The sequence below is a fragment of the Netta rufina genome (genome assembly GCF_964035555.1).
Source record: "Netta rufina genome assembly, chromosome: Z".
Lineage (NCBI taxonomy): Eukaryota > Metazoa > Chordata > Aves > Anseriformes > Anatidae > Netta > Netta rufina.
Window position 1 is genome coordinate 37,457,547 of NC_140126.1, and position 144,179 is coordinate 37,601,725.

At 40.3% G+C, this 144,179-nt stretch overlaps 1 protein-coding gene across 1 annotated transcript; it reads left to right on the forward strand.

Annotated features, from left to right (window-relative positions):
• The first annotated feature begins 5,794 nt into the window (after positions 1-5,794).
• On the forward strand, positions 5,795-102,929 carry LOC311221113 (transducin-like enhancer protein 4). The gene is made up of 20 exons (XM_084304903.1): positions 5,795-5,931; positions 6,328-6,425; positions 7,510-7,573; positions 9,022-9,066; positions 37,369-37,431; positions 46,252-46,326; positions 59,203-59,407; positions 59,836-59,852; positions 88,485-88,604; positions 89,140-89,193; positions 89,854-90,006; positions 91,243-91,375; positions 91,663-91,856; positions 92,058-92,134; positions 95,735-95,984; positions 97,065-97,312; positions 98,313-98,460; positions 99,011-99,161; positions 99,500-99,576; positions 101,289-102,929. The coding sequence occupies exons 1-20, from the start codon at positions 5,887-5,889 to the stop codon at positions 101,394-101,396; spliced, it is 2,325 nt and encodes a 774-aa protein (XP_084161029.1). The 5' UTR covers positions 5,795-5,886; the 3' UTR covers positions 101,397-102,929.
• The last annotated feature ends 41,250 nt before the right edge of the window (positions 102,930-144,179 follow it).

Genomic DNA, 144,179 nt, shown 5'->3' on the forward strand with positions numbered 1-144,179 from the left:
AACAAGGTGCATATGAAATTTAGAGAAGCATGGGATTTTGTAAGACTTCTATGAGAGAGTTTTCTTCCCAAATAAATTGCAGTGGTTTTGCCACAGGGAAAAAAAAAAAAAAAAAATCCTTACTGGTAGTTCTTTCATTTCAATGAGAAAGGGAGCATTTGTCTACGAAAAATTACTTTAATTTCAAGTATCTGCCTAAGCCATTCTGCACTGCTCACATTTGCAAATCCAACCTCTAGTATATGACAGGCCCTAAAATGCTACCCTTCCTGCTGATAAAACTTCTGTGGAGTTTAACAGAGGTTTTCCTGCCATATCCCAAGAGAATTTACTGTAAGTAGAATTGTGTCATTGCAAGAAGTTTGCATGAAATAAATCAGGCAGGCCTGCAGAAATAAACAAATTAAGACCATGAATCCAAAACACCAATGCCTGTAAAAATTAAAGAAAATGGGACTTTGGCAGTGTTGAAGAATGTATAGACTTCATTAAGAAATCTAGAACATGAAAACTGCTTTGCACAGATTTCTGGTTTTTGTGAGAGGGATACTTATTAACTGACATATAAATCATCATATTAAACATAGTATCATAAGTTCTCCTAATATGCTTATTAACAACATACCCCTATGGTCACTAACAACTAACTTAGGAAGTTGTACACGGTGATGGTTTACTGAGACAAAGTCACTTGATAGCACTTGTAAAACACAAGTACACAAAATGGGTGTCATGTTGTCACATTCTTCTACCAGTAAAACCTGGCTTAACACCCTAATTAAAAGTTTAAAGCAGAGGGAACTTAGTGCCAATTCAACTGAAAAACTCCTTGAGTTTATCTTTTTGAAGGTTTGTTACATGGTGTATTTAAATATGTCTACTAATTTAGGACTTAGTATAAAGCATTTTGAATTGATTGATTTGTCAAAGAACTTCTCACCTTTATTTTTGCGAACATGTGTGTGCATGCATGTGTGTTTGTGAGTACACAGCTGACCAAGCAGGGTGACCTGGTAACTTGGTCTCAAATTAAAGTGTAATAAGTTGCAGCAGTAGGCACAGCCCTGTTGGTCTTCAGCTACAGTCATTCCAGACAGGAAATCTGTGGGGTTACATACCAAATGGCCTCAGGATTGGACCTGTTATTAAAAGTCCTCTGGTACTGATAAGTCTCTGTATTAAGGTTATGGCTCAGCTATAAAAAGATCACCAGAGTCTGTGAGTGGGTTAGACAACCTTAGCCGGAAAATAAAATTTCCTCTCTTTTTTTTTTTTCTTTTTTTTTTTTTTAACCTATCCTTTAACATACATATATAGGCACACATTGTTCTGTTCATTTTAGACCTTAGATTTTAAATGTAAGTAAAAGCAGACTAGTTCTGAATCAATAAGACTGAAATAACCACTTCATAGGAGAAAAAGAATGGATGAGACACTTTGCAGCCCTTAGCCTCTCTGAGATATTTCACAAGGCTTTTTTTTTTTTTTTTTTTTTCACCAGCCCAAACTCAACACACTTACTGTGCCTGTAAAACTGCCTAAATATTTCTTGCAGTTGATTCACTTATGAGAAATCTTTAGCAAGATGTGTAAAACATTTAAAAGCTACCTTCTCTACTTGCTAAATAATAGTACAGGTTATATAACCTACCATAAAAGATTTTTCATAAAAGAAGGAAAAAACAAGGAACTTTAAATACAAAACAACCTATATTTAAAGATCCATCAAGGCTGTGTCAGAAGTGACAAAAGACTGGAAAATAGAATGACATTGACATCCTGATCTTAATTCACATCATTTAAAAGTGGCAAGTTATTGCGCACTTTCTCTTAAACTTCAGAGTTTTACGGATCTTGCAAGAATGTTGCAAAACTGGGCAAAAGTGCACATTGATTCATTTGTTAAAGAGTTAAGTAAGTACACACAGTCATTTTGGTAAAGCTCAGCAAATCTAGCTCTGTCGGTAGGACAGAGCAACATAAATTCACTGAAGACAAGAGAATGAACTATGCTGAGGCATAGATAACGTCATTGCCAAAGTGCTCTCCAAAAGAAGAGGGACAGCTTTGATGGCAGAGCTCTGTCTGTTTGTCTGCTAGTGTGCTGAAGACCTTTCGCTCTGGAACTCTGTACTTCACGCAAAACGAAGGCAGGGCTACAGAGAACACAAAATCCTCCTGTTATTTCAGAATTCAGTATCTTCAGACAGAGCGTTTATTTTATAACCGGACTAGTCCTTCTCTGCATTGAGGATCCTAAAACTATGGTCTGAACCCGCCCATCATATTTCCAAAAACACTCACAACTCCACAGAGTCCCATAACTGTTCTGTTCTTGCAAAGCTTTCAAGCACCTGGGTGTCAGGCACAACACTAAAGCATTTGCAGGCTTTGCAGCCATACCTCTGAATGTCGAGACGTGCTCCTGGCATGTGGTGAACGTCCTCCATTTCAGAGGAGCTGAAAGTGCTCCACTGCTTCATGCAGGATGCTTGTGACCAATCCTTTAAAAGCATTTCTGGTGCTGGACAGTTCATACACAAGCAAAGTGGTATTTTCATAATTATTCAGGTGCTTTATCTCCATATCTTCGAACAGTATTTAGAGGCCTAAACTCCACTGGGGCACTGATTATGAGCTCTGTAAATGTGAAAATACCAGCCGAAATGAAATCTGCAAGCATGACAAAGCCTGAGTACTACAATGGCTAATGAAGCCAACCTTGTAGGCATTTTTGGTCACAGAAAAACAAAAGGTGAGAAGAACACATTTTGGTCAATTTCCCAGTGACCTGGATTTTATACTAGACAAAAATGGCTTCAGAAGGGTTTAGAATCACTTGCCACAAAACACTCTAGGTTACAGTACATGCCAGATTGCAAGCAGACTCTGGTTACAAACTCCCCTTCAAAACAGAAAGGTGACGAATTTCTGCCCTGCACCTCCTAAACTCTAGATGGGAATGGAAGATGGATGTCATCACCACCTTCTTCAGGTGGACAGATGGTGTCATCACCACCAACACCAGCATCCTGAGGTCCTGACCACCGGACCAGTCCTTGGTCCGGTGCCAAGGAAGGCAGAACCTTGGTGAAGTGGTCCATCAAGGCCTCAAGCCGCTCAGCAACTACAAGCCTTAGCCAGAGAGAAGGGGGTGGTAAAGAGATTTTAGTACTACAAATGCAAATATGTGTACGTTAGCTACCATTATTAGGGCACTAATTGCTGAGTGAAAGTTTTGAGACTATGGATTTTGAGCACAGGCATCCAAAGTGACGTGACTAAACCACATCTATTTTGCATGCAGGTTTAAACGGCAGATCTTCAGGAGTACAAACTGCTCGGAGGCAAATCTAAGCATGACAGGCGCAGACAAAAAAAAAAAAAAAAAAAAAGTAGCCTGAGCCTATCGCTCGCATGTGCACCGGTGCATGGTGTTGGCTGAAGTGGGGCTTGGCAGGAAAGTTGCCATGGGGTCTTTCTAGGACACGGCACCGAGCGGTGCGGGGCTGCTTTCCGAGAAGTTAGGGCTGCTGGAGGGGGCAATGCAGGCGGGCGGGCGGGCGGGACAGGCCTCCCTGGGTGTGTTCCCTCCAGCCTGCAGACCACGGAAGCCACCGCAGCCGCAGCCAGGCTGCCTGTGGGACCGCACAGCTATCTGTCAGCGATCTGTCGCTCCTTGCGGGTGGCTCCCAGGCACAGGCTCCCCGCACCTCCAGAGACACCCGGCCCGTGGGATCCGGCGGCCCCTTCGCTCCCTGCGTGTCTTTAGGAGGGCGGCTTCAAACGTCGGGGCCCCTCCGCCCGGCTCCGGCTCCTGCCTCCTCCTCCTCGCCTCCTCAGGGCGCCGCTTCCGAGAGGAGAGACCCCGTCCCTGAAGCGCTGCCAGCGGGGAAGAACAACAACAACAAACAAACAAACAATCAACAAAAAAACTTAAATTATGTCACCTTCAGACGACAACGACACCGGGAGAAGAAATAAAACGATTAATAAAAAAATAAAAGAAAAGCACAGCGCGGGGAGCTTCCACCGCGGGCGGGCGGGCGGCCTCCGGGTGGGGGTCTGTGGGGGGGCTGCCGCGCCCTGAGGCGCCGGCCGTTACTCGACCGTTACTCGACCGTTACCCGACCGTTGCGCGGCCGCTGGACGCCCCCATCCTGTATGTGGGGGGGGGGGTAGAGGGGGACAGGGGGCTGTGAGGCGACGCCGCGGGGCCGCGCTGGCCTCTTGCAGGCGAGGCTGCCCCCAATTAGCGCGGCCCCCCCCGGCGGGGGCGATGCGGAGGGGGCGGAGGCCGCCGCGTCCCCGTCCCCGTCCCCGTCCCCCCCCACCTCAGCTCAGCTCAGCTCCCGCCGCGCCCCCGCCCCGCGCTCTGGCTGCGGCGGGAGCGGGGAGCGGGGAGCGGCGGCGGCCGGCAGCGCCCCACGTTACTTTGATTGACAGGTGAACAAATGTTTCCCCTGTTCCAGCGCCGGCGCTATGGCACGCCGGCGATCGCAAAGCCCCGCCTCGGGCGGCGGGGAAACAGCGGTGGAGAGGCCCGGTCGGCCGCCTGATTGGCCGCGGGACCTCGTGGCGTCACGGCCCCACGTGGGGGCCGGGCGCGGGGCCGCTCCCCCCTCCCTCCTCTCCCTCCCCTCCCTCCCTCCTTCCTCCGTCCCGCACGCCCATTTGTCAGCGGCGAAATGATGGGCATTAATACAGAACGGCGATTAATGCGCGGGCGGCGCTGATTGGTCGGCGGCGACGCCCTTCGTGGGCGGGGCGAAGGAGGGGGCGAGAGAGGGGGGCGGGCGGCGCCGCGGTGCCCGCCGGGAGGGGGAGTCCCGCGCGCTCCGCCGCCCGCGCGGGCCGGTGGTGCCACGGGCCCGCGAGGACTACAGCTCCCAGGGTGCCCCGCGCGCGGCGGCCCCCCGTGCGCCGTGAATATGTATCAGAATGTTAATGACGAGCCGCTGCTAAATTTGGGCAAAGGAGTCACCGCGCCACAGCGTGCTGGGGGAGCGGCGCGGAGCGGCGGCGGCGGCCGGGCTGGGCTGGGCCGGGCCGGGCAGGGCTGGGCTGGGTTGGGCCGGGCCGGGCCGGGCCGGGCCGGGCACGACCCCTCCGCTCCGCTCCGCTCCGCTCCGCTCCGCGCGGCGCCGCTGCCGCTGCTGCCGGCACTTCCCGGAGTTCCGCCCGGCGAGGAAACAACCAAAACAAACACAAAAGAGAGAGAAATACGTAAATAAAGCAGCCCGGACCGTGGTTTCTTCTTCATCCTTTCACTCCTTTTTTTTTTTTAAAAAACATTTTTTTTTTTTTTTTAATTTTTCTTTTACCACCACCAAACCACCAACAACAGCAGGCACCGGCCACGCAGCAGCGCCCGGCGCGGGGGATGCGGCCGGGGCGGTAGCAGCAGCAGGACCCGCTCCGCTCCGCTCCGCACCGCGCCCCGCTCCCCTCGCGAAAAGTTTGCAGGAGGGGAGGAAACTGCGAGCGGGGCGCGCACCGCCGGAGGGGCTCTCCCCGCCCTCCTCCTCCTCCTCCTCCTCCTCCGCCGCCGCCGCCGCCGCCGCCGCCGCCGCCTCGCACGGGGCTCGCCGCCCGCCGGAGCGCTCGGCTGGGCTCGGCTGGGCTCGGCAGCCCCGCTCGGCGCCGCCCGGGGGCCCCCGGGGGATGTGGCAGCGGCCCCCGCGCCCCGGGGACGCCGCCGCCGCCGCCGCCTCCGCCGCGCCTCGCTGCCGCCGGGGGTGCCCCGCCGGCACCGGGGCGGCGGGGCCGGGGCGCCCCTGCCCTCCGCTGCCGCCGCCGCCGCCGTCGTCGCCGCCGCCGCCTCCTCCTCCTGCTACTCGCCCGCAGCCCTGATCCCGGCCGCCAGCGCCCCCCGAAGCGGCGTGGATGATCCGCGACCTGAGCAAGATGTACCCGCAGACCCGGCACCCGGTGAGTGGCGGCGGGCAGCGCTCCGCCGCGGGCAGCGCGCACTTGGAGCCATTTTCTTATTGTTGTCCAACGCCGCCGCCAACGCCGCCGCCCCGGGCTCGGACCCCGACCCCGACCCGGACCCGCACCCGCACCCGGACCCGGACCCGGGATGGCGCCGAGTCCCGAGTTGCCCCCAGCCGGAGCGCGGCGGCCCCGGCGTCCCGGCGCCCTGCCGGGGGGTCCCGGCGGCTGCCGGCTGCCGCCTCCCCCCGCGGCGGCCCCGTCGGGGCGGGAGCGCGGGGAGCCCCCGCGGGCGGCGGGCGGGGGCGCGGGGGGCCGCGGCTCGGGGCGCCGGCACGACCCGCTCGCTGCCTCTCCTCTCTCTCTTTCTCTCTGTCTCCCCGCCGCTTGCAGGCTCCGCACCAGCCAGCGCAGCCCTTCAAATTCACCATCTCCGAGTCCTGCGATCGGATCAAGGAGGAGTTTCAGTTTCTGCAGGCGCAGTACCACAGGTAACGCCGTCCCGCCGGGCTCACCGGGCACCCCGCGGGGACACCCCGCAGCGGGGACCCCCCCCCGGCACCGCCACCGCTCCCGCACCCGCACCCGGGGCGGCGGGGACGGTGCTGAGCCGTGCGAGCCCGTGGGCGGGGGGGCTGTGGGGGTTATTGTATTTTTTCCCCCTTCTTTTCCCCCATTTTTTGTTTTCTTTGTGGGGTGGGGGGTGTAGGATGAAAGGGCGTCCGTCGGGGCGCACCCCCCGCTTTTTTTCTGGGAAGCGGCGCTCAGGACGCGCATCTCGCCGTGGCTCGGCCCCCTCGCGCCTTCCATTGACATGTCAAGTGCTGATAACCTGGGAGCGAGGCGGCCAGCGATTTCATTATCCCGAGCCGGAGGAGCGGCGTGTGCTCCAAGTGACAAGTGACTTCTGGCAGGACTGCTTAGCGCGCCTCTGGAAGCAAACAAACCGAAAAAAAAAAAAAAAAGGAAAAAAAGAGAAAAAAAAAAAAAAAGCGATGGATGTGTTCGTGTTTACCGCAGTATTCCTTAAATTACCTGCGGTATTTTCCTAGTCATCACTAACAGCCCCCCCCCCCTCCTCCCCCAAAGAAAAAAAAAAGAAACAACAAACAAAAAAAAAATCACAGCAACTTTTTGCTTCTTGAAGCAGTGATACACATTTGATTCCTCTGTGGGCTGGGTGAAAACAAGAGGTGTTTCCAAAGCTCGTTTAAATAAAAGCTAGGAAAACCAAAGCATGGATTTCTGAGTGGCTTCTCAAGCTTAAGTGTTATAGGTGAGGACATGTGTGCCTGTCTTCTGTGAACCAGTGTTTTATTATTTTTTTTTGTCAGTGAAAAATGCTCTCCTGCGTACTGTATGCAGTTCGCTTAGGAGGTGAGGATGTTGCACAATCTCTCTTGAAAGATGAAAAGTATAAACCCCACCCTGAACTCCCAGGCAGGTGCTGGAACGTGCATTTCTGTTTGTGTCTTGGGGAAATGCTCGAAAAGGGGAGTACCTTGTGCTTAGAAGAATGTCAGTTTTGTGTTATGAAGTACCCATGCTTTTTTTTTTTTTTTATGTCTCGAACAGTTTGAAGCTAGAATGTGAAAAACTGGCCAGTGAGAAGACAGAGATGCAGCGACATTATGTCATGGTAAGCAAGCTGCATAACAAATTCAAAATGTCTATTAGCTTGGTGTGCTGAGACTGAAATACATTCGGATTGCTGGAGGCGAACAGAAAGATTATAGTTGGTGCAGCTGCTGCTGTGGAGGTTGCATCCGTGCTGCCATTATCCACCCTTGGTTTCAGGGGTTTGTAACTTGTTTGTAGCAGTTAGTTTCTACGTGAAATCCGCTCTTCAATGTTTCAAGCAACTGGGGATATTTCTTCAAAGTGGTAGCAGGTTACTTGTCAGCCCTTTTAAGGCGTGTGCAACTTCAGCAATATTCCTGGGGACGATGTATTTTTCACTTACACTGACTTCTCCCAGCTACCGTGCCTCTGTAAAGCGGTTTGGGGTCACATTTTCTTTTTTTTCTGTGATGGCAGTAAGCCCAAATTGCACATGCGTGTCTCTAAACCTGAAGCCCCCGTCCTTAGAAGAACTGTTGCTTCTGGGCTGCTGGTTCATTGTTTTACTGAATTCAGAGCGGCAGGGATCTGAGCTGTGAAAGGGATTTCCTCGATGGTTGTGGTCTGCCTGGTTAAATAACGTGCATAGGAAGACATCCCTAAATACATAATTGCATGATGGATCGTGATAACTCCAGAGGAGCTCTTGCTATCCTCTCCCTTGTGCATCTATGAAGGATTAACTGTTTTCCATTTGTATGTGACAAATAACACACAAATATTCACAAAAAAAAAAAAAAAAGAAAAAAAGAGCAAATAACCTGGAAAAATTCTTAACCAAGAGCACAAACATATGTTAAGGCTTGCATTTGTCTTTTTCATGTCTGATTTGCTTAAGTCTTGGAGATTGTTTGGTACTAACATAACACACTGACCTGAGTTGCCTGAGATGCTCAGGCACATCAGGGGATATGTAGGGTGGTGTGTCTGCTTTGGCTCTGAATTTACATGCTCTTTCATTTTTCGCATCCCTGCAATTTAATTGTAGCTTTTTTGTGTTTTTAATTTAAAATACTGAATAACCGGTCTGTTAGTCGTTGCTGATTTATATGTGTGTCTGGCTTCAAGCACTTTGGACGTTTTTTGGCATCTTTTATGTGTGCTAGAGAATAAAATCTTGAGTATTTTCTGTGTGTTTTTTTTTTTTTTTTTTTTTCCCCTGCTTCTAATCTTTAAGTCTGGTTGTGATTACTTCTTTTGATTTTTTTGTTGTCTGGGTTGGGCTTTTTTGCTTGGTTTATGGCCATCTTTTGTAGATTTGTCAAGAAGCAATGTAGATAAAATAAAAATAAAAAAAAAGAGAAAAACAGTTTACTGTGAAATGCTGTCACAAATTCCAGGAGCTCTTCTAGCTAGTAAACGTTTTAGGTCTCTGTGTCTTTGTACAGATGATGTTAGAGTCAAAGCGAATTTGGGAATGGTTTTCATATTTGCAAGGTCTAACAGAGGCATTTTCTTCTCTCATAGTATTACGAGATGTCCTATGGGCTGAATATAGAAATGCATAAACAGGTAGGTAAATATTTTGCTTTGTGTAAGAGTGTTCCCTGTAATTTCTCCCACCAGTCTTAAAACAGATGTCTATTATGTGCGAGCCGCTTTAATTGCATGCTTAAGTGCATTGGAAATTTTTTGTGCTGCACGCTGCTCTGAAACTTGCACCTTGCATGCGGTGCATGGCTCTGCAGAGGCAGCGGTGTTGTTCACCAGGTGTGTGTTTGCTGTGTTGACTTCTCCACGTGCAGCCCCTGTGCACGCGGGGAAGATGGAGGCAAGCAGGGATGGAAGGGGTCTTGGGTGGTGGTTTCAGGTCCGACCAACCTCACGCCGTTGGGGTTTGCTTTTTGGAGTGATAGTAACATCGTAAATACATGTTGGGTGCAAAGGGACGTGTGTTTGCATGTGGGAAAGACTTCCCTTTGGTTAACCTGGACAGATTTAAGCTGGAACTACAATAGCTATTGATGCTCAGTCATGTTCCTGTCTCCCTCAGGTCACTTACTTGGACCTTTGTCCAAAAGCAGAGTCTCAGCTTCTCATCCATGGAAAGGGTGAATGAGCTTTCCACAAGAATGTTAGCTTGCTCAGTTTTGTGCCTTGAAGTCTAGCACTTAGGCCGAGATTAGCAGGAAATTACTCGGATGGAGCATGGTAGCGTAAATCAGAATTTCTTATTCAGTAATGTGTGTTTTTAACCTTCTCCAGAGGAGAATGAATTAAACATCTGACCTCTTTTCCAGTGAGGGAACTTTTAATATGGTGGAATTTAATACTGACAACTCATTTTAGCAAACGGTTGAGCAATTCGCCAGTGTTGCTTGAGAGTGTAAACTGCAGAAATAAAGAAATGGTCGAATGGGAGAAGAAAGACCATCTGAAAATTGGTTTGTATGCGCTCCTGTTCAAAGTAAGGGATTTGGAACTTCTCCGGGTTGCCGAAATAGGATTTCTTTATCTTGTTGAGAGCAGACATAGATATCAAATGTTCTTCCCTCTTGTTTATTATTTATTGTATTTTGTATGCCATTAGCATCCCAACCCAAATGACTGGGGACATTTGCGTTGGGTGGCACGCGATCCCGAGGGCAGCAGGTTTTCCTACCTCGCAGCGTTTCGCGCCCAAGGCCCAGACCTTCAGAAATGTAGGTGCGAAACGTGCACGTGAAGGCTCGAGGGGAGCAGTGAGAGAACCGCTGGCGGGAGCTGGCAGCACTTGCAGCGGAGCAGCTCGTGCTGAGTGGGATGATGCAGGTCATGGGTGCTGCTGGATGGGCTGATGGCAGCCTCTCAGAGGTGCTGGAGCTGGTGAATGAACGCCCAGGTTGTTCCAGGTTCTGTCTGAAAAAACAGCACTGACATACTGGGTACGAAAGCAATCCACCAAGTCCGAGTCCTCCTTGCAGGCCACCTACGTAGCAAATGCTTGCATGCGCTTGAAAGCAGCCATTGCAGTCAAACTTGTTTATGTTTCTAGGCGCTCTGTTTTTACAGCAGTTAGCTGTATGTGGACTTAAACTGACTGTGCAAAATTATGTGGGACAATGTTGGCTTGCAAGTGAAATGTGTAATTAGATTGTTTTAAGCAGGGGAAACCCGCTTAAAACCAAACCAAACCCTTTTTAATTTCTAAACGCTTTACTTCAGAAATTGTATACAATTATGGCAATGGAGACGTCAGTGATACTCTGGAAAAATTAAACACCTAGTTACAACTAAATGTGGGGATTACGAAGGACGGTTTTAATCAAACACCTTTTTCCATTACTGTTCAGTCTGTTCAAATTAGTAGTTTAAGTATTCTGCTCTCATGCAAAACACTTAAATATTTTGTCAGACGTTGATTCAAATCAACTGTGGCTAAGAAACTTGTTCGCTATCATTCCTAAATCTGACGCTAGTTCTGTATCTTTCATGCCTCCCCTTCTATTCCCACAGCATTTTTATCCTTCCTCCTCTTGCTTCAGCGACCGCAAAATATTTCGCATCTTGCTTTATGATCACAGTGTGGGGGCCCAATTTTGTACATATAGGGAGCTGATTGTTTCATTTGACGCGCACAAATCTTTTTTAGTCTTCCACCTTAAATCCCCTTTTCTTCCACTCAGATCTTTGAATTTTACTTGGCTGAAATTGAGCGATTCACCCTCCTCCCCCCTTCCCCCCCCTTTTTTTCCCTAGCTTTCTAAATTCAATCATATCAAAAATCCTGAGGGCAGTTTATCACATTATGAAATACAGACAGCCCTGCAAACCACCTACTTATTATATTTTCTTTCTTTTTTTCACTTTAGCACAGAGGCATATCTGTCTTTATTTGTTTTTCTGGGCAGACAGCCTTGGTTCCTCTTAGGTTCTTTTCCAGATGTACTCGCTGGATGCCCTTGTAATGGAAAGCAGGCAATAATGCAGTGAAGTTGCCCTTCGGCGTAATTGGGCCTAGTTCTCGAGATCAGGTTAGGCTTATTCACTTATTAGATTTGCGTCTCAAAGGGTTCAAGAGCAGGACTCCCTGGAGTCCTTGGAAGTACCCTAGTAATTGGTGGCCCTGATATTTGAAACCTTTGTGTATTTTTCTGTTAAAGCTTCTGTTCTTCTTGGCTGCTCCCAGCCACAGAGTATTTATTTTTAGAGAAATTTTTCACTGGAACAGAAAATGATGGCTGTGATGGAGTCATGACTCTGTGACTTAGCAAATTGATAAAAGGATAAACGTGGAGCGCAGCGATAGTGTGTGTGCACGGCGGGCGGGGGAGCGGGGGGAGAGCATTGCTTTTCCCACCCCTCATGTGATGCTCATCATCAGTCATCCTGTGTTGATTTTGATAGAAGACTATTAAAGTGAAACCTATGGGGAATTTGTCATTCTGAAAGGAAAGCTAATGTAATTAGTACCAATTAAAGTACATTTAGTAAATTGGATTTAATCTTAATTAAGCCTGCATAATGTTGCCAATTTTTAACAATTATGTTTGAGAACATAATTAATTTAAATTTTGGTAACTGAGTAAATAGCATTAGACTGGTAGAATTAGTCATTTGTATTTTTTTAAAAAAGACAAGTGTGGGGTGTGTTGTGACATGTGGTGTTATAGTCTAAAACAGTAAGCTAATTTTTGATATTCTGTACCACTAGGATCAATAGAACTTCAAAATAGACAGATTCCTCCCCCCCGCCCCCCCCCCAAAAAAAAAAAAAAAAAAGAAAGAAAGAAAAGAAAAGAAAAGAAAAGAAAAGAAAAGAAAAGAAAAGAAAAGAAAAGAAAAGAAAAGAAAAGAAAAGAAAAGAAAAGAAAAGAAAAAGAAAAAAGCCAGCAAGTTGGGGATTTTGGGTTACAGTATGTACAGATACTTCCCTACAGTTTTTAATTTCAGCATTAGAACAAATGGAAATGTTTGAGTGTGGTCTGAAGATGTCCATTTCTTACCAAGTTGCTTTTTTTTTTTTTTTTTTTTTTTTAAGAGGCTCAGTGGATAGTTTATGAATGAATAGTTGAATAGAATGAGTAGTGCTGCTCTATGTTTCTAATTCAGTGTTGCTACTTCTTGTTGGTGGTCATTTGGTTTAATTTCTGAAATTAGGCTGTTTTAATGTTATGGTAAACAGTTTATTTAAATTGCTGTAATCAAACGTGCTTTCTGAAGGTTTTAATTGAGAATTGTAATTATCACTTAAAATAAGTGTCTGTATTTTGCTACAGACAACAGATATTTCTGAATGGGACTGATGGAAAGCATAAATAGGATACAGCATTCACTTCTTATTTCAATTATGGTTTTGGGGGTGGCAGTACGTAAATGCTGATTCTTTCTCCGTGGTTAGGCTCTGTCTTTGAACTAATTCACGTGCTGGAATGTCGGATTTCAGCATTTTTGAAGGAAAATTCAGATCTGTTAAGAAGTCGGGTGTTAAAAAATAAATGAAATGACTTCTTAAGATCACAGTAAAGAAAAAAAATAAAAACAAAAACATCACCATTTCAGTCCAATCCATGTAAATTTTATTACGAGACTTGGGCAACAACCATTTGAGTGCTGCTAAAATATTAATTGGATAGAAATGAAAGGGCTCTACTAGCTGATAGGATATCATAATCATAGCTGCAGTAGTCGATGGTAAATGATGATAAATGGCATTAGGAACCTTTTAGCAAACTGTAATAACTACGAGGAGGGAAGCAGTATGGATTTGCATTATATCTGATACCCTCTAGTACCAAGTGGATTGCCAATACTGCTTGTTTAGCATTTTCTAAGGGCAATAGGATATTGATTTCTGACTTACAAGGAACGGCTCTATTTTCACCATTGAAAAGTATTGCAGGTTGTTAAGAAGAAATTGACTTGAAGAGGCCTGACTGCTGCCCATCATGGAGCAAATAAAGCAAAACTGCCGAAGCATGGTGGAGCAGCGAGATGGGGCCCTCAGCAATTTGTTGCTATTAATTTACCATGCTCGACAGCAAATCAATCGGCATCTACTTCATCTGCTGGAGAAAATGCTGTCCAGGGCAGATAAAAGGCCCTGCGTGGTATGGGGAATAGGCTGGATTGGCCAAACGGAGGCTGCAGTTAATGTGTAAATAAGTGAAATCAAGGCCACTGTTGCCGAGAAAGCTGTTTTTAATTAGGTTGGGGCTTTATAGTGAGCTATTTAAGAAAGTAGTATGGAGCTTGGAGAGTAAGGGGAGATTTATTGCCGACTGAGTTAATATATGGGTTGTACTGCATCCCAGCCTTGAGCCTGCTTGCTTCTTAAGCCTTAGTAAATTATTTTGGTAAAAGGGTAAAGATGGGAATCAATTTGTTTAATATAGGGCTGAGTTTTGACCATTTTTCATCTTCATGGCCATAAAATGCATGTATCACAGAGAACTGTGTGCTATATACGTAACAGAAAAGTACTTTTTTTTTGTTTCGTTAACAATGGGTTAGACTTGGCATGAATGTGTGTGCATACATGTGTGTGCACACCTTGTTTTTTTAACACAGTCTGCAGCTGAATGCATATTGTCTTCCGTTTGAAGAATAGCTGGAGAGCCAGCTGAAATTATACTGGCTGAATTTGTTCTCCATTATGAACAGTAGGAAAGATTTAATAGAGATACAGGCAGTGGGTAGTCTGAACTGAGCTGGAAAACTTCAAAATGCAAGGGCTTAGACATGAAATCTTGAAGACTGCAGCTCACACAGGACTATTAAGGAGGAAGGGAAAAACAAGTGTTTTTTCCATCAAAGTCACAAAATATAAAAACTAGGTTGTCAAATCAGTTTGACAACTGAGGCTTGTTTGTCCCAGTTTTAGGTTATTTAGCCTCTGAAGCCAGTAGAATAGCTTAGAAGCTTATGAAAAGTTAGAAAACATGTTATTCTGCAGTTAAACCAAAAACCTTTTACTTTGTAATAACTGCTGAGTTCTTAAACAAGATTCTGTGCTTTTTTTTTTTCTTTTTTCTCTTGATACAATTGTTAGACAGCCTTCCTGTTAATTACTTAGAAGTTTGTTGTTTCTGCTTCTCTGCAAGTTGCTGTTGAACTAACCTTCCCCCTCAAACCACAGAATAACATGTATTAGGACAAGAACTTCTATTTCATCCTGGTTTTGCCGTTCATAAGCAAGGGAAAATGTCATTTTCTCCCACTTATTTTGGCAACTCAGGCAGATGCCTAAGACACAGGAAGTAGCACAAAACATGCTGAGCAAACTTTTAAATTAAGACATACGTTCTGTTTTTACTGGCAAAAGGCTGTACTTGACAGTGCTTAAACATAACAGCATTTTTCTGCCTTTGAAAGATGCTAATTGCTGTGATGCTGCCTCACCGGCTGTGTTAGTTTATAGGCATGCTTGTAATTACTGAGGGGGCCAATGGTGATCCTATGGTTGGGGCTGCCTAACGCTTTCTGGTGTAAAAAATTATTGGAAAAATGTGTATGTGGTTGGTGCTTTTTTTCTTTTTTTATTCCTTGCAAGAAACTGTCACCTTGACTATTTGCAGCAAGGGACCTTGTTGTGGCAGGAGCCCCGTGTTCTTTTTCAGCAGCAGGGGAGAGGAAAGATAGGAGGCAGAAGGAGGTGGTCTGCAGCTCCTGCCCGGCATGGCCGGCTGGCACGGCTGGAAGTACAGCTCCAGCGTGAGGCTCGTGCTGAGCCACCAGAGCTCACCGCCTGCGATGCATCTGACAGAGGAGGAGAGGGAAGCCATGTCACTGTTTCATATTTAATTACATTTGCATCTTTTTCTACGATGAGGTTTCCTCCCGTTCAGGGGCAAAAAAGAAGTACCGAGGCTGTTAAACACAGGAATAAAACATCAGTGGACAGGTTTCAAAGTGAGGCATTTGGTTGCTGGGATGCCCAAGCTTTACAGCGTGCGTGTTAGTTTGGTCCTGCCCTATTGTGTACATGCATTGTGGTGCAATTTTTAGTTACACACTATCCGATCTCATTACCAGTTTTCCTAGAGGACCTCTTTCACTGCACAAAATAGACATTAGGAAAGTAGAATTAAGGTTGCAGAGGCAACTGTAAAGCTGGCTGGAAAATGTTTGGCTGCTTGGCTCTGCAACCAAAATAAATAACTTTTAACATAAGGATTTAGGGATGTGAAACAACAGTGATTGGAAGCTCCTCAAGGCAGGGATTCTGTTTTTGTGTGGCAGTGAAGGGGATGTCCTCACAGGTCAATCACAGCATATGCCATGGAGTTAGTGTATTAAAGCATGGGAGCAGATTTTTTTTGACACTAATACCAAGGCCAACAAACACCAAGAATTCAGAGCTATCAATTTGGTCTTACTTTTATTTTATTTTTATTTTATTTTAATGATAAGATCCAGCATATTACTTGTGGAGTTGATGGAGAGCTGGGTTTTTCAGAAACGCGTGCCAGCGTGAACAGAGTGATTGTAATTGTTACAGAAGTCACTTCTGCTGCTGTCTGCAGATTGAGCACATCTGTTGCCAGTGACTTTCAGAAAACCTATTTAGCCACAAGGCACAGAGGGAGCAGAGCAAAGATGATAACGTGAAACACAGGAAGTATAAAATGATGCTTGCATTAACTAACAGATGACAATACACTTGAAGCTAAACCTATCCATAATCAAGAAATCTGATTCTATGAAAGAAATTAAATGTTTGAATGAAAAAGTAATCTTTATTTTCAAATGTAAAAATATGAGGTGTCTTTAAGAATACCTGTTTGTGCCTCTGCTTATCTGTATGTTTTTACAAGTTTGGCTTTGGTTCAAGATGATATTTTTACGTTCCACTGCTACCTTGAAGTACTTCTTATGTGAAAATTTCCCCTTGATATTGTTTATCTTAGTGGTGACACAAATGTTGTAGTAGTTAAGTGTAGTGGGAAGCATATTGGCACAATGTCAAGAGCAGGTGTTTAACTTTTTATTTTTTTTTTTCTTTAAAATATAATTAAAATATATCAGAAGTAGTACATTGAAGTCTACACAGTATTTTCTTCCCTGTGGGGATAGGATTTAGACTTACAGAATCATCTTTACTAGACCAGGACAGGTATGTAATGTTCTGGCATTGAACACTGTGGCGTTATGGCTGAGATGTTTAAATGCACAGATGTCAGGCCAGTCAAAGTTATAGTCCCCACAGTAAACTTGAATTGGTCTCTTTATGGTTATGTATTTGTTTGGTACGCTGTATTGCCAACTCTAAATGTTAAATCATGCCAGTCCCCAGAAAATCATGAGATTGGCTTAAATTAATCACAGGATAAAAATAATGTATTTGGGGTTCTTTTTATTTCCCTTCTAATCTTAAGCTGCCAAATTACACTTGGCTCATGCTTCTTAGGTTTTTCTCCAGCATTCTTCTATAATCGTTTTTTGCTAGTAAAGTGTAAAACATCGTAAGATTCACAATAAAGTCAAGGGAGCTGGATATGTGTTGCAGCTGGCAAATTTTGTCATGATTTCCTGTTCTTGAAAAGTGTGTGAGGTGTACTCTTCTAAGAAAAAATAATACCAAGTTAAAACTATGTGTGTACTCAATTTAGAATAACTTGTTACGTTTTTGAGGATTATGTACCATGATGCCACAGACTTGCTGGTGGTGATTTCCCCTTCTGCATCAGGAGGAGAAGGAACACAGGATGTAGTCTTGAGTGCAGGTCTTCTAACTTGGCCTTTCTTTTGGTCTGCTTAAATGGTTTCTCCACAGGATCTTATACTGCCAGAGGTTTCTGACATTTGCTGGATGAGATTCAACTTCTTCAAAGGAGGAAAAAGCCTCTTGCTATTATGTTTGGGATGTGGAACATTGGCAATGAGAATGTGTGCTTTTCTTTTTCTTGTGTTTGCTTAAAAACCTCAGCAGAGCATCTCACAGTTGAGCAAAAATCAAAATCTGTCCCTTTCATGCTATAAAGAGTCTGCATAATAATAGGTCCTGCCACTAAATTTTGTTTGGCTCGTGTTGAGAGCTCTGCGCATGTTGTGGATGATCACTGAAAGCACTTTAAATTTTTAAAAATGCTGTTCTTTCCTCCATCTTAAATGCAATAAACTTGTCATGTATTTGTTCCCATTTCTTTATGTGCCTGGCTACTCTTGGTGTCTTGGCGGTTTGGGAAATACGACAATGCAGGAACCCCTAAACCTGTTATCTGTGGCTTAGCCCAGAAGGAGCAGTGGCTGCCCTGGGGCTGGCTAGTTGGTAATAATAGATGGGCACCCCCTTACAGTAGGTAGCCTCTGTCTAGAGAGCATGGTAAGGCTGTTGCTGGCCCATCTGATGGGCTTCAGTTACCTGTGTGGCCAGTGTTTGGAAAGTCTGGCTGGCAGAGTGCTCAATCCGACAGCACTTGGATGGCTGAAGCTGTCATTTGCTGTATTGACATGATAGCATTATTTAAAATTAATCATAATGCAAAGTATAGTGAGTTTTTCACCTGGGGTCAAGGGAGAAGAGGACATTTGAGTCTCTTGTTTTCTTTCTCATGTCCCTCTGCTCAGCAGCAGAGATTGAACTTCTTTTTCCTCATTTCTTAGGATGCAGATAGCTAACAGGGCTTCTAGTTTTATGCATTTGGATATCCAGTTAACGCATGAATTACTCCTATTTATTAGTTGATTCAAATTTTAGCTTCTAAAACCATGGAGAAAGTGGAGCAATCCTAACATTTATCTTGGGCAACCACTTTTTGCCATTTCTCAGCTTTCCCAGGGATGACTAAGGAATTTGCAGCTGTGCTTCATGGCCAAAACACTTCTGGACCTAATTTTGAAAACACAGCGGTGTTCTCTTTCCTATTGATGTAGGAAAGAGAGCCAAAATAACTGCAGTGCAGCCCAGCCAAGGCTTGGGGAAGAGTCAAATATGGACTTCGCAATGTTTGTCCACACATTTTTATGAAAACCACTTTGCTAGCGACTGCTCAGGGCTGGGTGTCTCTGACTGTCCTCTTTCCTCACCTGGGAGATCTTGCTCAGGGTTTGAGGTGGTCAGGTCGTCATCCAGCTGGCTCACAGTCAAGAAGCCAGGGGCATTTTGGACTCTGCAAGGTCGTGTAACTCCAATAGCTGAAACAAGATGTGTTGTGGTTTTGGCATTAAGAGAGGTGTGGGGCTCTGCTGGGCTTCTGTGCTATCTGCAGGATGAGGAGATGTGAATTCAGTATTCATCCTGTGTGGAGTACTGTGGGTCTGCAGAGAAAAGCCACTGGTGATATGTGTCCTGTTTCCTGCTGTAGATACTTGTAGAAGCTTACATATGTCCTTGGCTATCTTAGATCTGGAGAGGACACCATTCAAATGGTGTGGCAATTTGGTAGTTGTGTTTTCTCTGACTGTGGGCTCACACTCTGTAGCCCTTTGTGAGAATCTCTGAACATTTCTGTGCTTCTGTCTCCATCTCTGAAATGGTGATGATATTTACATGACAAGAGTGATGTAAGATTTAATTTGTTAACTTACATTATTAGATGAGAGGCTCTAGAGAATCACAGGATATTGAATGAATATATGTTTGCTGTGGAGGAAAGAGGACTCCTTCCAGTATCGTGTCAGCTTTGTAACAAAGTCCAGCAATACCTTTACTACTGTGTGTTTTCCTTTATCCTTATGCCCCAGGAAATAACAATAGAGATGCAAGAGGTGTCCTCCTGCTTGCTCCTCTGTTAATTTTGTATTTGGAGATGAAAGTTGGAAATGGGGGCCTGGTCCTATGATAACATTTGGAGAAGGAAAGCAAAGTGTGCAAGGCCAAAGCTGACCAAAACCCTTACGCTAGATTTTTGATTTGAGGGGGAAGCCAAAGAACAAGGAATGATTAGAGGAAATTAGTTAATTGGTTTTCTTCTCACATCTCACATTTCCCTGCAGTACCGTTCACTCTGTATGACAGTCATCCAACTTCACAGTGCCCCCTTGGAAAGACAGCACTGTGGTGATGTGCAAGAGAGTCAGCTAGAATGCCACTACTGTCTGCCCTTTGTAATTTCATAAAGCATGTGACTACGTAAAGCACATTGATACCTCTTCTTAAAATATCTTGTGTTTGAATAACACAAGAAGCTTGGAAAGACTTCGTACGTAAAATACACTCTGTGTGTTTGTGTCGGCGTGTCAACAAAGAATAGATAGGACATTCTTATATGCAGTTTAACCAGTAGGCTTTCTGTCCTAACTGCATAAAACTGTTACCATCTGAAGAGGTTGCTTATTTGCAGGTCCTATCAATGTTCCTTAGTTTCTGGGGAGAAACAGTGTGTTTTTTCTTTAGTCTCCTCTTAAACAAACAAACAGAAAAAAATGCAAGCATTGATGAGGGTCTCTTCTTTGTTGCTCTAAAACACTAACTGTGGGGGAGACACTGATTTCTCTGAACATCAAAGGACTTTTTTTATGTCAGAGTCAGTTGCTGTGTATTTGTCCATGAATAAACATGGTGATGTTACTGTTTGAAAGTAAGTTACTTACAGGTTCTTGGTTAATGCGATCAAGAGTGATGTCCTGTTTCCTTTGCAGCTGTGTGCTTCCACGTTCTTCTAGAGATGGCTGTTAAATCAAACAAGGCTAATAATGGGTCTTTAACATGGATAACACGAGGAAAAGGGCATTTTCCATGCATTGCTAGAAGACATTTAGCTCTCTCCTCCTCACCACTCTCCGTGGTTTATCTCTGCAGACTGGTGACACCATGATGTTTCAGTTGTTGGCAGCATAAAGAAAGTCTTACAATTCTATGCCTGTGGCATCCTGGAAATTTCTGGGGAATGTTTGTTTCTGACATTCTTTCTAAAACCACATTTAACTGGGGATGACAATTGTTCATGTTCTCAGGTTTGATCATGTAGATAGATATGTAAAAATCAGGAGCACCACAGAACTGTACTAGAGTCCCGATGAGCATATGTGTGGGGTGATTTTTTTCTGAGGTTGTGGATTTCCACTGAAGATGAGTTTTCAAAAATGTTTATGAGACACTTTTCAGACTAGCCATAGCAGCCTCATTATTATCCATTTTCAAACTCTTATCTCTGTTATGTAAGACCTTCCTTTGAATGTAGAAATGTCCAGCTTCTTTGTGTATGCAGTGTGTTTTTCAAATACACCTTTGGCCAAATAGGCTTATATACTTTGCAAATGTATGAAATATTTTGTCTTTTATTTAGATGCAGGTTACTTAGCTCTGTTTTCTGCCTGGAACTCAGGTGGGTATTTCTTTTAAAGCATTGATTTTTACCAAGTCTTTTGTGTGGGTGAGAAGAATCCTGGGATAATCTTAGTTTACACATTTTCAAAGAAAAATGCCGCTGTAAGTATGCACTGTATTAAGGGTCACGAGGTTTGTTTAAGCCTGCAACAGAACCTGGAGAGCCTGAAAATCTGTAGACACAGGAAATACCTCTCAGTATTAATATGAAGCAAAGCACAAAGCTCCCAGGTAGATGAAATAAAGCATCTGGGGATTGTGGAGACCAGGTGCAAGTGTCTGGTCTGTGCTGTTAGAGGCTTCCTGAGACCTTGGACCATGCACTGCTCCCGCTCCCAGCTGAGAGGCTGGGGCATTGCAGCAGACGCTCTTGCACCACTGGTGGGATGTAAGGACAGCAGAGTGAAGGCAGAGGGAAGCTTGCAGCGTGTGGGGCAAGCCGAGTGACTCATCGTGGAGCCAAAGAAATCCAGCACGTACAGTGGGTAGCTCACAGGGAAATGTTGAGGTCATGGGTGTGCCCTACATCTGGCACTGCTTGAAGGCTGAGACACCTGAGGTGGTGCTGCCAGGACATGCTGCCTTCACTTGGTATTCTCAGACCAGAATTACCTTTAGAAGAGTGATTCCTGATTTTCATCTCTCCCAGGAGAGTGAGTAGAGACAGGGCTATCCAGCCGAAAGCTGGTTTGTGTGAGATAATGGTTCAGTAGAACTGAAAGAGGAGGGATGCTGTGCTATCGCCCTGGAAAGACTGTGGCCAGCTGGAAGGGGTTTTGCTGGGTTCCTGCCCCAGTCCCGTTTATATTTTGGCCCACGGTGGTTTTTTCACATGCAAGGATTGCGAGCAGGATTTGGAAAAGGGACTTTTCTTTTGCAGTGGAAGAACTGGGAGTATTTCCTTCCCAGAGTTCACAGAAGCCTATTAGGTAGGGTGTGCTAAGAGGTGGGAAGGAGAAGTAAAGAAAGATTTAAAGTAATGTATGTAATGCTCTGATTAAATTCTTTAACCACTAAGCTGTTACATAGAAGTTTCTCTGTTCTCCACCCCTTTTTATTTTTTTCAAACGTGACTGCTGCTGTGTTTCATGTGGGAATCGTCCTGGCAGGAGTTCCCAGCTCCCTTGGGGACATGGGTGGAGAAGCACTGAGTTGGAGGGGGGTGTTTGCCAGGGCTTAGTTGTGAGCTGGGTTGGATGCCAAGGACACTTCTGAACATGTCTGGGAAAGGGACTTAGAAGCGTTTACTGGGGAGCTTCAGTGCTGGAGACAGACACTCCTGCGTGCTTCTGGTGACTTCAGCGTTGCGTGTTCCCAGAACATGTCCCCGTAGGTGTGTTTAGATGTTCCTCTGTGCTTAGGAATTCTTGAAGAATCATCTTGGGCACTTATCTGCTGACTTTCTGTCCAAATTAGCAGGTTTAGGCATTATTAAAAATCCCATTACATACCTTCTTGAGACTTCACATGTGGCCTTTGCTGCCGGAGTTCTCTGTCTGGGAAGTGGAAGTAATACCATTGCTGAAGCATAACCACAGTGGAATTTTTGGAGACTGATATGTTAAGTAATAAGAGGTGGGATATTATTACATGGGAGTCACTTAGAAGTGGCTGTCTTTACCTCTCTAGACTGTAAGATGCTTGGGGCAGGGTGTTATTTCCCAAGACAGTTTTGTCCTCGTTTTGCCTCCCATGTGAGTTCTGCTGTCTTTTCCATCCCAGCTGCAATTAGCATGCTCCAGTGATGTGCCTTTCGGCAGTAATGCAGTCAATGCTTTAATTTGTATTAAGGAGGCTTGTCCCTTGGTAATCTGTCTTCCCAGCCTCTGTTCTCCATCTGGAAAACAGGATAATACTATTACTACTTTTTTTTTTTTTTTTTTTTTTTTTTGGTAGGATTCTGGGAGGAAAGATGAAACTACACAAAGAGCTTTCTCACGTTGTGTAGTGTGTCCCTATCTTCTTTCTGCATGCCCCCTGGCAGGGACCAAGGGTTTGCCCAACCCTTAAAAAATGCCAGAAATAGGGCTTATTCCCATACACCAACTGGCTGCAGCACAGTGGGATCATGTGTCTCTTGTACAAGTCATTTTATTGTCAAGTTGAAGAAAATGTAGGTGTTGATGAAGCCTTTCATACCTCCTGGTTCCAGGCAGAATTAGCCTGGGATAGGCTCCTGGTGTAGATCTCAGGTACCTTAATTTCCAGTCTCCTCAACTTCATTGGAATTACTACCTGTCCATTTTTTGGCAGGGTCTGCAACCTCTGCAACCAATTTTGGCAGGGTCTGCAACCTCTGCAACCAATTAATTGGTTGCAGAGGTTGAAAGAAGATAATGGCAATATGAGTTGTCAAAAGATTAGGCAAACCCTATTAGTATTAAATAGAGAGGATCACAGCTTTGCTTGAGTCTTAGCACATCAATGCCCCATGTGTGAGAAACTGTAAATGTAGTTTTGATGGTAAAAGGCAGTTGGACATTGGACAAAAATACTAGTCAGAAGGCTATTTTAAATACAAAATAGAAGAAGAGTTTCATATCTGATGTTTTTCACTGAAATACTGCTGTGCTTTTCCACCTTCTTGAAGCAGTGGGACTTAGAAAAAACAGGTCACTGTCTCTATGTGAGCATCACGTTGCTACTACCTTTCTTGGTAACTAATTTTGGATGCAGAACAGCTGTGAAGTTAGTAGGACTGTAACAGCTCTTGGTGCATAGTCTACTTTGGTCTGTGGAGGTGGAGAAAGCCTCGTTTACAACTAGATCATATGGGCTCTACAAAGGTTTTGCAACAGATTTTGAGAGTAATTTTGTACAGCCAAGGGTAGCACTGGCAGAAAATGACATCTGTTTTTAAAACTTCACTTAAATGTCCTCACTTAAGATAATGTGTGGTTTGTGGTGCATGTAGATGGTATCCAGGAGTGTGACTGAAGTACTCAGAGGTGTGCTTTGACCACCTTTGAACAGACTCTCTCAGGTCTTGCTGACTGAGTAGCCTGGGAGTCTGGAGGTCAGCAAGGGTTGATTATGTTGAGTATTTCTCAGTCAATTCTTCAGGTAGTTTAAGGGAACTTCTGTTTTGTGTTAATGAGCTGAAGTTATGCCTGCGTTGGCAAACTCGATGCAACAAGGTTTGATGACTGAAAATCCTATTTCACTTTTCTTTCCTTTGTTGTCACCTATGCCACATGGTATGTTATAATAGTGAAAAGTGACTTTTTCGATAAGGAAGTCAGTCACTTTAAATTGCCTTCCCTTTATATTAAAGGTTAATATTTTCCAACTTAATTCTTTTATCTTCACTGAAGCTCACACAAAGAAAACCCAGTCTGAGCTATCCAGTAGTCATCAAACCTATTTCCCTTCCTCCTCCCCCTGGCTTTTTCCATTGTCTTTGTGAAAAACAGACAGTGATTATTCACGAACAGGTTTGCAAACAAATTGTAGGTAGTTCAGTGATTTTAAGGTTTCCCTGTATTCTGGCATATTTCTAATGCAAACAGAATCGCACAACTAAGTCTCTAATTGTCACGGGAAACTACTGTTATGAAAGGGAATAATTATAATAGTTTGTGCAAAACAGACTCTCATAAAACAGAATAGATACAACCTTTGTCTGTTTTTGTGGGTAAAAATATTAGGATTTGAATAAGTGCTTTTCATATAAACACTTGCCTGAAACCTTTTTGATTAAAAGGGTGGAGAGATTACAGACCTAGCTAACTAAATATGAAATTAACAAGCCCAGAGACTGCATTTTGGTAAACCATAGAATTACTCCGTGGCAAAAAGCCACATATCCATTTAAAAAAAAAAAGAGAGAGAGAGAGGGGGAGGGACACATGGAAATATGGTTTTGCTGTCTGTCATGCTGTCTGCTATAACTGAAAAACATACATTGTTTTGAGTCATTTTCTTTCACATTTTTGACCACAACATTTAATTACTTAATCTGACCACTGCCAGGCTAGTAGTCCACCACTCATTTTTACCAGTGTTTATTATTCTGAATTCACTGCACAATTGCGCCTGGGTGATTTGGTTTACCAGATGATCTAAGCGGTGGCTGCAAAGACTAGTTGAAACTTGCAGCTGAAACAGATCGTGATGCTAACTCGAGAGGTGAAAAGGTTGTTGTGTGGTTGATAGGAACATGTCTTGGTTGCAGCATAGTGGAGGAAGTGAAACAGAGTGCCTTCCCATGCTGAGAGGAGTATCGGTATATGTCACAAGACGAGAGCAGCTTGCCAAGAGCGCTGCGGTGTGGTTTGCTCTTTTAACTGTGTTCTTGTTTTCTGGCTTAAAGGAGGAAGGTGTTGAGTACTCACAAGAAGTCTAAGCATAGAGGCTTTGGGTGTCTGAGACTGCAGTTTTCTCTGTGCTTCGAGCTGGCAACAGATGGCATTGATAATGAAGGGGGTGATCCAGCATTTGACTTTATATCTCCTTCTGTGGGTTAACCCTAGGGTAAACTGGATCTGGGAATGGGATTTGTATTTAAAAAAAGAAAAAAAAAAAAAAAAAAAAAGGAAAAAGGAAGTTTGGGTTAGTTTCAACTTGGATAAGTTCCTGGTTTGGTTCACCACATATCCAAGAAAAGGCTAGCAGCACAAGGGTGGGTTGAGCAGGAGCAGCTGGATTAGAGAATCAGTGGCACATTTCAGTGCCTGTTTTTACACCAATTCATGTGAAAACCACAGTGAAAGCCTTCTGTCTCCAAAACAGGTACAGCGTAACTGGTGAGAGCACTGCCCATGTTTCTGACCCAGCTGTCTTTACAGGGGCGTCATGGGTGCTGAACTGGACTAACTTTGTGGAGGAATCCAAAAGTGACGATGAGAACACATCTTAAGGCAAAACATGTTCGTGCTATTATCACATGGTTAATCTGTTGATAGAATTGATCGTTTACCCCTTTGATGTACTTGCTTTTGACCTATTTCCCATGTTCTAGATGTTTTTATTAAAGTCTCTGTATGCAGAATGATGAGGAGCACATTTAACATATGGCACATCTTGAGTATTTGTCTGAAATTAATGCAGTTCATAGGAATTCTTCACATAAAGTGTGATCTCACAGGGAGTTACAGCACTGGAAGAGGTTTCACAGAACTTACATTTCTCCACCAGAGAGTTTTCCTTTGCTCCATACCTCATGTCATGCTTTTTACAGCGTTTTCTTAAATTTCATGTTTCTTTAAAAAGTTATGTTAAGTTGAAATCCTTCATGGATAAAAAGTATTTGAAAACTTCTATAATGGTGATTTAATTTCAAGATAAATGTAATTTAGTGTTGCTTGACTCAGAGTCTGTCCTGGCAGGAGTTTTACTGGGGAAATGCCATTCAAATGAATTGAATATGAAGATGTACTTAGTGTATCCAGCTGTCTTGGACAAGCGAATTTCCTGGATGTATTAAGCATTCATGTCTTACAAGTGTCTTAACATTTGCTTTGCAAATGTGTCCTCTTAGAAGGTTAAAAGGCGTATTGTAAACTGCCTGATTATTTTAGATGTACTTCACTAGCGAAACTACCACTTGTTAGATATTCACATTTTGAAGGATAAAATTACCTGTTCTTTTCTAGTCCTCCTCCACTTAAGAGAAAACTGGTGAGTGCTGCAGGGAACTCCGGCTGCAGAAATGCTGAAATCCGAATAGAGTTATTGTCAGCAGAGGTAGTTATGGTCCACAGTGATTGAAATTATGAGCCATGACAATTCATATCAATATTTTTTCCTCTATAGGAGTCAGGGCTACAGACTGTTACTTTGTTGTTGCTCACAGAAAAGCAGCATTTTGCTGCAGCAAGAATCCTTTCCTGTTAAGCTAATGGTGGCACCACGTTTTACTTAAAAAAAAAAAAAAAAAGTTGGTACAAAGCAGTGTTGTCTGAGTGGCGGCAGAGATGTGTGAACTGCTGGAACATTCAGTGTTTCACTACTGTGTGAATCTACTCAGTGTGCCGGCTCCACGGTGCTGTCCCACCTACACTGTGGGCAGCCTGCCCTAGAGAAGAGGAATTAGGATCCTGCTGGCTGTGCCAATGTGTGTGGGGTGAGGTGGTGAAAGCCCCAAGCCGCAGGGCTGGTGGCAGTTCATCATCTCTTGCCTGTCTGCAGGATGCCGTGGCATTGAGGTTCTTGGCTGGTAACTTCATTAGAAATGTGGTATCGTCTCATCATCTCAAAACATGATGAAATCAAGAGTTGGCACCTGAAGTTGAAATTTCCAATTATGTTCCGAATAAAAAAAACTTGTGCTCTACTGTACACCCTTAGAATTTTATATAACTTTCATTTGTCTATTGAGTGTTGATTAAAAAAAAAAAAAGAAAAAGTTCTCTATAGGTGGGAAAGGGAGAGAGGTATCTTAAATGTAATCAGATTCTGAGATAATGTCTTGATTCCAGAGGAAGGAACTTGGTAAAATACCTCCAAGCGATACAATAGAACATCTATTTATTTATCTTCAGAAAGATTTAACAGGTATCATACTTATACAGGGTTTAAAAATTGGGATGGTAACATGCTTCATTTGGATATGTGTCACTGCAAGCATCGAAAGTGGATGTTTGATTATAGCATTGCTTTAAAATCCACTGCACTATTCTTTCTTCTCTTTGGGGGGCATAATTAAAATTAAATGTTTTTGTGTACTGGCTTAAGAAGGGTAAGATTTTTATCTACTAAATTATGTCAAATACCAAAGTTTGTTACCTTAATGTACGGAAATTACATCTGAGTATTGCTCATTTTCATAATAGAACAGGAAGGTGCAGTGGAAAATGAGTTAAAATGTTGTTTCCTTTGCATAGACTACTTTTCCCTAAGTAAACATTTTTTTTTTCTTCTTCTTCTTCTGAATTTCTTAACTAAATGATAACTATCCAACACATAGTGTGAAATCTCTGGGCAGGAAGAAAAGATGAAGGATTGGAGACGAAACAAGACAGTGTTGGAATTCTTGTAACCAGACCCAAGAAATCCACTGCACAAATCAGTGTGCTGATTCCTAGTATTTATCATTTTGGAAGCAAACATAAACAAATGTAATTATAAATGAATTGAGCGGGCTTTGGGCTCCAACATCCATGATCTGCAAGGATGAGGTAGCAAAGGCAACCAGAAGTGGAGGACAAGTAGTAACCATATTCCTGATGCAGAAATGTGGGTTCCTGGTCTCCAAATGAATTTGAAAGTGAATAAACTGAGTTCAATAGTTAGCTTTTTTGTTGTTTGTTTGTTTTGTTTTGTTTTGTGTTTGAATGGAGACTTGCTTTTTTTTTGCCCTTTTTGTAAGTTTATTGGTCAACTTTTTGTAGTTCATTGAAACCTGGGCCAGCACAACGTTTGCTGGAAAAAATAATTTTTATTTTTTATTTTTTTTGTCTGGAGGAAAGCAGAAATGTGTTGACAGTGGTTGCATGGAGTTGGTGGTCAGGACTGGACTTGTACAAGCTCATACACATAACTGGAAGTCTGGCACAATCTTCATAGTTCTAAGGCTTGATAGTGTATCAGCTTCTTAGTGATGACATTGGGAGCATACTGCTCCAAAGTAAGCACTGGAACTGGAGAGTGGAGGTCGGATAATGGGGGCCTATTGCTTCTTCTGAATGTTTTCTTTCTTCTTTTTTGTCTACTTGCAAATGAAGGGCGAGTGTTGGTGGGGATCAGGAGTGAGAGCTGGGCACTTGAACCAGCTCTAACTATTTTGTGGAGGGAAAATGATTTTAGTGTTTCTTTTGTGTTAACACTTGAAAAGAGCATCGGAGTCCCCTTTCCTGAGCACTGTTTGTATAAGTTTTAAAAGCATGGTTTTGTCTGAATTAACCTGGTAGAGGCATTCAGCCTTTTGCTAAAAAGCTGGCTGCTTAATATTTTGCCAGTGCATCTAAGGACATCCCAAAATAACGACAAGTCTACTGAGAACGGGTTTTGACTCTCACCTTTCATTGGTTCTTTATGATGTACAGATTGAAACTACTGATCAGCAGTATTTCTCTTTGATTACAATTCCTTCAACTTCTGAGAAACAGAGTATGAACTTGTGATGTAAATAAATAGGGGACTTACTGGACCCGATTAAATGAAACTGTGCATTAAAAGCACTCTATCTATGTATTTTTATGGCCACTCTGAGATTGACTCGTGTCATTTCCAGTAGGTACGGAAGAACTGTGTTCAGACTGTTTGGACGGATGTGTGAGGGGAAGGGTCAAGCAGTAAGAGAGCAGTGATGGTGCATGTTCCATCATTTCAGCTGTTACGGGCAAACGTTAAAATGGAAAATTCTGACCTAATTAGTTATGAGATGGACACAAAAGATTGAGCTCAGAGCTCAAGCTGCTTTAGTGGGATGCCACAGGTTTATAAGCTTAAAAAAGAAAAAAAGCTTAAATAAGCTTAAGAAAGAAAAAAAAAACACAACAGCTATGAAGTCAGATTCCTTGAGATGGTGGAACAGGCTGGAAACTTCTCATTCTTATAATATGAGGCCATATTTTACAAAGTCTGTAATCCTATGAAGTGTCCTGTGTGAGGATTGCTGGTAAGTGGTGGGATAGTACCTTTCAGGGTACTACAGTGCTCTACTGATGTCTTTCCTGAAAGACCGCCGTGCTTCACAGTGGTCCCTTCTTACTTGTTTCAGTCTGCTTTTTGGGCTGTCTTGGAAGAAGGGAAGTTGAAGCCAGTTTCTGTCGTTTTAAATTCCATTTGCAACCTTTCTTCTGGATGCTCTGCAAGTATTTCTGGCATGGCAAGACAGGATGCAGCTTGCTACCTAGTGGCAGCCTGAACTGAAGATGAGACACTCCAGGTAATGTGTTTCTGTGTCGGTACTTGCTGGAAGACGTTGATATTAACAATAAACATGAGTTCCTCAAGTGACAGGCTTGAAGCAAGTTTATGTTACCTCACTTGATTTTCTTTTTATTGTCTTAATCATGAATGGTTCAATATGTATCTTTTCTTGTTCAGTTGAGGTCCATGTCGTTCTTGAGACATTAAATAAAAGCTATGTCTTATCACTTCAGCAGCCCACATATTGGGATATATGTTAGTAAATTGATTTTGAAAATTCTGCCACTCTAGTCTATTGCTTATATTGCTGTCCTCAGTATTTTGTACAAAATAAGCACTTTAATTTATTAAAGAGTAATTATCAAGTTTACAGTACTCTATAGGCTTAGTTGCAATGTTTATAAAGGAGGTTGATTAGGAAAGTGAGGGGAGGTAGGTATGTGTGTTTATTTAGCAGGATCTTGTTGCATTCAACTCTCTAAGTACATTTCATACAAATAAAAAATAAATCTTCTATTGCTCAAGTTTAGCGAAGAAGTTTTCTGTTTAATGTCCCTCTCACTAGAGATCTTTGTCCTCCATTCTCTTTGAGTACAGGACTAGATTCTTTGCATCTCTGTTTCCAAACAACATTCCTTAATGGCTGAAGAGGAATTTTATATTCAGGGCTTGCAATATTTTCTCCAGTTCCATAGAACTGGAGTAAGCACTTCCAGACAACAGTCTGTGATTAAAACAAAACACATTCTTCTTTATGAAAGAAGAGTTAATTTTCTGTGAAATACTAAGATTAGCTTTTTTGCTCACTTTATTCAGAATCGTGATATGTCTCATACAGTGTAATAATGTTTTTTCTCTCACTAATTTGTGAAACACTTGTTTAGATACTATGGGTGTGTGCATGTGTTCTTGGTAAGCACTTAATAAACTAGATTGATCTTTTTGGCAAAGGCTGCATTGTGTAAAACAAATTAAACCTGAAATAACAGTTGTTTCAGATTATTTTTCTGAAAGTGTAATTGCATATATTCTTTTTCCTACTGGCTGCTGAAATGGGTTTCCCAATAGTGTTTTATTATTCTGTTTTATTTCAACAATACATATATAGTAGTTTTGTTTCCATTCCACTGACAGACCTACAGCCTCCAGTGGTAATTCTTTACCAGCAATTTTTTATAATTGTAATAACTATGGAACTTCATGAAATGTAGTGGAAATATTTTTCCTGAAGTTTATATACTATAAATAAAATCCCAATTTTGCTTTTTTTCTCTGATAAAAAGGAATGCAAATGGAGATTTTTAAAGCAACAAATGGATTCTCAACTCTGTACGTGTTAGAACATTTTTGAGTATTTCAGTATCTGAAGTTTATATGACTCTTGCTTCTCTCTGAGGCTCCAATTCTGTTAAGAATTGGGACATATGCTAAAATACTTACCAAGGTACTTAAACACGTTCCCATATTTTATCATGTGCTTAAGTCCAATTCTTGCTGTGTGCTGCAAAGGTGAATTGAACTAAGTCCATAGGTGCTACCATCAGAGGAATTTGGGAGTGTGGTGGTCTGTTGTGTTCTCTCTCATGCGTGCAGCTGGTGGCTGCTGGGCAGCAGTTGTGCCATGAGCACTCTGACACCAGTAACTAGCTCTGTTCTGGGTTGGGCTGCCTCATGGGGGCTTCTTCTGCACAGCCTTGCCCACAGGCTTATCTGCTAAACATTTTTCGGGAGTACCCAAGTTTTCAGAGGCACTTGTGTATTTGAAGGTCAGATTTTTAAATATACTGGTCTGTGTATATAGGCAATTAAGCATCATTTAAATACTGCTCCCTCATTGCTTTGGTCAAAAAGATGTTGGCTGAGCTGTGGAATTAAGCAGTTGCTCTTGTGTTGTATCCTTTTAATAATTTTGAGGCACTATTGATTGATACAGGTCCTCATTCCTTTACATGGGTCAGATTCAGGCACAATTATTTTGTTATCATCTCTTTATATGCATACCAAAAACATAAGGGAAAACATATTTATTAACATTATAGTTAGGAAATGTTTAACCATTCATTTAAAGAAAAAAAAGCAACAATGTAAATTGTTTTGGAGAGCTTAAAACTGTTAAAATAGTGTTTTTTCTTAGGTGGCTCTCAGAGGGAGTCAAACAATACAAGCTTGTGTTAGATAAGTAAAAAGACAATTCCAACTCGAGCCTTCGCTGCCTGCCTCTCCCTCATCCTTTCTGCTTCCATGCTGGTGTGTTTTTATGCAAAACCAAACATCTTTTGTGTTTAGGGAAAGGAGTAATAGAAGTGTCGGTGTTTGTTAACATATTTGACAAACTATGGCAGCAAAAGCTATCCTTTTTATATTTTGGCATGAACAATTGCCCTTTTATTGGGCCATTAATGCTATTTCAGAGCATCATGCTGTATCCACAGGCAATAATTTAGCAGCTGTTTATCAGGAGCTTTCATAAAGCTTTGAATAGTATTATAACATTCAGTAACCCTAACAACAGCATTTCAGAATCTGTGCCGGTTTAAATGGGATATCTGTGAATGTAGTTGTTCAGGGATGCGTGACCCACATAACCTATAAATTTGATTGGAAGTTACAGTGCTGGCATAGGCTGATGGATAGCAGATTAGAGCCCTGATTAACCATGTGATTCACAGGCTGGGAATATATTGTCCTAAGAAAGATTCATCAGATGCAATCAGAATTTCAAGTGGTCAGATGAAATTCAAATGCTCTCTGTGCTTTTTCTTTTTTTTTCCTTGTGCTTTTTTTCCTTAGGTTGCCCTCCGTTATTTATTTATTTATTTATTTTATTTCCAATGCTGAAAAATACTTCTTTGATGAATCTGCTCCTCACCCTAAAGCTGTCTGTCTGTTATTCATCAGAAAGCAGGTCGCAGTTCAGTGAGCAGAAGAAAAGATTTTAATAGAAGCTGTGCCAAGGGCTGTAATGCATCATTTTAGGGCCCTAATTACATTACAATGACAAATATCAATGGTGACAACAGCAATAACCTACATCCTTTAATGGCTATGCTGGAAAAGGAGTTTGGGCGCTGCGCCATTAGATTAGACTTGGTTTCAAAACATAGGCCATTAGAAGTGTGTGTCCACAGCATTATTGGCCGATAACTGAAGCCCAGTGGAAAGGCCTGTAAATAAATGATGCCTCTCTAAAGCTTGGTCCCATGGGACAAAAGAGGCAAAATTAGATGGCCGTGGAAGCAGCAGTGTTTCCGAGGCAACTTTAGCTTTCAATGTGAGGAATTGGCTGCCTTATTTTATGAAATCATACTTTTTCCTTCTCCTGCCAATTAGGCTGATCATGAAAAAAACATTGGTATGACATCTAAGAGAAAATAGAAGGTCTTAAACTGGTATTAAAATGTATATTTTAAAAAAACTCTGTCAACGTGGAAATGTAAAGCAGACTTGTGTTTTTGTTTTGTCTCTTACTTTGTACATTACGCCAGTGGGAGTTTTCAGGTCTTGTCTAATTGCGGTTGTAGTAGGCCTACCAAGACACTAGCCTGCATTATCAGTGTCTGCACCTTCAGATCTTAGGGTGTCCTTGTGAGAGATCCACTCTGACTAGCTTTAGTTGGTTAGCTTTCTGTTACATTGCAGTTGTAATAAGCACTTGAGCGTGTTGCTGTTGGATTAGTCTATGCAGTTAATTGCAAAAGTGCCATGGCAGAGGATACTTTGTATTTACTAGATTAAAATGTCTGTTTCAAGTTTTGTTTTGTACATCACTTACTTGTGTTTTTTTTTTTTTTTTTCATATTAAGCAAAAAACAAATACACAAAAGGTGTGTTTTGGCTCTTGAGTTGTTACGGTTTGGGATCATTAGTTTAATACCTAACACTGAGCAAGGCGATGAGAAAACATTCTTGCATCGCTGAGTGTTGTTGTGTTAACTATTCAATTCTGGACCACTGGAAATGCTTACTGCAGACAACATTCCTCAGGCAAAACGAACAGTATCCTCAGGCATCCCTGCCATCTTTACACTTAAAATAATAAGCATTTGTTTAAAAATGCCTTTCACATTTGACGGTTTGAGTACACAACATGCATCAGGAGACTTTACTGTTAAAACACTAAACATGTTTCATGTCTTTTTTTTAACCATGTGTTCTCAGCTGCTTATAAAGCCACTTTGAATTCTCAGATCATACAGCTTTCTGCCTCTGATAACCTGCTCATTGCTATAAGCTGACAAATGTGCTGTGAGCATACAGCTTGCCCATACTTTTTGCTATAAATACTTGCTGATGGCTAAAGAAACAAATTGTTGGTATGAAATTACAATTTAGAGAAATTGTATGAAAATTTATGAAAGAAGCAAGTTCCCCTTAAAATTTTGTATGCTGCTTTGGGCATCATATTTCAGTCCCAAGCGCTGAATGTCCCTCTGCCATTGAGTCCAGCACCTCTGTGGGGTTTCAGAGTAGCTGGAAGAAGGGTGGACTGAAGTGCATTTCAGATGCTTTTGGCAACACTTGTAGGAACATGAACATAACGTAAACCTAGGTGAACTTCATCTGCAGGCCATGCTTTTGAATAGTTTGTAAAGAAGCCTCTGATTTTTTTCTTTTCTAAATTTAAGGACTAATTGAAGTGTAATTAAAGTCTTCCCAGCAATGTCTGCAGGCACTGGAGGGCTAATGCTGAAGTGTAACTCTTTCTGGAATATTTTCGAGATTTTTGAAGACTTCATCCTTGAATATTCAAGAATAGGTCAGTGTCTGTTTTACAGTTCTCAATGTCTGCTTTGGAAACAGCGAGAGGCATCCAAAGACAACTTTCTGAGAAAATTGAAATGCGGTTGCTTTACAGTCAAGCCCCAAAGCATTGTGAAATAATAAAGTGGATTGCGTACCCTTCGTGAAGTCTCCCCATCTCTGGCAGACAAAAGCAGATCATGTCTTTTGAGGTTGTCAGACTGCACAATGTGTCATGTCCTTCATAGCATTTGTGCATGTACCTGGCACTTTCTTTCCTGTGATCTGTGATCTCCAGGGCCAGGCAGCCCATGTCTCAGTCGAGCTGTACCTCTGCAGACCCTCGGTGAAGTCCCGTTGCTTCTCTGGGGTGTTTCCTTGCTGCATGCTTTCTTTGCCAAGGAGCAGAGAGGTCTGCTGAGTGCCATGCGAAGTGGCCTACTCCCAGAACTGGTGTTTTGACTTGCTCTTCATCAGGTGGCTCTATCACTGCCTTTTGCATAGCAGCACCATGAGATGATGCATACTACTTATTACTGATCACTTCCTCCTTTTGCTTCCCTTGCCAGGACCTTGTAGTAGTTATTTTTGCTCTTCAAAACAACTGTCTTTCTGCAAACTGCTCTGAATTTTATTGAAGCATTAGTGCTGCACGTGGTAAAATTCAAGTGTACGCAGAACCACACAATGAGGAAAGCTCATTGCCACAGGAATTGAAGACCATTTTAACAAGGAAGTCATCTTACTTCTAAAGGCTGTGCCTAGGAAGGGCTTCTCAGCTCTGTTGTGACTGGTCCAGCAGGTCCCATGGCTAGCTGAGAACTATGGCTGAGGGATGTCTCAGCATCTCCTAAATCCCTCACTGAGCTCTTTTTCTTCTCTGTACATTGGGCCAGGTGCTTTCTCGCTCATTCCACCTTCCTGCATGAAAGGATCCCCACTGTTCTGTACCCTGGTGCAGCTGATACCAAGAGGTATACAACTCTGTTCAGGTTGTATAACTGCTTGTATTCCATCAATGAGTTTGAGTTGTCCAGCTGAAGTGAGGAGTAGTCTTTTGCTGAGCATAGCCAAGGGAAAAGTCACCTGGGGGCTGTGTGGGAGGTGTGTGTAGTTGTGACAGGCATTTTATGTGTGGAATTTTTTAGGAGGAGTTGTTCCATAGTGAGGAAAGCATCACTTCCTTCTTATTACTGCTTAAATGGTAGGCCAGAGGGACTCCAGCTTGAGTCACAGACAGCAGTGCTTTGGTGTTTTCTCTTTATGTGGAAAAGCCTTTGAGAGCAGGACATGTAGTTTTCTTTTTGGTTTTAAGGCACTCAGAAGATTCCTTAGGGGAAAAAAAAATGTGGCTGGGACCCAAAATTTGGAAATGACTGAATTAATGGTGCTTGAACTACTACAGCACAGGTACTTTGTAAGAGTGCATTGTATTACAGTCTACAATTCCTTAATCAAATATTGCTTCTCAAATAATGCAGTACTAGATCACGAAGCCTTTCTGGCTGAAGCTTAGACACACACATCTCGTAGCTCCCTGTATTGCTTAATGTAACAAGCGGTTCATAAATCTCAGGATGAAATAGCAAACACTGTCTATTTAAAGGAATATTTAGGTTTTACATTGTAGCATGTCTGATATTATAGGCATGTGTAGACCTTTGAAATCAGCAGATAATTTAGCTTTGTGATGAACATATTCTCAAGTGTCATTTAAGGTGTCTATGCTTGCTGGTAAAACAGAAAACGTCCAGTAGATGAATGTCAAACATGTATTAAAATGCATAACTTTAGTGAGATGGGGACTTGCATAAATCATGAAGATCAGTGAGAAGATGCTGGGACAGTGCAACATTGAGATTGATACATAAATAACCTATAGGAGTTTAAATGGATTTTGGAGAAATGAAGAAATTGTATTGAGAAGTAGAATGTGTAAACACGAATGTGTCACAGTACGCACAAGGGGGCAGAGTTAGTTTCATATGTGCCCTTACCTCCAGCATTCCATGTCTTCTGATTATGTAGCTGTCTAACTGTAATATTCCTTGTACACGGGTTTATTTTCTGTGTAGTACTGTCTTTTTTAATGTTAGTTCTGGGCCTTTCTGTTCTGTCGGTTCATTTCTAAGGTTGTGCAATTTAAGAGACTGCATAGCAAAAAGGCCAGAGGGGTTGCTGATAAAAGAAGGAAGCCCAAATTGCACAAGTTTATATGTCTTTGTCACATGCTTAGTGATTTCGCAAGAGGAAGAGCATTCTGTCCTACTGTATAATGAAGAACTGCCCTGGTTATAATTTATTATAAGAAAGTTACAATTTATTGTAAGGAAGTCTACATCACTTTAAATATTCTGTCACTAAAGCTGTAATTCTTGTGTTATCTCTCCAAATCTCCTCTGTCTCTATTGAGATTTGCAGATTAGATACACAGAATAAGAATTGATCTGCAGTGTGGAAATAAAGCATCATATATTATCCGTTTCTGATCATGATTATGGTCTGTATCATGAAAGTAACTACTGTTAACCTTGGATTTGATAATGGCAAAAATATGATACAATTATGTAAGAATATATAAATACAAATTTATAAAATATGTGTAAAATTATTATCAGTGAAGTTGTATGTAGTATTGCTAATGTTCTCCCAGTGTACATATAGAAATATTTGGTTTATCTGATCCCTTCACTTACAGTGGCATTGCTGTAATTTGAAATGATACTTCCTTTTGCCTTTTAGGAGAGATTTTAGTGCAACACACGGTATTTTGTTTTTCTTTTTTGTTAAATCTCCTGAAGAGTCTTTCCTTAAAAACAAATGTCTTTGTTTATATAATGAAAATTAACTTCTCTTTGTATTATATGGAAGTTCTAAACTGTAGAACTTTTTAGCCAGAAATGACTGTCTGCTAGGAACTATTAAACCGGCTCCCAAATGCTTCTGCTAAGCTATCCTAGCCAGAAGATGGCTAGAGATGGATACAAACAAAAATATGTCCTGTGCTCATGGATAACAGTTGCGTCTGAGAATTTATATAATTAAAACTTCTTTCTTCTTGTCATTTGCAGGCAGAAATTGTCAAGAGGCTGAATGCTATATGTGCACAAGTTATTCCCTTCCTGTCCCAAGAGGTAGGTAGTAGTCTGCACTGGTACTAATCTAAACAGTTGCCTCATCATATCTGTTATAAAAATGGGACTTTGTGTTGAGACTGTTCATTTATGAATCTCATAGTGCTTGTAGATGACTTTCCACTGCGTTGTCCTCATTGTAACTTAATTATCCTCTCCAATTCTATTATAATATCATTTAAATGTGTTTATGAAATGGAGAGTGTTGTAATGTGTTAAGCAAAATTTTAGTTGTTTAAATACTTTGCTGTCACACACAAATGCAGTTTTGCTCACAATTCTGACGTTGTCAATCTGAAATCATAGGGTAGCTTGCAAAAACGCTAGAAAGGCATGATTTGTGCTACATTCCTGGCAGCGAGCTTTAAAGTTTGGCAGAAACTTCTGTTTTGGTGAAACAAGTCGTGGTGCTCAACAGAGTAGACCTACAAATGCAGCTTTTTTTCTGCCTGTTTTCTCTCTGCATCCCAGATTACTTATTACCGTAAATCCTTTTATGTTTTCTGTGTATTTGGGGAATATAGACAGAAGATTGAAACTCACTGTGAGCTAATTTCTCTAAGCACTAATTTTCTCCAAATTACTCTTTGTCAGTATTATCCCGAGTGAGTGGTAGATACTTGGAGGGGCACTGGGATTTGGGGGAGTTGGTTGGAGCTAGCAAGGGAGCCTCAGAGCTGCAGGTATGTGCAAAGTGAAATGGCAGCGTGGCTCATGACAGGAGATGTCGGGTGCGTGATGGCTTCCCCTGTCCACCCTACTGGGGGAGAGGGACTGGGAGGTGGGGTCTGCCAGTGCCTGCTGGTGCGCATCTGTTTAACGTGTGGTTTCGCTTCAGTAGCTGAGAAGTCAAAGCTGGAAGCTGTATTTCTTTGTGTTGCATACATAAAACATCATATCCGTGCCTGAGAATATGCTAGGGCTCTTTCCACCACCTTTTCAGCTGCTCCGTAAAGTGCCATTGCATTTCAAGAGAGCTGCTCATCCTGCTACATACCAGGGGCCGTGTGCTCCACGCCAGCATTCAGCTGATGCTGCCTGTGTACATGTGCCCGTGTCTGAAACGAGAATGACGCTATCAAAACTAGGACCTGGCAGTGTTTGTGAGTGCAGCAGTGCTCCTTGCCTATAAAGATGGGTTTGTGGAAACTAAATGATGTGTAATGATCTAGTTAGATTGCTGGGGGACCAGAATTCAAGTGCTGCATGGATCTAAAATGGGTAACTGTTGATTTTGTACTTCAGCTGCTACGGAATTGCTGTACTTCTAGTTAGGGGGTTTTATTTGCTGCGCAGGAATAACACGGCATATAAAAATGAAGTGTAAAGCTGATTCATACTCATGCTAAAGCAAGCACGAAAATGTCACGATTTTGAAACAAAGGCAGGGGTGAGTACTTGGCAGGCAAAGCTGTGATCTTGGCAAAGGCACACGATCAGTATTTCCATGAGACATCTTCTCCTGAGTATGTGATACAGTGTTTAGAAACTCTGTACCACTAAACTACTACTGGTACTGCTATTTTCAGATGAAATCCTAAGCAGAACTCTGGTACACAAGCAAGTTGCACTGCTCTGCCCGTCTGCTTCCAGAACCTAGCCTGTTTTCCTGGAGTGGGTCTGGTTCTTGCCAGGGAGTACATCTGAAGTGAGATGTGTTTTTTTCACAGTGACTGCTAAATTTTGGCCTTTGGCTCTGATTTTGAAAGTGTTAGTGTCTACCCCATCTATGGGGAATTTTTTTTTTGTTTTCTTTTTTTTTTTTTTTAAAAGACACCAAAAAAAAGGGCAGTGAGGTTTTGAGCTTAAGTGTTAGTGGCATCCCACATAGGTGAGCACAGACTCTCTCCTTTTTCTCTGCTCTGTTTTGCATCATGCTCTTCTCGCTGGTACTAAATCACCCTGGAGTCATTCTCCTGAAAGCTGGTATTGGTACAGTTTGAGTGCATGTATTAGAGAGAGGAGGCACTGTGATGGCTTCACATCATGCTTCTTGCTTTTCCTCAGTCAATGCGAACCTCCCTTGTGATGCTCACATGTTGTAACTTTTGAACTATAAGCTAAAGTCTCTGATCACTGTTTGACAACCTCCTGGCCATCAAGCCAGGCATGGAGAACATAATTTTAATATAATCATGAACTTAACCATTTCAGTGGCTTTCTCACTAATATACTTGTTGTAAGAACAATATAGATAGACAACAGAGATGATGCGGATTGTAAATTTAGTAAATGATGTTGTCCTGCTTCTGTCATGGGTACTGTACCATTCAGTAAGGGCTTAAGCGCACTATTGTCAGTATGCTTTGTGACCACCATTTTCTTTTTTAGGCTTTAAATCAAAGCTTTTAGTTAAGTTTTTAGATCTGAAAACAATATCTCTTATGGTTTCTGTGCTAGTGAGCCTTTGCTTTTCAGAACCATGGCCCATAAAGTTTTCTTCACCTGTTTGCATGTCTTGTTTACCAAGTCCTACATCTGCTTCTCTGTGCATGCTCTGTGGTGTCAAAGCTCTTCAGGCTACAAAGGAAATGGAGAGGTCAAGAAAAGTTCACAACTTCAGCATTTTTACATGCATTGACAAAGACAAAAGGGAACACTTCCAAAAAGGCAGTGTACACGTTTGTCTTGCTTGGAGGCAAACGTGTTTTTTAGTTCATCTAGCAAGAAGGGAGCAGGGCTAGACAGCAAAGAAAGATTGAAACGGGAAGTGCAAAAAAACTTTTCACGTTTCTTGACAGTGCCACCGCTGGTGATAGTTTTCATATCAGGGTTAAGAAAATACTAGTGACTGCATGACTTCTATAAGTACAAACACTTCTTAAAATCAGGTTATTTCGGCAGCATATGCTGACGAGACAAAAGAGAACTGGTCTCCAGTTTTGAATGTTCTGCTAGTCTTGGTTTCTATCTAATTTGTATCTTTAAGAAGTGAGAGTCTTAATGGAAGCCTCTTTATTTCATCATCTAGATTAATAGAGAATTGAATTGCAGCATGCTTTTGCTGTTTATGCAGTTTGCATACAGTCTAATTGTGGAATAGTGGCTGAAAAATGTGATCAGACTCCTTTGTATTGTGCCTGAGGGAAAAATGAACAAAATACAGTGGTTACATGCACTGATGGCAACATTATTGCCTCATAATAGCACCAGGTTAACTTGTCTTATTGCTTGTTAACTTTGTAAGGAATCAATGGCTTGCGATAACTCACTTAGAAGTAAGAAATCGTGGCCAAAATCACTAGAGATCTCATGAAAAGGATGCAATTACAATACGTCACCCTACTGTGCCTTACTGCCTGCTTTGTTTCAAGGAGCAATCCAGTAAAATATTCAGGAAGTTCTCCAGACACAAAACTTGAGTTGGTTTTACAGTGCTGTAGATTACCTAAGTATACCTTGAAAATAAATTTTTTAACCTGCCTAAACATGCAGTCAAGTGGTACCTTGTTTTTACGTTGACTCCAGCTTAGGAAGACTGTAAAGAATATCATCAAGAAAGACAAGCTTCCCATTTTGATAAGAAAGAATGACTTTGTGGTCGGGGCATGAGATGAACCTCAGGGGTGATCAGCGTTCAATTTCTGTTGCTGTTGCAGACTTCCTGTGTTGCAACAGCCATTTTCCACCTCTGTGTGATGTTGTAAGATATCGGTGTGCTCAAAGTACTTTCTATTATATATGAGGAAGGGGGTGCCTACAAGCTGTAGGTAAATACTTGGAGTAGCTGTTAGCACTCAGTTAACTTAGTGTAGATTGGCTGAAATTGGCATAGGTAGCTGATGTTCATATCATTTGATGATTTAGCCAGTTAGACACTATTCATTTGGGGTCTAAAGCTGTAAATTATGCCTCTACTGATTTATGCTGCTTCTCTGCTGAGTGTACCAGCTGCAGCACAGCATGGCGTTTGCATAACCCTGCAGCTTTCAAGTGGAGTCTGGTTCCTGTCTGGTCAACATGGTGTGTGTGACTGGGTGCAACCAGTGACTATTGCCTTTCGACCCTGATAGTGTGCCCTGAGAAGCAAATGATCTCATGTGCTGGAGTGCTGTGTTTGTTCAGTGTGACTACTGTTACTCTTATATCATGGTTACCTGATTTTGAGTAAATATTGACTGTGTTTATATTCATGCAGACGCACCACAAGCTGACTGATTTACAGCTAACAAAGTAGTCGTGGCAGTCTGGAGCTCAGCACAAACTACAAACGTTGCTTGAGAAGCCAAACAAATGTTCATAGGATTATCCCATGTCGACTCTTGCCACACTTCAAGCATTATGTAGACCGGAGGAAGCTATGAGAAACATTTTCTGAAGGTTCACTATACCTTCCAAGTACCAGTCAACTTAGATAATAACAAGCCAAACAACTTGCTCTTTAATAGAGGTCTTCAGTTTCCCATGCAAAATAAGGTGGTCATGTTTACTTAGAAGCACAATCAAATGCCAAACAATGTGCAAATAAACACACAAAAATGAAATGCTGCATGTGTTACCAAATCCAGTCTTTTCTGCTCAAACACCTTTACATTAGCAGATGGTTTCCCTTTTGCAAGATAGATATGGGCCATAACGTGCTTGCTCTTCTCTGTATGTATATTCCCAGGAGGTGCTTCTAAAGAATTTGGGTGAAGAGCATGGTACACATTATACAGAAGCAGAGCAAGAGTCTTTAAATGTTATTCAAAAGGAAGTAATTGTTGGTCTGGGATATGAGAGGCTGAGAAACTCTGAGAAAACTATCTGCCTTCATCTAGGGCTTGCCCAAGACTAGAGCTGAAACAAGTAAAAGGGAGCTGTCAGGTATCTGTAATCCTTCTACCAAGAAAGGCATCTTATTAGCAATTTATGCATATATCACTAGTAGTTTTCTTAGGATTTTACGAAGTGGTTGTTATCTCTTGTCTGAGTTACAGTGCGTGGATTCAGTGACCCTGCTGGTCCCTTTTAGTTTTCTAAGAGTGCTGTACTCCACTGTAAAAGTGTTTTTTCTCTCTGGTTCTCACTAGTGTTTTCAGCACTGCTTCATCTCATTATGCTGTCTCTAGATCAGGCTTTTCAGAATGACACTGCCGCAATTCTTAAGCAAGACCTGGTTTGTACTCCCTCTAAACAGATAATACAACAACAAAATAATATGAATAAAACATAGCAGAATCCACTTGCTTCTGCAAAGTCAATTGTTCATCGAGTTTTGCATCAGGTTTTGTTAGTGGTGCTGAGAAAGGCTGGAATTAAGTATTTTTAACACCAGCTCCTGTGCATGCTTGTCAGGAAGAATTTCTGCTGCTTGGCTGCCATCAGCATGGCTCACCTGTCATTGGAAGCAGCAGGGAGCTCTTACATGTTATCAAAAAAAACCAAAAAAACAAACAAACAAAAAAACACCAGGTATTTTCTACCATGCTGCAATGCATGTGCAGCAGCCAGGGCTAGGTGACAGACAGTGTGATAAGACAATATCATGGTGAAAACGCCTCCATCCTACTTGTGGTCTCTGTCGCTACCCGCCATGAGACTGAAAGGAGAAGATTTTCCAACAGAAGGCAACTGCAGACACCGTTCATTACAGAAAACAGAAAGGGATGAAAAGAAGACACAGGGAAGAAGTTAAAAACGAGAAATGATACTAGTCAGGGTGACGGGCAGGGCAGGGTATTGAGTTCATTGCTCTGGCCTGTTAAATGTGATGCAAAATACTGTTTTCTCATATCTGAAGAAAACCAGTTTGTCATTTGCTTGTGTGCAGGGAGGAAGGCTAGCATTAAAGTGTGTGTGAAAGCTGCAAACCTGTGTCTTTCTCGGTTGGAGAAAAGAAAAAAAAAGTCACATTTTTATTTATTTCTCTATTTCTTACTTGGTTTTAAACCTTTCCATTACCACTTGAGGGGCAGGCTACTGTGTGGTGTTAACATGGTGCTGCAGCAGAATGCCTCCAAACATCTGTCTGGAAGTGGGGCAGTCTGTCCTTCCGTGCTGCCGCCCTGTTCACTGACTGCATTGCCTGCCCCTCACCTGGGCTTCGGGTTGTGCTGGGACCCCGCAGCGCTGCCCTGTGCCTTCTTGTTTGCTCTGCTAGATCTAGAGGTCTTTACCCATTATGGGGCTGTGGTCAGTAAGTGGATCCCACTGCTCCCTTACAAGGGGACAAATAAGCTGGGGTCCGGGTGCCAAGAAGGTGCAAGTCAGCGCAGGGACTGCTCAGTTTTCGCTTGCTGTGATGCTCTGATGTGTTTTGTTTGCATCTGTGACTCAAAAGTAGCTTATGGGTCACTGGGGACAGGCCCCCGGTGGGGTGTCGAGGAGCAGGGAGGGAGCTGGATGAGAGTGGGTTGCTGTGCTGAGTTGGAAATGATGGAGAAGCTAATTACAGACCATCTATTTTGGGTGTTGTGCATACCGTGCCACTGAAGATTAAATCAATGTTAAAGCAGCTAGCAATAGAGAGTTTTAATTGTTTCTACTATACCTAATTTAGGTTCAGTGTTATAAGGCCCATGGGTTTTCTCCTCTCTATGAAGGCTTGATCCCAAACCTATTAGAATCAATGAAAGATGCCTTGTGAGACTGCTTAGGGAATTTCTGTCTTACAATGCTTTTCAGCAAAAATCTTAAAGTGAGATTTTGGTACTTGACCCTTCCACCTTCTGTTCTTCTCACCTGGGAATGAAACGATGTTTTTCCCAAATACTCTTCAGAGCCATTCTTTGTACATTTGCTGTAAAGGAAAAGAAACCATTTAAACTGTTGTGGAGTTGACTTATTTTTTCAAAGCCTGGATGGAAATTGGAGTCATTTCCGCAATAGCTTTGATGTTTTAGGCCAGCTTTCTGCAGGTTCCTCAGAAGTTTTTCTTTTCCTCCCCATGGCCCTGGGAACAGGATTTAAGTAAATGGGTGTTGGAATTGTAAAGAGTGCTCTTATGTACAAATCAAGAGCTACATTCCTGTCTTTATGTCCATGTAAAATGATGGCATTGCCTAGGGCATGTTAGGAAAGCAATGATGACTGTAAACCTCTCAGTAAATGAGGTGGGTTGTTTTTGTTTTTCAAATTGTGGTGTTTTTTTCTTTAATATTATTATTTTTTTATTTATTATTACAGGATCAAACGCTTGATCCTTTTTTGATATAATTGACCTCCACCAGCAAACAGTGTTGTAATTTTTATGGTCACCCTCTTGCCTTATAAAGCCACGTATCACAGGGCTTTCAGCTACATTATTGATGCAAGCTGTACCTGTCCTCATCACGTGATGACCTGGAGATGATAACACATCATCAGGAACTCAAGGCTTGAGAATTGTAATTTCCTTTTTAGCGGTTATCCGTGATGGTGATACATCAGTCACTGCAGGTTTTTTTCCCAAATGCCAAGAACACATTTGCTCATGTTCAGGCCTGCTTTTTGTTCTTTATGTTGGCTGCTCTTAAGTGACAGATTTGGTTTATGTTAGCACTGTAGCTTTAGAAAACTCTAAATGGGACTGCTGTGATTCTGTTTGCAGCAGTATGTTATTTGCTCTCCTGGCATTTCCGTCATTTAATTCTTCTTTGCTTAAAAACAAACAAACCTTAAAACCATTTTCTACCTTCCAGAAATGTTTCTAGATTACCTCTTTCATTATTGCAAGCATCCACTTCTCATAGCTGGGGGTCAACATTTTTCATGGTTATGGGTGGATTTTTAAGCTTGGTTCTCCTTGTCCCGAGAGCTTTTAGGGGAAAGGACAATGCGATTTTTGTTTCTGTGTTGCAGACTCTGTTTTCCCTTTGTTACAAAGATAGTAGTGCAGGGAACACTGAGAACTGACATACCCAAGAGTGCCAAACCCTGGTGCAATAGAGCCTTTTTGTAAGGCCCTCACTCCTGTCCGAGCTCAGGCTGCCCTACCATGCTCAACTTGTGGCTGTAAATAAAAGGTGATTCACACCCAGTACCTATCATACAGCCTACTTGCAGTTCGCCCTGGCCCTGCATTGCACCAATTTGTCACTCCTAATGCTGATCCTGCAAGGCTGCATGTACAGATGAATTTGCCACCAGTGGAGCTCCAGACTGGCACGAGTCTGGTTGCAGGATTAGGACCTTGCTTTTATTTGTAGCTGATGTTTTCAGATAAATACCAATCAGTTTTCAGCATACAGCAATTTTGAATTTACTGCAGTAATACAGTATCACTCAAACTGAGATAATATAACCACTGAAGCTTGTAAACTGTGTTGTTAATTAGACCATGTGTTTTTGATGGACTTTTTAAAGCTATTAAAATTTACATGTTGGGGATTGAAATAATTAGTTCTCTTTCACATGTTTGACAGAATTGTGAATGGCATTTTAAATTTCTTTCTTACGGTTGAGCTGCTTTGAAATGTACCAAGGAAGAGAATCTGTATATCCTTCAGTGATGTGGGCACTGTGTGGTTGTTGAAAATACATACCTTTCATTTTCCAGTATGCCTTTTTTTTTTAATGAAAAAGTTTCCATGCCTTTGAGGAAAGTGGTTTGCTTTTTAAGGTGGCATGTAAATTCAGGAGCACACTGTGCTTGTGAACAAAAGGAAGACAGGTCCCCCATACAGCCAGGTTATAAAATAGCTCTTTTTGGTGGCAAGGGTGTAATTCTTGTCAAGTAATAGCATAAATAAAATCCTACTCTTACCTTATACACAGAATTTGACTGCCTGTTAGAGAACAATTATTTCAAGCCCTGCATATGATTTAAAAGAAGAAAAAGTTGAAAAAAAAAAAAAAAGAAAATTTGTGCGTAGTATTTTTTTTAAATAATTTTATTCTGTTTCTGATCTTCATTTATAGCACCAGCAACAAGTGGTGCAGGCTGTGGAGCGTGCCAAGCAAGTGACCATGGCAGAACTGAACGCAATCATTGGGGTATGTGGTCTTTCTGTTTCAGCTCTAATAGTATTTGAAAACAGCTTTCTTCTTCTTTCTTTCTTGTTTTGAACTCATTTCGATCAGGTGGGCAAAAGCTGGGGGCGGTGGGGAAGAGAGTTGGGTAGCTTGATCTTTGTAAAAAGCTGGTTGCTGCTTGAAAACTTCCACTTGTGCTATGCTGAGAAGACTAAGAGGGTTAATGTCTGTGTTGTATCCATTCCCTGAAGCGGAGTGGCTGTTTTCTGTTGTCCTTTTTAAGCCACATTGCTTCCTTTGCATACTGCTTGGCAGCCTGCTTCCCTAGCCATGCTAACAGATAGCCTTTGTATGATGCACTGTGCGTTACTGAGGGGTTGGTTTATTCCCCTCACTGTTGCCCGTGTGTTTTTCTGTGTGGTGTCCCGAGACCATAAATATCCGCCACACATTTCTCTCTGAATGCTAAGAAATAATTCAGCTACCTTTTGCTTAAATAAAGGAAAAAAAGCACAATAACCCTTCCCCAGTTCATTCACAGGATCCAGTCCCAGTTGTCTAAAAATACAGGTGTGGGGAGCCCCCCTTTTAAAAGCTTTACGACCAGCAGTATTGGCTGGTAGTACAGAAGCCCTGCAAGGTTTATGGGTGTGGGCAGCCACAGTGTTTACATTTTATGAGTGGAGAGGAAAGGCATAACAACAAAAGCCATGGCTGCTCACACTACATAAAATAAAGGTGAGAAGTCATAGCTTAATAGCACATTATTCACATGTATAATTATGCAGCTGGTAAAAGCAGTTGTTTAAGTTATTCTGATGAAGACACTACAACTGTACTTCCCATATTCTGCCCCCTCCCAAACGCTTTTTCTTTTGTGTATAGATTATACATAAAAGTCTTTTCCTTTTTTTTATTCAGTGTATCAAACACACTTTGAAATGCTAATTATTCCATTTACTTTCATTAAAATTCAAATTGCTGAGTGAAGATGTGGATAAGGGTCGCCGAATAATCAATCTGAAGTGAAGATATTGCTTCAATTATGCCTCTGTCTTTTAACAAGGAAATCAGGACTCTCTGATCATTGCTGACGGTAGTGTAGAGCAGTGGTCTGATTGTAGCTTGTTTTTAATAGGCTGTTTCTAACTCTATTTTGTATCCCTCTGACCACAAGAAAACACTGGTAGTCAATTAGAAGATATAAATGGAAAAGAGTAACCTTTATTTCCTCTGAAGTACCCGTTAGAAAGAAGGGGGTGAATCAGAGCGAGTCGTGTAGAATCATGAATAACATTTGTTGTACGTCTTTTACGCTCCAGTGGGGAGAGTGGGAGATGAATAATTTCCCAATTAGTTTTCATTACCTAACCAAAAATATTGCCTTCTATTAACATTCTTTGCATAAAGTAAGTAGCTAAAGGTTGGCTTCTTTGTTGTAGAAGTTTTTATATGTCTGCTTTGCATGTGTGTATGTAGTGTTGGTGTGTATGTGCATGTACGCTTGTGTGTGTGCGTGTGTACATGCACACGCATGCATACGAATATGTCACAGTCTGTGTACGTTTTTGTCATTCGCCCTTGCATATATTAGGGAGATTGTGAAAAGTAATTAGATTCCTAGTAAATGTTAAGTTTATTGATGTAGAGCATGTGGCATTGTAGATACTGCCTATTGCACTTGTTATTTAAGTTTACCCTGCCTTCATGAACTGCTAAACTACACAGAATAAATATAAACAGGCTAGAAGCTTGTCTGGGAGCCTGGCAGTTACTTCTATTGGTCGGCCCCCAGCAGACGGAAGTGAATTTTCTATGTTGTCTGTTGCAGTTTGAATTTATCTTTTCAAGTCAATTGAGATTCCATTGCTTGAAATCTTTGTAATATCTGAGTTTTGTTTCTGTGGATTAAAAAGGGATAGCTCTCATCTCCCTCAGAAGAGTGATTTTTACCTTCCTTTTTTCACTCTTGTTTTATGTTGACTTAAAAAATGCTGTGTAGCCACCTATTTAGTTTTAGAGAAACAGGAGCAATACAGACTGAAAATTTCATGTACATCAGATTTAAAGGGAAGTAATCTAATTCAGTCTTTGAGAGATTCATTAAAAATTGAATAAATAAGATAGCAAGTTATCAAGAGAGCTTAAGTTCTAGTTGCATGAATACCTACAATAATTTCATGCCTGCTCTTAGAGAGATTCAGAGTCTAAAAATGTCGCATGGGACTCAAAAAGGCTTGTCATAAGTAAAGTGAATAGCAATAAAAAAAAAAAAAAAAAAGCAGAGCACATAATTAGAAATCATGTCTTTTTTATATCTCTAATTATGTTGTTTTATATTATTTTGCTGCTTGGTAAGTCTGACAAAGTTTGTGTTCTTTTAACACCGATATTTAAAAAGCTTCCAGTGTTTGTTCTCTGTTGATAGTTTTTCAAAAGACATCTGTTAATTACCCACTGAATTGTGTATTGGAAGAAGGCAGAAGCAGTGTCTGAGTTTTTGAAATACAAATGTAGCGTAGATTTCTCAGTGTTTTGGGGCCATATTCAGTTCACCTCGTTGATGCTGAACTGTTTTTCGTTTGAGTGGAGGAACTACAGTTAGAGTTTAAAATGAATTTTACTGGAATGGAGTATGGCACAAGAAACAAATGTGCACAAATCATGTCTCTCTTTGTGTTTCACATATATATTTTTATATGAATGTTCTCTGATTTAATGGAATCTGATGAAGCACCTTTTTAACTTTGCAATATTATTCTATCTTCATTGGTAAATGAACCAAATCACTGATCCGTACAGTTTAAATGCAAAATACTGAAGTGAGCCTGGAACCTGGAGAGACTGCTTGTTCTCCTGACAATAAACTCGTTGTGTTTAATGGAATGAAACACTGTTATAATGACTTCTTTCACAGGTCATGTTCAGTTTAAAACTGTTGACGGACTGAAACAAGTTAAATATCATCCATCTTCTTCTTGCGAGATACAGGGAGAAAAACTAAACCAAAACTATGTATCATAAGCATGCTCTGCAAGAGGATTGTAAATCTGCATCTGGTGGCATTTGCCCTGGGCAGTGTGGTGCAGGATTCTTGCTTGGGGTACTTAGTAGGGCACAGTCAGTGTCCCTCTCCAGTTTCGGTGCATCGGCATGAGCAACATGATGCATCCAGTTGATCTTGTCATGTGCCATAGCTGCCGTGTTTTTAAATTAAAAACTGCAAGTTCACACTGTTGGAACAACACACAAATTGTAGCCTTAAATCAGTAATATGATCTAATTAGGAATGATGTTTTCATTTCCTGTATTCCTAAATTGAGCTGTCTAACTCTCTTAAAATTTTTTTTATTTTTATTTTTTTTTAAATCCATTGTACTATATAATCGGAACATGCTGTGTGAATGTGGTTACGTTTTAATAAGGGAGCCAGGGAATTTAACTTGCAACTTTATAAGAATTTTATCAGAGTATGTTTTTTCCCCCTGTTTTAAAATAGTCAGTTTTCAACAGCATTTGGATAGTAAGACAGAAATGGAGGCTACTGCCTGTTTATCACAGAAAGAGATAAATGCACCAAAAACTTAAGAACAGGTATGTGATGGTGTTCAAAGAAAATGCAGTTTAGCACAAGAAATGCTGAACCTCAATTTTTAGCAGTGACATTTTAATGATAGGAAGTCTGCAAAATTATTTGCCATCAATTGTGAAGGCAATAACAAGCCTTGGTGGTTTTTCACACTCTCTGTGTTAAGTGCTTTCAGAATGACAGCGTAAACTGTGTTAGAGAACTCCAAGGAAGTAAAACTGATTAAAATGTTCATGCTTGAATGGTGCTGATGGAATAGTTCATTTGGACTTTCTCTACCTCCTGCAGCTCAAGCTGAAATATTAAAATTCAGTGGATTTAAATCTCTCTCCCCTCAGCTCAGGAAAAAAACATTACATTTTAATAGGTTTTAAACTCATAATTCATTGGTTTGGAGCAGCACTATTAAATCTATTTAAATATTACTTGTATTACTAAGGAAATGATTTAAATGATTTTGCCTTTACCATTCTATACATCTGGGTAAAAGTAAAAAAAAAAAAAAAAAAAGGAAAGAAAAAAAAAGAAAAGAAAAGCTTTGGTTTGATTTTTAAGCATTTTGTTTTATTATGTCAGTTTTATTGTCTTCTTTAAAAATAAGCAAATGGCATTTACTGGAAAAAAAGGATGCCTCTGTATTGTGACATATAACCATCAAGCTATAAAGTTCCTTCTTTAATACACTGCTTGTCAAAATCTCAATCCTGTGTTTGAGACGGAAGTGCTTGTTTGCTCCATCTCAGAAAGTATGTAATTTCTGGTTATTTTCAAGTGAGTGTTCCATTTTTACAAATGTGGAGAACAACGCCTGTTTAAGTAAATTATGTACCAACTTTATAGGTGTGCAGGTACACAAAGCTGTGGAAGCATTGAGATGCAGATAGGTGCACACAGGCTATAATAAAAAACTTAGCGTCAGTGCATGCTGTTGTTCCCGCGGCCCCCATGCTCCAGAGCTCCTGCTGCTAGGTGCGAAGGTGTGCAATTTAGAGGCATTTCTGCCTCCTCGCGGATAGTGTTTTTTTTTTTTTTTTCTTTTCCTGCCTTTTGTGTGTGCCTGTGCAGTGGGGAAGAGAGGAGAGGTGCTTCTGGCTGAGCCGCAGCACTTGGTGGGCTGATGTTGCTGGTGGTACCTGGGCAGAGGAGGGCTGAGGCTCGGACTGGGAGCAGGGATGCTCTTTGCCACCCCATGCCCAGTGCCCGAGCAGAGAGATGACCATGGGGAGGTGTTGCAAAAGCTTTTCCTGTGTAAACTGTGAACGTCTGCATTATGGTTTTTGTGGCAAAGCCATTCCTGCCAAATGTGTGCCTTCAGAAATGGGAACTTCAGCGAGGATGGGGAAGGGCAGCAAAATGCCCAGCTGTGTTGTGGCACTGGCACAAGCTGCTCATCTCTTGGCCCTTTTGTATTGTTTGTGCAAGGGCTGTGCTGGTGTCAAGCAGTGGTTGAAGCTTAGATGCTGTAAAACAAAGTGGCCAGCTGCTGTATATTGTACACAGATTGTTATAGTGGGAAGGTGGCAGACAAGGTTGACTTAATGGGTACGTGCTTTTGGTTGTGTTTAGTTGTGTGCCTGAAGAAATAACCAAAATGCACTCCTCCCTGTTTAATTGCTCCTTTGCTCTTTGTATACTGAGAATGTGTGAGACATGGTCTGCAAATTTTTTGACACTGCCTAATCCCTGAAATTGAATCGTAGGAGGAAAAACATTTCTGCAAACATTTTTTTGTTTTTCATTATTCGTCTGAGGTATGGCTGGGTTGAAGACACTGCTTTTTTGGGGGGGCAGGAAGTGGAGAGTTATTTTTTTTTTTGCAGCGTTTTTCCATGTGGCAGCTTCAGAGAGAGCCTTATAGGTAAGGCATGATTTAAATAAATCTCTTCCATATGCAGCATTATCCTGATTTAAGGAAGGTGAAAATGAAGTACACAAGATCTTTTTAGGGATTTTTGAGAGAAGTAATTAGAATGTAAATAATTCCAGGTTCCATATTTACTGAAAAAATGCTCTAAGGGTGGATTTTAAATGCTGTTTCTACACTTGGAATGGGCTGCCACTATTTTCCTCTTTATGCAAGCTGTTGTAGCTACTGAATTTATATTGGTCTATCACTGTAGGAGCAGTCAGTAACATGTTTCAGGGCGAAGTGCAGACCACTTATTACATCCCACTGCCAATATGCTGATGCCAGAGGCCCTGCTCGTTATGCTTAAGTAAGTGCATATGACACGAGTGCTACAGCTCACATGCTGTATCTGATCAGGCAGGAGAGCTGACTTCTGCCTCCATGTTTCTCAAGATTTTCCAAACTCTGGCACCACAGCTAATTGACCACCACATCTTTTCTGGGGGTTAGGATTAATCAATGCAGATTGGAGGAGGATTTTCTATGGAGATTTTTTCTTTGTGCATGAAGATCCCAAACAAAGACAATTTGCTGAAATTCAACACAGCATGTATCTATAACTATTGGAAAACTGAAAGAGCGATGTAGTCTGTGCTTTTTGGCAATTGCTATCCAGAAATTTGACTTACTAGGGGTTCACTAAAAAAAAAAAAAAAAAAAAGAAAGGCATTAAGCAAATGCATGTATGAGATACGTGATATGCATTTTATGCTAAGACTGCACAGGTCTTTGACTATACCTTGTGAGGAAGTTTAGAAGTGAATTACTGTTGCCACATTAAAAGCTCTGACGGTAGAATCGCTTATAGATTTAGCAACTCAGGTCTCTGTATGATCAGTGGCATTTCTTCCAGCTTTTACTGTTATTATTAAGTTATACATCTCAGATGGTTCTGACACCAAGTCACAGTGGAGACACCATTTTCCTACTGTCTGTCCAGAGCAGAGAAAATCTCTTCCCAATGTCCATGGGTAGGATGTGAATAGAGTGTCTGGATAAATCAGGTGTGTGTAGATAGGATAAATCAGGACAGCGTGCACTTGTCCAGATCTGAATTTTGCCCTCTGTAAATGAAGACACCCCATTGCTGCTGTCACTATTCTTTTCTCTGCACTGGTCGTTGTAAATGGTTTTGAAGCAGAGGTTTGTTATGCGAGGCACATGTGAAGCCACTGGTGTTTCTTACGGTAAGACCTTGAGCACAGCTGAACTTGGTGCTTTCTGCCTTCTCTTGCAGATGCGAATTTCTTTTTCCTAAGCTAACAAGGGGACAGGGAAGAAGGAAGAGGAGAGCTTAAGTGGCATGATTTATGCAAGAATTTCTGCCCTTTATTAAATGATAATACAAAGTGATTTTAAAGAGCCGAATTCTTCCTCCCTCCACTCCCAACATGAAAATGAGAGAGGAGTCCTGCAAACAGAAAAATGAACTACTGAACTCTGAGGTTCTGGGGAAAAATGCACTCGGCCTTTTGTGGCAAAAAGCTTCCCCTCCCATCCCCCATTATTAAAATGCTGTCCTCTTTAACCACAGGTCTTTGATTTGGTGGTGGATCATATTTTTTTTGTTGTTGCTTTCATCCTCTGTCTTTGCTGTTTCACTGAGTGAAAAATAGTCATAAGGGGGGAAGGGAGGACAAATGGCGAAACGTATCCTGACAGATGTTCCTGTATATATGATTAAGAACGGAAATGTTCCCTGCATATATTGCCTTTCATCCCGCAATATGATTCTGGAGTTGACTTCTTATTCGTAGATCACTTTAAAGATCTTTAAGGCAATTTGTAGAGATATGATTCTGATAGTTTCTTTGTTATTTATGTGGGAGTTCTAAATGCTCCCCTTCTGATTAATGACAGCTATTGATTTTTCCCTTCCCCCCATAGTTTTCTCAGTGGAGCTTGCTTTCCTTCTGTGGAATCAGTATCCTCAAAGACAGAATATACTGATTCTCAGGGAGGAAGAATTTTGGCATTTGCTTGATGGTTTTTATTTATTTACTTACTTATTTTTTTATTTTTATTTCTGTTCTTTTAATTTATCTCATTTTTCTCTGTTTTTATGTTTTTCATTCTTTGTCCTGGATTTTCTAACCTGTGCATCTGTTTTCCTTTGTGAGCAGAAACAAGCACTGTGTTTGCTGCAGATAAGCTGAGTGTGAGGGTACAGAGTTCCCACCAGTATCTGATGCCATCCTTTCACATTGGGCAGATGCAAAATGATCATTCTCTTACAAGTCTGATCTTAAGGATAGTAGGTTGCCATATCCTACATCTTTAACACAGTCTCTTTAAGACAAACCAATCATATGATATATGTGCGTATAGCTCCAGGACTGTTCCACTGGAAGACCTATTGCATGACTGTACTTCTCTGCTGTTTTGCCATGTTGTACCTTAACATTAAAAACAACAACAACAACAAACTGGTTTGGGATGGTATGCCAGCAGATAAAGGAAGTAGAGACAGTGCTCATCATGTCAGGGGGTGCTAACAGGCATGACAGATAAAAATTCATATAATTTGAAACACGCTTAAAATTGTGTGTGCCAAAGCACTTCCTTTTCTTGCTGGTCTTTGAACCATTGACACTGTTTTGCACTCAAAAAAACCACTCAAGCCATTGTTTTTATCTCTTTATATTCTTTACCCTGATTAGCGTTTTGTGTGTATGCTATCATAATAATGTTTCTCTCTGAACAGTCAGTCATTTCACCTGAATAATTTCATGAAGCTAAATTAGTCAGATGCTTTAGTGTCCCCCCAGCAGTATATATAGCAGGTTTGTGTGTGATTACGTATCTTTTTGAGATGTTAGTTTGTTAACATTAGAACTGTCTTCGGGTTAGAGGAGTATGTTCAGGTTGTTTGGATAATGGCTGTGCACTTCCAGGGTCTGTAAAGGAAAAAGTGGTAGATTACTGTGACACAGAGCTGCTTGGAAATTATCCAGTAAAAACTTGAACCTTTTCCAGGAAAATAGGTTTTGAATGTGCTGACTATAACAAGAGAGCATTAGAAGCTAATTTGTTAGTGGGTTTATTATCACATTTTGCTTTAAATTTGATCTCTTAAGATGTGTGGGGAAAAGAATTAAGCTAAGCATCAATATTTATAATTCCAGTTGTAAAAATTAGTGATACTCAGATAAGAACCTTTTACAAAGCCTTTTTATGCATTTGTTTAGACGTGGCTTTGGGAATTATTTTTTCCCTTGTCACTGTAGATTAAGTAGAAGAAAATTCAGAAAATTTAAAAACCAAAACCAGATTAATAGCAACTAGATGTTATCTTTATTTGATATGGCTTGGTAATTGTTGAAATTTTTAATTCATATTTTAATGACAAACTGATTTGAGTGACTGTCTTCCAAAACTTATTACCAAAAAAGTGAAGTTTTCTTTTTTTTGGCTTCTTTCTGACTGCTGATTTTACCCTTGCTCTTATATTTTTGTGTGTTGGATATTTCTTAAAAACAATCCAGTAGCATTCTATAGGGCATGTTTCTTGGTTGGTAACTGTAGCTGTTTTTATTTCTAAATAGTTCTAGAAAATTTACAGCATAATAAAGCATGGTGTACTGTTTTTGCAAGTTTTCACCTGTTATGAAAATGCATGCTTGATTTGATGCATACGGTAGTCAACTGTTCTAGGGTTGTCTAGTTAACCATATGCTAAGAGTTCACAAATGACATGACTAAGGATAATAAATTAAAGAGGAGATGGAGGAGTGGGAAGTGAAAGCATTACAGCAACATCAAAAAATTGTGTGGTTGCTCAATTGGTTTATTTTCAGGCATTCCTTGCAAGTTTTTAAATTGTATCAGATTTCATGATCTAAATTCATTCTATAGGCAGAATGAATGTAACCTGCTTTCCACAGGGGCATATTTGTGGGGAGAATATCTGTCAGTTTTCTTATTTCATATCTTCGGCATTTTGAGGACTAGAGAGAAGACCACATTTTTGTTTTTGTTTTTGTTTTTTTCTTGCTACTTTGTAGCACTAACCAGATGCCTAGTGGGTAAGGAATTGCCCATGTTAGAAGTTTTTCTAACTTTCTCTGTAACCAAGCAGCTGTGTACAGGCCAGTCTAGAAGATAATACTCGCTATTGATGTTGATGGGTAGTGAAAAAGCAAAACCAAGCTGTGAATGTTGCAGACATTTGAACATAGTAATAGATTTCAAAGGTTTGGATATAGCAGCTGGGAAGGTGCTACCACTTCCTGGCTTTGCCTTGAGTATGTGTGTTAGAAAACAGTGCTTAATTATGTTGTAATTTACTTTTTTTTTTCTTCTTCTTTTATGATTGCCAGCTTTGTCCCCAAAAGTCATTGTGTTCTGAGAGCAAAAGTCTGCCCAGTATTTCACTTGTATTTTTTTCATTTGTGTTTTCAGACCACTTTGGACATGTCTTACTTTGGACATACAACATTGCTCAACATGTTGGAGGAGCTCATAGTCCTTTTCTGTACTGATGCAGCCCTACTCCCAATCCACATGTTGTTGAACTTCCAGTCCTACCCCAATCTATAACTATGCACCACGTTATCTGCAACTGCATGGCATAAGCAAGTGGGTCTATAACAGAATTTGGGCTGTTAACTGTTAGCAGTCTGTTTTTCATACCAAAGTGTTTTCTCTGTGCCATTGCAGTGTAACTAAATCACACCAATTTTCTGCTGTATCAGTGAATGGCACTGTGCTACTATGGGGCCATCTTACATGCAGATTTCATGTTCCTATCACTTTCTATGAAAGATCTTCAGAGTCCCTTCAGAAAAGTTGTGTGCATGGTTTTCTGTGGCAGGAAAGCTGTGGGTTTGTTTTGTTTTTTTTTTTTCACCTACTCTCTTCAGTTCTTTTCAGAGGTGTCTGCAAGTCAACTTGCAAGGGAAAACATTTCAGTTCTTGGCCAAGAGAATCTGGGCCAGCCATGCAGTTCTGGGTGATCTCAAGCAGCTGCACTGAGGAGTCATTGCACATGCTAATCTTAATGCCCAAGTTATGTCCAGGAGGTGTTAATGTTTGGCATAGCCAAGATGCAGAGCCTGCGGTGCTGTATGGCTGAGTTATGTAGAAAAACTCCCAACAAAATCCAGTAAAAATGCCATTGCATTTGTACGGCCGTTTTCTTCAAGCTCCTTGGAAACCATCCTGTGTCCACAGAGGAGGTCATATAATGCAGATTAGGTAGATTGGTAGGCAAATGTCTATGGATTGTACAGAACTGTGCAATGAGTGACCCTTACTTGTATACTTTGATCAACAGTGAAAGAGTTAACAAGAACAAAACTCTGTCACTGCTGGTATTCTCTAGCTCTTATCAAAGCCACTGGCAAACTCAGGAAGACATCTTCTTGCATTGGTTTATAGCACATTTTCAAAGAGGAACGGGTAATCCATGTTTAAAATGAAATCCAAGATTCTGGATTACAGGGACTTTTGTCTACTCATATTCTTTCTCTGTTTATCATCTCTCTCTGTCCTCTTCCCTCCACAAATCCAGCATGCCAGCTTGTTCTCTTGCTGTAAGGTAGCCCCATGCAAGTCCTAAAGCTAAGCAACAAACAGTTGTCTCTTGTTTCATTTTGTTGTAGTTAATTTTCAATTCTGAGCAATGAAACATCCTTCCATAAGAGCACTAAACAAACAAAAAGTGTTTGATACTTTGTGTGAAAAAGGACACTTAACTAGAGTGACATGGGCTCGCAAATAGGGAGAGGATTGATCTTTCTTTCCCACCTGCAAGAATCTTTTTTCTTTTTCTTTTTGTGTCTTTTTTTTTTTTGTCCTTTTTTTTTTTTTAATATTTGTGTTATTTTTTCCCTTCCTTTTGGGTCATTCATTTTCCATCCCTGGCACTGGGCTGAGTCAGATGCTATGTACGTGCTACTGTCACTCAGATTCCACAACCTAGATTGTGTTTTGAAAACTAGGAGAGGGATCTCTGCCTTCACAGGAAAGTGTGTGTGTGCAGGGTGCTGCATGAGTTATGTGGCGTGCAGTATATATGACTTGCATTCTTTTACTTTCAGCTCACCCATATGTAAAGATTCATGCTAGGGAGGGGAGGGAAAAATCAAGTGAACAGTATTATTGCCTCTCGGTTAGAGAGTTAGGCTGTGAGGTGGGAACTGAATTTAGATTTAAATGAAAAACAAATAAAAGAAGAACTTGAATCTCCGCAATTAGGAATTTAAAATGGAATGTTTTTATGCAAAGTGAGTTAAGTTTTTATTTCTTCCTCTTCCAAAGTCCTTTATGAAGATGTGCAGGGAAGAGAGCAATCCTAGAGGACTTCTGATTTGATTTACCACGAGTCCTGAGAAGTGACTGCTTGGAAACTAAGAGAAAATTTCAAAGCTAATCTGGTTTCTGTATGAACAGGAATTAGTTGGACAGTTAGTGGGCAAGTCTTGGACCTAAACAGATCTCTCTTGGGATGTATTTAACATAACTTTTTTTTTTTTTTTTTTTTTCATGCCTTCCCATTCAGTAGCAACAAACTATCTACCCGCGATGGTTAGCATAGCACAGAGCTTGATGCAGCCCTGGTTGAGGTCAAGCACTCCAATTCGAACCTCTCAAGGGCTTTCTCTATGTGTTGCCAGTGTACTGGTAAAAATGACTTTAAACTCTTGTCAGCGCAGTTACTGGTGCATGCATCACAGTCCCACTCAAATAAACCTGTCACAACACAGAGTCAGCAGCTAGAGAAGAGTACAAGGGCAGGCCTCTAGCTTTTCATTCGAGCATCACTAAACGTGCACAGAGTGCCCAATTATTTCAGCATTATTGAGCAAGCCTACAGGAGGACCCAAGCCTTGCTACATTAGATTTTCTTTAGTAATTTGCTCAAGTACCGCTGAGGACACTTAAAGGGCTTAAAACGGTGGCTGCAACCAGTTTCCTTTTCTGGATTGTTAATTCAGGTTTTCTCTTTCAAATTAACTCTCACTGCATGCTGTGCAGTAGCGCTGGGAGAACTGTTTAACACTAATTTTCTCAATTTTCATCTTTTTTTTTTTTGCAGTATATAACTGCTTTTATAGTTACATATGTTTTGATTAGGCATGTACGTGGTGTGTTTCTGCTAGCAAGAATAAAACGTAGCAGCTCTATCAGAGGAATAAAAAAAAATTCACTAAAACTGAAGAAAATCTCTCTTTTTTTTTTTTTAATTATTTTTGTTGTTAGTTCAGCCTGAAGTTTACAGATTGTGTTGCATCCAAACATATGGACATTTTTAAAATGCCAAGATGTTTGTGAGAGTTGATACATGGGTTGATCGGATGTATGGGTTGATCTGATCAGTTAGGTTTGATGTACAGGATCAGTCAGATAACCCCCATCTCCCTGAACAAATTCAATATCTGTGTTTCATTTTTCACAGCAGCAACAACTCCAGGCCCAGCATTTGTCACATGGACATGGTCTGCCCGTGCCGCTCACTCCGCACCCCTCAGGCTTGCAGCCTCCAGCCATCCCACCCATTGGCAGCAGTGCTGGTCTTCTGGCACTGTCCAGCGCACTGGGGGGGCAGTCCCACCTCCCGATCAAAGATGAAAAGAAGCACCATGATAACGATCACCAAAGAGGTAGGTGCTGCCAGATACGTACATGGCTTCATTTGTTTCTCATTCCTTCTTTCTTTTACTTTTTAACTCTCCATATGTTTTGAAAAACATGCAAACAACAAAAACAACAACAATATTCACAAGTAATTTTCTAAAGCTAATTGCTTAAGTATTTATTACCTTGTAGTAGCCAGAAAGTGTGTTCAAAAGGTGGAGTTCTGGTTTTATAAATCTGGCTGTAGGGTATTAATAATTAACTGTACAGAAAAGTTAACATCTGTGCAATTTATTATTTAACAGATATCAAGATTCTTTCTTCTGAGACTGATAAATGTGTAATTTTATGTAAACTAACTAGTACTTTTCTCTTTCTCTCTCCTTCCCCCCCACCTGCTCATCCCCGCTGCTGCCTCCTCCCCTCCATGCATGTGGGGCTGCTCTGCATGCAGACAGAGACTCCATTAAGGTAGGATTCCATTTTGCAGGTGGAAGGATAGGCTCAAAAGAGCTGCACAATGCATTTTTCTGACATGTGGTCTGGAGTGGTGGAAGAAGTCACTGAGTGAAACCAGGGTGTGACCTTCATTATCAGAGTCCTGAATAGGCTGTGTATCACACATTGCTGGTCCTAATGCAGCTAGGATTGCAGGTGATGTACCATCATCCAGTGAGACTGGTGATCAGATCTCTGCCCCTTAGCCAACTCTCAGTGTTGAGGCTGTTCTCACATATGGTAAAGAGGACTGTCCTGAGTCGCTGTGTAAACTTAGGAGATAGAAAGAATTAGCCAGTGGTTTTAAGTCTTCAGAGGCTGTAAAACTATAATTCTGATATATCCACACAATACCATTTGCATTGCAGTTATGGAGAGCTATGTCACTTGCAGGAAAGAAGCAGGGTCCCACCTGCTGTGGTTTCAGGAGCTGTTGGCTGACTAGAGTGAAAGGATCTGCAGAAAGCAGCACTCACTCTAAGAATCCTATGTTTCTCTTCCAGAAGTCAGTTTTCACACTCTTAGTGACTCTGTGGTATAGATACATGCACCATCCTGTGAATGATAGTGTTTATAAACAGCCTTAATACATACCTTGCAGCTCATGTAATTTTGAGCATTCAGTGATGCATACTGCAGCAATTCAGCATTTATTCCTGGGTGCCTGTCTGTACTTGATAACCATCAAAGTCTCACAGAGGATGCTGGAGTTTTAATGCTGCAAATGGAAAGGTGCATCTTGGATCTGCCCTCTCCTGGATCAGCCTCCTCCCCTTGCTGCCACTGGCCATTTACCAACTCACAGCGGAAGCGGTTGTTGCTGGTTGCACAGTGACCTGCATAGCCCTGGGTAGCTGGATGCAGTTACAGAGTAGGGTTTGAACAGCTTGCACAATCTTTAGGAGTGTAAGATTTAGCGGTTTTAGGTGATGGTGAGTGTGAAATGGAAGAGACGCTTGTCTTACAAAGGGCAAGACATGTGTACCTGTCTTACTGAACACTTGCAAACAATTTGTCAAGTTTTCAGTGGTGCTTATTTAAGAACCGTGTGATTCATTCTCGGGGGTGGCCAAACAGAAGAAGAGGTGTTCACAGCACAAGTTTTAGGAGCATTTGATGATATTGCCAGGAACTGGCCAGTAGTGTGTCCTCAGGGCTGCATTTTGGAGCCAGCTCTCTTCAGTGTTTTTTAAACAATCTGGATGCAGAAGTCAAATGCATACTAAGCAAGTTTGCAGATGATACTAAATTAAAAGGAGCTGTGGACTCCCTCAGACATAAAGAGGCCTTGCAGAAAGATCTTGATAGACCAGAAGGAGGGGCAGGCGCTGAGCTCTGCTCTCTGGGACAGAGACAGGACCTGAGGGAACGGCATGGAGCTGGGACAAGGGAGGGTCAGGCTGGGGGTTAGGGAAAGGGTCTGCACCCAGAGGGTGGTCGGGCACTGGAACAGGCTGCCCAGGGCAGTAGTCACAGCACCGAGCTGCTGGAGTTCAAGAAGCCTTTGGGTAATGCTCTCAGACACATGGTCTGGTTTTTGGGTGGTCCTGAGTGGAGCCAGGAGTTGGACTCAACGTAGGTCCCTTCACCTCAGGATTCTGTTTTGCTCATGTGCCCTGGACAGAGTCAGAAGAAGCACAGTGCCAGGCACGGCCTTTGCCCCACCAGAGACCTGTCCCACCAGTGGGTGCTGTGTGAGGGGGCATGCCTTTGCTTCTCCAGCAGCTCCCAGTGGGGACATGTCCCATGCCCTTCCCCACATATCTATTCTGCCATTGGCAACTTTGCTCTGTCCCAACAGAATGAAATTGAGCTGATTGTTGTCAGTTTTACTGTTACCCACGTAGTTCTGCATAACAACCAGGAGCTGACAGGAACTGTCAGTTTTTACTGTGAGCAGCAAAGGCACTGAAGCTGTCTATCCACCGACACAGGACAACAGTGCATTGGATTTCACTTTAGCTTCTTTGTCACGAGGGCTAGAAACTGGGATTATTGCTTTGTGCAGTGAAACCAGGCACAGATTAATGATGATTTCGGCAGAAAACCCCCTGTTCACTCTGAGCAAATAGTTTTAGCCGTTTTTCTTTTTTCTCCACATACAAACAAACAAGTGCAAGTAGGACAGATATCTAAATATATCTGAGAATATAAAAATGCTTGTTTTCTTTAGCAGGCTTGCATACTTGTATAGTTGAGACCACAAGCCTTTCACTCATGAAGGTGAATAAAGAGAACTGTTAGCATATAGGGTATGCCAATTACTGTTTTAAATAGATTTATTAGTCCTGTTTCTGTAATGTCTGGGGGATGTTGGGGTATTTATGCTGGTACGAGTATTGCGGATGTGTTTATACTGAAAAGACTGATTTTGTTTGGTTCATCTGAAATTACTTAGAATGATTCAAATGCACTGTTACTCATACAGCTTCTGACACTGAGAGGAGGGTGTCACTACTTTGTAGCAATTTATTTTGAAATGATAAGTAGATGTTTGTCTTGTACAGTGTTCAGGTTGTGAGTTGGCTTGTGTGTCAGCATTATGGGGCTTGCTGCCAGCCTTGCAAGGTGAAATAGTTTGCTAATTTCCTTAAATGTTTTCAGTGATGCCCAGAGTAGCAGTTAGTCGCTTGTTCTATTGATCTGTCCTCCCTTAAGTGGCTCCTGGTTAAGAGAGGCTTTTTATGATCGTCTGCTGTGTGACTTGAGATGTTTTTTGTCAGCCAGAACGTGCCAGTTGCCAGCAGCTGGAGTCTGTGTGCTTGTATGAAATAATTTATTCATGCAGGATAATGCTCCTTAACATTTAACAGGTAATGAACGTGACATAAATTTCCTTCTTGCTTTTAATTTTTCCCTTTCCTCTTCTAATGTGCAAACAGCCAGCTCTGGTACTCTAAATAATAAGTAATTTTTGGCCATCTGTCAAAAGGAAATTTCAATACAAATTTAAATTAATGGTGCCTGAAATTTTTTATAGCTCCTCTAAAAGCCTCTAATGTGCAGAAAATTCTGAATCTGCTGGTAGTAATTAGTGTAGCATGTAATGAGGATATGGGCAACATTATACAGCCCCAGTGTAACGTTTTGATATGGTAGCAAAATTTTGATTTATACAAGGTTGTGCCTGGGTTTAATTGTGAGAGACACTTTAAAGTGTTTTCTTGCTGATACAGATTATTAAGCAGGGCAGATTTTAGAATAGCTCGTAAAGTGTAAATTTACGCTTTAGTGTATGATTCAGATAACGAAGGTATCCTGCCCATCGGTATAGAGGAGCTTGACTGAGGTGTCCCATTTCCCCTCGCCATTTCGTGCTACCACTTCCTGTGTCTTTGATTTGGCAGGCAGTTTTCTTCGTGAAACTTGTTTCCAGTTATGCTCACCGTGACCCTCCCCGTAGTTCTGCCCATAGAAAATGCTATGCTGGAGCAGCTGGAAATGCTGCTCTCAGTTCCTCAGCACAGAGAGGAATGAGCAGCGTGTGGGTGAGGAAGAGAAGAGCTGGGCTGGTAACACCTTTTGCATGCAAGATTTTACGGGTTCTTTGGAGGTTGTGGCAGGCAAGTTGTTCATGTCACCGGTGAGCACTGAAGCCAAGATCAGAGGCTGCAGCCATGGAGTAAGGCAGGCTGGCATCAAAAGGCTGTTTGTTTTCAGACACAGTCCCATTTCTGTTTGTATCACTCTTCTAAACATGACACTTTCTGCCTGATAAGAGAGCCCGGCCTTGCATCCTTCCCAGCACCTCCCTGGAGCAAGCAGTTCACTGCTGAAAACGAGTAGGGACCTTCCAGATAACATGAGATTGTCCAGGAGCTATTCCTAAATAATAGATCACCATCTGCACAGCAAGTTCGGTGGAGGAGGATGGCTTTGGGAACTCTCTGATTTTGTGTCAGATTCAGTCCTCCAAATCCTCTGCAAAGTTCGAAGTGAGGAAGAGCTCGAGATGCAGTAAACTGGGTCATGGGTCTGCTCTTCAAGGCAGAGGAGAGGGGAGGGAAGGGCAACAAGGGGCTGTGCTGACAGTGTAGTGGTGGCTTAAGGGGTCTGACAGAATAATACGTGTTTTGACACAAAGACAAACAAGCAGCTCCACAGTTAAAACATGTGGCTTTTCTGAGAAGACCTGATGTTTTCCCTTTTTAATGCAGTAAGCTTTTTTTTTTTTTTTTTTTTTTTTTTTACTGACTAGTAAATAAATAAAATATGATTCTGCAGTGCTGCAGTGTGCCCTTGCTTTCTATTTGCACCCTGCAAGGATTTTTCCACCTCTTATGAGGACTGCTGAGTCAGGAGACATGTCATTCTTCCTGGCCCTGCTCCTCACCCACTGTCTTTGGGACAAATTTGACAAAAGTTTCTCTGGTCCGTAACAAAGCCCCTTCTGTAAAAATTACCCTCTGAAGAAGCTTAAGGAAGCATTTTGTGTGTGATGGTGTCATCTAGCAGACAGTAATCAAGTGGTAGCAGTCTCTTTCCATGGCGTTGGCTGATACACCCGGACTAAAGGAAGCTCCCAGCTGCTTGCCAAGCTTTTGGTCTGTCACAGCCAGTGATGTCCCTTACCAACATATTCAAGAATTTCAAAGTCTTTCAAATCACTGCCCTGTACATGGGACTAAACTTTTGCAACTTTTTTTGTTGTTAATCCATTTCTGTTCTTTATACCCATGTGGTGTATCTTTCCTTATTCCTTTTTTTTTCTTTTTCTTTTTTTCATTTGAATTGTAAATTATTTAGGGCCAGGCCATACCTGTAGTACGATATGCCAACATGGTGGAAACTGTTCATTTCTATGAGTTCATCTCAGTCACAATAAGTCAATAATTAAAAGCTGCTATCTTGTGGCTGGAATAAAATAGCCTATTTGAGATCCCTCTGGAAAAGAAAAAAAAAAAAAAAAAGGTTTACATGAAAGGATAATTTTAGTTTCTGAAATAACAAATCAAATGCAGATTGGAGATGCATTTCTGTCCAACATGTTAGTGAACTAGAAGTCTGTCAGTGCAAATTCAAGTGGGTTTAGCAGTAAGATTACTTTTTCCTTAATCTGTGAGAAGGCTAATAATTATACATGTGGCAAATACAGAGAAAGGGGACTCGTTGGTGTGAGTCTCGTGTTCCATTTACATTTCTGGTGGCAGGTGCTCCAGTGCTTGCTAAAACCTGAGCCTGTCTCAATTTAGCTTCTCTGTTAGCCGCTATTAAGTGTTTAGACCTCTGTTCACTTAGTATGTAAGTAAGAGTAAGCTGCTTACTCCTGCAGCTGTTATTTGATACTTGTAATGCTTCTGAAAAGAACAAGGTAGTTTAAAATAAAAAAGACCGACATATATGATTAGAATTCTGGATATTACTAAATGTAATCGCATTGCTTGGACTTTGTTCTTCCACTGGTGGAAGAACACCACAAACTGATGTGATGTACTGCAGTAGACTTCATCTTAATTGTTCCTCCAGTGATATGAGTCTCCTGCCAAACACCATTGCATTCAGTTTGTATTTAACGAGCCAAAGAAACATAGTTATCTGTTACATGCCTAAAGAAAGTTAGAGAATTTATTTCCTGATCATTTCATTTTGCCACTTTAATACCACTCAGCTGAAAAGCTCTTCACAGGCTTGTAAAAATCAAAACATGTTTCGTATTCGTGTCGTGGCTTCTGCGTGAGCCTTTCTCTGTACGGAAACAAGGCGTTGCTTGTATTTTGCTTTCTGTAATGATGAAGTGGTAATTTTTGAGCTGAACACGTTTGAACTAAACTTTGCTCCACAAGAGTTGTGTTTTGATCTTCATGGGCGTTTTGAGGGTAGCATTATCAAAATATAATGAGTAACTTCTGTTGGCTTGCGATACAATAATTTGTTCAGTATTAATTGATATCTGCCTCTGGGCATGTAAGCTGTGCTGAATGTAACAGGTGCTCTAATTCCAGAAAATGTGTTGTAATTGTTTGTATGTGGAACAGATGAATAAATATCTGTAGGGCATAGCTGGTCCTCAGGTGGTGAACGTGAATGGATTAATGATGTGATTGGGTGAGACATGCTTGTTTGTTGCAGTCTCGTCCAGTAACTGTCTGCTGAAGCAGAACAAATATTAATTAGCAGGGTCCTGTTTGTTGTCTTGGTCTATCCTATGGAGTTGATTTTTTGGCATTGCCCTTTTTTTTTTTTTTTCTTAATAACCTTTTCATAGTTAGACTTGTAGCATGTCATTCAAGTCTGTGGTTTTTAACAGATTTTAAAACACAAAACTGAACCTCAGGTATGTCTCTCTCTCTTTTTTTTTTTTTTAACTAAATTTTACATTCCTTTCTTTCATTCAGTGTCACATCATTTGCCTTTTTAATGAGGTCATCTGGGAATTTTAATTTAGTGAAGAGCATTCGTATGAAAGTAACAGCATGTACTCTACTATCAAAGAATTAGTTGATTCTGCCATGTCTGATGTCTTCACTTCCTTTACCCAATGTTTTTTTTTTTCTTCTTCTGTATATAAACTATGCTGGCCTCTTTGCTCGTGCCTGTTACGGCAGGGTGACTCTTACTCAGTGGTGTGCCCACATTTGGATGAGCTCCTGCAGCGCTTCTCACTATCAAACTTTATTTTGCCACTTGGTGATTTAGGGTAACTCAAATGTTCTCTCTCCAGATGCTCTCTTCACCCAGGAGGCAAACACTTACATGGGCTGTAATTTCTAACCTGAGCAGTCATGTCTAATTATTTCCATGGCAACAGACTGTGATGTTGATAATACAAGATTATGACTTCACATTGTAGAGTAGGAAGAGGAAGTTTGCTGGGGTGAGGAGGTGGGTGGAAAGGTCTTCTCCAGCGCAAAGTCTTTGACAGTGTAATAGCTAGGAGGAAAGAAGCAGAGGAAGGAGATGGATTTATTTATTGTCTTTTTTTGAAGTCCTCATTATAATGTAAGTGTGCAATTAAAATCATACCCCGAATGCTGGCATTCGTGTTTACACCAGTTTTCTCAGGGTGAACGTGTCTGGAATGAAGCACATGTTTGCAGGTTCGGATAAAGAGGTGTTAGCCTAAGGGATAGGAGAAGATACGTAATATTCATCAACTTTTACTGAAGCGGGACACAAACTAGGTGGCTGCTTTATGTGCTTATGCCAGCACTGTGACAGGTTTTCTCTCTGCATTGAGCACTAATCGCCTATTTTAATTTTGAGTTGTAATTAAGACCTTTGCATCCAAGGTATTTGAGACATCCCTTATTTTAATGTGTATCAATGGATTCATTGGGCATTCTAATTATCTACTAGAGGGAGAAGAGGAAAAGAGATTACCTTGTGGAGTCAGCAACATGGGCAAAACGCACTGCAACTTTCCATCCCCTGCCTGAAGTCGCCGAGTGCCAGTAGCAGGTTAATGCTGGTGTTACACGGCTCTTGCTGTCTCTTCCCCCGCGCTGGGAAAGAAGTAAATTCCCAGTCAGAGTGTTTTTGGTTTCTGAGGCTGATTTTAGAAGAAGCTGGAGGAAATGAGTGGTCTGACTGATTCCTAAGTTGTTATGAAAGATTGTTGAGTGCATCATGAATTGCAAAGTTTTAGATGTGTTTTTGAGCAATTACGCTGGCCAGCGGGAATCAGCCATTGAGGAGAATTTGCAGGAAAGTTACACTGGGCCTCCTGCCTCTCTCTGGTACACTTCTAATTGAGTCGAATAATTAATTAAATATCTAAAGCTCGATTAGCCTATTCTGCATGACGATTTGAAAAGTTTTGTGTTTTCTTGAGCGACATTTGGCCTTTTGAAGAACAAAAATTGGAAATGCTAATGTTTTTTCAGCCAACTAAGGGAAGAAAATAAAAATGTCTCCATAGCAACAAAGCTTCTTTCTAGATGGTTTCCTAAGATATGCCTGAACCAGAAGCAGATGTCTGATTTGAGAATCTTGCCTCCTTCAATGTAAACAAATAACTTCTAGGCAGGTGTTGGAAATAATATGGAAATCCTATTAAGGGGCCCTGGGTTCCTGTCACTCAGGAAACCCTAGCCACAAAAGGGTTGGTTGTCTGAATAAAGGCGGCAGAGTAAATTCTCATTAGGCTTTAGCTTTTCCCAGGAAATGATTGTCTCTGCGTGCTCTTTCTCCCGCGAACCTGAATGTAAGCCGCTTCGGCCACTGATCCCCTCCGCCGCCCTCGCCTCCTCGCTCTGCTCTGCGGCTGGATTAGCGCCTCGTGCGCGCTGCTGCTGCTGCTGATGCCGGTGCTGCGAGAGTCGTGACAGTCGCGATCGCGGCCCCGTCGCCGGCCGGAGCGAGGGGAGGACGGGGAAGGGGCGGGGAGGCGGCGGAGCAGCGGCTCCTTTCGGGCGGGTTTGCGATCCAAAAACGAGACGGCGAGGTTTCCCTCACTGTGTCGGGGAAACTGGTGCGCTCCCCCCCCCTTTTTTTTTTTCCTTCTTTTTTTTTTCCTTTCTTCTTTTCCCCTCCGTACCGCTGCCGAAGCGGCTGCTGTCATGCTGGTGCGGCCCGCGGGACGGCTCCCGGCCGGGGTGGGCACCGGGGACGGGCTTTATGCGGGATGGGGCTTTGCAGGCTGCAAGCGGGGATCGCTCCCTGCCCTTCCTCCCTCCCTCCCCGTCCCTTCCCCGTCTCCGCGTCCCGGGGCGCACTTGATGAAGCCAATGAGGTGCCCGCCGGTGGTCTCCCGTCGCCCTGGTAACAGACCGCGGGGCACCCTGTGTGTGAAACGTATGCACATCTGTGAAGTAACCTTTTTTTTTTTTTTTTTTTTTTTTTTTAAGCTTGTTACTCCCTCAGCGCCGGGGGACCCGGGGTCGCCCCGCTCCGTCCCCGCGGTGCCGTCGGGGCGCTGTTGGCTCGCTTCTGGCCCCGCCGTCCCCTGGCTTCGCTGGGAAAACACCAGACCCGAGCGGGGGGAGGCTGGAAACAAGCTCAGCGCTGGCAGGGGGCGGCATGGACTTAATGAAGTGCTGGGAGCCAAACGCTGCCCCAGCCGGCTGATGTGCTCGGGTCGCCCCGCTCTCCGAGCTGCGGGCTTTCAGCAATGAGCGCCCAGGCGCGCTGTGTTTGCACCCCGTGCCCCGGCCTCTCGAGGGACAGCTGGGGGAGTTTCCCCATCGCCTGGGGCGGGGAAGGGAAGGGTTTGGGAACGCCGCCTTCCTCCCCTGATTCTGGGGGGTGGGGGGGCGGAAGGGCTCTGCGCTCGTCCTCCGCGGGTCCGAGTGGGTGTCGGCACGGGTTTTGGCGAGCCCGGCGGGATCCCGAGCCCTTCGCTCGTTTTGTTTCAGTAACGAGCGGCCAGGCGATGCGGAGGTCACTGCTGGAGTTTGAAAGCCAGCGCTGACCTCAATAAACGCAGCCTCCCCTTGCGATGCTGCAGCGCCGGGCGTTAGGAAAGCACCGTAATTGGCTTGAAGTAATTATAATTGCGCCTTCGCTTGCCTTGTTTCTCCCTGATGTTTGCTGAATTTCTTTTTGTTGATGCCACAGGTCTGTCGCACCTCAGTTTCAGGGCTGCTTTTAAAAACACCAAACTGCAATTTATTGTGGCCCTGCAGGAAACAAATGTTATGTTTTTCCTCCCCTGCTTGGAGAAGGAGTTCCTTTCAATTCTTTCACCTGCAAATATTTTGTGGTGAGCTTTGCTGTCCCATAGTGGGGGAAAAAAAAAAAAAAAAGTGAGAGGAATTCTGGAAAACGTCTGAATAATGTGAAAATAAGCCTTTTAAAATCAATTACCAGTAAACCTTGTGGGGAGAGAGAAACCTTTTTTCTGCCATTCCCTTGAAGTAAGGTGTCTTTCCAAGTGCCCTGTCACTATGCATAATTGGTGTTAGAGTAGGAAAGGCACCCTGCTTTCAGCATAAAGACAGCCTGTCCAGGGTCAGTTTGGTGCCTTTGTAAAAAGCACTGTATGCTCACCACCTAGGCAGCCTGAAAGCTTTATATCACACCGCGGGGTATTTGAACGCAATTAAGCACTTAGCAGACCTTCTGTGGGACTCTTGTGTGCTTCATGAAAGTTTTCTGGTAGCTGTGTTGTCTCCAGCCATGGCACAGGCTGGAATTGCCGTTTTGGGTCCCTTCTTCCTGCTCCGTAGGATAGGAAGGGGGGGAAATTTGGTGTAATGTTGTCACTCCCTCTCTCTCTCCCCAGTTCTCTTTAGAGTATGTAGCACCAAACAGTGCAGTCTTTTCTCCAGTTCGTGCAAGCTGAAACTTGTTTGATGCCAAGTGTTTTTTGTGCTGTAGTACCTCTCCTTTGTGCCTTTGGTCCCCATGGTCCCTAAACAATTTTACAAATATTGCTAATCAACTGAACCAATGAAGGTGCTGCTGTTAGGACTACTGATAAACAAACCTAGTGTTGCAAATAGTGCTAGTTTGATTTATAGTAGTAAATGTAACTGAAGTTGCCCACCAAGTGGAGTAGGGCTGGAATGCCTACAAACAGCTGCGGCGATCACAAAGTGACATAGCCGCATCTACGTACTAGATGAGTGTTTCATAATTGTTTTGGACAGGAATGGGATGAAATTTTTTTTGACTGAAAAAGGTTTTTATGTTGACAACACAGAACTCCAGAGATTGTTACAGTGCAATCACTCTAAAACTGTTTTACAAACAAAATATGTTACAGATTTTAATTATAAAAACAAAAATATGTGCTTTAATTTGACATACAGACAGAATTTCTCTTGCTGTTTTGCTAAGTCTTAAAACTGCCAGGGATTCTCTTTGGAATACTAGATATTCAGCATGCACGACTGCTACTGTGAATGTCAAAAATAAAATATTTATAAATGTATTTGATAGTGTGTTCTGGCCCAAAGTATGTATCCGTCCAACACTACACTGTGATGTATATGTAAACTGGTCGTAGATGAAGCAGTTGCTCTTATCTAGGCTTAGTGGTGCCAAACGTAAGATTAAATCAAAATAAGCACCAATACTTGTTAACTAACATTTTCTTGAAGTTTAAAAACAGTATGTTAATGCAGTTATGTGGTTATGGCCAAAGCCAACATAACCAAGGAAATGCATGTTCTGAAGGTGGCTGTTCCCTGCGCTGAAGAGACAACTGAGGGAAAAAATGAAATACCACTTAAACATTCTGCCTTGTAACACTGGTTTACGCTGCTCTTTGAAAGTGTAAATATGAACCCTCGTGAAACCTCTGGAGAAAAGCACATGAACATTTGCCTGATAACTGAGGAGAAAGAAACACTGAGGTGGGTGATTAGGAAGAGATCAAATGAGCAGTGGAGAGAGAGATGTGGGAATAAACGCACGTTGCCTGTGTCCACCTTACTAATGGCTGTGCTTATTTTTATTCACGTATTACATATTCTCTGGAGAGGGCTCTTTTACAATTTACACTTGAAAAAAGAGGAAGAAAAATTGTAGGCAGCAGCCTTGATTACGCCGTATTAAGATCAGGCAACTAATAGACTGATGTGTACCTAACACTTGTATTTTAAAAACTTGTTTGCTTTCTATACAGTAACACCAGAAACAACGCATAGGAAGTCATTAATCCTCTGAACACTATGCTTTACAGGATCATAGGTTGCCATTGTCCTCTGCTGTGTCAGAATTTGCTTTATGTTTCCTTTTCTCCTGTCGGACATCTGGTAGTTCCTGGGAAATATTTGAAGAGCCATCATTTAGTAGTTTACGGGGAAAGCCTTGAATAATTCAGACAACAAATGATTAGGCAAGCACTTGTCTACCTAACTGAATTATTCTGCATGTTTGCTGAAGCAGTAAAGCAGGAGAACAGCATTTCCTTCTCTGGAGGGTTTACAGTGGTAGTATTGACCCACCTAGTTATTGGGTTTCAGCCTTTTGTTGACACTGTTGTAAATGAAAGCAGCCTGGACAGGCACTGAGCAGCTGGGCTGGATAATTGTGAAGGATTCATGCTTGTTGCTGTTACCCCCAGTGTTTGTAGTGGGTTGTTTGCTTTGACTTTTGTTGAACTGTTGACAAAAGCATTAGATACAAATGGGAACAAATAAAGTGTTGAGATGCCAGGAGGGCTTGGCAGTAATGGTGGTTTTCATTCTGACTTAAATGGGGAATGTCGACACTTATCAGGATGGGAAATGGAAGGTGTGTTCAGCGTTTGTGTGCTCCCCCCTCCCCTTCTGCTTCCTTTACTCCCTGCTAAATATGTTTTGGCAAACACAGGTGAATAAAAACAGAGCAGAGGCAATTTCACCATCGCCTTAACTCTTTGGCACCACATTTCTGAAGCTCTTTCTGACTGTGGATGTCTTGCTGGGCAAATCCAGTTCCTGGCATGAAAGGATTAAGTATAAAAAGGGATGGGGAAAAAAAAAAAAAGGAAAGAAAAGGAGGGGGAGGTAGAAGGGGTAGAGTTGGGAAAAGAGGGGATTAAATAGAGCAGTATACACTGAAGTAGTATAGCCAGCAAAATTGAAGTCATTTACTGGAACGCTTTTAATTTGGTTTAAACAAAATACTCTTTTGTATATTCAAATGGGGAGTAGCTCAGCTGTTGTGAAGCCAGAAAATTAATGGTATTTTTAGTGAAATAGCAAAAGCATGTCAACAACATAGCTGAGGATGATAATGTTGGCATTTTATTCATGAGGAATTATCAATGCAGGTTACTGGACAACATAGTGTGACTGGAATGATTGAGCACAGGGGGGAAGCGGCTGTCCTTCTGTAAGATGATTTCATTTTGCATTTAGTCTTTCAGGAAGAGAGGAAGGAGAGCGAAAGGAAGCATTTAAAAATACGTGTCTAAGAGGCCTATCCTTGTGGTTTCTGGCTCCCAGAGTCTAACCTTTTTACCTCTGTCTGACTCACGGTTTTGCCACTTCTTTTTTTGTCAGCTGTCCTTTCTTTTCAAGTCTTTCATGACGGATGGCAGAAAATAGAGGGAGAAGAATAGAGTTACTTTAGGATATCTTTGCTGAAAAGGCCGTTTCGGCCCTGGAAGAGGTGCAAGTTCATTCTAGCTGTCTCTGGCTCTGAGCTTTGTGCCTGCGCATTGTTTGCATGGGACCCTTAATGCATTTAATGCATTGTGAAATATGGTTACCTTGGCTGGTCATGGAGGAAGTTAATGTATGATCTGGAAGGTCTTACCACTTAGCAGGAGAGATGCTTCATATTTGTTATTGCAGCTACAGTTTTCTTGTAACAATCAACCTCTGAGTATTGTGCAGGTCAACTGGAAAGTGGCAAATAGAGTTCACAGGGGTGAAGATGCCACTATGATGAGAGCAGAAAATGCAGTTTTTTACAGCTGTCTGAAGGCACACGAAGGTCTTCCTTGCTTCTGCTGCAGTGTGCGTGCCCAGTGGTATTTGAGGCACCCTGATGGTTTGGAGCACCAAAGTTGTCGTATGCAGGTATTTTTTGTTGCCTGCCTTCGTGCAGCTTCAAGTTGTCCTAAAACCAAATGCCGTAGTAGCAAGGTAATCGTGGCATTTATGGACCCACTTTGAGCAATCATCCATGAGTGTTTTCTTTATTCCCCTTTGTTATGGTTGCCATATTGTTCCAAGCCTCTTCACAGCAACAAAAGGAGGGAAGCACAAAAAGAGATAAGGAAGAAATTGCCTTTTACTGCTGCCATTGCTGAGTGTTTTTTTTTTTTTTTTTGTAACTTGCAGTGTGTTTGTTGTGCCAAACCAGAGCCCTGTGGACGTCAGCAAGGAGCGTTTTGCCCAGATGTTAAATACTGTGGGATCAGGGCCTGAATTTGTTATTAATCCTACAAATATTAAAAGAAAGTGAAGAAATATCAAGCTATTTCCAGCAGGCATGTACTGGGAGTGGTGTTACTGTAAATATCAGCTTGTGCATGATGAATCCCCAATTCTTTTTGTCTCTCTCTTTAGGGAATACCCTTAAGAATTCACAGGGGGCTAAAGAAATTCTCATAGCAAATTTCAACCCTGAATGAAGGAAAAGTGAGAAATCTCTGAAAAATAGAGACTTAAAGCCCAATCAAAACAAATATATCCCATAATCATCTCTGCACAGCATTTGGGAAATCCAGTTTTGAGTCATCTAAATTATGCGAGAATTCAGAAGAAATAACTCATGAATGTTCTACAGCATTGCCTGGGTGCTTTTTAATCAAGCTTGGATAGTTTTCTGATTTCATGTGAAATGCACTTTCCCCTGTACTTGGTTACAGAGAGTTAGCTCTTTGGGCTAATCTGCTTTGCTCACGGACCTGTAAGAATGGCCCCAAGCTGTGCTTTACCAGGAGAAAGCACAAGTTTTGGGAAGCCAAGACCTGGAAGCAGGAAAGTGCTTCTGGAAAGAATTTGCATCGGAGTAACAATAGTTGTGAATGATTACAGCAGCAAGAAGAAGGGAGATGAGTGGTGTACTACATAGGTTGAGAATGGATTTGGACTCACCCAAATTACAAAGTGATTATGCGTTACAGTGCAAGATTTTTTTCATAGACTGGCATCAGACAGTAAGAAAGCGGAGTGCCAGCATCCAGATAGAAATAAGAGCAGAGTTGGGAGAGGACATTAAAAATAGAGCATAGGAAAGTGTAAAATAATGAGACAGAATAAGAATAACAGAGAGATGACGCCCTAAATCAGTGATGCACAAGCCTTCAGCACAGAAGGTCTTTATTGGCAAGTTGCCATAAGCCAGTGGGCTGCACCTATTTTGCATATAATTTACATTGGATTTTAATCAGATAAGCACACACCCTGTTTGTTTGTTTGTTTTTTATATTTATGGAGTGCTGTAATTGCAAACACTGTGTAGCAGAAAGCAGGATATGGCTGCATACTTAGTAGGCTATAGTAAAACAAGTGATGATGGGAAGACTGGCTCTGCGAAATCAGAGAGGTTCATCTGACATCTGGCTGTCTTTGAGATGGCCTTATGCATTTTGAAGTACAGATCTGAGTTTATTAGGCAGCTGCAGGTTTGGCTTTGTTCACATTTCAAATGCATAAGTTTAATTTGAGAAAAATCATTTCAAAGACAAGCCTGCAGATAGCAGATTTCCTGGTTAATTCTGTTACCCATGGGTAATTCAGAAAACAAACAAACTACAACAACAACAACAAACAAAATCATCAACAATAATAATAATAAAAAAACAATTTCTGAAATGTTGTTCTTTGGTACTTAGTTACTTCTCAGATGTAGCGGTTTTAGCCTCTCTGAGTTCTGCTGATGGCAGACTTATAAACAATGCAGAAGTGTTTCCTCTTTTACATTTCATATGTCTGTGTGATATGGATTTATGCAAATTAAGACAAGGCTAAAATTACTATTTGTAGACATATTAGTTGCTGGAGTATAGCCACTCTGTTACAGTATTTGGATTGCTGTGATTGTATTTTTGCTGATTCAAGGAATATTTTTTTCTTCCCCACCCTTATTTGTCCATTTCAGTCTCAGGTACTTAATGGATCCATCCCCATAATACTGAAGTACCTCCAAATCTTCAACACATTAATCCTCTCACCAACCCTATAAAGAAAAGAAAGGCTCTCTAGGCTTCTGAAATTATCCCTATCTTATAGATAATGAACTGAGACATGAAGAGGCTTAATTGACTTCACACAATCAGATAAAAGAGCAGACTACTGAACCTACATTTCCCAAATATAAACACGATTTTTGATCCTTCCTCCCTTTCAATCTCTCAGTGCATTTGAGTCCTATTCAGGGCAAATGTATAGATGATGCTTTCTGATGGTAGCTCTTGTGGGTTAAGTTTGCCAGCTCAGTCCTTCAGGGCTAATACCTGTTTCAGCCGAGTACTTAGTCTCCGTACATTTTTTCAGAGGAGAAGCTTTAGCTGAACTCTCATCCTTCCTCAGGGTTTGATCACATTGCTGTTTTTGTGTGGAGCAGATCCGTCTGTAGTGCTGGGGGCTGTAGATGTGGCAGAATCAGGGGAACCCCCTTGCACTGCTGGGAGAGCCACAGCACGGGGAGCACGCCTGCCACGTCCCCCTCACCTAACCCACCCACTCAGCAGTCGATCACCATGCCGTGCAGCATGCCACTGAGACCCGCGGCTAACGTGGGGTGCTGAGGGGCTCCTAGGCGCTCCCCCGTGTCCTCTGGCATGTATGCAGAGGGAGCAGCCCCACAGGTGGGTATGGGAATGTGATTTTTGGCGGTAGTGAAAGCGCTCTGTGGGGAGATGGTGTAGGCAGAGAAGAAGGATTTCCATCTGCGGGCTGGAGCTCTGGATACAATTACGCCTGCTGTGAAAGAGCTTGTTACACTTTCTCACTGTAAGGGCTCCATCTGGTGCTCTAGGTGTCTTTAAATGGAAATTTACTTTTACTGTCAAAACTAAAGTCTGCGTGCAACGCATAGTCTGACGATCTCACTGGCCACAACAATGCTAAAAGCCCTTCCCTAACTTCCACCCAGTAATGTGGAAATCGAGGGGAATGGACTCAGCGCTTTCAGCATCTGTCCCCTAATTACAGGAAGCACTAATGAAAATTCAAGATTTTCTCTAACCTAGGGGAGGATGTAGCTGTGTCTAGGAATAAGCAAGGTGGTGTTTCAAGGAAGCAGAGTACACTCTTGATCAGGCAGCCCAGATGTCGGTCAGTAACAGCAGTGTGACTTATAATTCAGCTTCTTAAATTCTAGTGAGAGACTTGCTGGCAGTTCTCTGTGCACACGGTGAAAAGACCCCACTCACTCATCAGGACAAGCGTGCCCTACATTGATGTCAAATTTGAATCTGATGTGTGCAGAGATCATCATAATAATAGTCAAGTCTTGCACTGGGAGACAGGTTGCTAGCAATGCTGACTTCTGCCTCAAAAAGTCACGGTCTTGGCAGCTACTAAGGAGAACAAATGCACTGACAAACTGCTGCAATCTGGGATCTAATAACACTTCCCAACTGAGAAACCCATTTTGCAAATTAGAGGCAGGCATCCTAATACACCTCCCCAACCCTTTTTCTTGCCTTCTCACCATCTAGCTGCTTGGAGTCTCATCTGGATCCGTCTTAATAGCTAAAACAGTCCCTGACTGTGCATAAAATCAAGCCACTTGCTTAGGTGTCCAGTAACATGTAGGTGTAAGCTTTTTACCTACTCCACAGCAAACTGAAAAAAGTTTATCTTTGCTGTTGCATTAGGAGAGTGAATGGTGGGTAGAGGAAATTTCCTGTATTGAAGGTAGCTTGAGGAAGCTTTCTCTTAACACTGACTCGTTGTTTTATAGCATTGCTTGGGCCTTTGATCTCCATGTTCTTAATTGGCTCACAGGGTGGTTATTTACAGTCAACAAGGAAAGTACCTTGAACTTGTCATTTTAATAAACTTGTTACAAGCCAGCTTTTCTATAAGCATCCCAAACGGAAATAAACACTTTCTTTTTGTTTTCTAAATAAATTTTAAAAATGGTTTCCTAGACAACCTTGATGAAATGTCAACTTCTTTGCAGATCTAAAGCCACACCATAGGTATTGTCTCCATCCCTGCTGGGTAATTTGTACACTGCAATACTTTGTTTGGAAACATGCCTGTTGTTCTTTAAAATGTACTTAATGCTAGATTAGAGAACACAAGATTCCCGCCCCCTCCCCCCCCCGTATTTCTACCAGCTCATTTCTAAACCATTTAAAATAAAGAGCTTGAGCATGTATGGTATTTAAAAAACCTTTCACATGATGTTTTTAAAACAGATCAATTTCAGCATTAAAATGTTAGGAATTCAGCCAAGGAAAATTCAACTCAGGATTGTATAGCTATAATGATAATGTATTATACTCATCTTCCTTGAAAATGATTGTAACAGTAGAGTTGAACCTAGTGAATTACATAATTTAAGGAGTGTTTGCCAGGATGCTGTTTTAGGGGGATTACTGTAGCCTTCCCTTAACAAAAGCAAAGGGGAAGATGGATCTTACTATGAAGAACTTAAATGAGAGAGAACAGTCTTCACAAATTATCTGAGATAACTCATTTGAATTGAACAGAAGGTCATATGTGTGCATGCCAGTTATCACACTTAACTACTTGGCAGAGTGTGTAGGGAGTACAAGAGGGAGATTTTTGCTTTTCCTCTCCTATAACCTGAATTAAAAATGTATTGGCTGCTCATTGCTGACATCAAAACATTTCCAGCTAGCCTGAAGTTAGTATTTGATTGTGCTTTTAACGTTTTAAAAAATTAACAGCATGACCTGTCTAATATAAATAATGAAAAGACCAGAAAAATAAAAGCTACTGCTGCTTCTCTTGGCAAAGCTCTAGGATGTTCAGGAGCTGTAATGCATCTAAAAATCTGGCAGAAGGACTGTGTGTTTTATTTTCTCAGTCTTCAAAGTAGGTGTTGTACATATAATGTGCTATTATATACTGATGTAACTGCTTTAAGGCTGACTGCAGGATCTGTGTTCCTAACACTCTTCTATCTGTTCCACTTACCATAATCCTTGATTTGAAAAATAAGTTTGGGCACAATTATTTTTGCAACCAGCTGAGGTCCTGAGTCAGGGTAGCACACAGTAGGCATCCAAAGTTCAGCACATATGTACATTCTTCTGATTTCTTTATCTGCCTTGTGACTTCTCGGAGATCAAAGTGTGTGCCTCAAATCTGGCAACTCCTTGAGTGTTTTCCTGAATAGGAAATAGGATAATTTCCTGAACAAGGGTCTCGGGAACACGAGTAGGTGAGTGTAAATGAAGTGAGGCAAAGATACTGGTCTTGGATGTTATGTGGGCAGGGAGGTGAATGGTAGTGCTCAAAGATTTCTTTCTGGAAAATATTTTTTTAGATGTTTGAGAAAATGCTTTTCTTCAGAATCACCATGAACTGCAATTTTCCAATACTTCGTAGCACCCAAACATGTTTTATTTACCTGCACTGGTTGGATAATGAATTCTGTTTTCATGGAGGAGTAGCAGTGGCTCTGGTTTCCTCAGTCATGGAGGAGACTAGAAAAGGCTGAAGTATATTTGGTCTTCAAAAGCAACATAAGATCTGACACAGGAAGAGATGAGTGAGCAAATTGCCAGTCTCTGATTTAATATCCAAGATAAACATGAATGCTTTGCTGCTGATTGAAGCAATGTGGAAGTAAACATAATGTTTCTATTGAAATATAGGGTGCTTTTTATAATCTTGGTATCCTCCATAACTTCCTATCAAATCAGGAAAAAATAGGATTAAAAATAAGGGGAAGAGATGGATCAAGTTAGGAAGTGTGGAAAAAGATCGTTAGTATTTGAAGCCTTCGAAGTATTCAGTAAAAACAATCATTTGCATTGTTTTCTTGTCATCTCCTAGGTCATCTCTGCAGCAAAGCAACTTTTGAGACAGGCAGAAAGAAAAAAAAAAAAAAAAAAGAACATGTTTTCCTCTGAAGAATTTATATGTATGGATACATTGGAAAGGAACAGAAATATGAAAATGCAAATTGATGCTTTTGCCATGGATATAACCTGTGTTAGATGTAACCAAAAGTAAAAATGTGGGGCACTGGGGCAAAGTATCTGATCTGAATGTCTGCTGAAAGCAGCTAAATGGAATGTCCCACGAGACTGCCTTCAGACATGATCTCTGTGGTTTTACAGCAACAAAAAAGGCTAATTAGTGCCAGGTTATATCCTTCCGGTCAAAGTGAAGAATTAGATAGGGGACGTAAATCCCTGGAGAAAGTTGTTAGGACCTGTCACATGAAAAGTGAATCCACTTAGCTATCCCCAGAGAAGGTAAACCTTAAAATCTGGTTGTTATTACTTTAACATGGAAAATTTGGGGGGGTGTATGTGTGTGTATTTTTACCTCCTGACCTCTGTTGCTAGTACTGACGATATTTTTTATAACCCCCGTGGCTTGAGCCACTGCGGGGAAGTGTTCGTGTTCAGCTTGGCTCAGTGCCGTACAGTCCATTTTAATTACTGTGCAAAGTGAAAGGATAACAGTTTTACTTTTGTACTCAGCCTGAGAAAAGGGCCAGCTGTTCTTCAGAGGGATTTCTTGATTCTTATAGATATTTTTTTAACGAAGTATAAAGCATACTGACATAGGCCTTTAATGGATACCATAAAACATTCCGTCTTTAGTGTTTTCTTACTGTTCTAAAACTAACCAAATTACCATGTGTGCTCTGTTTAGATTCAGCTGCTATGGAAATGTAATTAGTGTTAATATTCTGGAGATATGTTGGATGTTGGGAATTTTCTGTGTGCATCCGTCACCGGCTTTTGAAGAATGCTCACAGAGCGCCGCTGCTTTTCCTCGCATTGTGGCATGCTGCTGAATCAAAGCCTGTAATGCAGGCTGGTGGTTATCTGTCTCTCTCTCTTTCATGGTGGTGAGCCCACAATTAAATTGCTGCATTGAATGCTCTGGCTGGTTGAGCTTTTTCTCTTATCCTGTGATTGCGTGCTCTCCCTCGCTTGTTCTCTCTAGTTAACTCCCAACACTCTCCTCTCTCTTTCTGCCTCTATTTTGCTAGAGCTGCTCGAACTGTTTCAGGTCTCTGGTGAAGGAAATAGCATGAGAGATCAGTAATTGGAACCCCAAATAAATATTTGAGGAGAGCAGAGCTGTAGTTCTGTGTTTCCTTGGCACAGCTCTGTTCCTCAGATTTCCAGAGATGATTGTATTTACCCTCAGTCGTTCTGAATCTCTGTAACTCACTGGTCTTTGACCCCTCTGTTTCAGTGTCTCTGATTTTGGTTAAAATAACGTTTAGGATTCTGTACGCTGTGATGACTGATATGCAGGCTTGTCCCAGATTTTGGCATTTATTTTCCAATATGCCAGCAGCAGAATTTTCTCTGTCAGGTAGCATTTCTGCACTTGCACACCTTGTTTTTTCAGGAGTATTTATCTGTTCTGGCATCATTAAGGACAGAATTCCTTTGCATCTTGCATATGCCCTGGGGCTCTCACCCTCTGTATTCCCTGTACCAGTTGTAATTTATATGTTAACACCTTCTTGTAAATCTTTTCATTCTGTCCAAATCACCTGCTTTTCCGTGTGCTGAAGCCCATGGACTTGGTTTGGGATCTATTCAAAAGGGAGGAGACTGAACTGAGGGACAGCAAGTGGGAAATGGATCAGGTGAATTGCTTTGCGGATTAAAGGGGAGAATGTTTGACAATGCCTGGGTTGTGTTACCATCAATTAAATTCAATATTTACGAGTTGGCAGATGTGGACAAGAGTGGGCTTGATGGTAAATGTAATCTGTGAACTTTGAAGCTTCTGTAAACCTATCAGAAGTGTTTAACTCCTTTTCCTGCCCCGTCTGTTTCTTTTTCTTTTGTTCCCTGCTGAAACCAGGTCCTTTGTTCAAACCATCTTGCTTACCAAAGGATGCTTGTTATTCTTGCCACACTCCTTGATTTCACTACCTTCATGTGCTTGTGCTAAGATATACTTTAACCTAAACCTGTCTTTCCTTTTTGCCTCACAGCTATGCTCCTCTACTACTTCACTGCTTGTACTTAAGCCGCATTGGTTCTTCTCTCCATCCTTTGACCCTCACAGTGTCAGAAGTGATTAGGCCTTATGTGTGTTATGTCCCTCAGCCAGTGATTACTGGAGAAGCTGTATTTTAAAGGATTTATTGCAAAAATCCATCTGTGAAAGGCTAGCCAGCAGCCCTCACCATTGCTTTAAACACCTCCTTTTCCTGCCACCACTGTGTGCCTGTACACCAGGAGGGACCGGAGAAACAGCAGCACACGCTGACAGGATTACATGTCAAAATTGCTGGGTATCTCCAATTTCTCCTGTGTGGCCGGCTCAGTTCATAGCAAATTGATAAGTGTATGTTAAAATACACGACTAGAATTAACATCCATGCTGTAGTGGTTTATTGTTCGTTTTAACACCCATTTTGTAACACCTAGACTTTGGTGCTTTTGATTAGGTTAGATTAGAAATCACAGTGGTACCAGCAGGGCAGACAGATCACCCATGTAAACAGTTGCATGGTTATGTTTAAAGAAATTACAAGCTCATATGCATAATGGATATACATATCTATATTTTTATTCATGTAAAACTTCTGAGAACACTTGTCTTTCGAAGATGAACTGCTGAGCCCACACGTTCCTTTTACTGTGGGCTTTTTTTTACGGCCATTTTGTTGCTCTTACAGCAGCACTGCACATCTAGACTTTGATGTTTTTTTATGACACCCTTATCCACTAATTAACTTCATTAATTTTGCAATTAGTGAAGTTAATTAGTGGGTAAAAATGCTATATAAAACTTCAAAGTTTGCATCTTAATCATAGTTTGTATTAAAAATAATTATCACACCCTTGATTACTAAGCTCAATTCAGTTAGCTCAAGCAGGGTCATGTGATATTAAAAACAGCTTTGTTCTGTGTCTTTCTTAGCTAGTTAGTAGCATTTTTCACTAAAGATTACTGAGACTGTGGTATCTGAAAACGCAGATACAGGGAAAAGGCAGTGAGTGAGACAAAAAACACAGCTTGATATTGATGTGGCAGACTAGGTTTTGGGTTTCAGTTTGGGTAATTAGAGAAATACATTGGAAACAGCAGGAAATATTTAAAATGTTTGTTGTGACTGGTGATATATGTGGGGAACAATACTTGGGTCTCTCCTCATTTGATGAGCCTATTCTGGGCTGTATCAGTGTGATCACAATCTAACGTGTATACATAATGGGATAAGGAAAAGCCAGTTGCCTAAATGAGGACAGCAAAGAGAGGATGTTGTTAAAATAATGCAAATAGCAGAAATTCAGTGAAGCTGGCATGGATACTGGGATGTAGTAATAGTGATAATAAGAGCAAAAAGCTGTAGTAGCAGTGGAGGTGTGGGTGACCTTAGGAACATAGCCCCTGTACAAACAACACCATACGGTACCTACAGAGCAGCCCACGGTATTTCACACCATCTCCCTCAATTTAATGGAAGTAATGTACATGTGCTTACAGAAGTATGTAAATGAATGCATTTTTTTTAAACAGATGGGTGTTCCCTTATAGCTGGAGCCATGAAGAACGTTTGATATGTGGGAGCTTAGTTGCAGTTTTTCTCCATGGGTGTGTGACATGGCCCTGGCAGCCTGCTCCAGACGGTTTTCATTACCTGCCTCTAAAAAGAGGAGTGGAGGTGAAGGCTGGGCGACTTGCTTCACCATTTCACGGAAGAGGCAAGAGGGCTCCTTGAAGCTGTTTGCCTCTTTCATACACGCATCTCCGGAGCTCAGTGGGGCGGCATGTGATTTGTGCAGGCCTTTGTAGGAAACGTGGTAGCCAGTGGGGTTTTCTTCCACGACCTGAGGGATGGCAGCATGGTGACAATTCCTGCCTTGGCTTGGGCTGGTGCAGGCCATATCCTAAAGAGAAAGTGTCATCGCTCTGTGTCTGGTGGCTGGTGCCAAGGTTCTGTGTGTGGTTCCTGGTTCCATGTCTCAAGGGAGACAAAATGGAGGAGGTGCAGGGAAAGGCAGCTGAAACAACCAGCAGGATGGACCAGCCTGTCTGATAAGGGAAGGCTGGGAAGGCAGAACCTCTTCAGTCTGGGGAGAAGACGGCTGAGTGATGATGTGTAAAACCACAAGATAGCAGGTAATGCCAGGCTGTGTTCACCAACAACTGCAGCCCTAGATCTAGGGGACATGAGAAAATGAGTGGGAAGATTGAATCTGAAACAGAAAAAAGAAAGCCCTTTTCACACAGATTATCTGAAGCCTGCTGTTATGAGAGGCAGCAGAGGCAGGATGGTCACCAGCAGTTTCAGAGGGTCGGGTGAGACAAACCCAGATAGGAGGTCTGCTGGTGGTTTCTGAAGGGGGTAGGAGGTCTCAGGTGGCTTCTGTGCAGCAGCCAAGGGTGCTGGGGAGGCTGGAGGGACGGAGCAGCAGCGAGTGCCTGCCCAGGCCTGGAGCAGTGCCTGCAGGTGGTCTGTGGTGGTTGTATGCCCACATACAAAATTGGTGCCAACCATCCAACCAAGCATCATTACTGTCCAGTCGTCCCTGGACTGTAATGCATGCTGTATCCATTTTTATAGTTTCTTTTATACTTTCAACAGACTTTATAACAGCAATAATGTCATTCAGATAATTATACTGTAATTGACCTTAGCATTGAGCATCCTTGGCTTTTACTGCAGTTTGCTTAATACTTCAGGATGGTCAATTATCTCATAATTCCCACTTTGTTGGGAATTATTGTTTTAATTATTACACTCCAAATACATCATTTTGGCATAGCGGTAAGGGTACGCTGGGGAATGGTCATATTCATGAATGCTTTATAGAGTTACCAGCTTTATCATGTGGGAGGGCTTTTCATCCTGTCATCTCTAGTCATTACTTTTAGCACTTATTCCATTTAATTATCACTTAGTCTGCTCAAGCCAGGTCTTCATCTGCAAGAGCTAGCATATGGGGAGTTGGGGCTTACAGGATTTGAGAGAAGTTGGAAGGCTGCACAATCTGACCATATTGATTTTTTTTCTGCTGTGTTGCAGCATGAGTCATCTGTGTTAATGCAAGGAACTTCCAGTGGAAGCTGGGGTTAAAATGGTGATTGTGATTCCTCTGATTTTTTTTTTTTTCTAAGCAGTCTGAAGTATTAATTATCCCAAGTAGACAGTGAGCACGCAGATGTTTGCCTTGTTACCGGTGAGAATTTTACGGCTCTGTAAGAGGCTTATATTGCCCTCTTTATGATCGTTTAATTTGTTACTATGTGGCACTGATACTCCACCAGGAGCAGCACCCTGCAAGCATTGGAGAGAAAATGGACTGCTTTATGAAACTCCAAATGGCCTTCATGATGGGTGATCTTCTTGTTTAGCACTGTGCTCAGCACTGCCCAAAATACACAGTGAAGTATAACGTGTCATGCTTTATGGTCTAGTGCAACAGATAGTGTGGATCCAGCACTAGAAACAGATTCACTTCTTAAGCAAACTACATGAACAAGGCAATGTGCTCAGCCTTTCTATAAATGTATCTGTTAAATATATATATTTTTTTGATCAGCATTTTGTGATGTATTTAACATCAATAAAAATGTCCTACCTAAGCAGAAAAATGAATAACTGGTACATTTTGCTAAAATGGAAACTAGGTGTAACCCACTTTTACCAAAGAATATTGTTTTTTGTATTTAATCTAATTATTATATGTGAGCAAACTCTAAGTTGATTAGTAGGAAAATGCTTCTCTCTCTAGTAGATGAATGCATTTTATTGAAGAAAACAGCAGTGCGAAAAGTCTTTATTTCTCAATAAATTTTAATAGTTACTAAAATGAGGACTCTGGCCCATTAAGTTACAGCCTGCCAAGGTATAATGCTGAATCACTTAATTTCTCTAAGTAGCTATCCTACTCCAGTTTCTTAAAGGCAGCTGTTAGAAGAGCACCAATGTTTTAATTGAGGAACAGGGCAGAGTCTGACAGCTAAGTGGTGTGCTTTGATGGAGGTTCCCTTGCACAGTTCACAAATGTAAGAATCTCTCTAGGAACATATATGTAGGCTTGCACACATGAGAACTAAGATGTGTGTGGATACAGGATTGTACATAGGAATTTGATATTGGTGGAGACCGTGAAGACATTGTTACGTCTAGGTATTTCTCATTTGTAGCTAGATCCTTACAGGTGTTGATAAGATGATAAACAATTAGCAGGAACTTGTTATGGGTCATAATGTTGTCCCTCACACACTGAAGTTAATAGGAGTTAGGTGCATGTGAAGATCTAGACCATAGCCTGTTGGCTGTTTGCTGAGCTGACATGCTATGGTCTTGACGTATCATTGTTAATCAGAGAGAAATTTAGATCTGTCAGTACCAGTACTAGAGATCCCATGAAGTTAGAGATCTCTGTGTGGCATGTGCATTAGATACTGAACAGAAAAGAAGCTGGTGGTGCAGGAGTGTTGATTTGTTGGGTAACTGGGGCACCATGCAAGAAAAGGGGTGAAATAGTTTTAAGTGAGAATGTTTAATTTGTTCTGTAGTAATTGACTCTTTAGGTAAAATACTGTTAATCCAAGTTCAGTGGCCAAATTTCAGTTTGGGAAATTAGATTCTTCCTGCTTTCTTCACGCCACTGATTTGCCCACTCTTCCCACCAGCTGTCATTAAGTTAGTTTTCTCCATTTTTTCTACTAGTGTCAGGTGGGATACCATCTTTTCATATCAGTATCAAGTCTGATCCATCTTTGAAGCAGTAAAACCATTAAGCACTACGCATTGCCCCAGTGCCCAATGTGGTGCTCATCCTTTATGTGCTACTGCTAATTAACTACTTTATCATTCTAGTAGGGAGCTTTAATTTATTACTTTATTAAGCAGTGAAATCAAAGATTAAAATGGTATCTATAGCACATAGCTAAGTAGATTGTGAAAAATGAAACTATATGGTTTCAAATTTATGAAAATAAATATTTCTATTTAAATAAGTGCAGTAGTTTGCTTTAATTCTTTAGACACCACTCTAATTTGTAGTTTACTGGTGATTATTTTTCTTCGTTTTAAAGTAATTTGCTTTCTGTAGGGTGAAGTTGAGAAATAATGAATTGAATTCACATTACAAGCTACTGCCTCCCAAAATGTAAATGAATATAAATGTAATAGGAGTATGCTATTAAAATCTCTTGCAAAAGACTATGCTATATTGTTGCAGTAAACAAATACATTCTTTCAAGCCATCAGTTCATTTAATACTGTATTTCTACTTGGCCTTTATTATAAGGGTTCCTGTGCCTACTGTCACCACTGCCTCTGAATGCCTTAACGTACATTGTCTTTTCAGAGCAAACAATAACATTTTTAATTTGTGTCATTTACAGTATAATAGTTGATTAATGATCTACTTTAAAGCTAGATCAGTGAACTCATTATAAGATGTACTTGCTCAGGATAGGAAATCCTTGTCTACCTATTGTATACTGTCAGGAAGGAGGAAGAGAGGGAAATGGGAAAGGCACAGGCTGTGCTCGGCACCGTCATTGTTCTGAAATTTTAATTTCCACTCAGTGTACTTAAAGGGTAAATAACGATCACCAATCAAAAATTGTTTTGTTTTGTTTTGTTTTCCAAATTCTACACTCATTAATCTGAGCTACTGTTGACAAGAACTGGAAATTTTAGAGAAGTAGAGTTCTGAGTCTCCCAGCAAGGAGAAATGTTCTCTTACGTGACTTGGGCAATGATCATGGCTCCGCTTCCGTGGTTAAGTGTTTTTCATTCTTACCAGAAGTTTGTGGTGTAATAAGTTAAGGAAAAGAAGAAATGCAGTAACAGCAATGGAAGACAAGTTGCACAATGTAAATGCTAATTCTTGGTTTTGCGTTCCTGGTGGCAGTGATTAAAATAAACCTAGGGAGGTGTTCCTTTAGAACCCCAAAACCAGAGTGTTGTATTCTACAGCTTTATGAGGAACAGCAACTGGTCATAGCATGTGGAAAAAGAACCCCCAGATGAGAGCTTCTAGATGAACAGGAGTGTCTAAAATCCAGTAGTAAGGACTTCATTAGTTGTTGTTCCTCCGAATCCCTTATATAAGGAGGATAGAGAGATGGAAACAGTCAGCAGGGTTTCGACTGAGGATTACTTTCATCTTCATTCCTGTCAGTTCCAATTCTGTAAAGTGCCTGAACACATCCTTACTTATGTACGTTCAACCATTGACTTCAGTGTGCGATAAAATTTAGCACATGGTTAAATGCTTTCTTGAATTAGGGCCAAAAGCTGCTGCTGCTGTTAAAATCAATCCCAGAGGGAACTTTGCATCTTTCATTACTTCCTTGTTTGTATACCAAGATAGAGGTTCTACCAAGCTCTGGAAATGTGGTAGGACTTGATAAATGTCACCTTTCCTGTTTAAAGGAGTAGAGCAGAATTGCTGGATGACAGTGCATAAAGTACAAATTACCTTCCTTTCTCTCCTGTCCCATAAATGTGCCTTGTAACCATCATTGCTAAATGAGGGCCGCAGAATGACAAGAGACTCCGTGAGCCACTGTGTTGTGTTCCTGTCTACTGCAGACACACCTGGTAGTTGTAAAAGGAGACGGATTAAAATCAGTTTAGGTGTTTTCCCCTATTCTTTCCAGCTGCAAGATTGTTAGTTCAGAAGATTACTTCGGCCTTTGCTAGAAATCTTCGTTCAAATGTTTGCTGAGGTCTGACTTACCTTGAGTCATCTTCTTGTTTTGATTTCTTTGTTCTTTTTGTTTTGATTCCTGCATGCACACATACACACCTCTCTTCTTGGAGGTCAGTATTGATTTAACCCTGCATATTTGTACAGGAAACAAGGCAAGACCAGGCCAATGTACAGTACTCTTAAAATGGTCCAAAGTAGCTCTACATTCATTCTGTTGACACCACAGGTATCAAGTATTCAGTGATGTAAATTGTTCTCCTTTATATGTATCTCTTCCAATGCAGTGCACTTTTAACAGAAGAAACTTGCTGGGTAGCTAGCAGTGATTAAAACACAAAGTGCTGTCCATAAGAACAGCTCTAAATCACCTCATTGGCTTAAGTTGTATTGAGGGAATGTGACAAATAAACCCCTGTTTGGAATGAGCATCTGATGTGTTTTCGCCATCTCTTTTCTAACTGCAGAGCTCTTCTGTATCTCCCTCAGCCAGTTTCAGAACAGCGGAAAAGCACAGAAATTCGACAGATTACTCTTCAGAGAGTAAAAAACAGAAAACAGAAGAGAAGGAAATAGCAGCTCGTTATGTGAGTAAAACATTTATGTTGTGCACTGTTAAACTTAAGTGTTCCTCAGTAATTTCACCAATTTCCTACTGCATAACTAATTTTAAAATTGTCAGTCAGGTTTTTACTATGTTATTATTATGTGCATGTGTGATAGGTAGAAGGTTTGGGTGTGTATGATTAATAGTATTTTTGATAATACAGATACACAGCACTTCAAAGGCGGGGGACAAGGAAGGAGCATTAGGCTGGAACTTGAGAAATCTAGAATATAGCTTGGCTCCAACGTGCAGTACAACTTTGGGTGAAGATTTTCATCCTCAGGCTTCATTCACTGTTCTGAAAACCGGGAAGAATGCTGTAGCTGTGAAAAACTATTAAGGAGAAGCACCTAAATATTACATTTATTTTTACTCCATAAAGTTTGATTAAAGTAAAGGATATATTACATAGTTGTGAGCAGCTTTGCATTTCATTGGCTTGTTTTTTTCTTTGTACTTAAGAAACTTCAGGATATTAAATATATATTTTTACACACTGTGATTTGTCATTGCAGGACAGTGATGGTGAAAAGAGTGATGATAACTTGGTAGTTGACGTTTCCAATGAGGTATGCATAATTGTGTTTTTTGTACCTTACACTAGCAGTGGTGGGGTTGGTTGTGTATTGAACGATTTCTGGGTGTATTGGGTATAAATAAGATTACAGCCTTTGCCTTCATAAGAGGGCCTGAAATGCCTAAGGAAGTCCAGTCAGGTCTTTCTTTAGAATGCAAATCACATCTCTAATACTTATTTCTACAAAGGACTTTTTTGTTTCTTATTCACACCAAAAGTCTACTTGAGATTTTTGAAGCCAGCCCAGCCCAGCAGATAGGATGCAGTTTGTAATGGTATCTGTGTTTTCTTTCACTGTGGCCCAGACTTCTTTTGTGAGCTTTATCAGGTCTGCCAAATGCCTTAAACCTTCCCAGTCTGTCAACTGAAAAAAATAGATTTATTTCCCTATTTCAATATCCATGGGTTTTAAATATTTTTCAGTATCCATAGATTTTAAACAGTTTTTCATGTTTAATGGCAACAAATTTTAAGGCTTTAAAACTATTTCATTATTGATATTGATTTTACATTTTTGCCAACTAAATGCTTAAGAACTGAAGAAAGATGTCACACTTTATGACAGAACTTCACTCCAAAGTGTGAATTGCTCAAGACAAGCACTAGTGGCTAGTATGAAGTTTTTATGCTAATCCACATTGCTGATGTTTAGGATCCTTCCTCTCCCCGGGGGAGCCCAGCACACTCTCCACGAGAGAATGGCTTGGACAAGACTCGACTGCTGAAGAAAGATGCACCAATTAGTCCGGCATCAATTGCATCCTCCAGCAGTACTCCTTCCTCCAAATCCAAAGAACTTAGCCTTGTAAGTGCTTCTGAAGTCTCCAAAACCTGTGATAATAAGCTGAAATAGATGCTTACCAGCTTTCTATCTAGACATCATTTGGATTTCCACAACTATCAGTAAAGCATCATGAAACATTAATTTCAAAAAAAAAAAAAAGTAAATTTTATAAAACAGTAAAGAGAAAGTCCACAGCCTTTTTTTTTGGTATAGAAAGAGGTTATTTTCATTGGTGGTGTGGGTAGATGATAGATGTGCTGTGCTGAGAGATGTTTTTCTCCTCCCCCATATGAAAAACTGTCAGTCTAAGAATAAATAAGAGTACACAGGGGTTCCTTGAGCTGTTTTCCTGCACTGTAGTTTATAGCAAATTCAGTTCCTGCTTGGATGTGATTTGGTTGTTAGCTTTGTTTGAATTACCAGGCCATATACAACAACAATAATTTTTATTTTCTATCTAAAAAGTAATTTGTCATTTACAAGAGCCTTCCTTGACTTGCATCACAAATCACAAGGCAAAAAAAGCGCTGCCAGCAAGTTGGGGGTTTTCTTTCCTTTCCTGTTTGTGACCACATTTAATCACATTTCTGAGCTGCACAGTAACTCCCATCTTCGTTCTTCACAGGTCAGGGTACATGATTATTTAAAGAAATAAAATAAATAAAAAGAAAGCTTAAAGTGAATGTAGTGCTTAGGAAAGGTGATGGAATGACATGTTCAGGCTCAGGAGTCTGATGAACAAGCCTGTCACAAGAGTAGCACTGCACAGTTCTGACTTAATACTCATCACTGTCTCCATCCTATGTTACCAACCCCCAATCTGGGTGTGAGTTGTTGGTCAGTTGTTTTTTCTGCTCTTCTTGTCTGCTGGGAAGTGGACCCTTGCAGAAGCTCATAACACGAGCACGTCCACCACAAGCAGACCAAGACCATCACCATATATCATGTGCTGCCAATATAATTGCCAGATGGCAATGATCTTCAGTCATTGACCTCATTCTGAATCACATGGATGCCCCAGGCAAGGAAAGCTGTGAAGGCTATAGTTAATTTGCAAAGCCATTCTGTCTTCTTCATTGTCTCTGTAGCTTCTTTTCATTGCCAGTGACTTTTGAAGCCCAACCTCAAAAGCTAGATTTCACTAATTGTCGTGCATGCTCTTATTGTCTTTGACTCTTTTTTCAGACAGTACTCAAAAAGGTAACATAACGAACACACTGTTTTTCATTTTCTTTTTTTTTTTTTTTTGGCAATTAGAATGAGAAATCTACCACTCCTGTATCTAAATCAAATACCCCAACTCCACGGACTGACGCACCAACTCCAGGCAGCAACTCCACTCCCGGACTGAGGCCTGTGCCGGGCAAGCCCCCGGGTGTGGACCCACTAGGTGAGTGTCAGTCTGTCTCAGCAATGTGAAACTGCTGCCATTCATTTCCTTACCATGGACCATGCCAAGTCAGAATGTTATGACTGCTTAAATTGGATGCTAAGCTGGTTCTTCAGTACTTACATGTATATGTTTTACATATGTATATATGTATAAGTGCTTGTTTATATATATATATAAATTTATGTGTGTATATATATAAAATAAAATTTAGTGGTTTAGGAAACTCATATTTCATTTAATGGGTCTGGGGTGGCTATGTGATTTCTCTTTTTTTCCTTCAACAGCTTCAGGTTTAAGGACACCTATGGCAGTACCATGTCCCTATCCAACTCCATTTGGCATCGTTCCACATGCTGGAATGAATGGAGAGCTGACCAGCCCTGGAGCTGCCTATGCAGGTCTGCACAACATTTCCCCTCAGATGAGTGCAGCAGCTGCAGCAGCTGCGGCGGCAGCAGCTTATGGGAGATCTCCAGTGGTAAGTGTTTGCTGCTAGTGCAGTTGGTGTTGAAAGTAATTCATATCAAATTTCATATCAAATGTAAGACCTGTGGGGTTATATCTAGTGCAGTCTCTTTGTAATTTGGGAAGTATGCTACAGAGAAAGTGAATTAAACAGTCTTCTCTTGCCTATCTCCATCTTTAATATACCTTTTTGTTTTGCTTGGGAAACCTATAGGTTGGTTTTGATCCACATCATCACATGCGAGTCCCAGGCATCCCTCCCAATCTCACAGGCATCCCAGGAGGAAAACCGTGAGTATCAAACATGCAACATCACAAATTATTCATCTGCTGAAGTTATGTTCCCTTGCTGGTTGGAATTCCCCTTAGCTACTGAAAATTATTGTGTGAATAGGAATAAATACAGCTGTTTGACAAAGGAAGGAGAAACTGTTTAATCTTAAAGTTGCATGTGTAAAATTTGATTCAAAAACTAATAGCAGCTGGCAAGTATTGGGTGGTATAGAGTAGAGGAGATAGAAATAAATGGAAAAAGGAGCTGAGCTTCAAGGTATTACATGCTGAGTCTGACTGGTTAGTCTTATACAGAAATGCAAAATGGAATGGGATCTCAGCTTTCCTTCTCCACTGTACTCTGCTTCTCAGTTTAAAAAATGATTTCTTTGTTCACAAAAGCCTTGCAATTACTTGCAAACTTACCAGCTGCTATAAACAGCAGTGTGCAGAGAAAGGAACACTGAAATGTTTTATTTGATTGAAAATACTGGAAAGAATTATTGTATCGTAATGTTCAAATTCATCCTTGATGGAACTGACCGTAAAAGGTGACCTGCTCTACCAGGCATCTCTTGTTGTGAGCCTCAGAAAAAGAATTACACAGATATGAAGAACTCTGCGCTCACATCCCTCTTGAGTTAGAGAGGGGAAAAAATGAAACAGCAATGCAAACCATATTGATTCGGGTTTTATATGACGGTCCTCCAGTTCCTGTGTGACACCCATGGGAAATTGTGGCTGGCTAATACTGCAGAGGTGGAAGGGCAGGGGACGTGGTTTGTGCTATTCCTTCTCTCTCTGTCTCACGTATGAACATGTTTGTGGGGGAGTGGATGGGAGATAGTCACGCACCTGCATGTGACTGAATGCATATTTACCTCCCACTGAGCTTGTGGACGTGCAGGATTAGTAACCTATCATGGGAGAAGTGATCAGTCCTAGTGCCTGTAACTTCTCTTGTACAAACATATCACAGGAATCATAAACTATATCTGACTCTCAGATTGCACACACTGCTGTTCGCCTCGGTTGACTTTCTGCCAGTTGATCTACTCTGATAGGCTGTTGCATAAGGTGGGTTTGGAAATTGTGTGCAGCAGCCACCAGGTCAGCTGTTTACATTAAAAGTTCTGCAGGGTGCAGACTTTCATTCTACACATACAGCGGGCACTTAGAAATTTCCTGATGTAACATTCAGATGTTTGCACTGTTCGGGTTCATCCTTGGTGGAGCCGGATCCAAGAAAGGTGACCAGCTCTGCTAGGGTTTGCTTGCTGTGCACTGAGAAATGTGAACTGTGCAGACCTTTCTGCTCATGTAGCAAACTGAAATCAAACCAGTTCAAGTTCTGTTACATCTCAAAGGATTTTGAATGTCATTGACATATTGATGACAGTTTGAAATGACAGTTGCATTTAAATATTTGTCAGCCTGCGTTTCTGAAACCTTTGAAATCTTCTACTCCTTTAGCATGACTGCATTCTTTTTTTCTTCGTTGTTAGGTACATTGTTTTTCAAAGCTACCATTTGGGATTGTTGCTTTCTCATTTACTCTTTCTTGTCCCTTAAAGCAAAAGTTGTGTAACTCTGCACTATTGAGCATTAGTTGAAATGCAGTTGGTAGCATGTGGCACATCAGGGGTCTGGCTACTAATAATTCTCTTTCCACTTTGGACATATCTCAGAGAACTGAGGATAGTACAATACATAAATAGAAAAGGTAGCTGATCTGGACAGAAGAAGAAAAGTGCTCACTGGGTGTTTATAGTGTCAGATATTTTGTAGGTTATTAGAGTATTTCAAATAAGCAACATGCAGTGTGATTTTATTAAAAAAAAAAAAAAAGCAAGAGTTTAATCACATGTGCTGGTGGGAATAATGGTTAGAATGAGAACACTGTAGTCACTGATCGCTCCAGAACTAGGCTTTATTTCTGCGTTTGTTCAAATTTGTTCCCTACATACTTCGTAAGCCTGGCAAAAATCTCTCTGACTGATGAAAACAACATACGAAGTGTTCATTCTTGCTCTACAGAGCAACTGAAACTTTAGGCAGAAATCAGAAGAGATGATAATGAAATTCCACTTGTTTTGTTAGAGATTTTAGCTTCTTTTTTCAGTACCTTACTGCAGCAAACAGGAATTAAGGAGATAATGGGGAAGATATTTCAGATTTCTGTGGTGATAATTGAACCCAAGATTCTACTTATATTGGCAGTTTGCTGCTTCTGACAACCACAGAAATCTGTCCTACCCTTCCCTGAATGTGTTTAATGTCAAAAAATGGAGAATGATGATACGATCTGTCACTCAGACCTGCCAGAACAAGAAACAGAGGGCAGGATGAGAAGAGTATGTAAAGCTCTGGGAATTGGGCAGAAAGGTGAAAATGCAGTTGCAATTTATCCTGCTGAAAATTATTGTTCAGACGTTAATGCACTATGAATCTTAAATAACAAAATCAGTAGTTGAATTCTGAAGCCTGCCTTCCTCAACTTTCAAGCTACAATTAAGGAAATGAGCTTTCTAAGTAGTATCATAAAATGATTTTTTTTTTTTTTTTGTGAGCTCTTCTCATTCTCACCATTGTGACGATGTTTTTTTTTGTTTGTTTTTTGTTTGTTTTTTTTTTTTCATCTGTATTTCTGTGATGTTTTAGGTCTAAGGAAATTAAAGATTTCTGTTAAGCATGCACTGGTGTGTTTAGGTGAATCCTCTTAAGTTTGTGCTCTTGTAATAGATGTGATGTGTCAGGGAGCATCTAAGAACAAGACGGTTTCACAACCTAACTGTTCTCCTTGGAAAATATTTTGAGATGAAGCTGTTGATAGGTTATTCACAGGCGGCATAGCTGGCAGTCACACAACACATTCTTTCTCAGTGAGAGTCCTGATTCTGGCAAGAAAAATTGGGATTTGTAGTTGTTGTGTCAGTTCCACAAAAAAAATAAAATAAATAAAAAGGGAGAAAGAAAGTAAGCTCAAAAGAAGGAAGAATATCCCAATATATTTTTGCTGGTCTGTCATGTCAGGTGTCAGCAAGCATGCCTGAGGGCTTAACTCCTTGATGGTGGTGTGGTGGTGGTTTCCCTACACCCTTACACATAGTGCTTGGCAGTTTCACTTGAGCTGCATGTGATCTGTGGTGTGTTCAGGGCAGCTGGGCAGCAGTCCAGCTGAAGTCCACATGTTAGTCAGTAAGGGAACAACCAAATGTCCACTGGCAGTCACCTAGCCCCAGTGCTCTGCAGCAGCAGGCCGGCTATTTCTGTCTGCCAGTGGGCCTTGACCCATCCTTCCTTTGCATCTCTGCAGGCAGTGGTCTCCCCACACATTGCCAGAAACTGTCATTGCATAAGTTGTGAAAGCTCATTTGATTGGTAGATGGTCCTTGGCTTGTCCCATTAAAAGCGTATGTTTTGAGATCCAGGCTGTAAATATCTAAAGGATTTTTTCTTTACATCCCTGAAAAAATTGCAAGAGGAACTAAGCAAACAATTTGATGAATGCCTGCATTGGAAACACATGTATAATTCTGTTTTCTTAAACAGGCTTGAAGAAAAACTTCTTCAGTCTTATTCCTCTCACCCCTATCTTTTTTTTTTTTTTCCCCATAGAGCCTACTCATTTCATGTAAGTGCAGATGGTCAGATGCAGCCTGTTCCTTTCCCTCCTGATGCCCTCATCGGTCCAGGAATCCCTCGCCATGCCCGCCAGATCAACACTCTGAATCATGGGGAAGTTGTGTGTGCAGTTACCATCAGCAACCCCACAAGACACGTGTACACAGGTGGCAAGGGCTGTGTTAAAGTCTGGGACATCAGCCACCCTGGCAACAAGAGTCCCGTCTCTCAGCTGGACTGCCTGGTAGGTGAATGGTGGCGTATGGCAGTGGAAGAAAATGGCAGGTTATGTTAAGGTTGAAATGCTACTGGTAAGGTACAAAAGACAGTGGCTATTTGAGTATTGTCATTGGTATCAGAGCTTGGTATTTCATTTTTAATTTTGTTGTTCCTTTTTGAATGGAGTTTAAAGTATATTCCTTATAGTACTTGTGTCTTTTTTCCCCCAGTGAATCAAAACATTTTTAATATCCTAAAATTGTATTTGCAGGGGGGAAGATCAAAGACAGCACTCCCGATATTGTTTATAAACTTTGACATTTGTTGGCAATGTTAAAGCTTGATATCCTATCATGCTAAAAATTGCTGTCTTGCAGCTGTATTCTCAGAGAATATTTGAAGATTGTCACATATTTTGTGTCTGTGTATGTGTGTGAATGCATCGCCCTGTCTTAATGTGACAATTAAAAATATCCCTGAGTGTTATTCACAAATTATTTGAATGTGCTAACAAGATGAACCATTGTTAGCAGCTTTTCTCGTGTCATTTACCAGTTCTTGGTAAGATGTTGCTTCTTGTTACAGAGGCAGTAAAATGAGAACTGTGCAGCACATCCAGACATATAATGAATTGCTACACAAATTGCTACACAAATGAAGAAAATTGCCCAAATATTTTTCCCTGACATCTCCGAGATGGTGGCAGCAAGTCTCACTGGAGCAGAGCGGGGGGGTGTGCAGTGAATTTGGTACTCCCCCATGCCGAGAGGTTAATGTGCTGAAATAAACAGTGTATGAAAATGTAACTTTCTACACAAGCTGTCGAATACAGCTATCTTGAATTGTTTGGGGTTGGGTTCAGGTCTTTGCATTCTGATGCTAATTAAGATTAAATATCTCTCACTACTGAATTTTGTAGATCAAGTTTAAGTACTTCCCTAATGTCATGTAATTTTCTGGCATTAATATACTTTATCATTGTCATAAGTATAAATGGCTCATTAAAACCAGGAGGGAATACAATACTTTTATGGATTTCTGCTCTCATGTTAATGCTGTTTTCCTTTCCTCATGAGTAATCTCTTGATGGCTTCTGTCTCCACAGAACAGAGATAACTACATCCGTTCCTGCAGATTGCTCCCTGACGGCCGCACCCTGATTGTTGGTGGGGAAGCCAGCACATTATCCATTTGGGACCTGGCAGCTCCAACTCCACGCATTAAAGCAGAGCTGACATCTTCTGCTCCAGCTTGCTATGCCCTAGCGATCAGCCCTGATTCCAAGGTCTGCTTCTCCTGCTGTAGTGATGGGAACATTGCAGTGTGGGATCTGCATAACCAGACTTTGGTAAGGTAGGTCGACAGAACCAGATCATCGGGTTGTGAAGAATTAATTAGACATAGCCTTACATGCTCTTCTGCATAAATACTCTCTTTTTTTTCATGGTATCAGAGTCACTGCTCCTTGTATTTCATTGCTAGGCAATAACTATGGTAGTACTTTGACAGAAGTCTATATAGTTGTTTGTAAGTTTTGAGAGTTTCATAATTTCAGGCCTACCAAACAGCCCCATAACTATAATTGCCTAAGATCAGCTGGTGTTGACACTGCTATAGGTTCTTTGAACAGATGGATTTCTTTCTTCCCATGCAATACTCTGTGCTCACACTCCAATCTCTTTAATCAGTGCCCCAACAAATAACTTTCAGGTACAAGTGTGTGTAAATTACTGCATTGCACACCTCAGATTCTTAGGAATATGGGTTGCTGTTCAATACTAATGTACAGTTAGCTAAGAGCCAGTCATACAGACCTTCTCTGTGCACTACACTTTGTACATGCTATTACATATACTCTTTCAATATTGCATGTAAAGGCAGACTTTCACCTTCTAATATTCTCAGTTTTGCAGCTTTTTAAACAAACAAACAACAACAACAAAAAAACCACATCACCACCACCAAAAAAAACATTTTGTTGATGCCCTGCAGTTTATTCTTAAAGCAAGTGAATTTTGAAAGACATGTAGTCATGCTATTCTTTCAGGCGTATGTGGTATTTCCAGTCAAATGGTGGGTGTCACACAGCAACAAAGATCCCTAAAATACCTAATTCATAAAGCATGCTTCTTGAGCTCTCTGGCCAGATTGATTGCTTCATCAATTCATCACAAAACACACACGTTCATCCTAGACTTTGGATTAATGCTGGATTTCCACTGACATACACTTTTCTGTTGTCTTTAATGGCTGCATGTCAGAGACTGAAAGAAAAAGGAGGTATTTTGAGTACATGATCAGAACTCACTCGTTCCAATGCAAGAATGTGTGAACCTTCTTCTGATGTTTTCAGGCAATTTCAGGGTCACACAGATGGAGCCAGCTGTATTGACATTTCTAATGATGGCACCAAACTATGGACAGGAGGCTTGGACAATACAGTCAGATCCTGGGACCTCAGAGAAGGGAGACAGCTACAGCAACATGACTTCACATCACAGGTTCAATCTTAGAAGCTTTGGCATGTTAAGAAAAATCTGTCAAGCCCTTTATTTAAAAAAAAAAAAAAAAAAGACATAGAGAAATCCAAAGAATTTTTCACTTAGTCTCACACTTTTTTTTTGATATGGCAGCTAAACATCTTTCTGGATTATAACTGTTTGACAGATTAGTATTTCTCCCATGAGAGCGGTAGAGAATCCTTTTTATTAAAGAATTGCCAGATTAAAGTGTTCTTGTACACAATCTGCTCCTATTTCTGTAGATCCTTGTTCAAAAATATTTTACAAAAATATTTTAAAATGCTGTCAGATAAGCTAGGACATTAACTTTTATAGCTTGATTCAGTGCTTTGCTATTACAGTTTTAATTGAGATTTGTTTACATGAACTAATTTATCTTGATTACTGTAGTAATTGGATTATCATATTTTTAAAACTGTGGCAGACCAAAATGTGTTTTCGCATAGTGTTAACAGTGTCACAAGAAGTCAGTTTTCAATATCTCATTCTCATTCCTTACTAACTGAAGCATGTGCTGTGCTAATTCCAGATCTTCTCACTGGGCTATTGTCCAACCGGTGAATGGTTGGCAGTAGGAATGGAGAATAGTAATGTTGAAGTGCTGCATGTTACTAAGCCGGACAAGTATCAGCTGCATCTTCATGAGAGCTGTGTGCTGTCACTCAAATTTGCTCACTGTGGTAAGCAAATATTTCCATGCCAGTATTTTCCTTTCTTACTTCCTGAGTAATTCATTCAAGATCACCTTTAGATGAAAGTAGAGATATTTAAAAAAATAGATGTTAAATTGAAGTATTAAAATTTTTTAAAAATAAACAAAAATCTATATGGCTGCTTTTTTGTGAAAACTCCTTATATTGTCGTCAAACACCTTAGTGTAACCAGATGAAAATATGACTGTTCTATGGATAGATATTTCATTAACACGTGAATGCATTGTTTTTATGACTAGTCTGTTTCTTGGGGTGCATTCCTTGAAAACAAAATGGAACAATAACATTTAAACAATCTGTTGCAGGCAAATGGTTTGTAAGCACTGGAAAAGATAATCTTCTTAATGCCTGGAGAACACCTTATGGAGCCAGTATATTCCAGGTAATAATCTCCTAAAAGCTGTTTTCCACTTCACATTACAGTGCAGTAGAGCTGCACATCCCACAGTCTGTTAGTAGCTCAAGGAGTTTATAGCAGAAATTCTTGGCTAATTGTTATGTTTCCTTAAGACTTTGTCTGTAATTAAATAGACATAAGCATTTGTCCTTTCTAATGTTTTAGTAATTTGTCTCTTACAATAAATTAACCATTTATTCTGAAGCTGTTTTTAATACCTTTCTTTCTCACCTGCTTGTCCATATTGCAGTAATATGCAGTAATACAGCACCCAAGTTATGTTAGGTTAACATTCACTGAAGGTCCTGTAGCTAAACTAGTGAAAGATGTATCCAACACATATTTTTCCTGTATGGAATGCATAAAGTTAGGAGATTGGACAGGCAGACTCCTGAGCTGAAGATTGTGCCCTTATGGAAGGATCCTGTGAAGTGTAACTGGGAGTTTTAACCTATCTGCAGTTTTTAGTCCCCCTGTGCCCAATTTTAACAACACTTCAGTGCCATTACAGAAAATCAGGATTTGGGGCATGTCTTTCTCTTCTATCACCTACAGGTACTTCTATGCTGGGATTTTTTTCCAATTAAGTTAGCTGGTGTTCAGGGTTAAATGGTCAGGTCTCACCTGTACTGATACCTGCTGTGGTTCTGCCTTTCAGGTTAGAGCAGTCTGTCTTGGCAAGAGAAATCTGAGTTTTCTTAATGGAGAGTATTGAGCTATGGAATGACCTGCCACAGGCAGTTTGAGTTGTCCTTTCAGGGGCCCATCTAACTCAAAACTATTACTCCTAGTATAGCTTTCTTAATAAGGAATAGAGAAATAAACTTCTTGTGCAGTGTAGCAGAGGTTTCTTTGCAAAAACTTATCATGACTGGATAGTATTTAGCTCTTGCAGTGACAGCCAGAAAAGAAAATGTAGACATATATATAGGAAACATGCAATAAAACAGCGAGTAAAATGTGACAATACATACACATAATCTGAAAAAAGAACAGCTGGGAAAGACAAAGCTACTGCATCCTGACATATCCTGTCTTCCATTCACCTTCTTATTACACCACAGTGTCTTTTTTTATATTTACATCCTCCCTGATAATGTAAATTAATTTATACAAGGGTTTTGTCTTCTGTGTTGAGCAAATACTGAGATGAGATATAGTTTCTTCTCTGGAACTGTTTCATACCTGCAGGTAGTAGGGCTCTGTAGTGCTTCTCCATAAGGTTTAAATCCAAAAAAAAAAAAAAAAAAAAAAAAAAAAAGGAAGGAAGAAGAAAGAAGTCTTTTATTTTTATGCAAAGGCTAATGTATAAAATATAAATAAAAAAATAAATAAAATAAAAAATAAATAAAATAAAATTAAAAAAAAGTGCTCATTGCTTGTAAAGTATATAGAAGGGACTGCTTGTTTTTGATGGATTGACAGATTATTTCAAGGTCCATAGCGTTGAATAGAACATTCACTTTCCTTTCTGCTGCCCTTTTTTGTTGTTAAAGAGCCTTAGGTGAAACAAGTTTGGAGTAACTGTCTTGTAGCAGAAGTTGCCACCCTGTCACTTTAGATCTGAACCTATAGTGGTTGTATTTAAGTGAGCTTTCAATGTATTCCCTCTCAATAAACTCTTCTGATTAATCTTCAAACCCTTCTGGATGGAAAGATAGAAAATATATAATTTTCTTTTTGTCTTTTTCTTGTAGTCCAAAGAATCCTCATCTGTGCTTAGCTGTGATATCTCTGTGGATGACAAATACATTGTCACTGGCTCTGGGGACAAGAAAGCTACAGTCTATGAAGTTATTTATTAGAGACAAATCTGAATGCAGGCAGAACTCCTTCTCCTAGCACTTTGCTGTATTTCTTTTTTTTTTTTTTCTTTTAATCTTTTTTTTTATTCCCTTTTCTAAACTGAGAATTTAAATGCTCATCGCAGTTGTGAAATTTATTTTTACCCTCTTAAGTTGCTGTTGATTTGTGAATGCTCATTAACAAATTGTGATACCAAATTGTCAGATAGCTACTTGGAAGATTCAATAAGCATACTTAACAGTGAACTTGACTCTTTAATTATGTATTATAGCTGTAATGTATTTATTTTGTTTAAAGAAGGCTTTCTAACAATGAACTGACTAAATAAAGCTGTCTGGCCCGGCTTTAGTTTAAAAGGTGCATTGTATACTTTGTGTTTTTGCTAGTGGATAAATTGGGGATTTTGGAGAAGGATGTTCAGGAGATAGTGAAGGTTACACTAAATAGACTTGTAGTTTCTATTTAAAAAAATAAACTTTGTTATATTTTTTAGTCCTGTTCTTGGATGAGACCTCTTAAGTGTTATTACAGTATAATTATTTGGTGGGAAGATGCTGTAACTTAACTATTTTAGACAGTCTTGGAAACTTAGGAAATCGCAAACTGTAGCCCGTAATCTACATGCCTGTGATGAATGGCAAATTCAGTTCACATCTAAATTAAATTCACTTTAAGTAAGAATGTGCTAATTTATATATTTGCAATGTTAATATAGCATCTTGTGTACAGATTTGTTCTCAATGCTTTTCTGTTGATGAACATAAAGCATTTTGGTGTCAAGCTAGGTTTTTTAATATAAACACCTCTCTTTGTTATATTGTAGAGAGTACAATAAGTTGCCTCAAAGAATCACCTTTGTTACTTCTGGAAACTTTTGCAATGTTTCCTTGAAAATGGGGATATGTGTCTTTGGGCAATTTTTCAATTACAAGAGATTATGAAAAATATTTGATATGTTCTTTGGAAACTGCACTGAAATAAGAATGGATGCCTACCGATATACAAACTACAAAAGCAATGACCTCTGAGGTAGGATTTACAAGAGCACTCATTCCGACACACAAAGTGGAATGGAATCTCATTTGGGAAAAGGACTTGCTTTGTTTGCCAGCAGTTCAATCCAAGTCTTGATTGGATGTCCCTAAAACGGACATAGACTGAGCCATTGTGCCAGAGACAACGTGTTATCTTTTTATGTTGTTGTTGTTGCTGTTAAACTATGATCTGTGACTTTTTTTTTTTTTGAATGCTTTAAAAAAAAAATCTTTAAGTCTGTGGATCTGCTGATGTACAGTGCCTTTGCTGCTATGGATCAAAATCAAAAGACCCGTGTAGATAAATCTTATTGTATAAGTAGAAAATTACTTAATTTCATACTAGAAATGGATTGATGCTGCAAGTTAAAATGGACTGTTCATTGAAGTTCCAAATGTGGTAGCAAAAAATGGTGTCTTAAGTGCTTAGTGTTTGATGTCATTAACAGTTTCGTAATACTCTACATTGTAGAAAGATTTTGATACTAAACTGTGTCATTGTACATAGTTCTAATGCATTGTATTGACCACCAGTACTTCTATAATGGTAGATTATTGTTTGTGCATTCAGACTTTTAAGCATTAAACATAAGTAACTTCTAAGATGTATTTTTCTAAGTCTTTTTTCCCTCTCATTCCTTTTGCGTACGACAGTCTCACCTGTATAGAACGCTATTTGCAGGGAGAACTGGCATTCAGTCAGAGGGCATGCCAGTACAGATGCATGCAATTTTGTCACTGATAGACAGTTTTAGATTTCACAAAGCTCTTCCCAGCCAGCTAAATCAACAAATTCGTAATTTCTTAAGTTTCTTGACTGCCTTCATTCTCAGCTTTTGGGGGTATCAGCGCTTGGAGGCCACAAGACTTCAAGTACGTCACCTAGGAGTTTGTCACCTCCTGTTTGTGTCACGGGATAAGATGACACAAATAAACTGACACAAACTATCTCATCAGATATATATATAAAGCTTTATGTTATCCCATATGTCCATGGGAGGGAAATTCGGAACAACTCCAGCTCCCAGGCCTGCTGAAGTATACAGAGCTCAGCAAGATAAGGGTGAGGGATGATGCACTGAAATGGGTTTCCTCATCAAGGACTAAAACCTGTTCATACCAGTGCAAAGGCTTCTCTTGTCTACAGTAGGCTTTTGATTAAGAAGTCAATCCAGCTTCCATTGAGTTAGGACACGAAATGAACTATGGGAAATCATTAGGGGAAATAGAGTGAACTAGAGGAAATATATACTATTGAGGGAGAGGGAGGTTGTACTAGTCATAATGGGAGAAATGGAAGAAATCCAAGTGGAAATTGGAATTAAACCTTTCTCCTTTAGCCTGTATCTGAAAATGATGTGCATGTTACAAATTTCAGAGGTGTAAACCTCTTGTGCTTTGAGGTCCAGCCTATGGTAATTTCTGTTTCATGAACCCCAGGCTGAGAAATTACTGTTTTTCTGAAGTACTAAAACAAGGCTTAAGCTGATTAGGTCATTTACCTGCATTGTGAGTGATGGGGTACTACTTGTCAGTGAAGAAGAGTGTGGAGGGAAGTGCTGGTATTTTTTCCCTCAGAGTTGTCAGATTTCTTACAGTTAACGCTGAAGAGGAGTTTTCCAGATGTCCCCCAAAATAACATAAGGTTTCACTCACACGGAGATTCTGTGCTACTTAGTACAATAATGCATTGTAAAGATAAACACTGTGCAGATGCTTTCTGTTAATTGTTACTCTTGTCTGAAGAGATATAATTTACCTGTTATAAAATATTATGTTGGAGACACCTTTTATTTTCAAAGCCATTCAGAAATTTAAAAGGCTAGGGGTGTACTCCATTTACTAACAAAAGAGAAGCCATCTACTTAATGTTTGCAGAGGATATTGTATTTTTGTGTAATAGTTCAGGCATAAGAGATTACTTTAAACCCCTAAAATAAAGCTTTCCTTTAAAAAGAATAAAACACTGCATATCTTGAATTTGTACCAGAGCTAGTTTTGACAGTACAGTAATACAGTTTTAAAGCAACCTGCCATATATCTGCCTATTAATATATGTATTGATGGCTTGTAAACAGTCTAGGAATTAAATGTTTTAATCCAAGATTATCACAGTTAAATGTGTAATCATCCTAATTTTTCTCTCCTTCAGGGTTCAGTGCAAGTGAGAGGTGATAAACAGCTACATCGTGTTTTTCAGTTAAACTCACATAGGTGCACCTTCCTTTTTCATTCTTCCTTTTCATTCTTCCTTTTTCATTCTTTAATTTCTCCTACCACTGCAGAGCATAACTTCATGCAGAAATGTTTTGTTACAGCTATTTTTTGTACCACAAACATGGCCAACATTCTCCATAGTACAAAAAAGCAATGTCTCTGTCTTGAATTTCTTTCCCCTCTCAAATGCTTTTTAGTGCAATGATGCATTAGGAAAGCCATTTCTTCTAATCTGTCTGTCTTTTCTTTCTGGCCACTATAGACATGTTTGGTGGGAGTACTTTCCATCAAAATGGTATTTTCTAAAAATATGCAACTTTAAATGTTATTTCTCCTGCATGTACTTAGGCATGATCTTTCTCTCCTAGTTATTTTTAAGCTACTCAGTTACCTTATATGCTATATGTATAACTTGATGTGATTTCTCTGTATTTTTAAGTCTGTATTAGAATATTTCAAACAGGACTTTGTTTTCACTCTGGCACCAAAAACATACAGAAAATGATTTCTTCCCAAAATGCTGGTGAATGAATGAGAGAAACAGGAAGGTAGATTTGCAGATACACAAGTATTTGGAGTATCTTCTAGAGAAACACAGGTCATATCCTTTGCACAAGTGAATGAATCTGTTCTTAAGGCTCCCATGTCGTATGCAGATGAAACTCTAGCTCTACTACATGGACGATCTAATCAAACTACTTTTTTGCTGCTGGTGGTGGTGTTTTGCTTTGTTTTTAACAGTTTGGAACCTCTTTTGTTCTACTAGCATGCTTATTTGGGATCACTCCCACTGAAATCCTGAACTGGCTAACTTCTATTCAAGGATTTATGGTCTGAAAAAATGACAAGCAAAATATTGTTACATAAAATATAGTCAAGTTTTTGCATGTACAGGAGTCAGTAAATTCAAAGCAGTAGTTTGGTCTGCAACTGTTTCTCATTTGTATTGAATTTCCTATATCTTTATGGTACCAAATTAACACTGAATTCAGCAATACAAAATATGCTTAAGAACATCAAGTATGGCTGCTGTGAGAAATGCCACTTTGAATTTTTCAGAACAAATGCATACTGAAGAGCTCAGCCAAAGAATTGCTCTTACATGGGATATGTGGGACGAGTAGTTGCATTCAGTATTGAAGACCTTCTCTGGAATTAACATTCTGTAGTGACCACAGTGCTGTTGAAGTGGGTTGGGCAGTGTGGGCTTGCACATGCAGACAGGCAGCTAGCCAGTTCTGCCATATATTTACATGAGAATCCCCTTCCCAGGCATAGCAGGAGATGAATCCTGGAGTAGTGTGCTGTACAAGATCATCTCTGACAAGCTCTTAAATAATGCACCTGCCACGTCTGCTTTTGAACCAAGAGTTACTGAACATAGCCCTTGAGATTTCACGTTTCTTCCGGTATTTGGAGTACAGTGTTTCCACCTCACGGCAAGAAATTTTTATGTCAAAACCAATAAATGTTCTTACTCTTACCAAATGATTTTCTGTCCTGGTTACAAGGAAACAGTATTATAGTGTCTTTTTTTATTATTAAAAATGGTGTAGTCTGACATATACAACATGTCCATAAACCTGCCATCAAGTGCAAAGAAGCTCTTCTGGGGGTCACTCTGAGTCACATGGATGTGTTCTAAAATGTTGTTGCAGAAATATTTTTTTCCCCTGTTTTGGGAGAATTAACCAATGGTAGTACACATGTAGTATATACATTAAGTAAGGGACTTTTGCATCCATGTCTTGGACTTAGCCAATTACCCTAAAATGCTAAAATGCATCTGAAGGGTAAAATCAGTAAGTACAAATATTTAAGGATTTTTTTTTTTTTTTTAATATCTGCTGTTCTACGGTAATTATATTGACCCAAACTGTCTTTTAATGTCATATCAAGGCAAGCATCTGTATTACACCTTCTTTTCTTATTCAAATAAAGGAGGGGGTGGAAGAATTTGATGCTAATCTTTATGTTTCAATCAAATATGTTCTTTTAAAAAATACCCTAATGTTAGAGCTTGGAAGAGTAATTGTCTTAGTTTTATTATCATTATTCTTGAAGAAATTTATAATAAATGTGCTGTGGCACGGTCTACTGTAATGGTATAAATGGGGATAGGTGATGGAGTAACTATTAAAAATCAGTCTTTGGACAGTGCTGCTGATATAAAAAAAAAAAAAAAAAAAAAAAAAAAAAAAGGCCAAATGACCTGGTAGTCCATTACCTCATTTCCTGAGCAACAGGACCTGAATTTTTTGCAATACATTCAAGTGCATTTGCAAATATATCTAGTGTGGCTTAGGGAAATTTTGATGGGTTTGAACAATTCTTTTTTTTTTTTTTTTTTTTTTTTTTTCTCCTGTAGTTTAGTATTTGATGCAAAAAGTGGTGCTTTTTGATGGATTGGGTCCCAGGGCCACAGTTGGTGTCAGGTGGAGCAGACTGCCCCATGTTTGCTCTTAGGCTGCACTCTGCCTCCTGGCAGGTAGCGAAATGATTTGCATGAGCCCTGTAGAAAATGTTTGTTGTTTTTTTTTACATTCTTCTGCACAAAGATATTATCTAAATACTAGATGTCCTGTACTTATAAGAATTTTTCACACCCAAATTGAAATATAGGGAGACATTTTCTGTTGGGAAAAAAAAAACAAGGAGGGCCTCTGGGGAATCAAGCATTTCAATCCCTTATCATCACGGTAAATGTGCAAACAAGGCAGCCACACAGGTGTCTTACAGACTGTCAGTCTTCTGTCTAATGGCTGGAAGCTGCTAATGGGGTAGGGGAAAAATTCCTAAAATACGTGGTATGAAGATAATAGACTTCCTTGTGTTCCGGCATGGCTTTAAGGTGTTAGGTATGAAGTCTAATTTACATTTGTTTTAAAATAAACAAACATGAATGCTCTTGTGATACTAAAGATGGTATGGGTAGCTAGCTTACAAAAAATAGTGAGGTTTAAAGAATGAAGGTAGTTACCAGGCTTTCTCCTTGGATCACATTAAGCAGTAGTATACACAAAATTCTGCTCCCTTTACAGTATAATCTCCTAAGTGTGGACAGCGTTTTTAATATTTCAGTGAAAATATTTCTTCCAGAGCAACGCTAATGGTGTCCCCCTATTCCCTCACACATATTTTTTTCTGATATAAAAAAAAAAAATCCCATTTCCTTTGCAAATTAGCCTGTTTCATTCAGACCTTTATGAAGCAAAAAAAAAAAAAAAAAAAAGCTTCTGTTTGTGGTATTGTGTTTGTGTGTGTGGCTTTGCTACTGCTTTCCCACTCCTTCCTCCCCCACTGAGAAATGTACCAAGGCTGAGGAGATTCTGTGGCGTGTGGCTTTTCTGGATCTTGGGGGCTGCTCAGAGAATGGGAGTGGAAAGTGTTTACGGGATTTGCCTGGCTGTAACAATTGCCGTGACAGCTGTTGCAGACTCGTTTATGCCTCTGTCTTCCTCTGAGCAGTCTTAAATAAAGAGATGCAGTAGGAGCAGCCATCGGTCTAGCTGACCCTTATGCTTTACCAGGTTTCACAGGTGTTCATCAGCTGGAAATGATGGAGGAGGAGAAGGAGCGGAGTGTCCTGGCTGGGCTCAGCATGCCAGCAGGAGACAGCCATGAAAAAGACAAATGTGATCTAGGATGTGTCAGGAGAGACATTTGCAGCAGAGAGAGGGAAGTATTGCTGCCATTATATAAGGCACTGGCGAGACTTTGCCTGGAATAGTGAGTGCAAGTCTGGTCATCTGTGTTCAAAAAACTTAATTGAAAATGGGACTGATAGGGAGAAGGGCCTACCAGACAGACTAGAAAATTGAGGGGATGGAGACTGTGTCATGTAAGTAGAGTTTATGTCCTTTTAATCTAGTGAAGTGGCAGGCAGAGAGCAGATACGAATGTCATCTAAAAATGCTTCAAATGTTTATTCATCGAGGGTGAAAAGGTATTAAAACTGAAAGATAACGCTAGCACAAAAAGCAAGTGCAGAAGACAGGGTAGCCTGGAATTAAAGAGGCTCCTGTCAGAGCAGGGAGGTCCTGGAGCAGGCTTCCCATCCAGAGGAAGCAGAGAAAATCACAGACTGCTTTTAGCTGGAGCATGATGCATTTATAAAAGGGTGCCCAAGGCAGGAGGGCAGTGAGTCCACAGCACCGCGTGTCTCTTCCAGTCCTTGCTGTGTGTTTGACCTGCATGTATAAGGGGTGTATAATGGTAAGGGAATGAAGTGATGTTTATTTTGAAAAAAAAAAAAAAAAAGTTTGGTGTGAGGGAGGGAGAGAAGGGAGGTGGGTGAAGAGAGTGGGAGAGAAAGCCTGTCAAACAGAAAACATTCATTTGGAGTGCTTCACTGCTACTGAAAAACGAGTGCTGCTTGCTAGGTCTATTTATTATGACACTGCTTATCTAAAAACAATAGTTAAAAAGAAAACTGCACATTATTCAAGCTCTAATGCATCATGTTGCAGCCTACTTAGACTTGCTGGGTTTGTACTCTATCAGCCCAGACAAGTGATCTGGTTTCTCTTATAAGCCAAAATGTTTGGATTTTTTTTTTTGAGCTTGGAGACATGGCAGATGCTTCTCCACGTCTGTCACTGGTCATGTCTGGGGCATGTGGGCTCAGTGGAGTAACCCAGACTGCAGCTCGCAGACTGGTAGCTGTAAACTGCTCAGACTAACAGCAAGGGAAGAGGGAAGATTTACTTATTTATTTATTTACTTTTTTCTGCACAGGAGGGAGGCAAGATGATTACAGCTGGGGGTCATCAGTCGTACTGGCTGCTTACTGCTTACTGCTCACTGCTGAGAGAGATGTGGGCTGGGGACAAGGATTGCTGAAAATTCCTTCACTTACCACGTCAGGAAGAGTAGGGGAAGATGGTATTAAAAGCCAAATAGTTCCATGTGAAACTCAGGCAGCTATACTACACCAGGCTAAATTTTATTAGCTTTGTCTTTGAGATGTCTTTTCTTAATGCTTAGCAAAAGGAAAATTCCTGATATGTTGCCAGAAGTATTTATATACTTTAGTTGAGCAAGGCTGCAGCTGGAAGAAATGTGAACATGCATGTACAGGCTTGATATATCACCTAGAGAGTTGTTTTATGTCTTCTCACTTCTTTTATTCCTTTTTTTTTTTCTTTTTTTTTTTTTTCATTTCAAACAGTATTTTCTGAAGCTGAACACCAGTCCACCTGAGAAATCACTGTCCATCACCCTACGTAGTTTTCCAGAACTTAATGTACCAAAGTGCAAAGGTACCAACAGAAGGAGAATCTGAACTGAGTTTTGTGTGGCCTCACACCAGTTTTGGGTGTGAAACAAAAGAAAACAGAAACAAATAAAAAGTCTAATACAGCTGAAGTTAGGTGCCTTGCTGTTTTGATACTGAAGTAAAACAGGCAGGTAGGGAAACACCCAGAAGACAGAAAAGAAAAAAAAAAAAAATAGATGGCTGTATTTTCTAATGCAGAAAACAGTTATAAGGGTGATTACAGCTGGCATACTCAAACAAACAAACAAACAAATAAATAAAAGACAAGAGCTCTGCTCTGTTCTCCTGCACCTTGAGAATATGCAGTGGAGAATATGCACCTGTGCTCGGTAGTTCCTGTGTAACTTTTCATCACTCTCTTGCCATGACTTGTGAGAGGAGACTGCTGAAGACTCTTCCGGGGCCCTAACAGGATTATATGTCTACTGCTAGCGCTGTGGTAACACTTATTCCTGGCATCTTTTATAGCAGCCTTCCCTTAGGGAATCACCTAAAATAACTAGTGACATTTATGTAGCACCTTCGTCCAGTGTATTTGACAAGCCACAGGCATAGTCCAGGGAAATCTTTATTTACTGCTGAGCTCCAGACATTGCAGGATTGGCAGGAGGCAGCCACTTAGCAGAGCAAAGGCACACTAAAAAATAAGTAAGGCTCTATGAACCTTTTTGAAAATACAGGACAGCTACTGGTGGGAATGTGCTCCATCATACCCGTGCTCATGTGAGCAGGTTCTGATAATCTTTCATGATTATGGTGTTGGAGAACCCAGTTGTTCACACACTGCCAGTAAGATTTCTTGAGAAAGAAGCACATGAAACAGTCATGGAGCACTGAGGTTTGTCTTACTGATCTCACTGAAAGGTTGACCCACACTGGAGGTACTGAAATCACTGGGATTTAAGGAGCATCAGTCTTTTCTACCTGGCAGTCCTAGGTTGGCATTGCAAGTCTGGGCATGGAGGGACTCCAGCTTCAGGCACATCAGTGCTGTGTGGTCTTCACTATCACACCATCCTGTGATCTCCTCCCACCATGTCTCACCTGCAGCTCTTCCAGCAGACTTCCAGCACGAGTGGGATTCCCATGCCCATGGTAACTGTATGAGAGGCATGGAAATCTGCTCTAAAGCACATGAAACTCCTGTGACTGGGACTGCTTGTAAGACAGGGGTATTTTGAGTTTTTATAAGGACTTTTTTTCTCAGCCATTGCCACCTCATCTGAGATATGCCCTTCCTTTGAGATATAATCTCAACAAGTCTTTCAGGAAGGGAATTTAGTCTTTTATGTTGCTTTCTGATAATCTTTTCTATTAGAAAATAAGTTTGATGTAGACTCTTTAGATTCTCAGGACAGCTGCCTATTGTGTCCAATCAAAGCCTCTCAGCTGCTTCGCAGCCTTTGGTTTTTAGTTGTATTTGCAGCTCAACAAAAGTACAATTTTTATTATTATTTTTAAAGAACAGGCATAACTGAACACGTGAGTTAAAAAAAAAAAAAAAAAAAGGTAATTTCTTAAAGAATATTATTGAATTAGTTGAAAACATATGAAGTCTTTCCACATTTAGAGGTAAAGGAAAATATTTCATTATCTGCCTTTCACTCCACATCTCTACATTGCCTTAGCCCAGTGTGGGATAAAGACAAAAAAGAAGAGTATGACTTCCACAGTATGTGTGCTGCACAGTCATATTTGCCAGCCCAGCTTGATGAATATTTGCCTTCTATTATCATATTTTTGCTTCATTTCAAAACATTACCTTAATAGAGATGCTGGTCATTCTTACGTTTAAACATTGCTAGGACATCAAATGCATCAAATTACAGCAAGTTAAAATCTTAAAATAATAATAACACTAATAATACTCCCCCCCTCCCCCCCCTCGGTAAATTAAAACACCTCAAGAAAAATGTCCTGGTTTTCCTTTACAGAAAAACTCAAATCATTTTACTAATTTACTTTTTTAATTGAAACTTTTATTTTAGACAAATTTAGACAAATTCAACTGGAAGCTTTCCCATGACTCAGAACTCAGTTTCTGCTGAAATTAAGACCTCCCTTCCAACATGAGGGCATCCTAGGCATGACCAGGGTTGGGATGGGAACCCCAGGTCCAGCCACCTGCTCTGCTGAGCTCAGCCAAACAGCTTGAACAGCAGTATTGCCAACGTGGCAGGCTACTGATCCAAGCCATCACATACACATCTGTGTGCCTGTGTCTATCATCTTTTTTTTTCTATCTTGTTTCCTGGGCTGCAGCCTCTTTGGTTTTTGGGACTGCCTCCTGTTCTGTGTGTGCAGTGCCTGAGCCTTTTTGAAGTCCTTGTGCCTTACCAGAGCACAAACAAAAGTCGTGTTCTGGTGACTGTGTCTAGAGATCTAGACTGAAACACAAGTCTAAATTTCCTTCTGAATTATTTTATAATCTATTTTACTGCTGATTGATATGAACTTTCACATTAATTGATTATAATGGGTCTAGGACTTTTTTTTTTTTTTTTTCTGTATTGGCAGTTATGAAATGAAATATCAACTCCTACTAATCCTACCCTGACCAAGCTAGAGGATCTTGAGGCATGTTCAATGTTGTTTTTTGTTATGATGTGTGTGCCTACAGACATGACTTCAGCTAGTATGAGATACTAGAGTCTGATGTAAATCATGTTCCTTTTTTTCCGTAATGGCCATAAGGGATCAGTTATTCCACAGTGACTCCTAATTAAACATTCGGATAATGTCTTACAGTGAAACCTACAGATTTATTTATCTACTTATTTATTTATTTATTTAAATGAAGATACTTTAACTTAGTTCTTCTCCATTATTAAAATTGATAAATTGTTGATAAATATGCTTATTCTTTTTGAGATACTTTGATAATTATGGATTAGAAGGGGGAAGTGTGACTATTATCTTTTCCTCAGGAATTACTTTATAAACTCTATAACATTATTTCAGTGGATGATTACATAAAGAATAGAAACATATTTTTAACACATCAGCTTCAGGAAATTTGAGACCAAAAGACAGGATAATGTGAAAACCTGACACATCTATAGATATTCCAGAATCCAGAATGCTTGCACATTGTGTCTCATTATGCAGGATCAGGTATAAAATGAGGTACCTCCCTGAGGGTTATCATAATGTCTGTCAGTTGGCATTTGCCTTGCACTATGATGTTACTCTCAGATGTGCTGTTCTCTAAGGAGGACTTAATGTAACAGGGAGACTTGTAGTAGATTCCTGGGCAGACCAGAAACTTAAAATATTAAGCCTACTCTGAGTCTCAAAACAGCCTTCTATTAAATAGGTTATCACAACTGGAGTCTCATTTCTCCTTTTCTGAAGCTAGGTTCCAGATGGGTGAACTTCAACAAAAGATTGCATTATAGTTGAAAGCTTTTTCTAGTCATTGTTACATGAATGGAGGGCATAGGGGCAAGTGTATAATAACTATATTTCTTTTTTCTTTCAAGTGCATCCTTGCTCATTCTTTATAATAATGGAATTGTTAGTTATGAAAGTCTGTTTGTCATATTATATTTGGAGTCCTGTATACTTGTTATACCACAAGTTGAGGTAAAAGTGTCATTTTCTGTGAAAGGAGACAGCTGAAGTTACTTGACGAGCAACAGAGGTTAGAAGACATTTTCATTAATTTACACTGGTCTCCTTGTTTGCATATCTATTCCAGGGTCTGCTTTACAAGAAACTGGTAAAAATATGTTGACCATAAACATTGTTTATGCAAGGATTTGAGACCAAAATGGTGCCAGTAGAATTAATATTTTGCAGAAGTTAAAGGAAATGCTGGGGTTTGCTAGAATCAGTGTTTTTCAAGATCCTCAGCTACTAAAGAATTTTAAACAGCCTCTTAGTAAACACAGAAAAATCTATGATTGGTTATGTAAAAGTGTTTCAATTTCTTCTTCTCTCATAAGCAATGTATGGTGAGTAGGTAAATTAATGTTCACAGTAAATCTCTTTATCACAGTAAAATAAAGGAATTTTTATAATTTTCCTAAAATGTATTTGGTTTTCAACAGATAAAAGACTATGAAATAATTTCTCTAAAGAAAACTGTATTTTCTGCAGTTGTTAAACCACTATTATCAGTATAGACAGTGTTAGCTTATTTAAGTGTTTTACCTATCCAATAGGTAAATGCTTCAGTTGCACGCAGGTAAGCTACAAATGAATGACATTTATCAATTTAATATTTTATCTAGAACAGAAATTATATAATTTTCATTTGGAGGTGCCAATATAGTGCACAGTTTCCATTGTGTGTTTTCCTGATGGCTTACTTATGGCTGACTTTTTTGTTTGTTTGTTTTTAACAAGTGAAACATCACAAGGTCATATGAACCATTATCATCCAAGAAGTTAAGGTAAAACATTTTTTTCTGTATAAACATTGGTAAATTTTGATGGACATAGGTTTCACCTTGTGCAGGATGGTTTGTGGGTGGCCTTGGCATTAGCTTGAATGTGTTTCTGATATCTGAAGAATCTGATGTTCCATTTTTTTCTGAACTGAAGTTAAAAAATCTTGAAAACATTTTCATCTTTTTTTAAAGATGCAATCAGCTGTAATCTGCCTCCTTTCTTGCTGAAGACAACCTTATTTTTGCAGGCTGCTGGTATTTCCTCCTGGAGAGGAATGTTTTCTTCCACTTTGCTTTGCCCTATTTTCCACAGGACATCAGTTTTACTGAATAAACCTCTCTCATCAGTGCAGGCAGCTACCTGTAAAGTAGGATGGTGGGTATAGCCGTGGTGCTCCTCCCAAGACACTGGTAAGACCTCTGTGTAGCCTGTCAGAGCCCTGACACTGCATTGTCATTTATCTGAAGCAGAGCTGTTATGCTGCCGGATAGCAAAATGGGGTTGAAATTTGTTGTTGCTACTTTCACAGCTGTGTGTTAAGATCAGTGCTGTCCAAGTGATTGGTGATGTACTTACCTCTGTGTGCCCCTCCTGCACCTTCCAGCTTTCAAAAAAAATCTGGTATTTGATACTGAAGTAATTGACACTATAAATGTTCTCTACAAAATTCTTTTGAAATGAAAAATGAGCTAGATCTCTGAAGTTGGGTTCTTTTACATAATACATAAAAGGTGACTATGTATAATAATACAGTAGATGTGTTCACTCATTATGCTATAATTCATTTCATGTCCTATTGTGATGTGCCATTCTGTTTAATATCTGTAACTTGCTCAACTGAAGCACAAAAGTAGCAGAGCTGTAATCCAACCATTCTGAATGATATAGGGTGATATCATTTTCTTAAAGGGCCAGTCCCGTGATTTTCACCTACTCTTGCTTAGACAACATGCCTTTTACTTCCATATGTTTGTGCTTAGGGAGAAAAAAATAATAATCAAACAACAGCAATAGAACCATGAAAAAAAAAATCATCTTCATAGAACAAAAAACAAACAAACAAACAAAAAAAAAACTTAGACTGAGCCTTGGTTTATTTGCATTACAAGCAAGTTAAATATGAAGTACATACAGGCAGGAAAAATTATGATAAAAAATCTTTATAATTTATAAGCAATGTATTGCTGAAAAGAGCGTTCAAAAACGTAATATGTATTTTATGTAAATATGTATCTGCAAATGCAAAGATACAAATGTGAAGACAATTTTTGTTCATGCAGATAATACCTGTATACAAAAAACTAGGTCTGTGCTCTACAGAAAATAGGTGAATGTCTAATTGCAATCAACAGCAAGAAGAGATTCGTGTTGTTAAAAATAATTGTTATTATAATTAGACCTGTTGTAAGGAGAGCAGCAATCATCAAGGTAGTTCGAACTGTATAACCCCCTGAATATTTAAAATACAGAATACAAAGTAATGTTCGCTGTTAAAGAAAGAGCTTATAGGTTATGCCAAACAAAACTGGGATAGGATTATTCTGTTTCTGTTTCTGTTTCTGTTTCTGTTTCTGTTTCTGTTTCTGTTTCTGTTTCTGTTTCTGTTTCTGTTTCTGTTTCTGTTTCACCTCCTCTCTTTCTAATGTCCAAAGAAAACCGTTGGATGAATATGGTTTTGAACATGAGTTTCTACCTCCAACATTAATTTGTTTATATAAATACTGCAGACAACCCTAAGTGGATGAAGGCCTGATTTGGTCAGCAAACAGTTCCCCTCACAGTATTGTAAACAGTCATTTTTTAACAGGGCATTGTAATTATTATGTGTGTGTGTGGTGATGGGAGCAGAGGAAGAAAAAGAACGTGAATTCCCTAACAGATTTCACAGACCTGATTTCTTCTTCAACAGAGAGAGAATAGATAAATGCCACTTAACTGATCTTCCTCCCTGAGAATTCCTGCCAAAGGTCTTAAAGAGGGTGGTTTGAGGTTTTCTCACCATTCAGACATCTACTTATTGATTATGATACAAGGTGTTTTTTGTGTACACTCGCCGAGGAACTTAAACTGAAATGTTTTTAGGTCAAATCAAGCGATTCATGGAAACAGCAGAAGATCAAGAGCTAAGCCATGCAAAACCACTCTTGTGGCACAAGCAACTGGAGCTCAAGAGTCTGAAATTCAGCTGCAACTATGCTTATTAACAAAAGGGTATTTCATAAAATGTCTTGTCCTTATCTTGTATAGGGATGGCAGGGACTTAGTGACAGTGATGTCTGATGTTGTAACACCGCATGATTGTGAAGAAATGCTGATCGTTCTCCTCAAAATATGGAGACATGGTTTAGAAGTCACACAGGAGTCCTAGCTAAATGATTTCTCAAAATCACAAAGTCATGACCGTATAATAAGGAGGATATAATATAATGAGCATATAATAAGGAGGTGATATGTGACATGGCTTGTCTAAGGCCAGATTGTACCTGACAAATGTAGTGTCCCTCTGTGATGGTGTTACAGCATTGGTGAAGAGGAGAAAAGCAGCCGATGTCATCTACTTGGACTTTGTTTTACATTATCACCTGTGATATCCTTGTCTCTAAACTGGAGAGGTGTGGATTTGATCGATGGACCACTCAGTGGGTAAGAATTTGGCTGGATGGTTGCACTCGAAGAGTTGTGGTCAGTGGCCGACATCCATGTGGAGATCAGTAACGAGTGGTGTTCCTCAGGGGTCAGTACTGGGAACAGTACTTTTAACATCTTTGTTGGTGACACGGACAGTGGGATTGAATACACCCTCAGCAAGTTTGCTGATGACACCAAGCTCTGTGGTGTGGTTGACACACTTGAGGAAAGGGATGCCATCCAGTGGGACCTGGACAGGCTTGAGAGATGAGCCTGTGCTAACTTCATGATGATCAACAAGGCCTACTGCAAGGTTCTGCACCTGGGTCAGGGCAATCTCAAGCACAAATATGGGCTTGGTGGGGAATGGATTGTGAGCAGCCCTGAGGAGAAAGACCTGGGGCTGTTGGCTGATGAGAAGCTTGACATGAGTCAGCAATGTGTGCTTGCAGCCCAGAAAACCAACCACATCCTGGGCTGCATCAAAAGCAGCGTGGCCAGCAGGGTGAGAGAAGTGATTGTCCCCCTCTGCTCTTCTCTCATGAGACCCCACCTGGAGCACTGTGTTCAGCTCTGGGGCCCCCAGCACAAGAAGCACATGGAAGTATTAGAGTGAGTCCAGCTGACGGCCACAAAGATGATCAAAAGGCTAGAGCATCTCTCCTATGAAGAGAAGTTGAGAGAGTTGTTCAGCCTGGAAAAGAGAAAGCTCTGGGGAGCTTGTAGTGGCCTTCCAATACCTAAAGGGGGACTACAGGAAATCTGGGGAGGGACACTTTGTCAGGGAGGGTACCGATAGAACAAGGGGGAATGGCTTTAAACTAAAAGAGGGTAGATTTAGATTAGATATTCAGAAGAAGTTCTTTACTCAGAGAGTGGTGAGGCACTGGAACAGGTTGCCCGGAGAAGCTGTGGATGCCCCATCCCTGGAGATGGGGCCAGGTTGGATGGGGCTTTCAGCAACCTGGTCTAGTGGGAGGTGTCCCTGCCCATGGCAGGGGGAGTGGAATTAGATGATCCTTAAGGCTCCTTGTAATCCAAACCACTCTATGGTTCTATAATGAGACAGATGTCATGTATTGCAGCTGCAGTCTGCTTATTGGCAGAGCAGTAAACAAGTGTAAACGGTATTTTCTATCTCAATTTGTTCTTAACCACTGGGGAAATAATTTCTTTTCCCCAGCTCAACCTACTAACACCTCACACTTTTTTTCTGCATTTATATATATATAATAATATATATATATATATATATATATATAAAAAAATCTAAGTCTATTCCTTATGAACTCATATGGGTTTGTATTTTGTACTAAAACTCCAGTCCACATTCTGATTCTCAGCCTGTATTGCTGGCTGGGAGACACTATTAGGCAAAATGAAATGAGAGAGCAGGAAGAGAAGTTGCACTTGTAAAGATGAGAGTGATGGGCTGGGTGAGTGGGTACCTGGCCCTGATGCCATTTGCTGCCACTTTCAAGGAGACCTTGAATTGCAGGAAGGCAAGGGAGAAGGAGGATCATCTTGCAGCACTTTCAAAGCTTCAAAAGCTACTGCTGACAGGTGTGCAAAATTTAGAGCAATGTGTTACAGCATCTCATCCCTAATTTAGAGCTAAAGCATGTTTCCAAGAATACGCTGACTGTTGCAGTAACCACCAGTACAATGCTGAGAAAGCTCCTCTCAGCAAAAGCAACCACGTTAGAGAATAGATCCTGCTATGGGCCTAAAATCAGAGCTGGCTGCCTGCCAAGGGGCAAATGATTTTGGCAGCTCAGGAAAAGGATCCACAAAAGAAAGTCTGTTAACACAAGAACAACTATCAGTTGCCTCTGGAAATATATCCTGGTTTGTGGAAAACCAATTAAATACAATCACTGAATCCTTTCAGCTTTTTTTTTTTCTTTTCTTTTCCTTTCTTTTTTTTTTTTTTTTTCTTTTTTTCATTTGCATGGATTACATTAACATTTTGAAGTGTAAAAACTGTATTTTTGCTAGTATGAAATAATGAGATTCTTCAGACTTACTATAGGTCATGCACTATTTTATGCTGTTCACATTGTGTAAAAATATATACTTATTATACTCTGGAAGTAAAATAAAGAAAAATGTCCTTTAGCTGAGCTTAAATTCTTATTAGTTGTATTACAGGTATTAATCACATAAAAGATATAAGTATTAATCACAATAAGAGAACAATTAGCAGTAATACTTTCAAAGGCACCTAGCCGTCTCATTCCCATCAACTTACAATGGAAAATTTGGCAGCTAGAGTACTGAATTGTGCTTTGAGACTCTATTCCTCACTCCTTTTCCAATACCACGATAAAAGTGAAAGCAAGAGTGGCTACACTTGAGAATTTCAAACCTTTTGGACCTTAAAGATCTGAAAGAACCTAGGCTGGAGAGACTTCCAGTTGTCTTACATGCTGTCTCTGAACAACAGATTTCTTTACATAATATGTTTTTTTGCTTGTTTGATTGCTTGTTTGTTAGTTAGTTTGTTTTAGATGTTTTCAGAGTTGTATGCCACAATTCATTGTTGAACTTTGTAGTTTAGAAGAGAATTACTAGACGATTGTCTAGTGTTGACAGACTCTGACTTTACAAGTTCACTTTCTTTGGAAAGCTGAACTGCACCAGGCTGGTTCTGTAGTCTGAAACCATATTTTTATTAAAAGTTATTAAGTCATAGAATCATAAGGGTTGGAAAAGACCTTCAAGATCATCTGGTCCAACCCTACTACCAATATCACCCACTAAACCATGTCCCTAAACACCAGGTCCAACCTTTCCTTGAACACCCCCAGGGATGGTGACACCACCACCTCCTGGGCAACCCGTCCCAGTGCCTGACTGCTCTTTCTGAGAAGAAACGTCTCCTAATTCCCAAGCTAAACCTCCCTTGGTGCAACTTGAGGCCATTCCTTCTAGTCCTTTTACTAGTTATCTGCAAGAAGAGGCCAAGCCCCAGCTCCCCAAATGTCTGTAAATGTTTAACAGGGCTATCAAACAGGATGTATTACATATATAGGCTTTATACAGGTAAATACAGCCATGTTCAAGTCTTGATGGCAGTCACAGTCTGCCTGCTATCTCAGGGGGTGGAATAGATTACACAGTGTTGACTTCTCACACCATAAACGGGTGAGTGTACTTTGAGGGTATCTCATGCCAGCCACATTCCAGGCCTGTTCTGATTGCCTAAAAGATTTTGATTTTTTTGTTTGTTTGTTTTAAAAGTCAGTTGTAACTGATTATATGTATATATATAAAGCTTTTTTTTTTTTTTTTTTTTTTTTTTTTTTTTTTTTCTCTTTTCTTTTCATTTCCTTTAAAGGAATCAGCTTGCTGATAGGACTAATCTCTACCAACAAGTCCTGGCGCATTCAGCTTGTGTATACAATGGTGTAGTTTTGTTGTCTGGTAAGATCAGTATGCCATGAAATTTATAGATCATGTTTCTGGAACTAGCTGTTTTTCACTCTTTCCATTCCACTTCTTCCTTTGAATCTTTGGAAGCTTCCAGGGCTGCCACCTTCTCTTTTAGTTATATGATAAATACTCCTGGCTTCCCAATGAATTTTGTTTGTTTGTTTGTTTTATTGTTTAGGAAAACCTGATAATGAAACTATTTACATTAATTAAATAGGAAGGAATTAGAGGAAGAAATGTTTATGATGGTTGAAGTTCATAAATAATAGCTCATTAGAACTTGCATTCAGAGCTTGAAACTTAGGTCAGCCTTTATTACAGTAAGATGGAGCTGTGAGAAGAAGGAAAAGGTGCTGGGAGGGACTTCTGTTTGTGACTCTCATTTAAATGGATTTTCAACCTGACTGCAACCTGAATCCTCTAGTTGCTTAGAGGGTCCTTTACAGGTCACATTTCTACACTGGTTATGCAATTAATGTCTGTTTTGCTCAGCAAAAACTCTTACAAACTCTTCTTTTTTTACTCACCCTTGTTTTGATCATTATATTTTGTATGAGGCCATGGAATTATAGTATTGTTGGCTGAAAGTCTGTATATCAGTTATAATAGAAGAAGATAGATACCCTTCCCCTCCCTTCCCTTCCCTTCCCTTCCCTTCCCTTCCCTTCCCTTCCCTTCCCTTCCCTTCCCTTCCCTTCCCTTCCCTTCCCTTCCCTTCCCTTCCCTTCCCTTCCCTTCCCTTCCCTTCCCTTCCCTTCCCTTCCCTTCCCTTCCCTTCCCTTCCCTTCCCTTCCCTTCCCTTCCCTTCCCTTCCCTTCCCTTCCCTTCCCTTCCCTTCCCTTCCCTTCCCTTCCCTTCCCTTCCCTTCCCTTCCCTTCCCTTCCCTTCCCTTCCCTTCCCTTCCCTTCCCTTCCCTTCCCTTCCCTTCCCTTCCCTTCCCTTCCCTTCCCTTCCCTTCCCTTCCCTTCCCTTCCCTTCCCTTCCCTTCCCTTCCCTTCCCTTCCCTCCCCACTTCAGGAAATTACTTAAGCATATATTTTGATTCTTTTCTGTCCAGGGCAAATCTGTACTTTTATTACTGTTTCCACAGCTATTACATTTTTTTCTTTGATAGTGTATTGCATGCTTGTATTCCCTATGTAAATATTTATGTAATCATTTCTCAGAATGGAAGAACAGGAGATGTGCAGATCTTCTGAAATAAAAAAGAAGGATTTTATGTTGCTCTTTTCTATTTGGTTTTATATCTTAGTTTGTAATATTTCATCATGAGTATTAAAAGAGGATATACTCAAGATTTGGTTAGTTTCCTGAAGGTTCTCTACTCACAAGACACTGTTGATCAGCCTACTATTGGTAACTTTCTTAGGATAAAGACTTGGTTTCCAACTGCTCTTTGGAGTGCTTATGTGGACATAAGTTGCAGAAGAGACTAAACTTTATGGTCCTGAATGTTTATCATTACTGGTGTTACTGGGATCAGAAAACCCAAAATCAAAGCAGTAAGACTGCTGAAACCTTGTCTAGTACTAGTAGAGAATGTGACATTCTGGGAATAAAATAAATTTTATTTTGATTTGGTTAAAAACTGCAAGCATAGTTTTCAGAATTCAGAAATCTTAATTTATCTGAATTGCAGCTCTGTTCTTTTTCAGTTTGAGAAATTGTTCATGACTGTTAAAATAAGAAAGAAAAATATGGGAATGAAACAGATGTTACTTTGCCTGCCAGATCAAGAGATGGCTAACACTGAATATATCTCTGTATAGTCTTAACAGATACTGCCAAATTACTGAATGAAAAGGGTGTGTACTGGATCTGAAATATGTGTGTATATATATATATATATATATATATATATTACTTAATATATGCACGTATATATGCTATGTATTAAGAATTACTTTATAATCTAATCCTTAGTATAGCTTGAAATGGGCATAGAATCATAGAATAGAACCATAGAAGATCCCGAGTTGGAAGGGACCCATAAGGATCATCCTGGCGCCACACAGGTCTACCCAAAAATTCAGACCACGTGACTAAGAGCACAGTCCAAACGCTTAAACTCCAACAGGCTTGTTGGAGTTTACATCCCTGGGGAGCCTGTTCCAGTGAGTGACCACCCTCTTGATGAAGAATCTCTTCCTGATATCCAGCCTGAACTTCCCTGTCACAGCTTGACTCCATTCCCTTGGGTCCTGTCACTGGTCACTAAAGAGAATAGACCAGTGCCTGCCCTTTCACTTCCCCAAATGTACTTTGAATACTCTATTTTTTTTTTTTTTTTTTTTTTTTGTTATTAAGTCTATGTTCATTTTACATACACTTAAAATATGATTTACTACTTGAGTAGTGTTTGGAAAATAGCTTTCCCTACAGATATTGTATCCCTACTTTGTCAAAAAGGTAGTATTTCCAGAATAAAGTATGATAAATAGACATTCCATTCCATAACAATATATCTTTGGAGGGGAGAAGGTGTCTTGCAGTAACTGCTTCAGTGTTTTTCCCAAAATAGACAAGCTTCCGATGTTTTCTTCAAGTGAAGATCAGTCTAAAGCACGTCTAAAGGAGGCCAGTATTTCTAAAGAATGATAAAGTCCATCACTGCCATTGCTAGTAGCTAACATGAGGTTGAGTACGGATAGCCAAGTTAATACAGACATTTGGCACCATGCTCAACTACTTCTGTGTTTCTAATAGGACACTGGACTGAGATTCAGAACACAGTGTGTGCTATTACTGGTACCGTGAGTGGTCTCAAACAGATTACTCACATTTTTTTTGGCAAAATGCTTGAACACATACTTATGTCCCAATGATCACAAGATGCATTTCATGGAACATAAGAAACTGTCTCACTGCCACTTAATTTCTTGCATGAAAATGAGGAAAAACACTACCATTTTTCTGTCCCTCTTTTTCTGCCTGTTTTTCTTGAACTGTCAGCTTTCCAAGGCATGAAATTTGTTTATGCTGGAGAAACACCACTTTTTTTTTTTTTATTTATGCTGGAAAAAACTTATTGCAATTCATGTTTACTCAAAAACTTGGTTCAGGATTATCAACTGTCATCACTGGCTCTCTAGCGGTGGTTACTTTTCCCTGAGGTTTCTTGGCACAGCTGTTTGAGTAGGCATCCTCTATCCTGCTTCAGCCAAATCACTAAAAGTCCTGCTATTGAGCTTATTTTTTTCCAGCTAATTTGTGCTTAGATGAGGTCCTCATGTAGGAGCCACGATATCTCCTGACACTACATAGTTGTCAGAAACAGGGAGTGGTTGTATTTTCTACTGGTCCAATTGTGGTCAAAAGAGTTTTATGGGTCCACAGCTCTCTTGTAGACATGATAAACACAATGCAGCTCTTTCTGCAGAGATCCTCAAACTGTACAGCTGTAGAAAAGTCTGTTATACTTTCTTTTACTTTCTTTTTCAGTGACTGGTCTGTCATCTGACAGTCCTATGTGTACTTGTAACATTTATGAAATTTCATTTTTTTCTTACATCTGTGTATCTTTTTTTTTTTTTTTTTTTTTTTTTTTTTGCTTTATAATATGCTTTTATCTTGGACACATGAGATTTTGGTAGAGTTGGATGTTTGTTATTTTTGAACACTTAGCCAGTATATTTTATATCCTTAAAACATACATATAATTTTGTGCTTTAAAGCTATAAGAAGTTATTTGTCAGTCAATCAAAATATAAATGTCAGAAATGCTAGAATTGTATTTTCTTGACTGAAACTGCCAATCCCTCTTTCGAGACAGTAATATTACCTTTTTAGTCTTACTAGCTTTCTATTTTACCATTTAAGAATGCAATTTCATACCGAGAAGATATTTAAGATTATGTTCTGAAAAGTAATGAAAACCATATGCAACATGCAGGAGACCTGAACCCATAAACACTCCCTTTTTTATTTGCACCCTACATGTTAAAATTTAGGATCGGCTCTTCATTTGAATTCCATGTTCATTCTTCTTTATAACATCAGCCTTTGAAATGGCAAATTGAACTAAATGATATATTTATAGAAAGTGTGGAGAATAGAATCATAGAATTGTAGATTATCCTGGGATGGAAGGGACCCACACAGACATCATTGAGACTCCTGGCTGCACACAGGGCCACTGAATGTCAAAAATCAGACCATGTGTCTGAGAGCATTGTACAAATATTTCTTGAATTCCAGCAGGCTCAGTGACATGACCACTGCCCTGGGCAGCCTGTCCCAGTGCCCGACCACCCTCTGGGTGCAGACCCTTTCCCTAACCCCCAGCCTGACCCTCCCCTGTCCCAGCTCCATGCCGTTCCCTCGGTCCTGTCGCTGTCCCCAGAGAGCAGAGCTCAGCGCCTGCCCCTCTGCTCCCCTCATGAGGGAGCTGCAGGCCGCCATGAGGCCTCCCCTCAGCCTGCTCTGCTCTGGTCTGAACAAACCAAAGGACCTCCGCTGCTCCTCATATGTCTTCTCCCCCAGACCTGTCACCATCTTTGTAGCCATCCTTTGGGCAGGAAGGAAGTTTTATGTCCTTCTTATATCAAGGCACACAAAACTACATGCAGTACTTGAGGTGAGGCCTCCCCAGTGCGGAGCAGAGCAGGACAATCCCTTCCCTTGACTAGCAATAACATGCTTTGTGCACCCCAGGGTACAGTTAGCCCTTTTGGCTGCCAGGGTACACTGTTGACTCATATTCAACATGCTGTTGACCAAAAACTCCAGATCCCTTTCCACAGGGAAAACTCTTCCCTCTTGTCCCCAGTCTGTACGTACAGACAGGGTTGCCCCTTCCCAGGTGTGGAATCTGGCACTTGATCTTGTTAACCTTCACATTATCGATGATTCCCCATCCCACTGGTCTGTCAAGATCTCTCTACAAGGCCTCTCCACCCTCAAGGAACAGCTCTTCCAAATTTAGCATGGTCCACAAACTTACTTAGTATATTCTCAAGTCCTGCATCTAAGTCATTTATGAAAACATTAAAGAGAACTCATATGAAAATGAAGCCTTCCAAAGACTTCCGAAAAATAATTAAGAGAGGCCTTACAATGACATCAGCCGGCTCTCTGAGTACCCTGGGATGAATCCCATCAGATCTCATAGACTTATATGCATCCAGTCGGAGCAGCAAGTCTCACAGAAGTTCAAGGTTTTCTGGGAATTTATCATTACCACAGTCATGGTCCCCCAACTCAGGGCACCTTGGGTCCCAGAGAGATGTTGAAGACATAGGTAAAGAACCATCTCTGCTTTGTTTACATCTCTATTCGTGTGGTGAACGTCTTCATCAAGTAATGGACCAATGTTTTCTCCAGTCCTCCTTTTCTTGTTAACATATTTAAAAATATATTCTTTCTTATTGTTCCCCACAGTACTGGCCAACTTTAACTCTAATTGAGCTTTGGGCACATGTTTTATCCTTACGAAGGCATGTAACATTTCTGTAGTACTCCACTGTTGCCCAACCTCACTTCCAGTGGCCATACCTTTTCTTTTTCCACCTGAGCTCTACAAGAAGATCCCTACTTAGCCAAGCTGATCTTCTGACCAGCCTGCTTGACTTCTGTCATTTTGAAATTGCCTGTTTCTGTGCTCTTAACAGGTGCTACTTGAAAAGTGACCAGAACTGATGGACCCCAACATCTTCAAAAGCAGTTTCCCTGGGCATCTTACTAAGTAGTTGCTTGAGCAGCTTGAAGGTTGCTCTTCCCACATCCAGTGTCAAAGTTTTCTTACTATCACCAAAGATAACTTGAATAGCTTGCCAACTTGAGTAGCTCATGTTGACAGTGGCCAAGACAGCCACCAATCGCCACTTCACCCATGAGACCTTCTCTGTTTACAAGCAAAAAAAATCTAGAACTTTCATAGTTGTCCCCCTTAATACCTGTACCTGTTGCCAATCAATAGCTTATCACAGATGGACCTGATTTTATCCCTTTCCCCTGTTAAGTCTAGTTTAAAGTCCTATTTATCAGCCCTGCTAACTCCTGTGCAAAAATCCTTTTCCCCCCCTCTAAGAAAGGTGGATTCCATTCCAGTAGGCCAGGTGTTGTGTGGACCATTCCATATTCAATGAACGTGAAATCCTGTCAGTGAGACCAGCCTCAGAGCCAGGTATTCTTCAGCTGGGTCCACCTGTTCCTTTTAATATTGTTCCCTGCTACTGGAAAGAAAGAGAAAAACACTATGTATGTGCCTGATCCTTTAACAAATTGCTTCAAAGCCCTAAAGTATTTCTTAATTGCCCTTGGAGTTCTCTTTGCTACTACATCACTGCTAACATGAAAAAACAATATTGGATAATAATAAAAGGGCTGTACCAAGTGAGTGTCTTTTCTAGTAATGTTTCTTACTCAGGACCCATGGAGGCAGAAGACTTCCCTAAGGGTTGCGTACAAATGGCATATCAGGCCCCCTGTTACCCTCAGCAGGGAGTTCCCTATGGCAATAACCCTTCTTTTTTTCTTGATAGAAGTTATTGTTACATGTGGGGTAGGCTAACTTGCCTTAGACAACCCCTCATGTGGCTTATGTGGCAAGGTTTTAGCAGTGGGGAGCTGCAGGAGTGGCTTTGTGAGCAGATCCCAGAAGCTGCCCCATGTTTGAGAAGGGCCTGTTTCAGCTGGTTCCAAAGGGACCTGCTGCTGGTCAGAGCTAAGCCAACAAGCAATGCTGTTTGTGCCTCTGTGAGAGCATGTTCAAGAAAAGGAAAAAAATGCTCCGTAAGAGCAGCTGGGAGAGTGAGGAATGAGAACCAGCCCTGCAGCCCCCAAGGTGAGTGCAGCAGGAGGGCAGGAGGTGCTCCAGGCAGGCAGCAGCAGTTCCCCTGCCGCCTGTGCAGGGAGAGGCCCCTGTGGAGCAGGCTGTCCCCCTGCAGCCCATGGGTCCCACATGGAGCAGATCTCCACGCTGCAGCCCCCCCATGGGTGGAGGAGCCCCTGGTGGAGCAGGTGGATGTAACCTGGAGGAGGCTGCGGCCCATGGAGAGCCCCTGCAGGAGCAGGCCCCGGGCCAGAGCTGCAGCCCGTGGAGAGGAGCCCACACAGGAGCAGGGGTCTGGGGGGAGCTGCCGCCCACCCATGGGGGACCCGTGCTGGAGCAGTTTGCTCCTGGGGGATGGATGGACACCATGGTACGGACCTGTGTGGGAGCAGGGCTTGGAGAGCTGCTGCCTGTGGGAAGCCCCCGCAGGCTCAGTTCAGGAAAGATGGCATCCATGGGAGGGACCCCACGAGGAGCAGGGACAGAGAGGGACCGAGAAGACATGGAAGAGACGAAGCGTTAGGGACTGACCAGAGCCCCATAACCCTGTTCGCCTGCACTGCCCGGGGGGGAGGAGGTAGAAGAAGGTGGATGAGGGAAAAGGTGGGTTGTTTATTATTATTATTATTATTATTATTATTATTATTATTATTATTATTATTATTATTATTATTATTATTATTTTCTCACTGCTCTAGCTTGTTAGTAGTAGGTAATAAATCACATTAATTTCCCTATGCTGAGTCTATTTTGCCCATGATGATAATTGGTGAATAATCTCCTTATCCTTATCTCAGCCCTCAGTCCCTTTGCATCATATTTCTCCCCCTTTTTTTCTTTGCAAACGGTGAGTGAGAGAGTGATTTTGGTGCAGGTCAGCTTCCCAGAGGAATACCCTGGGCAGCTGACCCACCACACCCCTTCAGCTTGGATGGATCTTCATCCACATCTTTTCTTGCCTGTCCATCAAGTTTCAGAGACTCATACCTGATGTATAAGGGCACCTTGGAAGGTGAGGTAGGCAGGGAGGGCTCACATGCCACCATAAACCTGCTTCCATTCCCTTTTCTCTCTTGGGTCCTCTCCTACAGCCTGGTGGCAAGAGGGTAGGGTAATCCCACATTTCTTGTGCTGTGACTGGTCAATGTGTCTGTCTCAGGGACAGTATAGTATGATTCCAACTATGAGATGATTCCAGGTATTATCTCCTCAAACTCCCCGATATTCCTCAAGCTGCCCACCTCCTCCTGGAGGAGTATAGATAGATCACTCTTGGTTTCATTCATTCATTCGTTTCTTCCACCTATCCCGAGCCATGCCCTCCATCTCATTCTTCAGCTGAAGTTATTTGCGGGAATTATTTTGAAGATTGCTGATGTTTTCTGAGCTTATAATAGATAAAGTCCATAAAATGATTGTACCTCACTTATAAAGATGCTATGTGAGATCTGAGTACAGTCATATGTTGCTTTTTCCACCAGCCTCAGAATTACAGATGGTGATCTATACATAGGCCTGGTTGGCTATCACCACAGCCTTTTTGGTATTGCCAACTGAAAATCATCTTCAGGCAAGAGGTGTTGAAAACTTTTAATTATCTCTGTGCATTTGCTCCATATTCTGTTTTAGTGTTGACAAGGCATTGCTGTTGCACGTTTTCAGTTTAGTTTTTAGTTTAGATCAGGCAGCTGCATCAGATCTTTCTCACTTGTCTCAATGCATTCTTTACTGTTGGGTTTTGGGTTTGTTTTGATTTTTTCTGACAGTTGATCTTGTTCTTAGCTTATTCCCATTTACAATTTTTTGGCTTTTTTACAGTTGCCACTTATGTACAGACACGTACGCACATTTCTTCTCTTAGCTTTGTGAGGATAACTTTTAATTCCTTCAAACATGTACTATATTTTGGATCATTTGTCATTCTTTGTGAAGTTTCTAAACCTTTACATGATGCAGCCCATGCAGATTCCAGATCCCTTAGTTATTTCCCTTCATCTGCTTGATTCCTCTCTGTATGTCTGCAATTCCTCCTTATCACAATGGCTGATCCTGGAGATGCAAATGTATTCAGGTGTGTGAGCTTCTGCATATACATCACACACACACTTGAAGACAGATCTGCTCCATCCAAAACACTATATCAACACTATTATGTTATTTTCAGTTATCTGAAGGACCACAAATATGTACATACAAATATTCAGATTAGAAACTAACACACCAGGTATTAGTAGAAGCTATTTTAATCTGAAATATTGTTGCAGACCCTTCAAATAAAATCTTTTCAGTTTTCTTTAATATTTTGCTCTCCTTATTATCTACAGAATTTGTTATCCTAAGTAAAATCACCCTCTTATCTTTCTGAGAGGCTGTGTGTAGAGCAGGAAAAAAGTGAAAGACGTAAGACCACTGTGGGGGCTCTGTGAGTAACTCTAATAGGGAGTGACATAGTTGTATCACTGCCTGTACTAATCACTGCAAATTTGCTCTCCTCCTGGAGCTTCATACCACCCATATTCCTTAAAAAAAAGTGTTTGCATTAATGTTTTGTAAACTGCTTTGGTCCAAATGAACCATGTTAGCAGAAAGAGCAGCTGAAAATGAGCCAATCTGATTCACTTTGGAAATCATATGTGAGCAAACTCAGCTGGAAAATCTGAAGGGATAGTGACTTTCATCAGGAGGGCATAAGAATCAGATGTGGAAGCTGATTACAGTAACTTCCCTATCCAGAACAGGGAGGTCTTAAGCTCTCACTATAACTTAATTATCTCTCTTCTAAGAAAAGACAAGCTCAACCAACCAGCATTACTGCTTTTGTCATTTCCACAGATTCTCTTATATTAAAAAAAAAAGTAAAAATTAAAGCTTCAACAATGTTTTAGATAAAAATTAGATGGGGGTTTTGATTTGATTTGATTTTTAGAAAACTCTTGCCCCATATAAAAATATGGTTTGGAATTTATATTGAATATTTATATTTCTCTTAAATGTGAGCTGAGGTTTCATCCAATGAGTTGCAATAAAATTATAGAATCACAGAATGGTTTTGCTTGGAAGAGACCTTAAGGATCATCTATTTCCAACCCACCAGCTATGGGCAGGGATACCACCCATTAGACCAGGTTGCTCAAAACCCCTTCCAGCATGGCCCTGAACCACTCCAGGTATGGGGCAACTACAGCTGCTCTGGGCATCTTGTCCCAGTGCATCACTGTTCTCGTAGTGAAGAATTTCTTCCAAACGTCTACTCTAAATCTACTCTTTTTCTTTTTGAAGCCATTACTCCTTGTCCGATCACTACACTCAAAAGCAAAAAGTCCATCTCCTGCTTTCTTTTATGCCCCCTTTAGGTGTATAAAGTATAAGGTCTGACCAGAACCTTCTGTTCTCCAGGTTGAACTACCCCAATTCCTTCAACCTGCCTTCACAGGAGGGGTGCGCAAGGAACCTGGTCATCCTTCTGTCCCTCCTCTGTACTCGCTGTAATAGGTCTATGTCCTTCAACAGTTTCATGTTCCATGACTGATGTTTAGATAGGCTGACAAAACAAAACAACAACCATAACAAAACCATTAATCAAACAACAACAATAAAAAAACGATGACAACAACAAAACAAAACAAGAAAAAAAAAAAAAAAAGATTATCAACACAGTCTAGTACTCCTTTGGTAGAAAAGCTGAAAATTGAGAATGATTGCTTGCACAATGCCTTGACATCTGAGTCTCCAGTTCTTTTGATATAGCTATAATTAATAGCATAGTGACAGTGGCTACATCAATATGAGAGTCCTGTTACCCTCAGTAGACAGGGAGGCTTACTTTAATAGTATGAGTCAGAATGCAGTAAGTGACTTTCCCTGGGATATGTGCATGTGGATGTGGGCATCCTGCATACTTTCTGACCAGAAGATTGAGAGAAACTGAAAAGGTTCATCTTGGTGTTATTAAATTTAATGTTATATTTCCTGTTGATCTGGTAACTTCAGGACTGGAGTTCTGTGTAAGCAATAATATTCCAAGATATGTCAGTTTGCTGATGACAGAACAATCCTACTGTATAGCTGTAAGTGCTCTCTAAAAGTGAAAAAATAACAAACATCAAAGGGCAAGCTGACATGGTAAACAATCATCAATTATTGAAAATAATTCTGTGAAAAACTGCAATACTTTATAAGTTTCTAACATGAAATGTGAGAAAATTAATTATTTCAAATCACCTTCACCAGAAATTGAAAATTGAGCAGTATGTTTCCTCTTTAAAACCAATATTCAGTGAAGCTCCTTTCATTTAATACTAGTGAGTTTATTTTGTACTGACTCTGTAGGAGTACAAGGGTTAGCCACCAATCTTATGCTTCTCCTGGAGAGTGCGGGTTGTTGTCTTGGTTTTGTAGCTATTCAGCCTTGCTCAGCCTTATGCAAGTTATCCTTAACCGAGGACAAACATATTAGGGCAGACATTTTTAGTTCATTGAGAAACCACCCCACTCAACTCCCCTTCTGCAAAGGTGCTTTATGCATCTTGTATTACTGTTGAATTCAGTAGCACTGTATGTGCGCCTGAGCACCCGCTTAAGTACATTGCTTACATTCGTCTTGATATGAGACTTGATCCTGCTGTTATTTTCAGGTGAGTGGTGCCACTGTTGTAAGAGTCTCTTTAAACTTCAAATGGGTAAGCGCTCCTTGTAGAAGTAAGTGCTTCCAGAACTCTACACTTGTAGTATGTAACAGATACCCTGGTTTCAATCTTATTTGATGTACAGTTCAGACATATATCTAATGGGATGCACAGTAGCCAAGTACAGCAAATAAACCAGGGGAGTTGATTCTACAGCCTGTCTATAGGATTACAGCACAAAGCACTGCACAGTTAAAATTTCATGTCCTAGATGGTTTGTAATCCCAGATATCAGCATGCTTGATCAGACATGTGAAACAAACAAACAAACAAACTGGGTAGGCTTACACAAGGATGAAATAATATATTAACCTTTCTCTCCTTTTCCCTTAGAGAAAGTGTGTTTTAATGTATATATCTTTTTATGAAATTTTAAAAATATTGCTGTTTGTTTTTGATTCTAACACACCACGAAAGTAAATAAAAAAATGAGAAAAATCATTTAAAACATATGTAAAATGTACCATTTTTTATTGATTGTTTTTATGCGCCTATTAGCTTGGCATAACTCTTTATGTGTTAACAACAATGCTGTAAAGCAGTAAATCAAAATACACCAGGCAACAGCTGTCTTCCAATGTTGCTGCCATTTGCAGAATATAATTTGTGGAAAAAAGACCAGGGATTCTGGAGAGTGGATAAAAACCCAACATCCACTCTGTCAGAATGATTTGAGACTTAAAGTGGAGATAGTCAGCTCTTCCTTAATGCTTATCACCTTGTGGAGTTGAAGGCCCTTTCCAGAGGTAAACTGGTATTGTGCCTCCAGGGACAACCAGGATACAGCCCTGAAAGGAAATGGACCTACATTCAAGTGGTATCAGATGTAAAGTGCATCACAGCTGTGATACTTTGGACATGTAGGGATGGGAATGGTGGCCTAGAGAGGAAAAAAAAAAAAATAAAAAATAATAATAATAAAAAAAAAAGGAGTCTGGGAGGGTGAGCCACAGCCATGAGAAGATGAGAAGTGAAGTTGTTTCAAAAATGCTGAGCAAGCCCTTTCCCAGAGGTGGGTAGCGGTGAGCACAGAGAGATGTGGCCTGGTCACATGAGTAGACAGGGAGCAGCAATGGTACTATTTAGAAGATATTTATGCTAATGTTGCCTTCACAGTTAACAAGCTAAATCTGCAACAACGAAGACTTTTAAATATTTACTACTTTGCTTCTAAGGCAATCATTTCTGACAAGCTAGGAAGTAGCATTAAAGCACTATGGAAAATGGTTTATAATCCTCTTATATTTATCACTCGTATTTCTGGGGTCAAAGATGATGTCATTTTTCAATGGTTGCCAGCAGCCATATGCTCTGAAATTACAAACAGTGGTAAGAAAAACCTTCACTTGTCAAAAAATCCAGATTTTTTTTTTTTTCAAGTGCTTTCTCTATGTCATCTTCCAGAGTTCAATTGTTTCCCTCATGAAATAAATACTAAATGTTAATCCTTTTAGCCTTGTTAGACATTGCAGAGCTATATAGGGCTGGTATTACAGTCCTCATTTAGTTGTTTTTGAAGCATCAAGACATGGTTTGTTTAAAAGATGCACGAGCCCAATATTTTATCTGATATCAAGGATGTTTTCTTTATAATCATTCATTACCACTATTATAAAAGTATGATGGCAAAGAGAAAAGTATCTCACTGTAAAACACTAGTAAGATATTCTCTTCCTTCTCCCCCGCCCCCCCAAATTACAATATGATGTGATTCAGTGAAGCAGGCAACGACTTAACTTGCAAAATCGTTGTTCAGCATAACACATAAACACACACCTAAAACACTTTGCAGTTGGTGTTTAAATTTAAACATGTGCTCTTGTATTAGTTGAATCCCATTCATGATACACCCAAGTATGTTTTTTTAATGAATAATCTTTTTTTTTTCTTTCTTTCCATTTATTTTAAAACTAGTCAAACCACATTCATTTTGGTTCCCTGTGTTAAGCATTTGATCTTTTCCCAAATGTTTCGTTTAAGAAAGGGTTCTCTTCTCATACTGTGACTTTATGATTGTGAGAATTCTGTTCCACAATTATGACTTTATGATTGTGAGAATTCCTCTGCAGCAAAACTGTTGAGAGCTTGCCATATTTTCCATCTTATCATTTCAACTTGCCTCCAGTAAAAGCTGGCTTTATTGGCAAGCTAGGTGTAAAATAAAGGTGATCCTGAAGTGGAAGATAAATCGTAACTATAAACATAATGATTGTTTGCATTATTTTGTACACAGTAGGTACACTGCTCCAAGGTAAAGAGTAATTTGTTTGGGAATTAATAATCCTAATTCTAAACAGGGATAAATTACATCAAAGTAAACCATTTTATATCAGGCTATCAATGCTATACCAGCCATGAGAATATATATTTCACCAATGAGACAATATGTGTACTGAAATTCTTATTGCAGACAGATATTTAGTGGCTGTGCTAGAAGTGGTGGAGCTTGCAGGGATGCATGATCCAGTCCCTCTCCTAGTCTTGCACACTGGAGGGAGGGAGGGGCGGTGGATGGAGTGGGGGCACAGCTGCTGTATGACTTGTAGGATCAGGACAGACTAGTAGCATATGTCTGTAAACAGGACTTGGTGTATGTTCCCTGGTGCTAACTGCTGTTTCTCCAGCCTTATCTGACCACCACATGGGGTTGTGGAGAAGGGAGGTGAGGGGAGAACAGGGGATGGAAAGGAAGGGGAGGGGAGGCAATTTTTTTTTTTTCCAGCTTTTTAAAAATTTATTTTAATTGGGTTATTATTTCACACCAAATCAAAATATTAATCTTGGTTTAAATCTGGGCTCTATAAACTGCTTTTATGTGTCCTCTAGCCCTTCTGTTAACATTCTTGCATTTTTATGGGAAAGTTGCTTTAATTGTAAGATTTCAGGTAATCTCAGCCAGACTATAAAAAATGCAAACATCAAGAAAAATGTTGGCTTGTATACATGCTACTATACATGCTAGTGGAACTCAGGGAAAGTACCTTATTTGTCTGTTAAATTTAAAAGAAGAATTGAGAAAGATGCAATTGCTTCTCAGAGAATAAAATAGAAACTGTATTTCCAGGAAACCAAATATGAAGTCCAGCTTTCCTAACAGCAATTCTACATGAATGACTTCCTTTTTATTAATAGATTTGTTAAAATTGCTATTTCTTTTTAGGTGGCAAATATTTATTAAGGAAAAGTGTAAAAACAATCCTGAAACATTTGCGTACCTGTGTGTGATGAATGTCCATGTATACAGACAATTTTTACACTGTGTCCTTACTTAAAATGGAAGAAAACATAGTGAAAATAATACATTATTAGGCTAAACTCTGGCACATGGAATTCCATTAGAAACACACTTCTTGTAACCAATTTAAAAATTTCTCACAAAAAAAACCACAACCCAGCTCTTATAAGCGGAATGATTGAATACAAATAGTCACTTAATTGAATCACGGTCTAATAAATTTCCCTGCAGTATTTTAACAGTTACTATATTGTCTTACTTATTCAAGATAAACATTACCGTTAATTTACTTCCAACATATGTTAGATAAAAAACCACACAAAAAACAAATCCAACCAACCAAACAGAATGATTAATTTTATTGGTAAAACACTGATTGCCACGGATTTTAAATCCTGTATGGTAGCACAGCATTTTAATACCAAAGTAGTCAAGGTGTTTGTCAATCTTGTTATTTTATTTATCACTTTTTTTCACATACTTGTTGATAAATAAGAGATATGAGTCATGTACTCTTAACCCACGTCTTTGGGCCTTAGACCATCATAACATTTAAATATGGAGTTTCATATAATCCCAAATAAATTCAGAAACTTGGTAAATAAAGTTCTTTATGTGATTTAAAATAAGAACCCCTCTCTGGGGGATGTAAAAATTCCTCTGCAGTGATGTGCCATGTAAATAAAATCTACGATTCTTTACTGTAACTCTTTCGTCACTACTAAATACAACAGGAATTCCCGCTTTTCTGAACTACATTGGAAGCACTTGCACAGAAACATGATATTCTGCAGTTGTCTTTCTCATTGTATCCTGCTGGAGCCCTCTTTTTACTTCTGCACCTTTGAGAGCTGAGTTTCCTGTATCTTTTGTGGAATTAACAGTGTTGGCTTTTCTGAATGATGAGATTGGTTCTTCACAGCTTGGGATCTGGGAGACTGGCATTTTTAGCTTACCTGTCGTAGTGGAATCTGGTTCTACAGATTGAAGAATTTTCGAATGTGAAGAATTCTGTGACTTGATGGTAGTTAACCATCAGAGAAGGCAGAAAATTACCATTTCTTTCAAAAAATGTATACCCGTGAAGAATGAAACGACAGATGTATAACATTATTATGTGGATTAATCCATACATGTGGTTTTGGTAAGCTAGCAAAGTGATTTGCAATCCAGTAGTCGAAGTTACATCAGGGTAATATTTTCTTCTCTCAGAAAATATTAAGACCCTCAGTGAAATCACTAAAAGAGGCAAAGCAATTTGGGAAAAAGATACAGTATTGTTATCTATTATTTAAACTATAGTATTAAGAATTCTACTTCATGAAAATAAATACATCAAAACAAACAGAAATGTTGAACATGAATATTATGAGTAACTAGGAGGCAAGCTGCAGATATTCTGGTAGTGTTAGTCTTACAACTTTGACTACAAAGTACATTGCAAGAATATGGTGTAAATACAAGAAGAAGCAGGAGACAAACTCATTTTTAGAAATGAAAAAAAACCAAAACAAAACAGAGAAGGAAAGAGAACAGTGACAATGTTTTAAAATTCCTTTTTACTGCTCTTACTATAAATGGAAACATTTTTCCATTACTTTTATGCATCAAACCTGACTAAATATTACAGAAATAATCTAACCATATTTTCTGAATTTCAGGAGAATGTTTTGTTAAATTTGTATCTCTTCATTATTCTATTAACTGCAAAACAGCATTGCTGAAAATTTTGTTACTGTGAAAAGTTTATTTGTTTTGACTACTTCAACTGGGAAACTATTGTTCATTATGTGATTTAAAATAAGATCCCCCTCTAGGGTGTGTAAAAATTCATTTGCAGTGATGTGCCATATAAATAATCTCCATGAAAAAAAAAGATAGCTAAAAAAAAAATAAATAATCATCCCTCAATGGACAATTTTATTTCTGTGCAGGTGCCTTACACAGATTTCAAAATGTCTGATCCTTATGGACTTTTTAATTTTAACTATATTTTCTTTAGTGAAATTACTAAATTAAATATTTATACAAGAAGGGCCATAATTAAGCAATAAATAAATAAATAAATAAATAAAAATCATATGCTTCACAGACAAGTTCCAGCAAAGCTTAAAAAATCTTATTTTTCTAACTATACGGGAAACTCACTCTTTAAACCAAGCACTTAAAAACCACACAATGGCATGAAGCATGAATGTGTTGCAATCCAAAGGATAACATTCACAATACTGCAGCAACAAAGGAGGAATGACTTTTTAAAATTATGTCAGTTTTTTAGGTCAAGGTGACATCAAAACTGTCGAAGAAGCTCAAGTTATGGTCTGTGAGTCATTGTTCACTGTTCTGTTCAAAATAGTTTTCTGGCGGGTCTTATGTTCTTCAGTAATGGTAATGGAAAAGAAATAAAATAAAGCTATGAGCTATGAATAGACTCTTCTCCTTCTATCCCCACTGATCTGTTAGATAATTAAACATCTCAAAATATCTCAAAGGTTCTCTCAAAATATCCCTCTGAGAAACTAATATGAACAACTTGCATTTTGTTAATGATAAAATTAGGCATGAGAGCTTTGAGAAGTACAGCTTTTTATTTCTGTTTGATGGCAGGCAAAAGCTGAGTTCAAAAGCTGTGGCAGAACTTCAGCAAGATTATATAAGGACCATACAGGTAGAACAGTCTTTTCAAATTAGGAATATCTTCCTGTGTATTGTGTGGATTGTGCCAAATGCAATCGATCAGTTATATCATAGACACCTTCTGAGCCAGGGGGGGCTTTGGTTTTCATGGGTAAAAGGCTCTAAATGGGAAAATCATGCCATGCAGCAAATGACGGGTGAGACCCATGTAATAACAATAAAGAATCAAGAATTAGTTTCAATCTAGAGCTGTGATATATTGCTAGATGTGTCTGTGAAAAGTAAAGAGGTTAAACTCTTCACTGACCTTAAAGCTGTAGGTAGTGGTAATGCTATTACCAGATATCCAAATGTATGAATTAAATAAGCAGGGCTAAAAGTCTATTTTTTGTATAGCTAGCAAAACAATAATACAATTAATTAATGAAAAGGACTTTCATTATTGCAGTTAGCTTAAGCTGTTGTCTTACCATGAGTAGAAATTTTGGTATCCGGCTTGGTGAAACTACTGCTTATGCAGGTGTGGTGAACAATTTCAGCTCAGCTGAAATACTGTTATCTTCATAACGAAAATAGCATTTATGTTTGCCTCAAGCATGTATGAGAAATTGACGCATATAGCAAGGGAGAGATGGATGTGGACGAGCCCTTGTCCCTATATTATATTTTTGGCTTGTTTTCCCTTTTCGATTTCTGGACGAAAACCAGAAAAGTTGCTGTGCCACAGGCAGCTCACACAGATGGTGAGGTACCAGCACCAGGGAGCAAATAAGCAGGGGGGAGAGGAGCCTTGTCTTAAAAAAGTGGATTTGCAGAGAGGTACTCTTATCTTTCAGGCTACTCTGGACTACTAGCTATAACGTGTACACTGCAGATGAAATTCTTTCCAGGAATTTTGTGGTACAATCAGCAGGTAGGTTTCCAGGAAGTGGTGGAAGGTGAGAGACCATTCCTGCTTCACAGAGAAGGAAAGCTTGAAGCCAGGGAAAAGCTGGAGAGCAACATTTTTTTGTATTCACCAGCCCCAGAAGTCTATTTTTTCTACCTGCAGGAAATTACCTTTTCAAAATCTACTACAAGGTTGGTGTTGTTTTGTTTTGTTCTGTTTTGTTTTGTTTTGTTCAAATAAGTGACCTGGCCCTGCTTTGCTGTTGGAAGTGGGATATAATGTTTATTTGCATGACACATGCTATTACATGTTACTTTATATAACTGACTGGAAAGGGTAGATGTATGAATGACATGTTCTCTGTGACATCAGTGGTGTATCAAAAGCATAAGTGGGGTTGATGTGAAAGAAGTAATGGACTTTAAATTATGTTGTGCATAACTCAGAAGCTTCATGACCCCCAAATTGGTACAAACATTTTCTTTGATTTGTGGAGAAATGGATTTGCTTTCCCACATCTTGCATGTCAGATGTCAGATCTCCCAGTTCTAAGTTTCATCTTCTCTCCCATTTTGCTCACGGGAAACCATTATATCTGTGTGATGTCAGCATGAAATCAAAGGTCAACTTAACTGCTCTTGTATGTGAAACACCTGAGAAGCTTGTAATAAGCTGTAAACCCACTAATTTTCATGTTTGTCTTGCATACTGTGAGACTGTTTATTATTCTGTTTAAGGCTTTTTATTTGTGTGTACTTGATTGTAAATAATTTGTATTTCTTTCCAAACAAACAAACAAACAGAACAAAAAAAAAAAAAAAACAAACCAAACCAAAACAACAAAAAACCAAACAAACAAAAAAACCAAACAGCAACCAAAAAAAAAAACAACACCTGGTCAGACAGCCAGAAAACCAACTAATACAAATCTTCCATATTCTGAAAATATACTTTTCTTCCTGTTGGAGCTTTTTTGTTCTGGAAGGGTTTAAAAAGGGAGAAGGTCAAAACCTTTCATCAGTTTAGCAGAAAGATGTAATAACTATGCTACAAGTGCCTGGGAGAGAAATCCCTGCATAACAAAATTTTTGTTTGATGACTCTTGGCCCTGGACTCTGACTCTCATTTGTGTTATAGGGAGTATTGCACAAAGGAAGGCAAAACTTCACTCTTAAGCCCTCATTTCTTCATGGTTTAGAAAATGTGAAGGTTGTTATCCCAACAGCACAAATCAGCGGGGTCTGTCAGCAGAGCAGAATGTGAAAGGAGAAGCAGAAAGGTGGATGAGATCTCTTTCTCATAATTGCTAAGCTGGAACTGGTCCATGGTTTTCTACCTCTTGCTATACCAGCTACTGAAGACAGCTTAGGTGCTGACAAGGCGTAGACAATTTTGTTATAGATAACTTTTTGATATGTTGCCCAAATGTCCTGATATTGCAAGATAAACATACTTACTGACTGGAAACTAGCCAACATTATACCAATCAACAAAAAGGGAATGAAAGACAACCCAGGAAACTACAGAGCTCTCAGTCTAACCTCAGTACCTGGAAAAGTTTTGGAGAATATTGTTTTGGAAGATATTGAAAATCAGTTAAAGAAATTAAGGAAGTTAAGGAATCAATTAAGGAATCTATTAAGGAATGTATTCTATGCTATGCTATGCTATGCTATGCTATGCTATGCTATGCTATGCTATTCACTCTTGTCATTCAGATTAGTCTGTTGGTGATGATAATCAATGCTAAGCATCTCACAGAGAAGGCCTTTCTCATAGGCTGGATGTTTTTAGAAAAAACATGAATGATATTCCAGTATATTCAAAGTAAGCAAGTTTGTGTCCCGTCCCGTCCCCACCACCCCTGCTTTTTTTTTTTTTTTTTTTTTTCCCAAAAGGATTCATCATATATCCTGTGAAGTGATTTTTTTTTTTTTAAACATATTTTCTTAACAGCTCTTTACTGGGAAATGAGTAGAGTAAGGAATGAATAAATAATTAAATTATGCAGCTCCTCAGAACAGGTGTTCGTTTATATTGGATTAAAGGTAAATGACCAGATAGTAGTATAGCCTTGAAGACTTAAAAAACTAACATTTTTGCATTTACCAGAATAAATTAATTCCTGCTAGGTTGACACATGCAGGTGTCTCCAGTCTCTTGGAGACTGCATAGTCTACATAGGATTGAATATCTTTAGCTGAAGATTGTACAATGCTCAGAATATCCAATGTTGCAGGCTCTTTTAAAACTGTGATGTACAAGGATAAGTTCTTTGTGACAGGGACTTTCATTTAACATATTTTTGCACAATGTCTAGGACAATTATATCTCAGTCTATGTAAGTCCTTGAATGCTGAAATACAAATGATAAAATATGTGATATTTTCAGAAACGTTTTGAAAATCCATTCCTTTTGTATCAGTAGTCTGGGTACAAAATTAAAAATAATTTGCAACAAGTAATAATTTTCTTAGATGGTCCTTTTAGATGAAAATGTGCTCATATTAAATTTAAAGAAATTTTTCCACTGGCATAAACATCTTGCCCTTTGTATGTAAGCTATTGCTGAGACTTTCCTGCTTGGTCCTTCATTTGGGTTGTTCACCATAGAAAAGAGATTCTGGGAAAAGTCTTCCCAAATGGAACAATGGTACAAGAGTAGTTTTTGTTGTATGATGCATTATGTGAAGCTGTCAATGAAGAGTCTGTCAAGCTCTTTCATGCCAGTATAGATCATTTCCCTATCTTTACACTTATGTAGCCCAGTATCTTACTTTTTTATGTACTTACATAAGAAATCACAGTACTCAACTACTGCAAGACCTAGTAATTTAATTTGTAAGCTTCTCATTTTGTTAAATGAAACATGTTAAAAGTGAACATTGCATAATTTGCAGTGTTTTCAAACACTTTTTGGTGAAAAATTAGTTCTGTGTATGTATGAATATATTTCAGTCTTTCTACGAACTTCACTCTGTCTTTATTCTGGAAGATCATTATTCTAAATGATCCAAACCATTGATTTAATCTTTTCCTGAGATGGAAATGATCATGCAATTTCCTACATAAAGGTGTATTTTTATTTATTTATTTATTTATTATTTTTTAAAAGAAAAAAGTCATCTAAATATTAGTAAGAGAAAAAGGACTCCTACTGACCTCTGGAGAGTTAGAGGACCACTTATGAATGGTACAATGCATAAGAGAAATTCTCTTTATTATTCAAATACAAATAGACAACTAAACAAGCAAGGTATGTGAATGAACCAGTCAAAGGGTTCCTACAAGTGTAAATATTGAATTAAAACATTAAAAAAAAAAAAAAAAAAAAAAAAAAACTACAGAGGACAAAACAGGAACTCATTCATTGACTAGTTAAATGTCATTCGAGCTTTTAAGGGACACCTCGATAGGCAAGATCACAAACAACACAATGGACTATTGTTACATGTTATTAGGCCTAGTTTATTAGGAAGAGGCATATTCTTTCAAAAGACAAAGTATGTGAATAAAAATTCAATTTCATGTTCTCTAGAGACCAAAAATATATCATAGTGGTACTAAAAGAGATATGTTCCAACCCCCATAAAGGAAAAAAAAGTCTTGAAACTGGTGTGAGGCAAATTGTCACCTTGCAAGTATAAAATTAAAGCTTAATAATGAAGAAGCAAGAACTTGTCCCTCCATTTAGTCTAGTCTAAAGAATCCTTCAGTCTATGTTAATTCATAAATAAAGGAGCTGTTAAATCTAATAAGCTGTAAAGCTTCTTAGACTGTGGTATGATTTTTCAAGTGCTTATAAAGTTTAATTTGTATTATATGTAAACAGTTGTATTCTTCTAACAATGGTTTTCTGTGATCAGTTCATTATGATTAGTAAGAGTTTGGAAGAAATTTCCAATAATTTATCCTAATACTTTTCAAAATGTGCACAAGTTGTACTGCAAGATGTTTGAAGTGTAATTTGTTTGGATAAAGAACTGACAATGGTTTCTTGGTGTTTTATACAGCCTTTGTGTATACCAGAATCATTTAAGTTTAGTTTTCAGACCCATTTTTTTATTTGTTTGTTTTTGTTTTTGTTTGTTTCCAGCTCAACTACTTTGTTATCCCTCCTGATTTCAGAACATTAAATAGAACTCTAAAGTATAGAGCATGATGAGAGGGAGACTGGATAGATTATGACTATAAGAGTTATTTGTGAAATTTGTAAAATCAATTCCAAGCCTCCCTACTGTTTACTTATTTACATTTAAATAAAAGGTTGAGCAAATTTCCCCATGCAATAGTTAAAATGCTTCTCTGCATAGTCTTCTTCTTCAAGAGTGATGAAACATGCTGTAAAGAAAGTCAACAAGTTTTCTTCCCTCGCCAGGTTAAAGACAGAGATCAATGTAGTTTATCTGGTTTATAAATGCATTTTTTTATCTTCTAAACGTGTTCTTATATGTAGAAATCTTGCAGTGTGGCAGAAAGTAGCAGGAATTATTACTTAATTAAGTTTCCCTGATCTACACTATGTTGGACATAGCTGGCTGGGTGAAGAAATATGTTGAGGGATGCAATTCTTGGGTGTAGAGAGTAGAGAATATAACAGGGATCCTCACTGCACCTACAGACTGACAGCAAAAAGACAGATGTAAATAAAATATCTAAAAGATGAATGAAATCGTTACCAATGGGAATTTGTGAAGCAGCTTATAAACAGATAATATCCTTAGCTCTAATTCAGCAAGTACCAGAATATGTATTTAACTTTAAAGATGGGAACAGGCCACTTAGAACTCCATTCTCTTTTTAGCATCATACTGAGACACAGTTTGAAAATGTTTATGTCTAGCCTCTTTCAGCTTTGGTGTATAAGCAGGAGATTCTTGCCCCAGACAGACCCCTTGCAATTTGCCAGTGCTTCTTTGCTGGGAGATACCTCTTATTCTAATCAAAGCATGTTATTTTTCAGCAAAAGATAGGGAACCACAGATGAGGGTGAGCTGTGAGAAAAATATAGGAACAGCCTCTGAGGCATAGCTCTTTCAAGAGTATGTATTGTGTATGACTATACGTGACTGAGCTCTTTGTTCTGGATTGCAAAATGAAAGGGACTTAGGGATTAAGTGATTTGGCTCTCCACAAAAGAGTCTCGGCAGGAAGAAGTGCCTCCTAGGGAAGCCTTCTACACTATCAATCTGTTACTGGCAGGAAGACTAGTAAAAAACCAGACTATTCAACATGCCGTTACATGAAATTCCCAGGTTACTGTTGCCAATCATGTACTGAAACAAAATCAGTTCCACTCAGCTTAAACATGTGTGCTTATACATAGACAGATCTGGATTATTAAATGTGGCATCATTAAAATCTCTCTAGATGGGCAATTAACACCATGAAGTAAATTAAGCAGAGACATGTTGTATCTAATTTGAGTTACTGTACACTAGTTCCTTAGTGCGCACCTCAAGAAATTGGCCTGATAGAACGTAGAAGTAATTTTTCTTAATAAGAAAAATTAGTGGTAATGTCAAAGAGCCATTGGAAGCTCATGCCGTGAAATTACTGTAGCCATTTGACACATCA

Bases quoted from the DNA above. Each gene is read 5' to 3' on its own strand.
- LOC311221113 (XM_084304903.1), top strand. From the start codon at position 5,887: ATGATCCGCGACCTGAGCAAGATGTACCCGCAGACCCGGCACCCG. The intron at 92,135-95,734 runs GTGAGTATCAAA...TTTTCCCCATAG, and splicing joins GGCATCCCAGGAGGAAAACC to AGCCTACTCATTTCATGTAA. The intron at 95,985-97,064 runs GTAGGTGAATGG...CTGTCTCCACAG, and splicing joins TCTCTCAGCTGGACTGCCTG to AACAGAGATAACTACATCCG.